Below are 138838 nucleotides of genomic sequence, written 5' to 3' on the forward strand. Positions count from 1 at the left end.
TGATTTCCAGCCTCATAATCACTGTGAGCCAAACTTTCCCCTGCTAAACCCCATTCAACCTGTGTCTGGGAAGCTGGGGAAATTGTATTCCATGTCATTTTAGGGTGACTGCACAGAGTCTTGCATCCTGTGGCTGCTATTCTGACTTGCGTAGGGTCATGAGTTTGCTCAACTGTGACTTTTCAGTCTTTGTTTTAGGTTGCCCTGAACTCACCTTTAGATGGAGATTTAGGGGTGTCAGCACAGGAGAAAAGGCTCTTTCACTGCTGCAGGTTCTCAGCAATTAAGGCCGGGCAGCAATGGATAATTCTCTTATTACAATTATCCAAATGATTCAATAGGCATGGTATTAAAAAAACCCAAACAAACCCAAAAACTCTAAGTTCTGCATCATTACAACCTACAACAATTCATGTCACAGCAAATCCCCCATATTTGTCTTTAGCCCTTTTGTGACAAAAAGTGCAATTGTAGCATCCACTGGCTTAAAAAAGAACCAATAATGTTAATTTGGTCCCTAAAAGCAATTAGCACAAATGCAGAGGCAGCAGATTATCCTTCATGAGTAACCATTTCTGCTAAATGTGTGCAAGAGGGGGTATGTTCCCTGATAGAAGATCCCATGATGGTTCTGTTGTGGGTGCCAATACTGTTCAAGAGAGGACAGTGATCTCCTGGAACTTGTCTGAGGACAAGACAAGTAGATGCAGAGGCAAGTAATCGTAGAATCATAGAATGGCATGGGTTGGAAGGGACCCCAAGGATCACAGAGCTCCAACCCCCCTGCCACAGGCAGGGCCACCAACCTCCAGGCCTGGAGCTACACAAGGTTGCCCAGGGCCCCATCCAACCTGGCCTTGAACACCCCCAGGGATGGGGCATCCAACACCTCTCTGGGCAGCCTGTTCCAGCCCCTCACCACTCTCTCTGTAAAAAACTTCCCCCTAATATCTAATTTAATCAAAGCAATCAAACACTTTTCCCAGCACAGTTGTCAAGACCACCAATATATCCATCCCGTGCCATGGGTTTGCGGTGGTGTGTGTGATATGCATGCACCATAGCAACAAGATATTAATCATCAACACAGTAAGGCACATGCTGGGGTAAGTTTTCAGAGGTGCAAGTTGCAGGCTGTATTTGGTATACACAACAAGCCCCAACGGTACCAGTTTCAGTGCTACCTCCAGCAGCATTGCATAGTTGAATTCATTACAGCTGGGCTTACATATTCCTCAGATGGATCCGAACATTGGGCCTGGCTTATGAATGCCTGGACATGAAGAACAACTTCTCTTCTAGTTCTGTGCCCTTCTCTTTGTAGTTTTCAGTCAAACACCCTGGGCAAGTTCTTTCCTGGTGAGACACCGCTGACTGAAGTGGCACTATGCCAGCGCAGTGTTTGGCACTGCATCCCTTGAATGATGGCAGGCACTTTTGTAAGAGCTCAAGCCAGAAGGTTTAGGCACTCAGTTCCTCTTATGTTTGGACAATACCCTCCTCTTGGCTCATCAGCATCTCTTCAATGCTCCTGATGCCCAAGGCAGGCGCTTCCCACTTGCCAGCAACCTGGAGAGAATTAACAGACAGATTTGTTGAAGACATGTATTCTCTCTGTGTCTTTAATCTGGAGCTGGATGCTCTCTGTCCACCTGAATGGTGCTTTGCTAGGGTTTTTGGGGCTCAGAGCAGCTCAGTGAAGTTGAATGGCTGTCATGTATAGACCAGGCATATAGAGTGTCTCCTGGCTTGGTTGTTGCAGTAAGGCAGTTACTGCCTGCAAAGGACATATACGTCCCTACAGAGAAATACCTGGCTATGGTCAAGGCTGGAAGGACATGCTGCAATATGTCTCCAAATAAAGGGGACAAAGTGTTCAGTCACTGTGAATTTCTGACCCTCTCTGGAACTTTCACTTGGTGTTAAGATGCTGCCAGTGTCAGGGCCTCACAAGGCATTGGAGGGTTGGCTGCCAGTGTAGCTGGTATTCTCTGCTTGGGAATAGGAAAAGAACCATTATTTCAATGGTGGTAATGAGCATTTAAACAGTAGAGAGATCCTAGTATCCAAGGGTTTGTCTGTGGAAAATACACCAAAGACATTAATCTTTAAAGTGCAAGTGATAAAGAACCCATGAAGGCACCACACAAAGTAGGTCAAAGAAACTCCCTATGAAATTGGAGAGGGGAATGTAGGCAAGTGGGATATTGTTATCTGGACTGGAATTTAATCAAGACTTAAATATGAGGTGATGTGGTACTTCAGTGGTGGGATCACCGCCCCAACAAAACTGTACTAGATTCTGCCTGTCTTTTCACAGATGTCAGGTGTGCACTGGTATAACTTGTCCAACCTCAACAGAGCTGATTCTGATGTACACAAGGACACTCATATGCAGATTTCCCAATTCTCCCTCTCTTCTTCCCCTCAAGGTCTCTCTGCTCATGTCATGTGGAATGGCAGAAGTTTAGGCGTGGATCAGAGAGACTTTGAAATGGAAAATCAGAGGATACCACAGGCCATATTGAAGAAGAGCTGGCAAAGCTTAGGAACAGAATAGCAAAGAGCGGTGAGGGTTAGGGCTAAGGTACATCATCAGGCATGCCATGGGGTGCCATGCTTGGAGTTCCAGAGAGATCTGCAAGCCAAGAATAATGAATACTGGCAGAGCTCCGTGTGAGTAACAAACAGCTTATCCTGTCTAGGCTAATGACAAAATGTTAACTACTGGCATTTTATTCTTTTTTTTTCTTTTTTTCTTTTTTTTTTTTTTAAGGAAAAAAAAAAGATGAAAGCAACCGCTATAGCTAAACACTCTGCTTTGCTCTGATAAGATGCCAGAATTATATGACTTCTGCTGCGTAACAAGGTTCTTGGTGTGGGTGTAACAGCCCCTCCCCACACCTAGCGGATACACTCTAGGGAGTTTTGATTGAGTGTGAGTATTGCCTCCTCTAAGGTCACTGAGTAAAGAGAGTTGAATACATCGCACGAAGAAATTTCATGTCTTGTGTGTTTCCCTAAGAGCACCACAAAACCGTCCCATGACAAGGTTATTGTGTCATTAGTACGTGCAGAACAGTGACCTCCCATGCATATTGTTTTGCAAAATGTTGGGTCTCTGCCCTGCTGTACTTGCCATCAAATGCGTGCTCGTAAGTTAAAAATTAAGGACTTGATGTGAATGCAAATCAGTCTGGCTCACAAGATACCTCTGCTACTTGGTCAGCAGGTGGGTTGAGGGTCAGCCACACTTTGAGCCCTGGCAGGGTGATGACCAGAGGACCTACATTCCCTGAGGCACGAACTGTACTGTGCTGGTGCTGCCTCGAGTACTGGGTGCAGTTTTGGGCACCACAGGACAAGAGCGACACAAAACTATTGGAGTGTCCAGAGGAGGGCAATGAGGATGGGGAAGGGTCTGGAGGGGAAGTCTTATGAGGAGAGGCTGAAGGCCCTGGGTTTGTTGGACAAGAGGAGGCTGAGGGGAGACCCCATTGCAGTCTGTGGCTTCCTGACGAGGGGGAGTGAAGGGACAGACACGGATCTCCTGTCCTTGGTGGCCAGGGATAGAACCCAAGGCAACAGCATGAAGCTGCGACAGGGGAGGTTTAGGTTGGATGTCAGGAAGAGGTTTTTCTCTGAGAAGGTGGTTGGGCACTGAACAGGCTCCCCAGGGAAGTGGTCACAGCCCCAAGCTGGGCTGAGGTCGGGAAGCATCTGGATGATGCGCTCAGTGCCGTGCTCTGCCTTGTCTGGCCCCGTGTGGTGCCAGGAGTTGGACTCGGTGGTCCTTACGGGTACCTTCCAGCTCAGGAGATTCTGGGATTCTATGAACTTGTTTCTGTAGCAGCCTTGGCCCGAGAAAGCCGTATGTGGACCATGAGGTCATTTCCTTCAACAAATCTATCTGCTCGCTGCCCCGACACCACCGCACGACTCAGCTGTCCCTGCCACTGCCGCGGGGCCGGGGCCGGGGCTGCCCGGCAAGCTTTTGAGGCCGGAGGTGGGGGCAGAACCGCACAGCCTCGGCAGCTCCCGGCCAGCAGCCTCCCGCCGCCCCCCCGGGGGCTGCCCGGCCCCCGCGCACCCCGCCCACCGCCGGGGGCGCGGCGGCCGCTCCAGGTGCCGGCGGCACGTGGAAGGTGCACGCCTCCGGGCGGACCGCCGGCAGCGCCGCGCCAGCCGGGGCCAACCTGCGCCGGCCGCCCTCACGCCCGCGAGCGGCGGCGGGGCGGAAGGGCCCTGCCGCCCTGCCATTGGCTGCGGCCTGCGGCGGCCGCGCCGCGATAGGTGGGCGCCACGGTCAGTGCCGCCCGGCCCCGCCCCGCGGCGGCTTTATAACGGGCATCCCCATGGCCGAGGCGGGTAACCTGTTGTGGAGGGAGGGGTGGGGAGAGCGGGGTCTGCGTCGCCGGCTGCCGACGGACGCGCTGCCGGGCTGAGAGGCGGCCGCGCGGGAGAGCAGCCTGCGGTGGCCGCGGAGTCCCGCCGCTGCCCCCCGCGAGGGACGATGGTGCCGCGGGCCTGGCGTGGCGCGGGGGCTCGGCTGTGCCTGCTGCTGGCACTGCTGCTCGTGCCTCTGCCTGGAGGTCGCGGCCACCGCGCCACAGGACCCCGGGTAAGTCAGCCGTCGCCCCGGCGGCGGGGCTTCCCTTCTCCTGCTCGCCTCGCCGCAGCAGGTTGCCCGGCCCGCCGGCCCCGCGCCCTGTCAGCGCCGCAGGTGAAGCCCCGCTGCTCGCCGCCGGGGAGCCCCCGCACCCGCCCCCGCGCCCCGCCGCGGGCGCGCAGCGGCTCCCGGCCCCGCTTCCCGCGGGCGCGGACCCTCGCAAGGGGCCTCCCCGCCTTAGGAGCCGGGTCCCGGCTGACCGCCCGAGGTGTGCGCACACGGGTGCGAACTCGTTAGCCTTTACGGCCGGAGAAAACGCCGGGGTGGGGCGGGGGGCGGGGGGGAGGCGAGGGTGGTTTGGCAGGCTGTATCTCTTTATATCGCTCGTCTTGCGGTTAATGTGCCGCTCGGTCCCAGCACGTAGCTTTAGGGCTCTTGTATTTTGCAATCCCCAAGTAGGGATGAAATGTATCCCTGCAGTAGAGCTGGCTTCCTTCAGCCCAGGCGTCTCCCCGCAGGAGCCTAGCTCTGCCTCTTCAATGTGACAAGGTCTGACTCTTAGCGGGGCCGTTAATTTCACTTACCCAGCTATTCCGCTGCTCTGGGGGAGAACCCAGCATCTCTTCTAAATATGGTCCTCCCAGTGAGCTAACGTTGTTGCCACTGCAGCACCACTGTGGAGTAGCAGGAGAGCTTTCAGTTAGAAAGCTGCAGAACGGTAGCTGTTCTGCAGCCAACGCTGCAATAAACGCACAGCTCTGGGGAAGTGGAAAAACTTGGTCTCTCTCTGCAGGTGTGTTGGATGCACTGACCCGTGTGCGTTCTCAACCCATCCGTCTGGCATCCTATGGAAAGTAGGATCTAATCACTTTACACCATGGTTAGGCAAGACCAGGAGTCTTTGCAATCCCTGCTTAGCTGAAGTATAATGGTGAGGGTCTTCACTGCAGTGTTCTCTTTTTTTAAATTAAAGTACTGTTTGGTCATGGTGGCTGTTAAATGCTTCTTAGAGCTATGGAAAGTGTAGTGGCTGCACTGGTGTCCTTGTCTTCAGCTGTGCTGTGCAGCCTCTTTTATGGCTAGATGTGTTAGAATGTGGCAGATCCAAACTGGTGTGTACCATAAATTCTTGGAGACCCATTTTAAAGGATGGGGGAAGACGTAGGGGCGCATATGCTTGTAAGTCTGTATTACTTGATAGCAAACAAACCTCCAGAGTCTCTGTTCATAGAGCACTGAAAGAGTTTCTCTGAGGACAGGGAGCTCTGAGGGAGGAAGCTAAATGAAGCGAACTTGGTGTTTGGACCAATGTCATTCACACATAGGGTAGCTTCCTTCTGCAGCAACTTGATAGTTAAAAAGTAGGTGACCACCATGACGGTTACTGTGATGGAAAAAGCACCACCATTCAACAGGTGGTGCTGAATGGAAGCTTTGAGGTGGTAAGTTATCTGGCTGGATGAGGAGGGCCCTTCATCAGCACTGTGAAGAGCAACTGAAAGAGAACAGAACCAATCCTGATGGCAGTGCATAATTCCATAGTAAGCCTGTCTATATTCCATATATTCCATATATTTATATACTGTATTTGACAAGGCAGTCTAATTGTTCCCCATCCTGTGCCCTCTTTGAGATGGGAGCTACTTCAGGAGAGTGGAAAATGATCCAGTGAAATATAATAATGCTGAATAGATTGATGTAGATGTAGATTCAGACAATTAATAAACTTTAATTTGTGTATTGAGAAATAATATATAGTATATGAGAAATTGGGCTTTAATGGGCACACACATTTGGAGGAGTGATCCCCTGTGTGCCTGGTGCTGCAATAAGGAATACCTGCTTAATAGTCACCAAGGCTATTGAGTTTTCATTACGGCTTTCCCAGGCATCAGAAACCAAACACAGAGGACTACTTAGTTTATGCTTGAAGCCAGTGGCCTTTGCTGTTTCCCCCTTCGTGACTGGGGGAGAGTATCAGCTGAGAATACCAGTATCTATGGTTCTGTAGAAAGATGTGCCTTGAAGTTTTAACTTAGCTTTAACTTCAGAACCCTTGAAAGGCTGTGAACTTGCAGGATATTTAAGTCTGAAGCCTGTGTTCTCAGCCTTCCAAGTGTCATGCATAAGTGCGTGTGAAGGTGGGCAGTTTGGCTTACTCATTTGTGACCAAGTAGAGCGATAAAAGCCCCTGAGCTTAAACCCTTCTACTGATTAGATGTTGCCAGTAGTTGTTAGTATAAAGCTGGATGCCAAGAAGCCTGTGCTCTGTGTCCTCACTGCAGCTTGGCTGGGAGCACTCCACAACACAGGTGTCCTTATGCATACTCTGCTAAAATTGGGGAGACTGTTCTTCATGGTGGGAAGAAACTAGAAAAGGACATATGCTAAAAATGAGTGGAACTTAGGTTTTCAGTGACTGAATTTTGTTTCTTTGTTCAAGCTTAATAATCACTCTGCACTGAAAAGGTCTACACTGATGAGTAACAGCTGAAGCGCTGTAATATAGGATTCCTTACTGTTGGAGAGACTCGCTTTCATGGAGTAAGTACCCAAAGGCAAGTCTTTAGAACAGCATACAGGACAGATTTGTTACTCTGTGGTATATACCTTTTGGTTACAGGTACTGTGTTTTGGTTGGGTAAGAAATGCTCTTGCTTAGGAGGAAGCTCTAATTGTATGTAGAGCTAATTATTTCTCTCTTTCCTTGTTCCTGTTGAGACCTTTAGTGTTAGGCAGCTGAACTCCTTGATATGTACTGAACATCTGACTGGCTTTTTATATGTTGTGCAACTGTGTTGAACAGGATTAATTGTTGTGTGGAAAAATATTAAAACATTATGTGCCAGTACATTAATATTGGAACAGTGGCTCCTGTTCCAGATGGGAAAATATTGTAGGATCTGACTTACTCTGTGTAGTCTTAGAGTACATGTTTTAAATGCCTGAGCTTCTGAGTTGGCTGTTAGAGCATTCACTCCTATTAATGACCTCTGTTGCTAATTAAAGGTTTCTGGCCACCGAAAGATTTGATACAGAAAAAGAAACTGCTCATGTGTTGCTGCTGGTGGTGGCAGCAAGCTCTGTAGCTAGTGGAACACCTGCAATGATAACCTCTTGCACTAGTTTCCAGGTTTCCAGCACCAGTCATATGCTAAGATAATCTTCACTGCCATCAGTGCAGAGCAGATGCTGTCTTGGCTTCTTTCATTTCCAGATGGCCTGAAGCAATTGGTAAGATGACTGTAAACCTCATTTCAGTGGTATAGCAGCTCTGAAATATTTAATACTGCTGTTTAAATATCTTAGATGTTGTTATCCTGCCATCTCAAACTAATTGTGACATTGCTATGTCAAAACAACCCCCAAACAAACAAAAGCCCATTTGTCTCTTACTTGGCTGCTGAATCTTCAGTTCTTGTGGGGCTGACACATCTGACAGTGCAGTGAAGTGTTACACAAGTAAACCTCATGCACACATTAAAAGCAAAACACGGAGGCGATGCAGGTGAAACCAAAGCAGATCCCCGAAGGCTGCTGTGCTGACTTAGCCTCCTGTGTAACAGCGTGATGGCCTCTTGTCAGAGCCCCCCAGCAGCTGCCACAAGGTCTCAGGTGCTGATGCAACATCTAGGGTCTTGGTGGCACTGCAGGCCTCAAGCCAAGCTTGGTGGGCCGTGGTAGTGGCTTATTGCTTGGTCATCAAGCGAAGCTCTGATAGAGAAGCCAGTGGTGTAACTTGTGACTTAAACCATGAAGCCTACTTTTTCTGTTGTGTTACATGCTCAGTTACTGTCACTATGTTGGTGGGACTCAGAGCTTCTTATACCTTTGTGAAAAGCTCTTCCTTTGTGAGGAAGTGAGGGCTGCTATTGCTGTGAGTGAATCACTTCTGTGGTGGAGCTCTCTGGGTAAGGTGTGAGGACAGTGTGAGACGTATGCTTATGCAGAGAAGCTACCAGCATGTGATGAATGTGGTATGTAACTATGCCTCTTCTGACAGGTCCTGATGGACAGTTAGGCTTGTGTTCAGCAGCTTTCATGAGAACCCTGTGAAGCTTTCTGTGTGGGGGCTCTATTGCCTGTAGGTATGAGGAGGGAGTACTCTGGCACTGAAACCCTTCAGATGATGGCTGAGAGTGCAACTTGGTCCTATTTTTTTTTTTTCTGTTGGTGGGTAGGCATTGTAGCTATAGTAGAGTAACAGCAGGAGGGCGTAGCTAGTCACACCAGAGTGTAAAGCTTGCACTCAGGGCTGTGAAAACAACCACCCACTATACAAAGGAGCTCTTTGTGCATGACCTCATGTGGGCTTTCTGCAGCTCTTCAGTTTGAGAGCAGTCAGCTCCCTCAGGATGATGCCTTACCTCGAAATCATGCTCCTGGCTCCTGTCCTAGATGCTTTTTCTCCTTATCACAGTAGTCTCCTGATGGAACTTTGACTCCTGTGGGATGCTGCAGTAACACTATAGATAGTGTTAGCAATATTCATGAGCACTAAGGAAAAATAATTAGCATGTTTAGTCAGGAAAACATTGTTTTGTATAGTGGGCCTACCCATTCACAAGTGCTTTTCCTTACAGAATTGAGGAGACTAATATGGTGGCTATACTCCCCTACAAGAACTGCTCAGAGCATAGCCTGTGCTGTCTGAGTACAAGGCCTCCATGCTGGAGGTGCAGTCCCTGCACTGTGAGGAGAGGCTTTGGCTCGTGAAGGGATTCATTCTAGTCTGTGTGACCCTTCCAAGATAGCATTAAGGCTGACCTGGACTTGACTGCATGATGTTAAGGTGTGTGGCAACCTTGGAGGAAGGCTGCCCTGCCAGGTGTTCCTCATGCTGGCTTCTCTGGGGTACCTGTGCTTCTGTCCTCAGAAGTTGTCTTAAAGCCCCCCATAAGCTTTCAACTGCCTGCACTGTCCAACTCTTCCCTGGTAGTCTTCTAGCTTGGGAGAACACCTGTGTGAGGGGTGTTCTGCATTTCTGCCTCCCTTTGGCTCGTGTGTGGGCCACTGCTTTTGAGGGCCTGCTGACAGGTGTTCACACATGGAGTGGCATGTAGCTATGCAGTGGGGAAGTGAGTGGTGGGTGTGAAATAAGAGGTAACTTAGACCTTGAGGGGAAGCACCTGTGCCTAGAGATGGGAAAAAATCATGAGTTGCTATAGGAACAGAGGCTGCATCATTAAAGGTTGGCTCAGGGTTTTGTCAAGCTGTGTCTGGTAGTGATGTCTAGACAAGCAAACCCACCAGTGCTGCTGGCAGACTCTTCCATGCAGGTGGAGGAAGCCATACAGAAACTGGTGGGTGGTAGGCAGATAACTTAGCTGTGGGCACCTGGGCTCCTCTCTTGGGCTGGAGCTGGAGTTCCTAAGGAGCAACTACTGTGTCTGGATGAAGAACATGAATGAGAGTGAGCAAGACAGTAGTACATGGGTAAATGCCACAGAGTATCACACTGATTTGCTTGAGAATGGACCCAGACTACGTGCCGTGGTTCTGTAAACTGGGTTGCCTTGCCCCAAATGCTTTGACTTGGGGTGGATAAGGGGAGAGAAGCAGACTGTCTGCATGTGGCATTCATTTTGTCAGTGCATAGGCTGAATCTATGGAGACTGGCTCAGTATGCTACATGGCAGCCCCTGTCAGTCTAAAGTTCCATTTGATCTATTGCTGGAAGAGTATTTGACTAGCAAATTTTCTCTATTCAGAGTCCTATGGCAAAGTGAAAGATGTAATTTCACCCTCTTCAGTGTAGAAGCCTGCTATTCTGTGCTACTGAGATACTTGATTAAAGCTGGAATTGAGGAGGTGGTAAAGGTTGAAGGCTTTCTTGTGGGTGAGCTTCTGATAGAATCATAGGAAGTAGAAGGGAAGATGCATAGGTATAAGGAGGATGGGGAAGTAGGACGGATTAAATAACTTTTCAGAGGTTTTTCTTGGCCACTGGTCCAGTTAATGATAGCTGGAATTATATCCAGAGGGAAGTTCTGATCCTCAAACAGGGAGAAGAGGTTCCAAACACTTAGTGGGCAGATTCTGTTTCAGAGTTTTTCTTGGCTACCAGTCCTCTGTTACCGTTAGCTGGGTCACAGACTAAAAGGAATGTGGAAAATGTTGACTGTCCCTCTTTTTCCCTGCTTCATGACTGAGATCAAGACTTAAATTGCACAAGGAAGCCATACCCTACTTCTGATAAGTCTGCTAGCTTAGCTGCTATAGTTAGCCTTGTGGTGCAGGGAGCACTGCTTGTTCTATGCTCTTTCAGAGTTCCAGAATACTAGCTTAAGAACTTTTTCTTTGGTTATGCAGAGAACCTGAAATATTAGATCATCTGATGTTTTAGTTGTAATACTTCAGGGTTTGACACTCCAGCAAACTAAAACAATCTGATACAGCCTTAATGTAAAGGTAACTACCTTATGTTCTATGGTTACCATGAGAATAAGTGGACTTGTGGCTGTTTCTTGGGCTGCAGAAGCAGTAGTGTGGTGACCTCTGGTATAGAGGGGGAGAGAAATGGGGATCAAATTGGTAAGGAAGCATCCTTAGGTGAAAACACCTGGTAAAGGTATTGGTATCCTTTAATGTACAACAGGGACACATGCCTAGGAACGATGTCCAGATATACACTATCGCTAGATCTTGCCTCAGAGTATGCTGGACACCAGTCAGAAGCAGATAGGGCAGTAATCTTTTGTTGCAGCATAGACTCCCTTGTGTAGTATGAAGATTAAAGAACCTACTCTAACTGGTACATCAAGCCATTTCCCTTTCCATTTCTTTGAAGCATATTTACATGCAGTCTACACTTGGGCTTAAACAAATACTTTGTGGAGTGAGGTACAAGTTGAGAACTAAAAAGCCTTGAGTGTAATTTCTAAGTGGAGGATATTAAGTAAGTTGGAGTTTGTGAATAGTGGCCAGATAGAGAGGCTTCTATCTAAGCCAAGCAGCTACTTGTGATTTAGTCTAGTTATCATACAGAGTGGTTGTTAACTTCTGTTGGCTTCTGTCTGGAGTTTTGCATTGGGCTTATTCCTTTGCTTTTAAGTGAGCAGGCAAGTGTTGCAGAAGTGGATAAGCTGTGTATAAAAGTAGCTTTTAAAAATGTGTATGTATCTGGAACACTAGAGGGTAATCTGCCCCAAACTTGTAAGGCAAATGTGAGTTTTCCTGTGTACATTTCTCAGTCTTAGTGGAAGCAAAATAACTTAAGGTAGTTCTCAGAAGACTGACATGTATAAAATGAACAGGGCAGTTCATGCAACAAATGCTGCTTTATTTGGAGTTCTAGATACATTAATATCACTTGTTTGCCTTTCTGTGTCTTAAAATAAAAATATGTAAATCTAGAGGAACTTGCACGACCCCTTTGACTTAAAAGCAATGCCAATATCTACCTTCAGGACTTTGGAGTTCTGTCAGGTAAGGGATCTGGTCTAAGGCAGTAATGCAGCCCTGCTGCTCTATCTTCCTGCTGTCAGAGTAAACTGTAGCTAGTTGCATTCTTGGTGGCCCTGCTGTTGGTGCTATTTGTCATCAATTAGATGCAATGCATGTGAAATATTCCTGAATTATATTAGATGCAGCTGTGACAGGGGAGGTTTAGGTTGGATATTAGGAAGAGGTTCTGTACTGAGAGGGGGTCAGGCACTGGAACAGGCTCCCCAGGGAAGTGGTCACAGCCCCAAGCTGGGCTGAGTTTGAGAAGCATCTGGATGATGTGCTCAGTGCCGTGCTCTGCCTTGTCTGGGCCTGTGTGGAGCCAGGAGTTGGACTTGGTGGTCTTTATGGGTCCCTTCCAACTCATACTGTATGATCTATCCTGCTAGAGCTTTAAATTAGCTTCTGAAAGCAGTTGCCATTGGATGGAGTATCTGAAGGGCACTGCAATGTTTGAGTCGGCAGGTTTACCTCTGGACTGTAAGAGGATGGTGCTTCTGGCTGTTGAACTGAAAGGCCTTAAGCTGTTCCAGAGATGCTGTCCTGCAGCTTTATGGATAAAATCTGAAGTGGTGACAGAGTGGCTATTGCTTATATGAATGGGTAGTACCTAATGGTGAAAGAAGGTGTTTCAGTGGTTGCTGCTGGCCATGCTACCCAATGAGTAGCTCATGCTTCCATAAGGGGGTAAACATTGAAGGAGTTCTCCCTGAATTTTTATCAGGGTTGCTATCCATGTCCTCCTGCTTTTGTCAGTGGTGATGGGCTATCTTGTCATATTTGCTATCGAACAGGTACAGCCAGTATTTTTAGGAACAGGTATCATACCCTTAGTTACAGGATTGATAACTAAAGCTGTCCTGCATAGGCTTTAGCTTGTTAGGTGCTGTGTAGAGCCAGTCATGTTCTGTGTCAAAGCAGGATAATCTCTGTGGCAGTAACTAGTCTTATATTCACTTTACTCTTTCTAATTTAAGCTTGAACTGTATGTAGTAGAAGTAGTAGCTGCAATTTGTACAGATTTAAAAAATGGATGTAAACCTACTTCGCTGTAGAGTATTAATGATGATTAAAACCATTGTCTGAAAGAATGGGGATGCTCATCTTCAGGAACTTCCAGGGACCTGAGTATTCTCTTCACAGTGAACTCAGTGTTTTATGCTCCAGTTTGGTTGTGTGCTTGTCCTGGCTAAACCATGATGATGCCCTGCCTTTTTTTGTTTTTGTTTTTAAATTAAGGATGCCTAAGTTGAACTGTGTCAGTTGGCTCCAAAGCATCCTGGATATTAATGCCTGTAGCAATTGAAGAGTTGCTTTCCAAGGCTGCCAGGTTTTGCCCTCTCCTCGCTTCCCCTCAAAGTAACAAGCAGGTTGGCAAAAAACTGTATTCTGCTGGACTTCAGATGTCACTGAAGCTCCCACCCTTCTTAAAACTTGAAGGGTTGTTAATCTTAACTGTAGGAACTTCTTCTGAACTCTGCATCTTGTTATGCATACCCTGAAAATCAGGGTTATGGTTGAGGTGACTGATGGAGATTTCAGTAATTAGTCAAGTTAAATCTCTGCTGTGTTGTTGCTAGGACAGGTGGTTCTTGAAGGTAAATAGGATGGGGCATGGGGAGCAATCAGTGTGATAGTAGGGCTGCCAATGATTTCTTGCCTTAGTTTCATTGACAGCTGAGGACAATCTGAATTTCAAAACTCTTATTGTGAATGATAGATACCTAAAGGAATGCCAAATTAGCTGGATTAGGAACAAAAAAGAAGTTGAGTTTTTCTTTACCACAAAAGGAAAACTGCCTCTTTACCTGAAGCACTTTGGCAGCAGTATTGAAACCAAAGCTAGCTGTTGCTCATACTGCTGTCTATGGTTTTGCAGACTTCTACTCTGGATGTAAAAGCCCACATAGGATAAAGTACCTTAACTGACTGGCTCTGTTTTCTGTTGGAGCATGAACAGCTGTAGTGTGTAGCTATGTCAGCTCTTATCCTAGAATGATGTGAACCTGATTTGTCTGGGGCTCTTGCATGAAAGCAATAACTTTTTCACTGAGGGTGGCAGAGCACTGGAATAGGCTTCCCAGAGATGTTGTGGAGTCTCCTTCTCAGGGCATATTCAAGACCTGCATGGACTGGTTCTTGTGTGACCTAATGTAGGTGATTCTGCTCTGGTGGTGGTGGTGGGGTTGGACTAGATCTTTCGAAGTCCCTTCCAACCCCTAACATTCTGTGATCAATACCAGCTTCCAAATTGAATTTTTACTGTAGAGTTCAGAAAAGCTTGGTATGTTTTCTAGAACACTAGGACATTTTGGTGCTGAAATTGGAACGGAATGGGAAGAAAAAAGTCTGCCATACTTGAGTAAATTTGAGCATTCTTAAAACCTGCCCTTCAACATCTCTGGAGTTGACCCAATTGCATGACAAGTACATTTTGAGCCTGAAGATTTGACTCTGATCAAACTTGAATAGCTGGTGAATGTCGTAAGTAAAACTAAGCTTGCTTCCTGTTGTATCTCTTAAGAATTTACCTAAAAGGATACAAAATTGCTTCTAGTTCTTCTGGCATGAAGACAAACTAAGAAGCAAAAAGCTTCCACAATGGCTTTGCATAACCTAAGAGCCTCAGAGTAGATGAGAAGAGTTCAGTAGGGAAATCTCATGCAATTTGCAAAGAGAAGGATTTAATTTTTAGTTGAAACTTAAAAAACCACAAGTAACACTTGTTCTGCCGAGTGGATGACAATCCCAAATACAAGTGTCTAACTTCAGCTGTCAGCAGGCACTTTTCTGTAGCAAATAGTGAGTTCCAAAGGCATAGCTCTCTTTCCTGATAATAAAGATAGGTATCTTATTACAGTAACTATTCATCCTGGTAAACTAATAGCTACTCAGGTGTACCATGCAACCTGTAGCCCATTATTAATTTCATTAATAAATCTGACCTTGAGTGGGTTGTCTCCACTATGACTGCCTACTGATACAGTCACCTCAAGAGCAGATATAGATGAAAAACTTCTGACTAGCTTTTTCCATATGTCCTGATGTTTGTCAAACTCTGCTCCACACCCTCCAAGACATGTACTGTGTGTGTGCCCCTCTTCAGGCAGGGCAAGGTCAGTTCTGAACCTAGTGGCTCTTGCTGAAGCCACCTTACTGGCAAAGATGAGTCCAGCTTCAGGAGTTCATACTTTTCTTTGGAAATCACTGGGGCAAGTAAAACAGGTTAAACTGCACATACATTTGGCGCCTGACATGCTTTTCTTTAGTTTATTCAGCTTTCAACTCTTCTCAGGTATAGAGACCTAACCAACCATCAAGTGCAGTATGTCAATTCAGAAGCTAAAGATGAGTTTCACTTCTCTTTCCTCGCCTTCCCCTTGCATGAAACCATGGAGGCATATGAGCACTTACAGTCAGGAACTGCCAGAAGGTGGCTGATATATACGATGAGGTCATCTCACATTAAGAGGACAAAAAAGGGTGCTATCTTTGCCTTAACTGGTTAGTATTTATTAGAAAGCAAAACCAGGGATTACCACAAACAACCTAATCCAAGTATGTCAACTCTTCATTGTACGGCAGACTAATATTCATGCATATCCATGTGTTTGCTAAGGCAATCAATTAGGATCAAGTGAGACGAGATAATCTTGTTAAATCTCATGCCAGTGTTCAGATGGGTAGAACCATACTTATCTAAAATTGCTTTAGTGGGACTTGCTAGTGGCTTTGGTTTCACTAGCAGATGCTGAATGTAAAAATACTCTCTTGGCATCTGCTTCAAGTGATTGACACAAGTGCTAGGCATTGTTTACACAAAGCATCTGAATGAAGTTACTGTTGGATTCAACAAGAAACTGAAGATAAATGCTGACACCAGTGAAGCTTGCTTAGTTAATGACCTGCAGTAAATTGCAGTCAGTGCTTGATAGCTCTGAGTAGAGGAAACATTTTAAAATAGGTGAGACAGGGTTTGAGGAAGAACTTATTTTCCAAGAGTAGGGAGTACTGTTTCCACATTCCCCATCTTTGGTGATAAAGCAGTTGCTGGATTGCAATGTCAACTCTTGGACTGAAAGTTTTGTCAAGCTGCTGTCTGACTGCTTATTAATCTCAAGCTTGTCTCAAGACCTCTGAAGTGAAGAGAATGTATCGGGAAGTATGCCTTACTTTAGGCATACATGCTTCTGTCTTAGGTATTTTTCTGGGGAGAATGCTGATGGTACCCCAGTGTCATCTGCTCATGTGATGATGGCAACAACAGAGTTTGCTCTTGGGAATCTTTCTAGAAGTGTTATAGGACAACATCTATCTTAAATCTAGTGTTGTATGCAGAGGCTGTTCAGCTTGAACAGTTTTAGTTGTACCTACTGCTTTCAGTGAGCTTGACTTTCTAGGGAATTTCCCTTTAAGTGTGATTTCCCCATTGGGAGTGGAGTCTTTATGGACATTGAGTAAGATTATAAAGTAATTCCACTTGAAAACACAAATGGCAGTGATTCAGTAAATTCTACAAGCTACTGAAAAGGTAATTGTGGAGGTCTCAGTGAGTAACTGGCAAGTGTCTGTCTTATTTGGGGCTTGGAATCCACTCCAGTAATAGCAATATAAGCTCTTAGGCTAGAAAAGAAAAACAAAAGGCAGATGTTTCTTTATCAGTCTGGAAGGTCAACAGTTCTCCTGGGAAATGCTCAGAACCTTTGACTTGGTGTCAGTCAACATGACAAGATTAAACAGAACTGTAATTAATCACTTGCATTTGCTTAATTCCCTGCTCTTTCTTTCAGTTGATTTATTTGCTTACTTACTCATTTGTGCCAAGGAAGGCTTCCTTTCTAGATTTAAACTAACCCTGTATTTCTTAGGTCTCACTTAGTTGTCATTAGAGGTGACTGTAGCCTAAGTTATCAACAAGACCAAATGGCATGGGCAGTTCTTAGCTAAAGTGTGAGGGTGGTGGCTAGAGTCTGTAAACCAGCAAGGCTGCTGGTGGTGTGGTTGGCTGACCTTGTTCAGCTGCCAGACCTCTCCTCACCTTGTTTCAGCATGGGTCTTTCAGAAAATAGCTGCTCTGTTGTGGGCTCTCTATGGGCTGCAGCTTCCTTAAGGAAATGTCCAACTGCTGTGGCACAGCATCCTCTCCATGGACTGCAGGGCAATCCCTGCTCCACCATGGTATCTTCTGTAGGCTGCAGATGCTTTGGCATCTAGAGCAACTCCTTGTCTGACCTTGTTCATACTGTGGCTTTTCACTCTTACCCCTGCTGTCTGACACTTGGCCTTTTAAGTATATTTTCAGTGGCACTGCCAGCTTGGCTGGTGGTGTCACCTTTGGTCTACAGTGGCTGTGTTGTGGAATCAGCTGTGCCCAGCACAGGGTAGCCCCTGAACTCTTCTCAGTGGCCAGTTTTGTACCATGCTGTAACCAAAGCCTTGTCATGCAAACCAAACACAGCTGATGAGACCAAGTTCTATGCCACTAGCCTACAAGCAGAAGCATCAATGCTGCCTTGCCCCAGAAAGCCTCCAGCAGAATCAGCAATGGACATGCCTGAGTCTTCTGGAAGTACCACCAACATGGTGTTTGCATGTCAGTCAAACTAGTTGTGCACAGAAGTCAGCTGCTCCCATCCTTTTCAAGGGAGTGTGGGTGTTTTGCAGGGGCTGCATACAGTTTTGCTGTGAAAGGTGCCAGTGCAACTAAACAAACCTGGAGATGCAGACTAACATACATATTCTACTGGTAGTGTTTTTTAAGATGCAGAGTTAAATTAACTGACTAATTTCAGACTGTTTCTATATGAATGTAGGTTTCATTATTTAATGTGGTCCTCTTTTCTGCGTGAGTGCCTTAATTTCTCGAGTACTGCAGTTCTGTACCAACTGCTGCTTTGCAGGTCTATATCACTTCTGGGGAGTGAGTGACTTCCACAGTAAGGAAGTCTGATCACCTACCTTGAAGTTCTTTGGGATTCTAGATTCTACACACCAATGATGTTTCAGATCATACAGTACTGATGCAAGTTCTCTGGTAGTGAGTTGGGTGGGTGATGGGTGCCAAATTCCATAGGTGTTTGAGCACCTAGATACTATTAATTTCTGTAAGTTCTGGCTCCTTGAGGAGCCTCTAAAAGTCTTGGCATGACACTACATGTGTTGTCACAGCCAAACCTAGGGATTCTCTTTTCAGCTTCCTCTTTTGGAAGAGGGGAAGATCATGCAGTTAAGAGTGGGAAGAACTGCTATTAATGGTCCTGAGTAAGTCTGATAGAGGAGTGCCAAATGTTTGAACTCTTGACAAACTTCAACCTGGGAAATATAGACTGTCCAGAGAGGTTGTGGAGTCTCCTCTGGAGACACTAAAAACCCACCTGGATGTGTTCTTGTGTGATCTAACTTAGGTGATCCTGCTGTGGTATTGGGGGTAGACTAGATGATCTTTTGAGGCCCCATTCCAAACCCTACTATTCTGTGACTTATATAACATCTGGATCAAGTGTTTGGCATCCTTGGGTGTGGACAAGTCCCCGTGTTTTTAATCTCTGATGAAAGTATGTTTGGCACATATCAGGAAAAAGCCTAGTTAGTTATGCCAGTTCTATCCAGTGAGTTATAGGATCATGATAAAGCTTTATACCAGTTTTAATTTGTGGGCAGTTCTCTTAGAGTTCAAGTTGCAGGTGCTGGAGCTTGACATGTGGCAGTGTTCTATGCTTTACAGTGGAAAGAATACCAGTTTTTTGTACAAAATGCGGTTTCAGAAAAAAGGTACTGACCAAATACTGAGGTTGTCTACTGAAATATCCTGCCTGCCAAAGACCAAAACTTAAGTGTTTTGCTGTTGCTTGAGGCTAAAACTTTTCTATCATAGTTGTTTTTAATTTTTTTATTTTGCTGGGCAACAAAAAGTTAGCGGTTTGTGGTCACAGTCTCCAAAGAGGATAGAAAGAAACCTTAAGTATACATAATCTACCTGCTTCTCCAAGATTTTGTCTGAGAGTTTAGGCCTTAGAATGAAAATTCACTCCTGTGGCAGGACTGACACTTAAATTTTGCTTGCCAGTTGCATGGCTGGAGCTAGATTTAGTCACTGGCCTTGGTGATCATGTCTAGATGAAGGACAGCTACTGAAGGCATTCTAGACAGCTAGAGCCTCCTGGTTGAGGCACTGGTATAGCTTGGAAATTGAACAGCTTTTAGACTACAGGAGTTCTCATTAAGCAAGAGGCAATGGTGTGTGTAACTTATGGACACTGGGTAGGTACACAGTCTGCAGTAAATCCTAGAGCTGTACTTAAGAGCTCCAGGCAAAGGCTGGAACTGCTAGTTGTGAACTTTAATGCTGTCCCATTATATAACCCCTGTGAAAAAAGGACTTGCAGCTCTCAGTCTCCGCTGTGAATGAAACTCAAAGTACTGCTTTCCTTCTGTAAAGTACACTTGGGAGTTATGTGAACTTACACTTAATGTTTCCTAACCTTTGGTCAGAGTAATGACAGTCTTTGAATTTTGGGGAAAAAAAAAATTGTTCATGTCTCCTTAGCAAAAGCAGAGCTTCTGTGTACTCACTGAATTGGGATAGTTGAGAACAGGAGCAAATGTTAACATCCGCTAACACCACAACAGTAGACCCCTATTCCACCCAGATTTTGTACTAGGAGTTGCAGTGTTCAGGTATGATGTTCCTGCAAGGTGTAACAGCACTCTATACTTTGGAGGAAGTATAAACCAAACTATTTCTTCATCTTTTGAAAGACAGAATAGGCTAATGCTCTACAGAGCTTGTTGAATAGGGAGCATTTATTCCCCCCACCTTGATTGGAGTATGTGTCAAAACAATAGTAGATTATTTCTTTGCTAGTGTGAAATAAGGCAGAGCAGTGCAATGTCAGAAATCCTAAGGGTGCCTGGGCTAACTTTAGCTGAAGACAAATTTGTCTGCATTTAACACAGGAACACTGGTGTCCTGTGCTGGAAGAGCTTTCTACCTGTGCTATACCTAGTATAGTGTAGGTATAACTGAAGAGCAAAATTATTCAGGCTTTAAACATCCATATTGGGTATCTTCAAGTACTTACCCTAGATCTCTGCTGGAGGGGTTTAACTTGTACATATATACCCAACCTTGGTATTATAATAAGTTTTATCCTGCCACTTGGCTGGGAGCTTTCTTTGCATACCTGGTGTAGTTGTGGTGGTGGGTAGATGTGCGTGTGCTTTTTGAACTCTGCAAGGCTTCTTGCATTTGCCCACAACTGTAGAAGACATACCTATGATATAATAAGAATATGGTCTGGCCTTCATGAAGCTGGGTTTAGACATGCTCTAAACTTGCATAGCTGATGTTGTACTCCCACTTACTGGGAAGACAACATTACTGAACTACACAAAGGTAAGGTGCAACCCATTGTGGTTGCATCTCACTAGTTATGACACTGTCATGCCCTTAGCAAGCTGTTTTCAAACTGAATGTAGAGAGCAGCACTTGAGGGAACGATGTGACTTCTCAGAACCTGGAAGAATCATCTGCAGTACACTGGAAAATGAGGGTTTTAAGAGGTTTTGGTGGATGGGTTTGGCCCTATGTATGCCCTGAAAGGTAAATGGGGAAGGAAGCTCCAAACTGTCAGGTATGGCTGTGATGAAATAGGTTTAGCCTAGCTAGGGCACACTAGTTTGGATTTTTTGCCATCTACATTCTTCTTGCTATTGAGTCCCATGTTCAGCCTGTGCAGGGTTCTTGACAGCTGCTTCTTACTCTCTGTTGTGAACTATTTAAGTACTTGCTTGAAATAGAACAGTGAGATGATTCAGCTAAGTGCAGGGCTTCTCTGCTCATCTGTTGCTTGTTAAATTTGAATGCAGGACTGTCAGTTGCCTTTGTTCTCCTTGTTTAGGTTTGCAGCATGTGAAGTGAAAATCTGTCATGGTTGTATGTAAACACAATATGTTAAAGAATTCACTGGGCAGCTGTGAACAAGGTGCTTGATGGGGATGAGGAAAGTAAGTCTGGAACATGTATGTAGCAGTGTTAACTTAGCCTAGAAGGGAAGACAACAGCATCACTGACTACAAATGGGGTAGAGAATGCTAAGAAATTCTTTCTGCCTTCCAAATCACCAAAAATATTGAGGTGACAAAACCTTGACCAATATACACAGTGGTGGGAAGATATGGGTTGGCATGATTTGTGGCTTGATGAAGTGAGTTTGCTAATGTAAACTAAAGGTTCAAATCTGGCATTAAGGCAGTTACGGTAGCTACAGGATGTCTTTTGTGTGGGTTCTAGGCATCAGCGTTCAAGTGGTGATGTGATCCTAGTGGACAGAGGACTTTGAGTAGAGAAAGGCAGTGTCAAGCTTTCTGACTTCTCTGTTGAAGGCTTACAGTATCCTGGGATGCATCAAGAAGAACTTGGCCAGCAGATTGAGGGAGGTTATCCTTGCCTCTAACTGCCCTGGTGAGGGCAGAGCTGGAGTATTGTGTCCAGTTCTGGGCTTCCCAGTTCAAGAAAGACAGGGAGCTGCTGGAGAGAGTCCAGTGGAGGGCTTACCAGTATGACTAGTGGGCTTGAACATCTTCCATGTGAGGAAAGGCTGAGGGAGCTGGGTCTGTTTAGCCTAGATAAGACTGAGAGGGGATCTCATCAACACTTATAAGTACCAGAAAGGTGGGTGTCTAGAGGAAGGGGCAGACTCTTCTCAGTGGTGCCCAGTGACTGGACAAGGGGCAGAACAAAGGAAGTTCTATATACGTATGAGAACTATTGTGAGGCTGACTGAGCACCAGTATGGGCTGCCCAGAGAGGTTGTGGAGGCTCCTTCTCTGGCAATATTCCAGACCCATCTGGATGCAGTCCTGTGCACCATGCTCTGGGTAATCCTGCTCTGGCAGGGGGTTGGACTAGATGATCTCCAGAGGTCCTTGCCAGCCCCTAGGAACCTGTGTGGCTCAGCCGGGCAAAGCCTGTTTCCCAGCCAGGCCTGTTCCTGGTGGCGGTGCCCTCTGGTGGCTGTGACTGTCCAGGGGAGGCCTGCCTCTGCTCCTCCATCACTCACCGGCCTCCCTTCCTCACAAGGAAGGGGTAGCTGCTATGCTGGTAGCTGGATGAGGAGGAACAATGGAAAACCTCCAGGAAATACTTCCCAACCTAAATTATTTAATACTACGGAGTGCCAAGAAGTGAGATCTGGGGGTGCTTTTGCCTTTTCAGGCTGGGGATAAACCTTCTCGGAGGAGCTCACTAAGAATTTCCAGCATTCCCTTCTGAATTAGCCTGGGTTTTACCAAAAGAGTTGGTTACCCTGACACTAAAATAAGAAGCTAGTCAAGACAGACTTTCAGAATGGCACAGTACAGGAGTCCATTAGGAGTGTGATATAAAACAGGCTTTAGCTCATCTCAGGTAGGTAGAGCACCTCTATCTACAGTGCAAGAGTTGTGGAGGACTGTGTAGGCTTGGGAACTCAGCAGTTGGAGGTCTGTGTGGGCAAATCAGATACAGGTCTGAGGTAACAGGTTAATTTCAAATTACTGCTTTGCTTTGAATGCTGTGGCCTGTGTACTCTAATGCTGTTTCTTCTCTTGAGGAGTAAAACCCAGGATAGTCACTGTTTGTGTGACTATAGATGGTAAAAAGGTGTTTGGTGGTGTAAATGACTGTTGGCACTTGTTAACTACCAAGAAGGAAAACTGGAATATGCCTTAAGGAGTTTTCAAGATCAAAACTGCTTGCAATACTCTCGCATTTAAATCTGATCTTTAAATTTACTCTGGCTTCTGATAATGATGTAGCAGTTCAACTTTCAGTATGTTGTTGGTGAAAGTTAATTAGAGGCTTTAATTCCACTTGAATAGTCTGTCTGTCCAATTATATAATTAATTGGCTGCTTGTGCCATTTGGAGGTGTATGCATTGGTGTGCAGCATACTGATAAGGTGTCTCAAGGATGGCTTTCTTGCAGGCTTAGTATAAAGTGCTTTGAACTGAAAATTGAGCAATTACCTCTGCAAGCAACTAATGAAAGCAGTGGAAGTTGCAGTTAGTAGATTGTCTGGAATGAATAAAGACTGGGCTATGAATCTGGCTTTTGAAGATACGGTTTAATCTGAGTGTGCTCATGAATTGGAGAATCTGTGTTCTGGGATGCAGTAAGACTTGTCTGTTCTCTTTAGATAGTATATTTTAGATTGTGTCCCCACCCAGCACGTTAAGGGTTTGTTTCAAGAATTGAACATTTGAAATTGAATTATTTCACTAGGTTTAGGACCTTGAATAACTCTTCAATTGCAAGTAACATAACTTGGTTTGAAGGGTGCCTTGTTCTATACTAACACAGTGAATGTATAGCTGCCAAAATACTTGCCTGAGCCGCCTTTTTTCAGCTCAGTGCCTTGTTTGCTTCGGTAGGAAGAGAATAAAGCTTCTGAACACAGTGTGGTGTCTTTTCCCCATGCCTACTGCAGCTTTGTATTTTGTAGTTCTAAAGTATGGGAAGTTGCCTTGCCATGTCGTACTTCTGTGGACACAGCTAAATGCCTGAGGGGTTAAGCAGATGCTGACTGCTGCTTCATTCTGTACAATGTGGACTTTTCTAAATAAGAAATAGGTAAAGACAAAATTGTCAGGCTTCTGCTGAGTCTAGAAATGTTATTTAGCAGATGAGGAAATTCTTTAAATCTGTTTTAACAGACCTGTGCTCCCATGATTAAGCATTGAATTGGACTCTTAGCTTTTGGTTTTATCATGGTTACTATACATGATTAGTTGTGTTGCTTAGTTTGAGTCAGTCCTGTTTGAACTTGGTGGATGTTCCTGTACTGGATAGAGAGGAGTGGTACTGAGACTACAAAATAGTTGCTAAAGCTGGCATACAACTCCTGTACCCATTTTGAGTAGCTGGTTTGGGTGAATCTGGTAAAGCCTCCAGCTGCTGGTTTCCTGCAAAGGTACATGCCTTAGACTGCATATTTTTAACTCTGAGCTTGTCAGAAGCTGAACTGGTTTCTCTGGCAGGGGCTGATAACAGCACCTCATACTATGTTAATCTGGATTGTCAGCAGTGTGTGTATTCTGCCATGGATTTGCAGAGTGGGAAGAGTCCAAAGGAATTGCCCTGGAACTTTTCAGGAAGAATCTATTCAAGATCTGAGTCATTTTGGGAGTTAAATGCCACATCAGACTGGCTGCTCTTCCTGGCTCCTTTCTTGTCTGCCCCTTCTAAATTAGGAATTTAAAGGGGGTCTCTGCCTTTTTTGCATGTGCTGTCCCACTGCTTGTTTTGGGGTGCCTTATCCTTTTTTTCCTCAAAGGAGTGGCCATGTGTTTCTGGATTTGCAGCTGGGAGGAAGTGCTAGCACCAGAATAGAAAACAAAGTCATCCTTCACTGTCTCTCCCAGTGCTTTCATTCCTGCAGGCCAGTTAGGTGATGGGAAGCGACAGTGCCTGAACCTCCTATGCTGTGCTAACCTCTGAGGGCACAGGGTGCTCTTTTGAGATCTTAAATGGCACTTGGCTCTGCTGTAGTTGGGTTGATGTCATGTTTATACTTAGCTTGCCCCAAAGGTGGGGAAAGGGGAGGGAGGAATGTCAAGTATCTTCAACTTGCTACAGGATGTGATTAGGTAACTTAAAGAGGATTTTCAAGTCTTTCAAACAATGAGTAAACATGCCAAGTGTGATGGAAAGCTCCTGAGTCTTATATGGACAATCGAAGGCTCTCTGTCAAGCTTGAAACATCAGGTTAGTGTTGAATTTCTACTCAGTTTTGACCCCTTTCCTTTGAGGATAAATGTACCAGCAGCTGTGGGAGGAGGCTGTTGCAGGCTAATAAAGGATAACTTGTCCCTTTGCTACTGAGGGTTAGTATCCTATGGTTTTGGGTAAGAGGCTAAAGATGTTATAATCTAGTTCCTTATAAAGCTATGGCATGTTACAATCAGAACTGCATGGGTCTGAGTCCGCTTAACTCCTGGATGTAGACTAGTGTGTATATATATAACTTCTCTAAAAGCCCAAATGAGTCTACAATAAGCAATGCCACGTATTCACTCAGCTGGACTGACTGTAGCTTTTGTACCACCTGTTGTGTGTCTCTACCCAACCTTTTCTTGACAGGTAAAAAAAATCTGACAATAGTGGTGTTTTGTCTTGTCCCCAGTGCAATAATCATATAGTGGTATAAACCAGCAGTGATAGTTTCTCAATGCTTTCCCATTGAAGGCTGCTGAGTGCACTGATAAAGTTAAAAAGCAGTAGCACCACTTAATTCACTCCTGTCTAATGCCATTAAACCACCTCTGTTAGGTATCCAGGCTGCATCAGCAAGCACTTTCTTGTAGTTCAACTACTGCATCTAAAAGAAGCCTGTGCTTCCATTGCAGCTGTAATTGCTCAGAGAAACAAGCTCTGAGGTATGAGTTAAGTGCGTAGTGCATTTCAGCAGTGATGCATTATTGCTCTCTTGGATGTATTTTTGGTGAGTAACTGTGAACGTGACCAGAGGCTGGCAGAGAAAGCTTTCCAGGCATTAAATGTGTGCAGAATAGTGGTAGCTTGTGCTTTCTTCTGTCTTCTACTGGCTTGTTTTGTGAACTTGAGGGAGTTGCCATCTCTTCAGCTTTTCACCTAGAGTGGGATAATGCATGCCTTACAGGTATGTGGTGGAGCCTTTTTCCTAGTAAATATGCTGTAGTCCATAGATAAAAGAAGTCTTAGAAGTGCAAAACCTCTGAAGCTGCATAGCAGGCTTATAATATATCCCCATTAAACAGCTGTTTGGCAAGGTCTAATGTAATTTCCAGCTAATGAGGGAAGTTTTCAGGCCCTGCCAAGAGAACAGGTGATGTTTTAAACTTTTTTAATAAGTCATTTTTTTTCATAAGAAGCAGCCAAATATGTATCCTGTTGAATTTGGGAGCCTGGCCACTCTTGTTCTTAAACAGGACCCCACATTATTCTTCATGTGTTGCACAGCATCGAAAAATCCCTGCCTTAAAACTCAAGCAAGAGCAAAGAATGTCTGGGGTGCTCTTGTGTCTGTTTAGGACACAAAAATTAAATTCAAAGCAGGATTGTGTTCAATAGGAAAAACTGTTCATCAAAACACTTTTCCTTGCCACTCTTGTGGCACTGTATCTTGTGGCATGGGGGCAGTAGAAGGGTGTCAGATCCATTTTTTTCTTTTAGGATAAAAGGTGAGATTGAAGTTTTAAAGAACTTGATAAAGATGCTTGTGTAAGTTTGCTCCCTGAAAGGACCATGCTTATAAGGATTTTGGATTGGATAGGCTGGCAACATGGCAAAGAGGTGGAGGCCAGTGTCTGGGAGAGAACTGGGTGAGTAATATCCAGAGAAGCCACTGGCACTTTAGGGAGTGGAAAAGGGTGTAAGGCACTGACTGCCTGCAGCCAGGCACACTCTAGTGCCTTGAGGTTGGTTTGCAGCCTCCAAAATCTGAAGTAGCAATGCCTTGGGATGGTAGTGTATGTGTGTCCTTCCCCTTTGCTTCTGGGGTACTGGAGCTGTTAGTGAGAACACCACTTCCATTGCACTGGTGTACAGCAATGCTCTTTAGCTCAGCTGCTGATTACTCAAGGGACAGGCTAACATGGTAGAACTTCCCTTTCCCCGTCACTGTTCCTGCACCTCAGAGCCCAAGTGCAAAGGCCTGCTTAGTGGTGAGAGATTAGTCTGCTGCCTTGGGGGCTGAATACAGCCTGTAGGCTACTGGATGAAGAGTCCTGACAAGTATCTAAGAATACCCAAGATGGCAGAAGTCTTGCTGTTTTCTGTACTCAGTTATTTTGGGCTGTATTTTTATAGGTATTAAGTATCAGAAACAGAATTCAGACTAATTGCTGTAGTGGTTTGCTCCAGAAGCACATGCTTGCCATGTAAGTTCTTACAGAGTAGGTGGGAGGTAAGGGGTAGAAGAATGCTGCTATCTATGAGTGGCCTTGGCACTAGATGTACTGTCCTCACTGCTTCTAAAACATCCCAGAAGCAAAAAAAGACTTATTCTTGGCATTGTTTCCTCTTTACTGTAAAGATCAATGAGCTAAATCTTAGAAGACTCTGGACAAGAGACCTGGACTGAAAGACTCAAGTAGAGATCACTCCTGATAAACCATATTTGGGTTGGCTAGAGACAACAGTAATTAAAATAACCTTTATGATGGACATTGCTTTGAAAACCTTGTACAATTTTAGGAAAGATTTTTGCAGTTAGCTATTCTATGACTTTTGTACTAGGATTTCCTTTCATTCTGCCTTCTGTCTTTTAATTCTGTCAGTATATTTCCAGGTGCTTGGTTCTGCTGTACTTTTTCAAGCAGATGTCATGCTTTTTCCTTAAAAGCCAAGTTGAAACTCCTTGCTGATGCTTAGACTGAGGCTAAAATACCAAGCTGGTGCTACTTATCACATCTGAAGCAGTTTGTAAACCAATCAAAAGCTACAGGATTTCTGTTGTTCTTGATGTAATACCAATATAATTTAATTACGGCTTCATAATTTAATTTTCTCAGGCAACATAGTTCTCCTCTTCTTGACAAGAATTTAAGCGTAGTAAACTGAAGAGATCTGTGGAGTTAATCCCAGTTCCCTGTTGTTAGGACATGGGTGTTTTCCCAGCACTTCAACCCAGTGCAGACAGTTCAGTGTGTGGAGAGGAAGTTTAGAGGTCAGTGAACAGATCTGCTAATGATGACTAAGAATAAGTCCTCCCACAAGCAAGCTGTTGGAAAAGAACTTGAACTGATTCCCCTATTTTCTCGTTGCTGTATGACTTCTTACAGGAATTGCTTCCCATGAGACTAGCTACTGTTTTCTGACTGCTGGTTTAATTCTTTAATGTCTGATTCTACATAACAATTGAAGTAACTTCTGTATTGGATAAACATCTGTTGCATACATGGACATTGAGTAATAAAAATATGTGGGCTCAGGACTCGGAACATCAGTGGAGAAAGCTACTGTAGGACTTCCAATCAGTTGCTTAAGTGTCTTGAGACAGACCTTGGTGATAATTCTGCAGTATATGCTTGTGTTGAGACAGATTGCTTGTGGCTCTTGCACCTTGTATGCCAGTTAGTGAAGCTAGACTGCGTGAATAAGAAAAGCAGTGTGTTTAAGGTTGTGGTGCTGGTGCTGATCAAATGGGTGGGGAACCTCTTGGTGCTTATGGGGCAAAGGATAGCTATTGTAAGGCTGAAGGTGGTCAACTTTATCAGAAAATAAGTCATGCGGGGGAATAATTCTAAGTAAAAACAGAGTGAGATGCCCAGGGACAAGGTGAACAAATAGAAGTCAAGAAGCAGCTCACTGAAATGGTCTGGCAGGTCCCCACCTGCACACTGCCTGCATTAATCCATCCTGGTACAATTGCTTTAGGGTAGTTGTCACTGTGGATGTGGTGTCCCTTTTCTGGGGGGCAGCGATGGCTAACAAGTTTTGAGATGAAGATAAGCAGTTTTAGTATCATCTAGTTGTGAATCTATTGTGTGGTACCACCAGCAGTAGCTCTACTACTTCAGACCAGTAATGGTCTCTTCCCATGTAGTACTAAATAGTTGAGAGACATTTTAGTTGATAGCAATGTTTGTCATGAGCTGCTCCTGCTGTTAAAATGACTTCTGCTAAAGTAGAAAAAAGACGAAGAAAAACAGGACTAACTGGTAAGAGTGACTTAGGTGTGTAAGAATACTAGATACCTAATGAATTTGACCACTAAATTTGGGTTACTTGCTACCTGTTGAACAGTGTGGGCTAGCCTGTAAAATGTTGGAAAGGCTAGCTTTTTACATCTTAAAAATTTATGCATCTTACAAAAACAGTCTCCTGATTTGAGCTAAAAAGGAGTCTTCTAGATCCTCTTTCTTGCAGCGTGCAGTACTGGTGAAGGCACACTATTTCTGCTTCTTGAATTGGAATAAATACTAGAGAAGATCTCTTTTGCATAGAAATATTACAATCAGAGCTTCTATTATTTCCCAGATTCTTCAGGTTTTCTTAGAAGGTGGCTGTCTACCATTGCCTTCCCAACAAAAAAAGTCTCTAAATTCACATTATCCTGAGTTTCTGTGAGGATGCTCTATTTCTATTCCTTGGCTTGGTTTCTTCCCAGTTGAAGAAACTCAGTTGAAGCTGACTCAGTTGAAGCTGAGTCTTTTTAGAAGTACTTGGTTACCTGAAGCATTACATACCTTCAGTGCTTGACAGATCAGAGAACTGACTTGAATAAAAATGTTTGGGGTAAGTGTTCTTGGTGCACAATGACCTGTGATTCAGGGAGACTAGGCACTCCCAACTTGCTTTCCTGCTCTTCTGAGATTCATTCAGTAACAGGTTTTAAGTATCCATACTTACTTTCTTGGCACTTCTGAAGAAGCTTCATTGCATATTCAAGGATACATACAGGTCCCACTTCAAGGCTTACTCATGTAAGTTATCATGTGGCAGTCCATTTGATTGCAAATCTAGGATTCACCTGATTTAGAGGACTTCATGTGACTCCATTTTAAGAGCAGTGCTCAGCTGAAGATCTCTGCTCTGAAGCAGTCCTCGTACTCTGTAACAGAATCCACTCTTGGGTATGAACATGGAGAATATCCACTGCTTAGTTCACCAGTCTGCATATTGGAGCCAAATACTGCTGTCAACTTTGCGTGCAAACTTCAGACCTTACCTCCCTTGAACCTTCTCACAGGTGTTCAAAACCTGGCTCTGGCTTTACCTCCTGAAACTTCTCCCTCCCTTTTACCTAGGCATTAACAATGACTAAATTACCCTGCAAACTCTAAGAAGTTTGTGCTGGGCTCTGCTTACAAATGAGGAAATTCCAGTGGTGGGGGGAAGAAGGAAGCTCCTTGGCAGAGACTTCACAGTGGGAATTGCAATGAGCCCTAGTGCTATGTGAGCCCTGAAATACCTGTGCTGTTAGGCTCTGGGTACCCAGGGGTGATGTAGCTGAATCCAGAGAGAGATTCTCTGCAAGACAGCTTAGTGTTCTTTTCAGATTGTTCATATTTTTTTAAGCATAGCTTGAGTTTGCTTTTATTTCTTACTCTTTTCCACCCTGCTTTTATTTTAGGTAATGCTGCTGTTTTCTTGGTGTGGTCTTGATACCCAAATGTCATTTTAGTGTGATGCTTTTAAAGATATTTGCAAGAAACTAAGTTACTGCTTTACTACCCTGTGACCAACAATTACGTGATATCCAGGGGCTTGTTAGCAATAGGAAACTAGGCTCTGCTTTGCTTACTCTGTCACTGAAAACTAATAGGAATAAAGTCTTCTTTCAAGATGAAAAACTTACCTGGCTTGATGGATCAATAACAGGGCAATATTGAAGTGACTTATTTCTCTGTGGTGTGTAGTCAGAAATCCTGTGAAAACAAAGGAATATGTTGGTACTTGAGCTGTAACCAGTAGTGGAGGGTTGGGAATTGAAGTAGTATCCAGTTGATAAGAGCTGGATTTCTGAGTATAATTAAGGTTTTGAGGGTCTAGTTAATAACTTTCAACTTGAGTTCTAAATGAGAAATTGGCTGATGAAGCTGTATGGGTTTGACTGGTAGTGGGAAGAGTAAAGGTCTAGAAAGCTGGGCAAGTAGAGAATGGGAAGGGAGGAAGGAGAACAGTGATGAATGAAATGAGCAGCCTGGCATGTGAATAACCTGGGAAGGGCAGGCCTGTTGCATGAACTGGTAATATTTGTGTAAGATGTTAACATAATCACTAAAGGAAAAGAGTCTTTCAAAGTCAGTTATAGGAATGGTCTTTGTTCAAGAGCTAGCAGACTTCAGCTGGGAGGAGTGGAGATGATTCTTGGCTGTAATGTTCTCAATGGTATCAGTTTTCCAGGGAGGGACTGGAAGAGAGATGATCGAATGTGTAGGACCTCTTTGAATCTTAGAATCAGAGAACTGTAGAATGCTTTGGGTTGGAAGAGACATTAAAGATGATCTAGTTCCAACCTTCTTGCTGTGGGCAGGGACACCCTCCACTGGACCAGAATGCCTGAAGTCCCATCCAGCCTGGCCTTAAACATCCACAACCTCTATTAAAAGGATTGGAATTAAAGAGGAGCAAAGATAGAGTGAGCAAGTAAGAGTAAACTCCAAGTATCTGGTTACAAGGAGACTTGACTGGAGAAATGTGTGGAGCAGATTTGTGTGAAATGCAGACAATCAGGATTGACAAGGATAAACAAGCCAATTCAGAAGTAGGCTGTAATCATTACTGGTGGCCATACCTTTACTTTTCAAAGGTCTATGAAATCTTACAGCTAAGCCAGGTACACAGCCATTACTCATGCACCTACAAAACTAGTTTTAATGTGACTGTCAACCCAGCTTCTTAAATCAAATGAGGTATTTCCTATTGGGCCACAGTTGACTTAAACTAATCTAGTATCTGTCCAGAGTCCTATGAAACAATATAAAATATGTTTTTTTCCTAACACTTCTTATAAGGCTCAATTTCCCTGAATTTCTTAAACTTATCAGTTTGCTAAGACAACTAGTGCCTGAGAACTTTTAAACTTGTAGAGGTTGCTGAGCTCAGGCGAGAGGAGGAAGGCTTTTCGTTCTCAAACAGATTTATGCTCAGCTAGAAGTCTGCTGAGAGCTGGTTGCCCTGGGGTGCTGCTGCAACTAGTCTTGCTAGTGTTTATGTAGCACTGTGCTGCTTTTTGGGGGGTGGATGCCAACCACCATGCCTAGGCTGCTTTTATTGTCACTTTAAATCTCAACTGGGGTCTACAGCACTGTATAGCTGTAGTGACTAAAGCTCTCATGAAGTTTACAATTTGAACAGAGTGAGGGAGTATGGTTTGTTGGTGTCACCTTGTTTGGATGAAGAGAAATGCATGCTGTAATTCCTATATGAGGGACTGCAGGTGTATGGGGAGAACTGATTACTGATTACTGTTCCCTGCCAATGCATTAGCTTGCCTGTTACCCCCTCAAGCAGTATAGTATCACAGGAGCAGTAAGCAGCCTGCCCTTCAGTTATGCTGTTTATTGGTAAAGCAAGATCTTTGCTACTGGTGCTGCTTCTTCCTGGGCTCATCTCTATATAGACTGTAATCCAGGCTGCCAGAAAGGTGGTGCGGTGGCTCAGTCCCAGCCAGTGGCTGAGCACCACATGCCACTCACTCTTGCAGGAGAGACAGACAAAACCTCTGTGGGTTGGGATAAGGACAGTTTACTGACAAAAGCTCTGTGAAAGTACAACAATAACAGCCTAATACACTCATACCCTGTGATAACAGAGTAATTTGACAACCTGATTAGAGTGTTTCGTGATGCAAGAACCAACCTGAGCCCTGGCAACTTGGACTGCCCTGGAGGCACACAGGAGTGCCTATGTCCATCCAGCCCCTTTTTACTAGGGATTGATGTCAGGTGGTGTGGAGACGGCCTGGGTTAACTCAGCTCACTGTGCTGACTGCCTGGGGAGGTTATCCCTGGCCTGGCCAGAGCCAGGACATGTGGGCAATCCTCCAAGGAGAATAGCCACCTTGATCACTGGTGGCATGAAAGCAGATTCCTTCAGAGGTGCTGCCAGACCTGCTCATCTGTAGAAGGTATGAAGAAGGAAAACTACTTAACCTTGTACAGAAGGTAACTGTACTCTCCTGATGTGATGACATGAGTACTACTTACTCTTTGTAGTTTGCAATTGCAAACACCTATGTGGAAGCTAGTATCATAGCCTGCTTTAAGCCTGTCAACTAAAAATGTCAGTTTGGTCTGTGTCTACTGTGAGAAGTCTGGTCAGTGAGCCTGAGTATGTGTTTGTACTGAGGCCAGGTCTTAGACCAGATGGAAAGAGATCCAGAAAATCTGAGGAATCCAGATAAAGCCACAACTGTTTTGCCACAGCTTTCTCAATAACATGCCCTGAAAAGGAAGATGAGAGACTGCAATAATCTTGCCAATTATCCATGTCAAAGAATTACTGTGCAAAGGTCTTGCTTACATTAAGACTGATACAGCCTGCTCCCTTCAGGGAGGCAGACAACAAAAATAGACCAATATGTGTGTTAAATACATTTTAGCTTCTGCTAGAGAGACATCTGAATTGCAGCACAAAGTTAGCTGAATGCTTACAGACCCCCAGAGAGTACAATGGGAGGAAAGTTAACCTGGGAAGTGCTGTATGAATTTGGAATAGAGGTGGCTACTTCTATGGAGAGCTCTCAGTCCTGGACTCAGTAACTCACAAAGATGCCCTGGCTTGTATAGCTTTTAGTTATAAAAGGGTCCTGGTGACAATGAAAGGTAACTTCAGTTGTGTTAAGGTGAAATACTGTAGAGCTAGAAATGCTCTAAAACTTAGTTCCACAGAAAAAGCAAGGAGGCGCTGGAACAGGCTGCCCAGAGAAGTGGTGGATGCCCCGTCCCTGGAGGTGTTCAAGGCCAGGTTGGATGGGGCCCTGGGCAACCTTGTGTAGCTCCAGGCCTGGAGGTTGGTGACCCTGTCTGTGGCAGGGGGTTGGAGCTCTGTGATCCTTGGGGTCCCTTCCATCACAGCCCATTCTATGATTCTATGTCTGCCTCTAGCAACAATAAATCAGCATGAGTATTCATTCTACAGCTCCTCACTGAAAGTGTGAGAAAGTTTAGCTGGAATCACCCTTCCTGCAAGTTGACAGTAAGTATGCTAAAATAAACCTATTGCACAAAATGCTGTGGAAAAAGCTCCCAACCTAAGAAAGTGAACAGCCTATATGAAGATCAGGCACTAATTTTTCTGCTTGCATGTAGGGATGGAGGGTGTATATAACAGTGGGAGGGGAAGGGAAGCACTTTGAGAAGGATTTTGTCTTGCTGAGGAAACTTAGTATGTACAACCTGGGGCAGCATCAGCATAACTGTAAATGTTTCCTTTGAAGACATCCCTGTCCTTGCTTCTCCTTCCACATATTAAAAACTGCAGATATCATAGCAGCAACCCTGACAGCTTAGTGACGCTTCCCTCCTCTACAAAAAAGATGCTGAGGTGCTGGAGCATGTCCAAAGAGCGTTGAAGCTGGTGAAGGGTCAAGACCACAAGTCTTATGAGCAGGGAAATGGAGCTTTTTAATCTGGAGGAAAGGAGGCAATGGGGAGACCTTAACACTCTCTACAACTGCCTGAAAGGAGGTTGTAGTGAGATGGGTATTTCTCTCTTCCCCCAAGTAAGAAGTGAAGACGACAAAAGGGAATGCCCTCAAGTTGTACCAGGGAGGGTTTAGACTGGATATTAAGAAAGGTGTCTTCACCAAAGGGGCTGTCAAGCATTGGAGTGTGCTTGGTGGTTGAATCACTATCCTTGGGAGTATTTCAAAAGATGTGTAGATGTGACTGACTTGGTAGTCTCAGGCTTATGGTTGGACTTGGTGATCTTACAGGTCTCTTGGAAACTGTTTCATAGAATGGGTTGGGCTGGAAGGGACCTCACAGACCACTTAATTCCAGCTGCCTAGTCTCTCTCCACCAGGTCCATGTCCTTCTTGTACTGGCAACCTCCAAGCTGGACACAGCACTCCAAGTGGGGTCTCATGAGAGCAGAACAGCAGAATCACCACCCTTAACCTGCTGATTTTCCTGTGGCCCAGGGTACAGTTCTGACCTGTCTAAACAGATTATCATGCTAAAGTAGACTGCTGTGTTCTTCAGATGTAGGGATAAAATCTAACATCTTACTCCTAAGCTATTGGAAGGCACACACAGTCTGTTTGAACAGGCCAGAAGACCTTGCACACTGACAACTCGCTCACTTGAAGTGGTGTTGCCCAGTTTGGCTCCACAGTGCTGTAGTCACGTTCCACTTGGGTTTTCAAGTTCAGAATCAGCAGCTAGGTTACTGCTGCAGCTTACAAGGACACAAGTAACTACTGTGAAGGAAGACTATCTGCAGGAATTAGAAAGTGTATTCTTCAGTGGACACAGTAATGCCTTTCTGAATGTTGTCTGCTGCTGACAGCAGGTGATGCATTAAAGCTAACCATGATGCTGGGAACAAGGACCCTTCGTTCTGGCCTTGCATGAGCATTTTATCCTAGATCTCCCTCTCTAGCTCTTCCAGCTTGTGAAGCAATTAGTACATGCAGCTTGTCTGTTATGGAAAGGCTTTTATTGTGTATTTAGTCATACAGTGAGACTTTTCTTGAGGTGGGAGTAGGGAGCAAAGAATTAGTTTCATACCAGCCAAACTGAAGTTTATATCTTGACCTGAGCACAGCATATATATCCTGCATAGCAAGTTCCTCCATTTGTGAGCCAGGAAGGCTTTAGTATTGGGGAAAACTTTTGCTGTCCCAGAGAGCTTTGCCTGGCAGTTCTGGCATTGTTGTCCAGCAGTTAACTCATTCAAAGGGCTAAACTCTGCAGGTGGCCTCTACAAAACTGAGGTAAGAATTTGGTTTAATGGTAAGTAGAAATAGGAGAATTATTCTAAACATTGTAAAATACAATACAAACAGAACTGCAAAACAAAGCAATGAAACAATGGCCCTTTCCCTTAGGTTGCTGAGGGGAAGTTTATTTTTTTCCTTTTGACTTTTGACAGGAGTGTCAATTGTTTTGAACATCCTTGCCTGATTGTTTCCCTCTGGAAAGAGGGCTGGCATATTTCTTTTCTTGGTTAGCAGGAGATGTTTTTTTGGTTCTGAATTTAAACTTTGCCTAAGACTTAATCTGTCTTTTTGGGTAAGTGTATAACCCACCAAGGTGGGTTTGGTGTTTAAAGCAGAGAAAGAAGCCAAGTCTGCCATCCTTGTGATGACAAAAGCACCTGAGGCTGAAGAAAGAGTTAGAATTTTTTAATGGTAACATGTCACAAGGTACCGTGTGACTTGTATAAAGCTGAGTCTCTGAAGCTGCCTGTCTGCAGATCAGATGTGCCATCTTAATGTCAGATATCTGCATGTATTGGGAGGTGGGCATTGCTATTGTGGTGTTTTGTAGGGGAAGCAAAGAGTACCTCAGCACTATTCACTGTTCAGTGAATACCTCTGCTAATGAGAACCTTTCTCTATTGTTGCCTCTTAATCCATAGGCAAAAAGTCCAGGCAGGGATAACACATCCTCTATTATACTAGGGGGGAAAGAACCCTTTCTAAGAGTGCTGGAATGATGTTAGCTATAAATGTGAGATCTGCTGCTTTCAAATACTTAGCTATTCTGTATTTAGTACGGGAACATGCTACTAAGTATGAAATTGCAATTTCTCTGTCTTGGAGACTTTAGAGGAATAATAGAGTAAACAAGGACAATGTCCTTGATTACTCTTTATAGTTGATGGGGCCAAAACCCTATCTCTCTGGAGATGCTAAGGCAGGCCTATAGAAGGAGACATGTCAAGATAGTTACATTCCTGACAGAATTAGTAATAGAGCTTGAGAAGCTTTGATACTTTAGTCTTGATGATAGTACATGTAAAGTCAAATGGAATGCAGAGAACCCCCTCAATGCAGCTATCTTCCCCTGAGAGTTATCTTTAACAACTGTCTTTATATCATGTAAGGTAAGAACATAATTAAGAAAAAAGTCCTTTAATTTTCACAGTACCTTCTTTTTAATATCCTTATGTAATGGAATTTCAGCTTGGCATTCAGTTAGTATACCTCTACTGATGGGGCAGCCCTTGCTGGGTTTGGAAATAATGAGTTCAGCTATTTCTAATGCCTACTTCTTGGTTTTGCTGTTGGCAGCAGTAACAGCCACCATATAGTGAAGGCTGGAGGCCAGCTTCAATTTGAATGCCTCTTTCAGCCTTTTTGAAGACTTGATTTAAGAAGGCCTGAAGCTTGTAGAGCTATGAGGTTTTAATGGGCGGCACTTTCTCTCTTGGAATATCTACAAGAACAAAACATTTGTGGTTTAAGGAGTGCCTTTGTACAGTTGTATTTCCATTTGAGCTTAACTCTGCAAATACAGCTTCCAAACTGTGTCTGTAAACAACAGTGAATCATCATATCTCCTCATGTGATTATCTTCTAGCAGAGTAGAAGAGTTCCAGAGGTGGTAGTCCTTTTCATGCACCTGCTTTGTTGATAATAGTAGTGCCTAATACATATGGCTGTGACTCAAGTCAGATGATGGTGTAGACTAAATGGTAGGGAAAGTGTATCTGGCTTGATAGAAACTCAGTTTTATCTGTCTTGCTTTGTGTGGAATTGATGGCATGTATCTAGGAGACAGTTTTCATGGGGGTTCAAAGCTGTCTGTAAGGCTTGATACCTACTTTTTGCAGTGGGTGGTCTTTGGCATGTACAGAAAGCTTTGACTTATTGGAGAGAAGTGATGGGCAGAGAAAATTCATCTTTATCTTGCTAGTTTGGGAAGCTTAAAGCTTAACTGATGTGGAGGTGCCACTTAAAGTAGGTGCCCTGCTCTTCAATATTGTTGGGGAAGGAAAGGCCAAAGAACTTTAAGTTCTTGAGAGAAAGACATCGTGAGAAGGGGGTATGTTTGACTTGATGTTGAATGATGAAGCCAGATTTTAAGGCCTTTGGATTTATAGCCTTTATAGCTGTGAGGCTACTAATAGGAACTCAACAGAATTTGTACTTCATAAAATACATTCCTCATTTAGGAATGCTTTGGCAAATCTTGATTGTAAGAAGACGTGCTTGCAGTTAATGCATATCCTCACACATATAACAAAGACTCATGTGAGAACCTTATTGGACTTTTCTGCCCTTTGAAGTGAGGTGTTGCACTGCTTGTTACAGCATAGTGACAGATACTACTGTCATGTTGGCAAACTTGCATTAGTAGAAATTTTGAGAGAAATTCAAGGGAAGGGTCTTGAGTGACAATTTGCCCCTGAAAGGGGCTAGTGGAATTACTAGGAAAACTTAATGTAGGTGGAGGGGAAGATCACTGTTGGTTATACAGCTGGATGTAATTAGGTAAACTTCCATTTTCTGACACTTCAAGAGCTCAGCACTGATGGTCCCACAGCTTGTCTCCTGTCTACACTACTCCAAGCTCTTGTAAATCATAGAATGCTTTTGGTTGGAAGGGACCTCAAAGATCATCTAGTTGCAACCCCCCCTACCATGGGCAGGGACACCCTCACTAGGTCAGGTCTCCCAAAGCTCCATATAACCTGGCTTTAAATGCCTTCAGGGATGGGGCTCCCACAACCTCTCTGGGCACCCTGTCCCAGGGCCTTACCACCTTCACAGTAAAGAATCTTTCTAACATTTGACCAACCCTGCCCTCTTCGAGCTTGAAGCCATTGCCCCTTGTCCTGTCCCTGCACTCCCTGCTGAACAGTCCCTCTCCCACTTTCCTGTAGAACCCCTTTAAGTATTGTTAGGCCACAGTTAGGTCACCCTGGAGCCTTCTCTTCTCCAGACTGAACAAGCCCAATCCTTGCAGCCTGTCTTCATAGGAGAGGCACTCCAGCCCCTTGATCATCCATCCTCTGGGCTCACCCCAACAGCTCCATGTCTTTCCTGTGCTGGAGGTCCCAGAGCTGGATGCAGCATTCCAGGTGGGGTCTCAGCAGAGCAGAGGGGCAGAATCCCCTCCTTTTACCTGCTGGCCACGCTGTTCTTGATGCAGCCCAGGACACGGTTGGCCTTCTGAGCTGCTAGTGCACAGTGTTGGCTCATCTTGAGCTTGTCAGCTAACACAGCACCCCCAAGTCCTCAGGGCTGCTCTCAATTTATTCTCTACCCAGCCTGTAGTTGTGCTTGGAGAAGAAGCTTTCCTAGACTGAATGTATAGCCAGCCCTACTGGAGATAGTAGGCAAAAACAGTATTCTTCCATGGACTCTTCATGTATGTGCACAGAATTCTATAAATCCTGGAACTGACACTTAATGTTTTACACAGTGGAGGGTAAGTAAACATGTACTTCAGTATCCTCCATGATTCAAGGTATGCAGGGCCAAAAGGGTATGCATTGTGAAGACATGCAGTGGTTTAAGTATTCAATGTGATGCTGCTTGTGTAAGGATAAGGATCTCTTCCCAGAAATCTTGCTTGAAATATTGTCCTCTGTTACACACCTGACATTCTACTGTTCTGCTTTCCTGAGAGCTGCTTCTGGAAAAATCCAAATGTTTACCATTACAGTGTGATAGCTGACTTCTCACCTTCTAGTGACAGCACAAAGTTATAATCCTCATATGTTTTCTAGGGGAGAAAAGCAGCCTCAACCATCATTATGATGAACTAAAGTATGGAATATGATCCCTCTCAAGTGATATGTTTACTCAAAGGAGACTAATTTGGCTTAAGTTATACAGAAGGATGTTTTGAGTTTGTTCTCAAGTTATGCTGAATAAGCAGAGGAGTCCTTAAACCAGACAGTCTGGAACAGGTTGTTCAACAGCACAATTTACTTACAGACAAGGTTCTACCCCTTATGTCATAGAAGCTTTGCCATCACTTTCTTTGGGACAAGAATTTGGTTGCCTGACTGTGCAAACACCTGGATTTTTCTATTTGGTTCAGCATGTATATTAGCGAAACTAAAGAGAAGAAATAGTCCAAGTTAAACATGTTTTCTGTTGTCAATGTGTTTGATAAATTAAATTGAATCTCAAGTTTGTTCTAGGCTTGCATGTCAGCTTGGCTGTGAGAATAGTTGGAGTAGTTAAGCCATGCCAGGGTGAATTTAGAGACTGAAGTAATGTTATTTCAAAGAATTAAGTCAGTCTCTACCTTAATATTGCCAGTCTTACTGGAAGGTTTAGAAGTTGTGTGTTAGAAATATGACACTTGAGCTGAAATTTCTTTTTTGTGTTTGAGTTTTGGTTTCCCAATCTGTTCAGTTGATTAGGATACTGATCAGTGGTACAATTAGAGATGCTTGAACATGATGTTTATAGAATACAAGTCACTTTGTATGACAATGATACAGACACGTAGATAATAAGGAATTATTTTAAAATCTGAAATGAACTTGTCCTTTATCTCTGGAATTCTTCTTTCCACAAGTCAGCTGTAGTTAAGCATGTGCATGAACTTGTACCTTGAGAATAAAATATGTATCTTAGAGATCCTTCCCTGACTGCAATGGCTTTTTCTGGTTCAAAACAAAACCACCACAACAAAAATCTACTGTAGAACTGCTTTGGGGTGAGGTTAGGTTCTAAGAGGTGCTCCTGAACTGCTTGTCATAGATGGGCTCTTCAAATATTCTTTGAATCTCAATCTACTGGAAGTAGGGTACAGCTATTGCATCATGTTTGAGGATCAGTCTGGGAGAAAAACTTGTTACCCAGAAGTCATCTAGCAGGTGGAGGCACAATACTTCTTCATTGTAGTGGTGTACACAAAATGAAGACAGAGGGAGAAGTGGGGGGGAGGGCTTGGGTAAGGAAGGGAGAGTCAATGTAGAAAAATAAGGTTTCTAGCCTACAAAGCAGAAACCATCTTGAATTAAACTCATACAAATACATCCAGAGTCTGCCTGCTTTGTGGTGTGATTGCATATGTTTGCCTAGCCTTCACCATCCTCAAGCACAGGCTGTGTGCTTTGAACCCATTCTTGTTTGCACAGCTGGAGCCCTGGGGTTATAACAGAAATGGTGCTTTAACTTAGGCTAGGCTCTTCACTTTGCAGGTGGGATGACTCAAGGAATAAAAGTATTAGTGTCCTGCTCATAAGTCCCTTTTGTCTGGGGAAAGTGCTGTGCCCTTCTAAAACTTGTTGGGAAAGCCTGAAGTCTTTATATAAAACTGTAGGATGCTAGAAAGCACCCACACAAGGACTGGAACTTGTTAAGATGCAGGACCTTTAGGAACTGCAGTATAAAAACACATTCTTAACTCACATGAAATACAGACTTTTCCAAAACCAGAATATTAAAATAAATGAATCTCTTCCTCTGCCTCTCCCAAAACATGTGACAGGCTTCCCAGGAAGCTTGCTTAGAAACCTTTTTTTACCAGGGGAGTTCTGAGGCTGCATGGGCACTTTCAGGACAGAGGCTGGGCACCCTGTTGATGTTGGAAGCTTTGGTTGTTCTGGTTGGTTGATACCTTTCTGCCTCTTGAAGACTTCAAGCCCTGACAATTTTATCTCTGCCAGAGTTTCTAAGGCTTTCAAACTTTCTTTTTGTATTTCTAGAAGCCAAGCACTTTGGGTTTCTGACAGAGCAGGATCTTTGGCACTTTTGAGACCTTTTGGTTACATGGCAGGAAACTCAGCTGAAGTCCCAAACTCACTTGTTGAAGTCCTTGCATCCTGTCAGCTACGTGCCATGGGGCTGAGAGTCTAGCAGTGATTTAAAACTGGGACTTGGCTCCAGCTCTGCCTCAAGTATGGCTGGTGGCACCAGTTTGGAGCCTGCAACCAAGGCACAGATTTGTGAGGTTAAAACTAGGAAATGTGAAGTGACATGATCCAACAGCAACAAAAATGTCCAGAAGTTTATAGGTTCTTCTAATGTATAAACTGGTATGGTTTTCCTAGGGCGCTCTCCCTGGGATGGACTTGCTCATTTGCTCTTCAGACAGGCCAGTCTGAGCCGAGACAAAGTGAGCTGTGCCATCTGAGCATACCTAGATGGATCACTTTTTCCAAAGATGTATTCTAGGGTTTTCACACTCAGGCTGCCAAGCCAGGAGCGAGGCACTACATGTGCTGTTTTCTCCATCTCTTTCCTCCTTGGTTTTGTTAGGCAGCAACCGGCAGTACTAATTGGAAGTGAAACTGCTGAGCTGTGGAGGAGGCATCTGTTTTGATCTGTAGTGGATTCTTGTCTTGATTTGTTTCATAGAATCACAGACTGGTCTGGGTTGGAAGGGACCCCAAGGATCACAGGGCTCCAACCCCCCTGCCACAGGCAGGGCCACCAACCTCCAGGCCTAGAGCTACACAAGGTTGCCCAGGGCCCCATCCAACCTGGCCTTGAACACCTCCAGGAACGGGGCATCCAGCCCCTCTCTGGGCAGCCCCTTCCAGCACCTCACCACTCTCTCTGTAAAAAAAACTTCCCCCTAATATCTAGTTTAAACCTTCCCTCCTTCAGCTTCAATCCACCCCCCTTGTCCTGCCATTATCTACTCTTTTCAAAAGCTGATTCCTCTCCTTAAATAAGAAACAAACTTAAACTTCTGCTTTCTCCCACTTGTGTCCCTTGCTCCCTCTTTCCCCTAAAGCCTTGCTGGAGTGTGTTACTCTGGTATGGCAATGCTGTGGCTATTTCCCCTTACCCCATCACAAAGGGCTGTGCTGTTCTGTTTGTGCTTATAGTGTACCCAGATGGTGAATAGAATGAGTGACCACCAAGCTCATTTTCACTTGTGGGGTCAGACTTATTCTCTGCTAAATAACACAAGTGTTCCCAGCTGCTCTGCAGCTGCAGGGAGTCTGCTTTCCTTCACAGGCATTAAAAAGCCTTTAATCAGTGTTTGTTGTTTGTCAGCAGTGGTGTTGAGGTGTGGAGAAAAAGAACAGATATGCTTTGTTGGCAAAGTTAACTTCTTTCTGACCTCTTATCTTTCCTCTTTCTTTTCAAGTCTGAAGAAGCAGAAGTAGTTTGGGAAGTGGTTTCTGCAAACACCTGTGTAAATGTATTTGCTGAAGGAGGAGGTTTATGTCCTTATACAGATGCAGCATTTGACATAAAAAGATGCTCTGAGAGCTGCAATGAAATGGTAACTCTGGAGTTGAGACTTAAACTCTCTGGTTTGAGGAGAGAGTGCAAGCTCCCTTAATGTAAGCAAATGCTGTGAAAATAGTGATGCTGTTGTCTACTGCTAGTGTTATTTATGCTTATTTTTAGTACTTAGTCAACAGTTAAGGGATTCCACTTGCAGTCTGGTCAAGTTTAAGATTTCCCTGTAAAATAAATTGCTCCTAATTTTTGTGACTTTTTTAATGTGATTATTGGGGGATTCTTTTTTCTTCTGATTTTAATAACTCTCTCAAAGGAAGAGGGAGGACAGGAAAGAACTGGTAAGCCAGTGACACCATTCCCTGTCCCCATTTGTGTTGGATGCTGAAGCAAACAGGAACATGTCTCAAAGCTGCTTCTTGATAGCCATCTTAGATCGTGATTTATATCTTCTTTCTAGATGAAGCTTAGAAACCTGTTGATGCTGCATGTAACTGCTGCAGCCTTACTCCTTCCCTGAGCCCAGGTCTGTGCATGTTGCATGTCTGTGTGCACAGCACCAAGCACAGCTCTGAGTGTTGATCCTGCCTGTGTGGGCATTCCGAGGCCATTGGGATCACAAGCATTGATTTGAGCTTCAGGAATCATGGTAGGGCACTTAGTGGTCAAGGCAAAATGCTTTCTCTTGCTATGCCTTCCCTGTTTCAAAGGGACCAGAAGATTAGTAGCACAGCCTTCTGCCTGGCTCAGCAGCATCTCCTGCAGAGACCAAGGTGCTCTTCTGGAACAGGGCTGTGCTTCTTGGGAAGGGAGTGCCTGATAGCTTGAAGTGGGAATCAATAAGTGGGAATAAGGTACTTGCATCTATCACTCTTACAACTGGGACTACAATTCGAAAGAACCACCGTTGTATTACCTGAAAGCTGACAGGGCTGCTGAGCAAATATAAGGGCTCTGAGCTACAGTGGAGCAGGTGTCCTGCTCTGAGGGGGAGGTTTTTGAAACCCTTCAGTAGTATCTCCAGGAGATCCAGCCTTCCTGGCAGGACTATCTGATCATACAAGGAAAAAACCTGATCAGACAGGCATGATCCTGTATCCTTCTGGAAATTAATGCAGACTTTTACAATTATAATCTAGCAGAACAAAACAAGCACAGTCTTGTGCAACTGCATAAACCATAAACTTTTTTGGCAAGGCATGTGTGGCATTTTCAGTGTCTGGAAAGCACCTAACATGCTGTGTGGGCTACCTACTGTAATCCAAATTACAAATGCTAAAAAGGCTTTGATTTATTTTTTTTTTCCTTAAACGTGGCTCTTGGCTTAATTTGGGTAGGCAAGAACTTCATAGACCACATTGAGCTGCTCTGCATGTTTCCTCAGGCCCTCATAATTAATCAAATCTAAGCTATTCCTTCCCCATCTCTGAGGAGACATGGGAGGAAAGCTATTCCATAGCTTTAGGTTTAGCTTGTTTGTCAGCCCTGAGAAGGACTTTCTGTTCTTCAAGATGCTCTTTCTGGGGAGAGGGATGTTCCCAGCCTCCATAGGCCCCTATACATGAAGTATTCTGGTACAGGTTGTGGAGTCATAGGTGACTACTCATGATATAAGTTGTCAATAGCCTGTAATACTGTTCAATGCTGGGAGCCAGTATTCTAGCTTTTTTGGGTGCACCTCTGGATTATTCTGCCTAGATCTCCACTTCTGACACAAGGAACCTGCAAAAAATTCCCCATCAGTAGCTTGAGCCCTCAAAGTCACAGTCAATGGCAGATGCATGTGTTCTTTCTAAACCTGGATGGCATCTGTGTTTAACTGAATATGTAGTTGCTGTATGTGCACCATACTGTGCTGTTGGGCAGCTTTGCTTTTAAACTCTGTCTTATACAGACAGCTGGAAAGCCTCAAGAGCCTTTTAGGGTCTCTGACGTCACATGCTGAGAGGAGGCTTCAGCTCAGCATCCTCAGTCTGCTGCTCTTTGCTCTGTGTTTACAGTCACTGCTGATCTTTGCACCTTGGGGGCTATAGAAAATCAGAGTGATTCCAAATGAACTTGTGGTAGTCCAACCCCTGACAAGAACTGGGCAAAATCTGGTCTAGCTTTATGGTGTTTTTATAGTCTAGTCCAGGTCTCTATAAACTGTTTAAAATTGCCTGCAGTTTTAAGTTTGCCAATTTCCCATTTGGAACAGGTGTTGCCAGGTTATAGAAAGTGTTGTAGAAAAGGAACAAAAACACTTTAAAAACTCTGTGCTCTTACAAATGTTGGCAAGCCTGACGGATGAGATTTGGAAAAAAACCTAATTACCCCACCCAAATTAAAACAAGCGTAGACCTTTCTTACTTTTCTCAGCTGTCATATTTAAATGGTGGTATTTTGCAATGCATGAGTCTTCAAAAGATTCAGCACTGCAGAGCTAATAAGCTTTTATATGAAAATACCCAACTTCTCTATTGTGTTTTATCTCATTTAATTGGGGAGAGAAGGGGAGGGGTAAAGATTTTTTTTTTAAAAACGTCAAAACCCAAATTTCAGAGATGCATGTTTTTAGAATGGTGAAAAAACAACCCAAACTAAGGCTTCAGGCAGTGTTTTTTTTCCACCAGCTTTAACCTCAAAGCCTAGAACAGACAGCTTTGTAGGCAACTGCACCACCAAGGTGATTATGGCAGTGACTCACACTTCCCTGTAAGGCATCCAGCTATCAACACAGAGAGCCGTGGCTTTGTGCATGCAGGCAGGGTGTCAGTCAGTGCCCACTTGCCAGCCAGCTCTGAACTGCTGAGCTCATAAACATTTTGAGAGTAAGCTGGGGTATTGGTGTATTAGAGGGCAGCTCTAGTTCCTCCAGGCTTAAGATATGGGAACTTGGGAAGGGGAAGTGCAAGCAGGTTTAACTGTTCTTTGCTTAATTGCCATGGGGCTTGTTCCTAGAGTCTTCTGAAATCTTGCTGTGAGCAGGTTGTTGGCTTTGGGTAACAGTTGAAGAAGGTATGACTGACTAATCTCAGCAGTGTACAGTGGGGATGAAGAGTATTGTTATATGATGTTCTAATGAAGCTCCTCCAATGGTTATGGAAAGAGGACTGGCATATGAAATTGGGGAAGAGACCTGTGTATCCCTATTAGGCAGCTCAGAGTACGGCTGAGGGTGCAACAGTAAATGACTACCAGATTTTGGGATTTCCAGGGAACAAGTGGACAGGACTTGTGTATTGTGGGTTTCCTCATCTCCAAAAGGTAAAGACAGAAGCCAGACTGCCTTCAGAGAAGGGAAACAGCAGGGATTGTGGTACAGAGGAAGTTGTCTGGGTGAAGACTTGGGAGACTGGGGGTGTTTGCATTGAGACTGACAAGAAAGGAGTGCAACACTTATACAAAACAGACTGCATCCAAATGGAGTGCTTGGGAAGAGGTATTTTGGAAGAATACCTCTCTTCAGAATCAGACTTCTGAAAAGAAATAGCTTTTTAGAACGGTGTGCAATTGGATTGTGGGATCTATGGAATGCAGCTACTGGCTGGGCAGGATGTCATCAGGGAGGAACAAGATGTGGCTTTAGGCATGTGCAGGTATGCTGTTGCAGGTGGCATCCACAGGTGATGTAAGTATTGATTTAGAAACCAACTATCTGGTGATATAAAGCTGCTCACATACATAGTTTAACTACCAAGGCCAATCTTGATAGGTTATTTATTTGGGTTCCTCTGTCCTCAGTGATATGTTTCTTGAACCTCTTACTAAAACTGTGTAGTAGCAGATACTGTTTGCGGCACAGCACTGGGCAAGCTGGGCTGCTGTGACTCAGTATTGCCCTTCCAGCGTGGGTTGTGTTTGGCTTTGCACATCTCATGTTTTCAGCAGTGAGGCAGGGTGAGTAATGCTTCCGTTCTAGTAAAGAAAATGGAATGGCAAAGACCCTTCATTTTTTTAAAGATGTATGTGTTTCATTTGAAGTGCCCTCCAGGCAACACAGGCAGCTTAAACTGTGTTACAGGCCTTGCTGCTATTGTGATAAAACCGAAATGCACTGATCTGTTTTGGGGAAGCCAAGCAAATCCAACATTTCTTTTTCTTCCTCCTTTTCTCACTCCCTTCAGTTCTTAATAAGCGACCGTGACAGAGACCCCCAGTGTAACCTGCACTGCTCCAGGTCCCAGGCCAAGCCCCTCTGTGCCTCCGACGGCAGGACCTATGAGTCCATGTGCGACTACCAGAGAGCCAAGTGTCAAGAGTCCAGTCTGAGCGTGGCGCATCGTGGCCGTTGCAAAGGTAGGTGGGTTTCCAGTGCCTTTGAGGGGAGGAATGGGAGTTCTACCTCACAAGAAACTGGATTCTTAGATCCTTGAGTTTCGTACCATGCTGCGTGATGCAAGTTTCTGCTGGAGCTTGTGCATACATGTGAGTAGGTCTAGCTGAGTCTGTGTGGTATAAGAACAGTGATTGGTGGGTATAAGAACTGACTGAATTATGAACGAAAGCAAGCAAAGGAGCCCAAGACAGTGCTGGAAAAACAGCTGAAATGCAAAATCAGATCCTGAAAGAAGAGGTCTCCCTTGCTACCTGTGTGGGTGAGGAACTGAAGTGCCTTTGAGTGACAGAACGTGGAGTGGGGAGGAACGTGCAGTGTATATGAAATGTCCTGTCCCTTTTCAGCCACGCATAGCCACTCTGTGCTGAGCTACTAAAGGCAACCAAATGCATGCAAGAGTCTACCATGGCCTGTTTGCTGTTACAAGTCTACTTAAAAGTTGAGGCAATAGTTTAGCTCTCAGCATAGTCTATAGATGAAGGTGCAACTTCTTTTAGGAGTAGTGGTATCTTGCCATAGAAATGGCTGGCTTCTATAGTGAAGTGGAAATCATCTGAGTGCATTTTCTGAAAGCACTAACTCAGAGGGCAGATGGCACAGGTGCTTGTAGCAAATGGTTAAATTGACAGGAGAAATTCATTACAATTTCTGTAGAAGGATACATAGGGATACTTTTAGACCTGATGACTTCTGTTTATGAAGACTTTTCTACTCTTCTGAAAAAATCTTTCAGAATTACTTGTTCTAAGATGCAAATTCTTTTTCAACATATTGTCAAGCTTTATAGCTTAGGTGAATTATGAGCATGACCTCAAATATTGCTCTTCTATGCAGTTTCTCAGTGGTAAAGCAGTTGACTTGCCTGATTTCTTTTATAACCTCTGCTGGGCTGTTTTATGGCAGCTTCTCTCCCATATCTTAGAAAAAAAGGCCTCTGAATCAAGCTACTTTTTGAGTACTAGAACTCAAGAAGCTTTGCTTTCTTCCTAGCACCCAAGAAACAGTTGAACTGTTCTTAAAAGGGGTGCATTAAGTATTGCAGCAAGGTATCAGGTGTGGGAGTTCTGCATTTGCTTGAATCACTGGAGCAGAGTGGCTTAAATAAGGAATTCTGGCTGATAGGGGCATATAAACTGATACTGTTTGGTCACTTAAACCATGGGATCCATGGTACACCCCTGGGCAAAAATGTTTCTGGAAGGGCAAAAAATGATTGCCAAGCTACACAGCCTAAAATACATCATGTTTGCAGAGTCACAAAGAAGTAACTAAAGACTTTTTTTCTTAAGCACAGGTAAAATATATTTTCTTTCTGCTCTTGGATGAATCTGAAATGTTTAGCTGAAACTATTCACATTCTCATTCTTCCTCTTATCCTCTGGTGCTATACAGCACCTTGATAACTGCAAATCTTGTTTTTGACCTACAAATGCTCTTATGAATGCCTGTGAAATAGGAGTATTCTTCTATGACATTCAAATTTAAACTTGCTGGTAACTTCCATGTGTGTTGCTGTTAAAAGGTGTATTGTTTTTCTAGTTGCATTAGGAATGCAACCTCTAGATGTGCATATAGATTTCTATTCTTGGCAGATACACACAGGTGAGAAGTGTGCCTAACTACAGGTGGCCAGGTCTGTATCTTGTACCAAAGAAGGTATCACCAGCTGTGTTGGTGCAACTTTTGCTGCTGCAGTGGGTCACCTGAGCAGCCTTCATTCTTCTGGGACATCCTCTACAGAGGATATACCATAGAACCAGAAGGGATGTATGGGCCATGGAGCCCTCTCACATGCAAATATGATACATTGTGTATCCAAGAAATTATCCTTATGGAACAAGCAACTTTAAGTTGTGCTGCCCCCTCTGAGGGGGAAAGGGGAGAACTCCCACTAACGAACTTAAGGAAAAGGGGAAGTATATTGTAGATAGGACAGTGAGGAATAGTTCTGCACCTCAAATCACCATAGGTCTAAAACTTTATATGTTGATAACTTGAAGTGTCCTTGTGCCAAGGCAATTGGTATGGCTTCCATAGGGAGAGCAGAACCTTTTTGATTCAGCTTAGCTCTTTGCTCTTTCTCTTAAGAAGTTAAGGACCTTTAAAGATCTTGCCAGCCCTTTAAGAACTATAACTCTTATTCAGCTCTTGTTAGCTTCCTCACATGCTTTTCAATGAAAATCCTTTAGTGCTAAGTTATATGCTGATTTCCTGTTGAACCCTCATGTACATGTCAAAGGGTTAGAAGTCAGGGGTAGATTAAAATGCTCAAACACCCATGACAAATAGAGCCTCATTTGAGATTCTAGAGAATAGTTCCAGATGGTGTAGCTGTATGGAAAATACATAGCCAAGCACTCCTGCCTGGACTTCTGATCAGCAGGCATCTTAAGACTTGATGTCAAGCAAGAGTTCTGCTTCAAAACTTTGAAGGGATAGAGGTCAAATATCTGTTAAATGAGTCTTGTTAAGATTATGTGGTAAGTGTTAGGATACACTGGATATCTGTCACCTAAAACACACTAAAGTTCTATCATAGAACTACCAGGGGTTGATATTGGGACCAGCACTGTTGAACATCTTTGCTGGTAATGAAGACAGTGGGATTGAGAGGACCTGTAGCAAGTTAGGCAGTGATACCAAGCTGCATTGTGCAGGTGACATGTTGGAGGGTGTTGTCCAGAGGGACCTTGACAGGCTGGAGAGGTGGGCCCATGCCAACTGTAAGGTCCTGCACATGGGTCAGGACAATCCCAAGCACAACTGCAGGCTGGTCTTGGGGAATAGAGAGCAGCCATGAGGAGGACTTGGGCATTGGTGGATGAGAAGCTCAACATGAGTTGGCAATGTGGGCTTGCAGCCCACACAGCCAACTGTAACCTGGGCTACATGAAAACCAGCAGGTTCAGGGAGGTGATTCTGTCCTGTTCTGCTGTCTCAAGACCCCACCTGGCGTACTATGTCCAACTCTGGGGCTGCCTGTACAAGTAAGACGTAGACATGCTGGAGAGCTCAGGGGAATGTACACTTCCCTGGCTGTGCTGGCCACGCTGTTCCTAATACAAGCCAGGACGCTGCTGGTTGTCTTGGCCACCTGGGCACACTGCTGGCTCATATTCAGCTTGCTATTGTCCAATGTCTTCAGGTCTTTTTCTGCTGGGCAGCTTGAACCTATCCCTTAAGTTACTGTGAGAATTGTAACAGGGGTCTACAACCTGTCTCCTGGGACACCTAGATAAACACAAGTTTGGCTAATGTTCTGAAAGGTAGGTATCCTCACTAGTGATGGGCTGTCTGAAGGTAATCTTTCTCAAAATATTTTGAAATCACTTTAATGTGCTTCCTAGATGCATGTGTTTGTCTTCATTCTCCCTTAACCAGGAAAAAGAAAGTTCAAAGTGGGGCCCTCTTTGGCAGTAAAGAAACCTGAAAGGACATCTTCAATCACTGTGCATGTTTTTATATGTGCTTCAAATGTTATGTGGATATCAAAGGAGGAACAAAGCACACTGGTGTGAGAGGAAAGAAGTTGGAGATTGCAGGTGTAGGATTTGTCAGAAATGAAGTGGAAAACAGTGGGGAGTGGAGAATGATGGACACTCTGTGGGACAGATGGACATGTTTTTGTCACTTGCTCAGGTTCCATTTCTGCTTCTTTTATGCAAAGACATAGGTCACTACCTGGAGTAACTGGGTAGGAATCTGCTAACTTCAGTGTAGCTGGACTTGCTCCTTGCCTGGTGGGCACCTGTCCCATACAAAAGGGACAGTTACCTGATGGAATGAGAAATAGGTTAGATCAATATTTGCCTTTCAGGCTTTTGATAACAAAGTATAATTAAATTTAATTAGCGAGATTTTTGTAGTTGCATCATATAGATTTGCTGCTGGTGTTATGTGGATGTGTGGAGGTGTTTTACTTGGTAGTATAAAGACCCAAGGCATCCTCATGATAGTGTTGTGTGGTGTCAGAACTGCTCCTCTCTGGAGAGAGGATGCTGAGATTCTTAGGGCCTATACGGGAGTGCACTGTGTGTGTTATGAGGGGACATGATTGTCTCACTAGAGTAAACTGTTCATGGATAAGATCAACCATGGTAACTAGCCAACTTCATTGCAAAATCCAAAATTGTGGCCTGCACTCTACAGATTGGGCCACAGATGTGAAAAACATCACTTGTAGTTCACAATCTCCTGGTTGCCAGTTGCCAATGTGACAATGGATTTTCTTTAAAAGGCTGCTTTCTGAGCTGCAGAAAACCTGTCCTAAGTGTGAAGATATTTAAAGTCAAATTGGTAAGCAGCTCTTTTAGAAAGGTGATTCTGTTTTGGTTTTTCACTTCAGATATAGAAAGGGAGAAAGGGCTGTCTGGGCCATGAAACTGCAATACACTAATGCTGTTCTGGTTTGAGCTTGGTGTTTGATACTCCAGAGAACACTAAGAGGGAATCATAGAATGGTCTGGGTTGGAAAGGACCCCAAGGATCAGAGTTCCATCCCCCTGCCACAGGCAAGGCCACCTCCAGGCCTGGAGCTACACAAGGTGGCCCAGGGCCCCGTCCAACCTGGCCTTGAACACTCCCAGGGACGGGGTATCCACCACCTCTCTGGGCAGCCTGTTCCAGCACCTCACCACTAAAACTTCCCCCAATATCGAATTTAAACCTTCCCTCCTTTAGCTTCAATCCATCCCCCTTGTCCTGCCATTGTCTGCCCTTTCAACAAGCTGATTCCCCTCCTGTTCCCTTCAGGGACTGGAAGGCTGCAATGAGGTCCCCCTGCAGCCTTCTCTTCTCCAGGCTGAACAAGCCCAGCTCCCTCAGTCTCCCTTCATAGGGGAGGTGCTCCAGCCCTCTGATCATCTTCGTGGCCTCCTCTGAACCCTCTCCAACAGTCCCACATCTTTCTTATATTGGGGCCCCAGCTCTGGACACAGGACTCCAGATGGGGCCTCACGAGGGCAGAGTAGGGAGGGACAGTCCCCTGCCTGTCCCTGCTGGCCACTCCTCTTCTGATGGAGTTCGGTGAAGAAGGTATTGAAATGCTCAGATAAACAATCAAAACGCAGGGTATATGAATCTATATTGTACCAGCAGGCTTTGAAATGCATCTTATTTGGGGTGAGCTATCTGATAACTATATTTTTTAATGCTTGGCACTTATGTAATATTTTACATTTTTCAAAGCAAAAATAGCAAGGTGAAGTCATCCCACTGAAATCACATGTTGATACAAACATCATAAAAATACCAGACTGTGGAGTGAGGAGGAAAAGGATTGACAGTCCTTTTGAAAACAAACTGGTCAATGTTGATATTAAAGGCACTGTTTTTACTGGAACTGAACTGTGAAATGACTGACAAAAAAGATAGTGGCATGCCCACACCTCTCCAGCCAGTGTGGTATATAGGTGGTTGCTCCAAGTCAAGGCTCTAAAAGGGCTGGCATGACTTCTGGAAGTCAGTGAAGGGAGGATGGGAGAAGTAGTTGTGGGCTAATGGTAATGAACAGGAGAGAAACTCTCCACTGCATTTCAGCAGCGATTTATGAGGAGAAATCATTTGAGGTAAGGGTTGCATTGTAGAAGAGTACACCGCCACTACACTGCAGTGTTTCTGCAGTGTGGCCTAATGGGTGGCAGCAGAGCCTTCCATCTATGACAGCAAGCTAAAATTGCCAGGAGGGACACAAGCACCTTCAGTGGTAACATGTTTGTATTATCTTCTCCTTAGCGTAAAGGCTTCATCATGTGCACATTTGCTCGTTAGACAAACTGGAAGATACTACTGATTTGGTATCTCTTCTAGCCTGGGCTCCTAATATCTGTATTACAGGGGATGCCACACAGTGTGTGTTCCTACCAGAGGTGTGGTGAAGCATCCATTTCATGTAGGTATGACTGTTCCCCCACCAAAGTAAATGCTATATGGAAATGCTTTATGCTTCTGTTTTATGTTCAGGAGGGGAACCAGAGAAGCCTCTCTACAGTCCTGTATCCTCAGGTAGAGAGACTAGAAAACAGACTTTAATTTGTGAGCCTGTTTTGTCATGTGAGATTCTAAACATTTTTTTCTTCTTTCTATGTCCAGATCTGACGTTTTCTGGGCTACTTAGTTGTCTTCTGTGAAGCAAAACTTGAAGGTGTTTTTAGCAGACAGCTAGCTGTAAAACAGAAGGTGCAACCACACCATCTGGTTTTGCAATATGCCATGCTGAGCAAGATTGGACTCTTAAGCTTGAACAGGAGATTTGCAGGTGACAGATGTTCCAGCTAAGTGTTGTCAGTGCTTTTCAGCTGAAAGACTAAGCATGAGTTGGAAGGATTAGTACTGCTGGCAGGACCACCCTCCAGTGGAGGTGTGCAAACAAGGTCTGATTTATCTGGTCACTTTGGCAAGTGGGGCAAAAAGGAAATTCCAGCTTAGAGGTTTTATCATGGTTAACTAGGAGAAAATACTACTGCTTCTCTACATTCAGTATGAATGTTTATTTAAGACAGTCTTAATTTCCTAAGTCTTCTTCTCTATACAACTTAATAGGTCCATCTGAGATCAAAGCTCCATGTACTTCAGGGTGCAAACACCCTGCAAACAAATTAGACTAAGGATGAGTGACACAGGGTCAGAAGGGACAAAAGGTCATAGGGAGATGGGGTGGCCAATCACTTAGTGGGCCAGTGGCACAGTTGATGTGAACACTCTTGGGTTGTAAATGAGTGCCTAAGCTACAGGCATCTGTGCTGAATACTATTGCTATGAATAATGCCTTCCTCCAAAGAGAAAGGGTTGAGGATCTAAAAGGTCTCTTCCAACCAAGAAAATGTTATGATTTCCATAACTTCAGAAGACTTATGAAAGTCTTCTTGGAGTAATGTGCTATGTTTAAAATGAAACTGTGTTGGCAAACTGGAAACTTAATGTCTTGAGTCCTCAGTAATGTAAATACAGTACTTAGCTTAAATGCTTTGGTCTGTCTTTATCCAGATGATTTACAGCATTGTTGTTGGCTTCTGCATTTAGATATGGCTATACAGAAATCTCTTCTCTTGCCATGCAATGTCAATTCAATCGAGCTGAGAACCCAGACTGGATTTCTAATTCAGTGCTGCAACTGGTGATTCTGTTGTTGAAGTTTGTGATCTGTGATGCAGAATATGGGTTTTTCAGGGATTAAGTAGTACTGCTTTTTTGTTGACCAATGTGACTTTCTGGACCTGGTAGAATGGGGGCTCAACCTGCTGCTGAAAGGTATTAATTAGGTTTTTGCACTGAAAAATCTTTCAGTCAGTGGATTCATGGGAAAAGGAAGAAGGTGCTAGTGTCCCTGTTTCCACAGACTAACAGATGTTTGTTGTTTTTCTTATCTTTCTAGACTGAACAGCAGCACTGTTAAACAGTATGTCCTCAGATGTAAACACAGAGTCCGTCTGTATCTCTGCAGGGCAGAACACTCCGCTCTGACCAGAACCCTTGAGTGACTGTAAAAATTAGTCTGAGAAATTAGCTAGCTTTTTGTTAACTGGCTGAACTTTTATCTAGGTTCATATCTGTCTTTGGGATCGTGAATCCTAACTTAATCTGCAGGTAATGGGCCTTGATGCCTTATAGTTGGTTGGGATTCCCCCCACCAGCTGTGTGGTACATCTGGTAGCTTTTGAAGTGGCCAAATGGTATTTGCAATTTAATTGGGTTTTGCTTCTATCTTTGTAGATGCTGGCCAAAGCAAATGTCGATTGGAGAGAGCTCAAGCACTGGAACAGGCAAAAAAGCCCCAGGAAGCAGTCTTCATCCCGGAATGCAATGAGGATGGATCATTCATGCAGGTAAAGTTTCTATTGGCTTTGTTCAGCCAGGCTTGCTGTTGCTGTGGGAGATATGCTGTTAAGGCATGAGCCAAGTGATGGATGGCAACATGGGTGCATGATAACTTGCTCAGGTGGAGGTATTGAAAGCTCAGGACTTGTTTAACCAACTGAAAGCTTTGATTTGGTTACCATACCTTGAAAGACATGTACCTATGTAAAGGCACCCATCTCCCATGTAGCACAGAAACAAATGATATCAGACTGCATCATGGACTCAATCTTCAAAGGTCTTTTCCAACCCTGTGATTCTGTGATAGCACAAAAATGAAACCAGAAGTATTTTTCCACGAAGATGAGCTGCAAAGAGAGCTGTGGCTGATACAGAACAGGATAGACCAAGCTGTTACCTCTGCTTCATCTATTCCAGCAAAAAAAGGAGTTGTCTACTGAGCCTTTTCCCTCTTCAGGATACTTGTTGGTGACAGACACCTCTACTTTTCTGTGCCCTGCTGTTTGGTGATCTGGCAGGAGGGTGATGAGACTGCTTTGCTTTGGGTTTTTGATTCTTCACTTATCACTAAATGATGTGCTGGGGTTGCAGACTTCTTCATAGTACTGTTTCTCTTGGAAGCGGTTATCTCAGGCAGGGGTAGCAGAGGGGGCTTATTTGATGGCCTTTAATATCTGTGTTAAATAGTCAGCTCTTGCTCACTAAGCATCCTTCATAAATAACTGGAATGGGAGAATTCCTACAGAATTCCAGGGAAGTTGAAATAGTTGGGGCAAAAAGAAAGCCCTCATGAAGACTGAGAGGAAAAGTAGTTTGCCAAAGCAAAGTAGGAATGAAGAGCATTAGTTATGTTAGCACTAAGAAGCTACTTAATGCATTAATGGTAACAGAACTGTGTGTTAAAAATGACTCATGTTCAGTTCCCTAAAAGGTAGGAGGGGTATGTCAGAAGCCGTAATCCTGCAACCCTCCTGACCTCTACTCTGGGAACTTAAGTGCATCACCACAGTCTTTTTGCTTTAGCTTCCCTGTATCTCACACTGCTCTAGAGCTCTTGTGTCTCAAAAATTTTAGGCTTCATTAGTTCCTGTTTGCAAAGGTTTGGTTTTTTAAGGTAAATAATCCAAAATATAATCAATATTGGCTTCCAAAAGGTGAGACAAACTTTGGGTCTGGTTCAAATGCTTTGTGATGCCTGAGGGAAGAGGAGAGGAAAGATTTTAGTTTTGTGATAGCCCACGAAAAGTATTCCCTCCCCTCAGCCTTATCCTCCCATTATCTGGTTGTGTGGGAGTGGTGTTGTTTTTAATGGGAAAATGGGAAAGTTTTCTCTCTCCTGCTAATGCTGCATACTACTTTTGAAGCAGCATTATATTTGTGTACAGCACGGACCATCTTGGGAAGGCAGGGGGAGAAGGTGGCTGAAGTTTCTTGCACTCTTAACTAAACTCTGAATTGTTGAAATTCGATTGTATAGACCTGCTCAGGTTAGGTTGGCAGTGGAAGGAAATAGTTCATAATTCAAGAAAATAGGGGGAAGGAAAGCTGACTCTCTTGTTAGCTGTCCATCATGCTCTTGGAGACTGAAAGGGCAGGCGGGGTGCAGCTGAAATTTTTCTTAAACTGGCTTGAGAGTACAGTTGATAGTTTTGTTTCAGGTTTATTTGGAAGGCTGGTACCTGTGTCTGGATTGCTGAGCAGCTGCTGGGCCTCCTCCCTGCACATTCCCTGGCCAGTGTGGGTTGCCAATGGAGGGCCAGCATGAAACTGCTTACAAAGAGTCTGTTTTCAGCTGGCAGCCACATTCTTTTTCTGTTCAGTCCTATCTGAACACTAGTATGCTTTTGTTTTACCTGGCATGATGATGGAAGCCTCTGATCCTTTTGTAGCTGGAATTAGCTGAAATTCATGTAATTCCTTGGATTGTAAAAATATCCCATGTTCCACATTCCTCAGGAATAAACTGCATCATTTATATTGCAGCATTTAAGATCACTGTCCCTGCAAAAGATGTCAGAAAAACAACATCCAAGGAAGCTAACTGTTTTCAACCTGCATTTGAGACAAGTATTTCCTCTAGCTTCTGGTCCAAATTAATTAAACTTTGATTTCAGAAGGATGTATAAATGAGAATTTTGGTGAACGGTCAGTTGCTGGAAACAAACTTTTTAGACTAAAATCTCACCTGGCAGAGGTGGTTTGGATACTGCATCTCTTGTGCAGGGAACTGGAAACCCTGAGCTCTGCTGGAAAGTTCTTTAAGTCCCTAAGGCCTTGCTGAAGGCAGGTCTGAACTGTTATGGGTTTATTCTGATTCAGTACCCAGAGAGTTGATCCATTCAAACTCCAGTATCTCAGCTGGGAAGTCTGAAACAGAGCAGCAGCATCTCTCAAGCTTCTAGAAATACCCACCATGCTCTTCCAGCTCAGATCTCCATCCCAATGAGAATCTAAGCAGATGCATAGACTTCAGGGTATACACCCTGCATGTAGAGTTGGCTAAGGAAACTTTTTCAGTAGTTCCCCCATTCTGTGGAACTACTACTATTTTTGGGTAGAAGCATCTTTGTTCCCCCTCCAATTAAAACATTTGACATGAAATTCTTATAGCACTTCAATCAAGATGTGGATGACTTGCTTTCAGGTCTTGAGTTGAGCCTTTTCTTTGCAGATGTATAAACAGTAGGTGTTCAGGCACACATTGTCCCTGCCATCAGGCTTCAAAAGATTTGGGGGTTCATCTAACTGTGGGAAATACTTGCGAGTTTGGCACAAGTGAAAAAACATGAGCAGAACAAACTTGGGAGCTGCATCTGGTGATGGTAACTGTATGTTCACAGTACCTGCTTGGTCTTAACCAGATTGAACTGTTGCTATTGTGTTTTGCCTCCTCTTGAATAGAAGCTAAAATGCAGTCAGTATGGGACAGTGATGAAAGCTGCACTCAGTGAGGCTGCTCCTCTGAAAATAGCTCCAGTCTACCCTTTCTAGCTCCTGGAGCTGCATGCAGTACAAAACTCTGAATTTGGGTCTGGATCCATTGCAAACTGGATGGTAAAGCATAACTACTCTGCTGTCCTGTGACCCACAGCATGTGTTGCATGGGGCAGCAGCTGCAGAGGGGAGACCATGCTGGCCTTAGCTGCTCCTGCTTCCCTGTGGGACAACTGAGGCCCAACAGTTGTGGTAACAAGGGTGAAGGGCCTGAAGGCAAAGACTGTTGCCTTTATTTAAACCCTGCCAGAGAGAGATATCTGGATGTCTTAGACATGTATAATCTGTCTTTTTTTATTGCCTGTAAAATCTAGACCGAAAAGAAGCGTTGCCACAGTTCTGTTGCTTGATGGCCAGTTTTCCTAGGCATAGCTAGTTATAATGATTTTTGTGTACTGCATGAAGGGGAGGAGGCACCTGTTGATCCCCTGGCTCTCCAAACTGTGTGTGTGCCATAGGTACTACTTCCCTTATTCTGGGAGTTTGCAAAGATCCTATCAAATCCCTTCCTTTTTAGCACTGCTTACACATCTAAAATATGACATGGATTTGCAGCATGCAAGAGGTGGTAGCATTACAGGCATGAGAGGATGTCTGTAAATGGGAGCAAACCTGAAGAATTCCTCTGGAATGGCCATTTCTTTATATTTTAGTCTGTGTGGGGAATATTCCTTCCTATAGCAAAATCTCTCTGCACTTAATTTTTATTTGTGTACTTCTAATACTGTGAGCTATTTTCAACACAAGAATGTTGGATATGTGTAACTTGATTAATTGTATAAAACTGAGTTGACATGATGATGTGCAAAACTATATGTGACTAAACCCAGTTTCTGTTCCCAAGACTTGCTCTCTCCTTTTTGCTGCTAATGTTGTATTTTGCATAAATGCCATTCCCTTTCCATGCTGCACTTAACCTGCTGTGATCTGTTCTTCATAAACAACAGGCTTCATTGGGTAATCTGCACACTTTCTTTTGCCACTGGGCCTGTTGCCATGGGCTGAGGGAGACTTGCATTCTTCATAGTTTTCCCCCCAAGCAGTTGTTTAGAAAAGGTTGCCGAGGTTTTGAAGGGGATCAGTTTCAGACAGATGAATATGAACATGAATGATGTTAACCCTGCTTTAGGGGCATAGTCTTGTGGGGCTTTGTGGTGTGTTTTGCTACCTTCCATGGCTTAGCTGTGGTTTCTTTTCCTTGCAAGTCTACTTAGAGGTGGCTGAGAGCAAGTCTCCTTGGAGAGCTGGAGTTTAGGGCACTCAAAGCTGCAGCTGCTGGTGCAGTTAGGATGCAGCACTGAGATTTCTCTCAAAAAAAAAAAGTGCATCAGTCAAACCTGCCATCTTACAGCAGGATCAGTGAGTGGGCTGACTTTGTACACACATTGCACAGCCCAGAACGAAACTATTGCTATGGACCATAATATAGACCACTCTTTCCAAACAGGCTTGTGTTACCAGTTGTAGGAGCACTCTGGAAGGTACCTAATAACTGAATGCTGCTCTGGCAAAGTTCCACAAGTAGACCCCTCTAAAGACGTAGGGATCCCTCTCTGTGGAGGAGGCTGAGGGGAGACCTTACCACCACCTACAACTACCTAGGAGGATGTAGAGAGCTGGGCGATGGTCTTTTCAGCCAGGTGACAGGAGATGGGACAAGGGGAAATGGCACGAAGCTGCCCCAGGGCAGGGTCAGATCAGATGTTAGGAGAAAGTTCTTCCCTGAAAGAGTTGTCAGGGCCTGGAACAGGCTGCCCAGGGAGGGGGTTGAGTCACCGACCCTGGGTGTGTTTAAAACAGATAGATGAGGTACTTAAGGATATGGTTTAGCACAGGACAGGAATGGTTGGACTTGATGCTCTTAAAGGTCTTTTCCAACCTTGTGCTTCTGTGACATCATGATTCAAGTGTTCCTCTGCAGTGACTAGCATACCACAACACTGGGCAGAAGGACAAACTCGTTTCTTGATGCAGCATGGTGCTGCAGTGTAGATGTGTCCCATGTTCCCTGGATACTCTCTGTTCCGCTCCTCAGTGCTCACACTCTAGCAATACTAAGCTCTCAAAGACCTCTGCTTCCAGAAGGAAAGAACATACAGTCTGTCTTATGTTAAAGAAACTCTCCAGAAAGAATCTGGGCTTTAACTAGTAGATAGTTCTGGCTTTTTTAAAAGACATTACTTCTATAAAAGACAGTAGCCGGAGCTTTTTGAGTACAGTCTGCTACTTAGGCAGTTGCTTCCTCCCTGCAGTGTTTTTGTTTCTTGCTTGTATACTGAGCTAAAGATAACCTGTGGATCTGTAGGGAGCTAGCAGCTTTGGTTATATGTGGTATTTCTTCAAAGTAGTACTAGTCAAAGCAAAGGAACAGATTTTTTTTTTTTAAAGCAGGAATAGACATCCTTTAAGTGACAATGTAAGCTCATTCATTTCCTTGTAAAGTGTTATAACTGTGCCAGAAGCAGGTTGCCTCTCCTAAGATAAAAATGGCACCTGTGCCCCAGTGTGTTGGGAGTGCCCTTGTTCATGGCTGAGGCTCATCTGTGCAAATCCCTTCTTTCCCTGGTGATACGAATAGTGAAATTCCTGTGGACAAAACACTGAAAGATGCATGGCCTTGAGGGGAGTGGCTGCTGCATAAAGCATCAGTGGGAGCATTTGTCTGCACAACATCATTTGGGAAAAATTAATATGAGCAGGGAACAGAAAAAGGGACAAATTATTTAAGGGGTTTCAGTCCCAAAGAAACTGCAAATGAGATGCAGGCTGATTAATAGTGTGACTCTTATTGTAGCAGGAAGTGACAAGATCCAGGGTCTCAACAGTACAGCAAGACATTTAAACCAGATCAGAGGTATCACCACTTAGAGCAGGGTAAACGGCCATCAGGCCAGTATGCCCACTGTGTGCCTCTAACTTGGATTCAGAAAACTTTGAGCTGTTGAGGCTCAGCTAGAAAGGAAAGGCTCGATTAAATAATTGCTCTGTGACACTGCAGCTTCTGCTCTCAGGGTCAGACCAGGTGACCTGCTTGCTTAGAACAGTTTCTTTTTTACAGTGCTTACAAGGAGCACTCAGGTGCAGCCAGGTTCCAGAGCCTCCCCTCGTGCTGTGAGTGTGGGCAGTAGCTCTGCTGCATGCCCTTGCCTGCAGCAAAACTTCAAAAACTAGATGTGTTCTGGTGTTTTCCTCTCTCATAGAAGTATTGCTTTGAATGCAGAAGGAATACTTCACCCCTCTCTGCCCTCTGTTATGGAATAAGAAATGATTATCTAATCTGTGATGGTGTAAGAACGGGTTACCAAACTCTTCATCTAAACAGCAGTGAAAGACTAGTCCGAGTGTTGCTGTTCTGTGGTCAGCCCTGTGCTTGTTGAAGGCACTCTCAGGCCTCGTACAGCAACCTTCTGCTTTCTGTAACTGTGGAGGCTGGTTTAGGCCATCACAGAATTCCTGCTCTGCCCCTGCTCTCCCATGCATGTGCATGCAAATTCTTTCCCATTTCCAGCTTCTCTTTTGGAAACCATCCCTTGAACCTCCATTGCCAAGTGTCTGTAGTGGGATGCTGCTGCTTACTTACTGAGAGGTTTAGGATGTTCCTGAACCTGATTGTACCATTGCCAGTGAGATAAGATAGTGTAACCCAAACAGCGGCTTCTTCCTTTGTGGGATTAAGAGGGTGAGGAGTCTGCCAGTGACCACAGCTTCAGTGGTTCCATGTTGGGATGAACTTGAGAGTGGGTGTTTGTTCATGTGGGGGGTGGCTAGTGTTAGCTGGGCTGGGGAGTAGAGGAGCTGCTGCTATATTCCTCATTTGGGTAATGATGTTTTCCTTGGGTTTGTCTCTTCTGCTTCTCATCCTTCAGTTGCGGCATGGTTGAGCTAGCACATCTCACACTTAAAATAGGAAGTGTCCACCTGCACTGTCAGGGATTTGGGTGCTTGCAGGGCTTGAAGCTGAATGGTGGTATTTTGGCTTATTTTTTTATTTTAAATTTAGTTGTTAATGAAGAATCTGTTGGAAGACATCAAATGATCTGTAGTTTTAGTTCTGAAGATCTAATCTAAACTATTTAGCTGTCACAGTTGTATACTAATTTGAGATGTTAAACTGCCCTGTGCTGTTTCAGCAGTAATGAGTGTTCTGCAGCTGCAGCTTGGTTATTAATCAAGTTTATTTTGTATATAAAATTGTTAAGATATTTTCTCTAACACAGTGCTGAGCTTTTGAAGACTGTCAAAAGTCACGGATGTTTTTCCTAACTTTAGTTTGGTAGAGCCCAAATTAACTCTGTAACTGAAGATTAGATTTGTGCAATAAACAGGTATCACCTTTACATGTCTCTTCTCATTACAACAGCATTTAAAATTTTCTAATGACCATAGGTTTAAGTTTTCATTTCTAAATCCCACTTAAATATTATTGAAACTTGACCTCATTCTAACCCTGCTCCCATAGTAGCAAGGTTTTTGAAGTAAAAACTTCAATTTTCAAGATTCCTTACTGTAGGTGCTCTGGAGTAGCTGATGCTTTTTACATAGCCCATGTTTGTCTGCAATGCTTAAAATACTACTGGATCAGCTGTTGCCTTACTCTTCAGTGCCATACCAGTGCTATGTAACTGATGAAAAGTATATAATTTTTTTTTTTCCTCCAGCCCTTAAGCTACAAACTCTAGGCTGTAGGCCTCTGGCACTGAAATATGCTGAGCCCTGGTTGGGTATTGTGGTAAAAGATAGTGTCTCTCAACATGCAGATGTTCAGGGAAGTCAATTGCAGTGATTTTTGAGGTTGCTGAAGTGTCTGTTCTTTGCAGGCCTTGTCTGGACAACTTCTTTCCTGCTGTTACCTGTTGTGTGGAAGTCCTTTGGTGCTGCAGTAGAACATGTGGCGGTTGTGAAAGTGCTGTCAGTCTGAGATTTTTTTTTTTGCTGGTGGCAGAAGGGAGAAAGGGTCGTGGGATACCAATCCAAAGATATTCATAAGCATAGTTATTTACAGATTTATTTTAGGTATAATGTACTTGGTTTACCTAAAGGGGTGTATGCAATTGGTGGTAGTTCATTGAGGTGAGTTGCACAATATGTTTTTCTTTAATGTATCTCTCTTAAATTTATGTCAATACAGTTTTTTTACTTTATTTTTCTGAAGGACTGCCAAGACACTAACACTTGAATTTTTTAAAGTGTTTGGTATACTGGATTTCTTTTCTGTAGTGTAACATGAAGGGCCTTGCCCTACAAATTTGAGACAACGTCCTGGAATTCAGCTTCATTTCTTTCATTTCATTCTTAAAACTAATGCTGAGATGTAAAGACAGATTCTGGTGCTGTTGTGGAGGCAGTAACGTGAGTGTGATCAGCAGATAAATGCTATACACAGAAACCCATCATGCTTGTTTTTCATGTGCCATTTGGCTTATTGCTTTAAACTAAAAGAGGGCAGATCTAGATTAGATCTAAGAAAACTCTTCATATGAGGGTGGTGAGGCCCTGGCACAGGCTGCCCAGAGAAGCTGTGGCTGCCCCTGGATCCCTGGCAGGGTTCAAGGCCAGGCTGGATGGGGCTTTGGGCATGCTGGGCTGGCGTGCGTGTGGGTGTCCCTACCCATGGCAGGGGGTTGGGACTAAATAGTCTGTAAGGTCCCTTCCAACCCAAACCAATCTGTGGTTCTATTCATTTGATTGAATATAACTGGCAGTAATCAACTTGCAAAATATTTCTTGCTGTTCATAGTCCTTTTGAGTAATTTGCAATGAATTTTGTGATATATTGAGAGAATCAAAATGCAAGTGTGCAGATAGCACTGACAGTGACTCAAGTGACATGGGTACATGAGGTTATTGTTGATTTTGGCTGCTAACAGTGAATTTGCTTGAGGCAAAACGATTGCTTTGCACTTTAGTAAAACCCAAGATAAACACATGGTGCTGTGTTATAATTGCTCTTAGATCATGTTTTATGTGATACTTAAAGCCTTTAAAAAAAGACTGTTAAGTCTCTGAACAAACTCTGCTACCTTAGGGAATCAGAGCCAGCTGTCATCAAGGGGGAATGGCTGTTCTAACACTGAAGGATCTTTAACAAAGGGAAAAGCACAAACAACCCCATCACTCTTCTGTGTGAAGAGGACTGGAATGGGGAATTGGAAAATAAATTGGAAATTAACTTGGAAAAAAAGAGAATGGACAGAATTCAATTTGAGTGTAAAAGGCAGTTTCTGAAGTTGTCTTATTTCATGGCTTTTTTCAGAAATCTATTGAAGAAGTCATCTGTAGCTTATAGTAATGTAGGTATTTCTATACCATTTCAAGGTGCTGGAAGCACTGATACCTTCATTTGACCACAAGTGAAAGTGACTTGAATCCTAAAAAGAGTCTTGGAAACTGCTAGTATTTACACAGATGACTGATAATCATTTATCTGTGACTCAAGGGAAGTCAGAAAGCACCCTGAATTTCATCCGAATGCTTGATCACTCTGCAGCATCTGCCCCAGCTTTTGCAATTAGATTTATTAAGCTGAGTGAAACTATAGTACTACTGATTTAATACCTGCATAGATGTTACCAAGAGCAGCCTTCTTGATCAGGATTTATCTGGTCTCACTGTAGACCTCTGAACTAGCTGTTCTGGTGGTGGAAAGGAGGAACGTGTGACTATAGGTGTTCAATTCAGATGTAGAACTTCAAAGTTAAGCAAAATGAACCTTAATGCTGGGTACCTTTTGGCTCACTAGAGCTTTCACAAAACACTAAGTCCTTGTCAATATGTGGAGAACAAACATGTTGGATCTTGCTCCTACTGCTTAGGTTGACATAGTAACAGGAGCAACCTTAAATCTGTCTGGAGGCTTGTTAACACAAATCAGTATTGCAATTTTCTAGCCATCTTTGCTGAACAAAATGCTCTTGAAATGGCACAGAATGCTGCTCTCCAGCAGTGGCTGTGGAACTGGGCCAGGGTGGCTTTTCCTTATGCCAGTTGGGATGCAGTGGCACGGCTACTGAATGGTAAATAGTAAATGGGATTTAGCGGAGGGTGGCATGAGCTGAGAGAGAACTACCATATCCCTGAATTGAAGGGTTTTCAGCTAACTACTTGTAGCTGCTTTTGCAGCTAAAAGTGTTGGGGCAGGAGTCATAACCTTTCTTTGGGGAGGGGGCTGAGGGGAGACAGAAGTTACTCATATCAAAGGTATTCTGTGTGACCTTCTCGCTCTGAAGCATGTGTTTGTGATGTGTCTGGACTGGGACTTTGAGTAAGATGCTGGCTTGTAATAGAAGTGGAGGGGTGACGCTGAGAAATGAGATGCCTGCTCTTTGTCTTCTCAAACAGGTGCAGTGCCATACCTACACTGGATACTGCTGGTGTGTGACACCTGATGGCAAGCCCATCAGTGGCTCTTCTGTACAGAACAAAACTCCTGTATGTTCAGGTACTGTGGGAGTGTCTTGTCCAGATTTTTTGGCCCTATCAGAACTGCCTCCTTTGGAGGAGATTTTTGATCCCTATTTCCTGAAGTAATTGCTGGAACAGTTTAGTAATGGTCCATAGAAGAGTCAGTTTCCTTGGAATAAAGCTATTAAAAAAACCCACCCCAACACTATAATAATTTTTAATGCACTTAAAGGAATTTGTTCAAAAAGCTTTTATCAGTTCAAGTTCTAATGGAGAAGTGTGATGGAGCACTGAAGAAAACTGTAGGTAGAATCATATATTACATGAGTTGTATCATATATTACATAAGTTATATTAATACCCCAAGATTTGTTCTATTCAAATACATGCTAGATCTTATTCAGTGTCCATCTTCAAACAGCTGGTGGATGTTCAAGGGGTGGTTGAAATCCATTTTCTGCTAATTGTCCCACTTAAATCCTTTTCCTTTAGCAGACTGCCCCTTGCATTCCCTGCACACTCTCCCCACCTGTTTTTGATTTGTTCTAGACATTTGCAAACAAAAGGAATGACTTACTGATCTTTCCTGCTTGACCTTAGATTTATTCCAGGTTTCTTACTAGTATGCTGCTCTTTCACATCACTGAATCCAGCTAATAAAGATTTATCCTCATCCTGATTACCAACATGCGGAAAAACTTTTTCCCAGTGAGGGTGACAGAGCCCTGGGACAGGCTGCCCAGGGAGGTGGTGGAGTCTCCTTCACTGGAGATAGGCATCCAGACGGGTCTTGAATATCTGAGTGATATGTCCTAGGGAGCTGCTTTGGCAGGGGGGTTGGACCTGATGATCCCTCGAGGTCCCTTCCAACCCCTACAGATCTATGATTCTATGATCTTAACACATGAAACTTCCTTATGCTCTCTCTATTGAAGCTACAGGCTTTTTGAATCCAGAAGTAAGCTGTTGGCAAGTAAAGCGGACACTTTGTGGATGGAGATAGTGACTGTATTAATGTGAAATTACATATTCTGTGAGAGCATGCAGCATCTAAATAGATGTCTTTCTTCCCTTTAGGTTCTGTAACTGATAAACCATCAAGCCAGGGTAATTCTGGAAGGAAAGGTGAGTGGAGTCCTGTGCTTCAGCAACTTGTTTTATAATAGCAGCTGGCCAGTCAAGTCCCTTGAGATTATAACTTGAAATCTGGGTTCCTAACCAGCTTGGTGTGTGGAAGGTTTGTGTGCCTTTAGACCTCCACCTTCAGTAGGAGGAATACGATGACAGTTTGTTTGAGTACCACTGCATGGAGTGAAAAATGGTGTGTTCTGCTCTGCTAGTCAGCTGTAAGGTGATACATGAAAGCTTGAGTTCACTTTGTGCTTATTCATAGTACTTTTTCACCTTGAAGTTAACTACTGAGTATTTCTCAGTAAAATCCCTACAGGTTAGGAAGACTATCAGTATAACTACTAGACTGTGAGTTGGGAGTGCTGATGTGATGGTGGATGCCCTATCCCTGGGGGTGTTCAAGGCCAGGTTGGATGGGGCCCTGGGCAACCTTGTGTAGCTCCAGTGGTGCTACCCAAACAATTCTTATGGCTCGCTCACATCATGTATGCCTTTTGAAATAAATAATACACTAGTTCACAAGTCTGCATGAAGGAGAATTTTCATGGAAAAGATGTTTTCTGAACTGTTTAACTTGGTCATGTAATATTCCTAGGCCAGGGCTGGTATGTTTGTCAGGTTTTCTCTGGGCAAAATACGTGGCTGTATGCAAAATGTACACATACAATTTGATGCTTCTGGACAGAACTGTGTGCATAGTGTTGTTCTGTGGAAAGTCAGACTGCTGTGCATGTATAAATCTGCTTCCTGAAGGCAGCAGATTTGCTGTTAAGTGTTACACGGTTGCTCCAAGTGTCCTCTGGATGTGCAAAAGCTTGATTAAAGCTTATTAATCTTCCCTGATAAAATTTAACAGGGGGCAAGAAATCTTCTCTGAGAGAAATGTGTGTGTGCTGATTTTTATTCCAGTTTCATGAAAACTCAGGTGACAGAGCTGGGGGAAATTAGCTCAACAAAAGCCACTGGCCTGCAAAGGCCTGAGTGGCCTGTGAGTAAAAAAGTCTGTAGATGGGCTTTGTAACACATAGGATGTTGGTGACCTCATTTATATTTCCAAGCAAACTTAGAGGTGGAATTGAAGTTTGCTTCTCTACTATAAACACAGTTCTGTAAAAAAAAAAAATGCTGTTACTTTATTAGCAGGTTAGTCAGTTCAGAATTCTGTCTGGTTCCTGTTATGCCTATAATCTATGGAATTCTTTATTAAATTCCAGTTAAATGTAATTGTAAAAAAGTGAATTTCCCAGCTATGGTAGATGGTAGTTTGCCAGTGTTACAGATTTTATTCAATAGAGATAACCCAGATTTTTACTGGGAGTTGTGATCAAAGTTTGAAAACAGAGGAAAACAATTTTACAATATCTGTATACTAGGTCACTAGTAAAGCAGTGTTCTAAGAAACACTTCACTCTATCTCCTAAGCAGGTTTTTGAAATAAGGTCTAGAAGGCCTCAAATTTGCTATATAAGCCACAGAATTAAGACAAATCCTGTTGGGTCCCCACATCAGTGACTTGTCTGAAATTGTTTAGCTTTCATCAGGACACTTTTCATGGGCCGTGGAACATGTGTATCAAATTTGGGGCTGAAGAAATTTTCACTGACAAGCAGAAAGCAAATTCTGTTCTAAAGGATATTTTGTTTGCTGTAACACAAGAATTCTGCTTTCATCTCTAAAGCAACAGTTCCCATCGGTAGGCTAGTCTATATAATACAACTTAATAAAATTGTAGTTTACAAGTGTTGTTATAGCCATCTACAGACTACTTGTGTCTGTAATGTCTTAAGGACAGCTGTAAAGGTTTCCAAGTGATTAAGTCGTGGTATTGAGCAGCCTGGTGAGTAAATATAATAAGCAGACTAACAATTGATTAAGGAACATCTGTTAAGGTATTAACTGTTTGTACTATGCATGGATTTCTGGTGTCGGACCAGTTACATCTTGCAGAGAAATGAATAGTCCTGGGGTCTGTGGTTGGTTTTGTCATTGAAACACTTTGTACCTGTGGCCTCAACACCTTTTCTTTTTTTCGAATTGTTAAGTTCTTCCTGTGTTCTTTGAGTGGCTGGATCAGCACTCCAAGATGTTATAGTACATATTTCTGTAGATTCTTTAAAACAGCATCCTTAGGACTATTCATTTCAAAGTTCTACACTTCCTATTCTCTACAGCTGTTCCTTAAAAATAAATCTGCAGATAAATTGGACAAATTGATGGGTTTACAGAAAAGGGAAACCAAGTTGTGTTCTAACATGACCTTATTCAGAGTTTTGCATCCTGCAAAGAATTTAGACATTTCAATGTTTGTTGTGTTTCTTTCAAATCAGAGTAATGCACCAGGAAATGTGATTTGTCCTGGGTGCATTGGCTTAGTTGAGGCACTGGAAGTATTTTCCTTTCAGTTCCTTTGCCCCACAAGCTCTGCTAAGGCTTCTCTGTAAGAGGAATAATATGAAATTGTGATGTGAAAGCTTCGATATGTGCAGAGCATGTGTGCTTGTAAATAAGGTAAGGACAAAGCTGGAGAGGCAACCACATTCCTTGTTCAAGTTCCAGAGATGGCATCTGTGGGAATTAAAGGTTCTTTAGAGCAGCTCTAGCTGGAGTAATAGCTTTCCTCCATGCTCTCATCTGGGGTTTTATGTTGACAGCAAGGGAGATGTATTGCAAAATGCATAATAAAGGCTAGGGATGGGAGAAGCTTTCCTGACAGACTGAATTTCCCTGGGTTACGTCCATGTATTTGCTACATGTCACTGTGCTCAGCTTGGTGCTCTGATAGGTTCTGATAGGACTTTTAGGTGCTACAACAAAGCAATTCTCCAAAGGAAGGACTTGATAGGTTGTGAGTGTTTAGCTGCTCACAGATATGCCTTAGAACAACAGTGATTCTTCATGAGTTGTCCTATATGGCAGTATAGCTAGAGAGCTGAGTTCTCACTAAAGCTCTGAAATTTTAATATTGATAATCCTGGGGGGGGAACCTGCAGAAACAAGTTTTAAAAGAAAAAAGAGGCCTCTCCCCCCCCCCCCCCGCCCCCCCCCTCCCCCCTTCACTTCCACGCAATACAGCCGTAGCAGTGAGGTATCCATTCTCTCTGCCTGTGAGGAAATGAAAAGGTGTATTGTAAGCCCAAGACTAGTCTGGTTGCCAGCCAGGAATCAGCCCTTTAAAGGAGAAAGGGAGAGGGGCTGGTGAGAGAAGAGGCTGGGTAGGGGGAAGGGGGGAACTGGAAGGTGGGAAACTATCTTTTTGAGATGGGTTCAGAGCACATGGCTGGAGATGGAAGGGGTCTTGTGCTTCCTCCGCATGCAGGTGTCCGGATAAAGGAAGGGAGCTTGTGTTCTTATACATGGGCATGTGTCTGGGGGAGCAGGGTCAAAAATTAGACTATTTACTTAATCCCTTGGAATGGCTTTTTTCTCTTCTGTTTTCTTTTTGTGTTTAACAGACTGCTTTACAGGGGACATGTGTGGTAATTAACACATGCAGCTGTAGGGCTTGGGCCATATGTCTGAATTGCAAATGGCTGTTGATCTGGGAAACTTGCTGCTGTCTCCACCCCCCACTTACAGGCCGCATTCCTTGAAGATGTGGGGTAATTTATAGAGTCTTTACCTTGAAGAGACCAGAGCTAAGTGGAGAGAGGTGAAAGGGAATGTGTGTGATGTTGGGGGAAAGGGAAGACTGACTGTGAGATTCCAATTACACCCTTCATGCTCCTTGCCCCAGGCCACCATATACTTCAGGTAGCTTCTAAAACATTCCCAAAAGGTAGGGATCTGACTGCAAGCTTCATACAAGTAACTAAAGGATGGCTAATTGTTTTCTTCAGTAAAACAGCCTAAGATAAGGATTAAAATGGCCTTGTGGACTTCTCAGATGTGTTCCCCTTTCCAAAGCTGCAGGTATCTGGTTGTTTACACATCCTTGGAGGTGGAAAGGTGGAGTTGGTTGTGGGCTTTGAGCAGCCTTTTGGGAGAGATAGTCAAGGAGCAAGGATGGCAGGGTGGGGGGAACAGAGAATACTTCACATCAAAGTAGAGGCTCCTGAAAGATGATGTGATGTATTGTAGAATCAAACCAGAGAGGCTTAAACTAAACAATCATGTGGTGGTTGCTTTCACCAGCTGTGATCAGACAGCTGTTTGCAGAAAGCTCTACAGCACTGTCAACTTCTCTCCAAGTTTTGGGCAATGTCAGGTGCTAAAATCTTGTTATGAGATATGGTGTCTGTCTTAAGTGAAAATTTTTTTGCATGGAAACTTTTTTGATCCCTGTTTTGTTTCAAATGTCACTCAAAGCAATGAGCCAAATGGAAGTTGTCTCAAAATGAATATACTTTGGTTTAAAATTCTGCAGTATCTATCATACTCATAGTGCTTACAGGGTGAGGTAAAAATGTATTCTTCCAAGTAGGAAACTATTAAAAGCAAGTCTCTCTTCCTCCTCTTCCCCTCCTTCAATCTATTTTTAAACTTTCTCAGTACTGGCTAATACTGGTTCCTTGATCTCATCACTCCACAGTGTGAGTAATGCTGATGCTTTGGAGGTGTTTCTGCTTGGTGGGGGGAAACCCCAAACAACAAAACAAACAATTGTAGTAGCATATGCTCCAACTCTTGCTGAAGGGGGACTGTGATTTACCCAGCCTTTATAATAATGCTGCTCTCATTTTTCCTATGTTCTCCCTGTCTTCTCTGCTTTCTTTGTGAAGATTAGAGGCAGGAATGTCTGGAGCAGCCCTGTTCCATGCTGCCTTTTCTGACTCACCTGCTTTTTCTCCCTTTATTACTATGGGCAGTGCCCCTTCTTGGGTCAAGATGGCCTAACGTCCCTTCTGTGGGTGAGCATGACCTTTTTCAAATAATCTGGTTGTAGCCTACACTAAATGAACATGGATATAACATCAGCTGTACAGATGCAGGGCCTAGTTCTTTATTCAGTGATTATTACAGCTCTTTTGTTTCCTTTCAGTTGTTTGTCTCTTTGAAGGATAAGGTTATTCCTGTCCTTCCTTTCTTCATTCCCTTGATCCTTTTCTCCAGAGAAAAGAAGAACTGTGGGATTTACAGCCACATAATTGCTGGGTTTCATTTACCACAGCAAGGTTTTTTTGATGTGTTGAGCCACAAAGGTGTCTGCTGGTCAAAGTGAGCCTTTGACAGGTTTGAAACTGAGTGCCATGCCCACAGCCAGCTGCCCCTGTCTACTCAGAAATATGTCTTGAACCTTCAGTAACCATCAGGTAGTCATGATTTTTAGTAACAGGCAGTTTTTGGTGCTGTGTTGTGACCAGTCCCAAAAGCCATCTAGTCTCTCTTGGTTCCTTTAGCTATCCCTCTGTTTCTGCTTGGGTTTGTATGTCAGTAGGGGGATGACATTAGGTATTTCAGGCTGGGGGTGACCTGCTGGAGAAGAGCTCTGTGGAGAAGGACCTGGAGGTCCTGGTGGGTGACAGGTTGGCCATGAGCCAGCAGTGTGCTCCGGGGGCTGAGAGGGCTGAGATTGCCAATGGGATCCTGGGGTGCATCAGGAGGAATGTGGCCAGCAGGTCAAAGGAGGTGATCCTCCCCCTCTGCTCTGCAGACCCTGGTCAGGCCCCACCTGGAGTATTGTGTCCAGTTCTGGGCTCCCTGGTACAAAAAAGACAGGGATCTCCTGGAGAGAGTCCAGAGGAGGTACACAAAGGTGACTTAAGGGCCTGGAGCATCTCCCCTATGAGGAAAGGCTGAGTGACCTGGGACTGTTCAGCCTTGAGAAAAGAAGACTAAGAGGGGATCTGATCAATGTTTATCAAGATCTGAAGTGTGACACAGGGGGAAATGGCCAGCCTCTTCTCAGTGGGCTGTGGGGACGGGACAAGGGGCAATGGCCTCAAGTGGAGCACAGGAAGTGGAGCTAAGCATGCAGCTGAATGATGAATGTTCTTTACATCTGTAGGGAGCTTCTCTCTGCAGTCTTTATGGGTTCTTGAGGTTTGAAGGTATTAGGCTAGCCTTTGTGCATGGTGGTGTAACTGAGCTTTTTATGCCATTGGAATTACTGCTGGTACCTGAGGAAAATAGCTGTGCTCAGTGGTAGTTGCAGATGGTTCTTGTCTTTAGCCATGCGAAACATTGAGCAAACTTTCACAGCATCTAGCAGTGACAGGCTGCAGTCCTATCTGAACACTTACCCAGCTGACTGAAACAGAGCCTGGAAACCAAGCTGGGGCTCTGAGCTTTGCTCTACTTCTCATTCCTCAACAGGTAGTTAAATTCATGTTTTTAACTACACCCGTGTGGCTGGTAATGATGGGCTTGCAATTTGTGTGTTGCAAAGTGCTGTGTTCTGAAATGATCTGCTGTGGAATAAACAGGCTTGCATGTAAACACCATGCTTACATGCAGTGTTTCTAGGCAAGCTGTACAATGGGGTCAAAGAGGGATTTTGGTGTGGTCCTTGCTGCTACCTACCTGATTTCATGAGGTATGTGAAAAATACAAGTGAGGATGAATCCTGATCCCATGGGATTTAGAATATGCTTGTTCTTCAAGATGAAAGTATTGCATAGTTGATACAGTTTTTCAGGAATTACTTTTTTGATTATTTCAGCACAGTGGCAAGAACAGCAGCAGGATAGAAAAAGATGCAGCAATACCAGGGAAACACTGCCACCTTCTCAGATGTTTATTTTCACATTACTTCCAAATCTTTGAAGTTTTACCTGTTTGATCTTTTGGGTTAGGAACTCGTGGAGTCTGAAAACTGTGAAACTGCATAAGGTAAACCTGTGTTCCATGACAGGTCTTCTCCATGCAGGTTTCCTTGCATTTGATGTTACTCTATTAACCTGACCACCTGTCTTTCTGCCCATTTCTTATGGACAAATTGCAGTGATAAAGATGATCTTGGTGTTGGACTTTAACCGAAAAATGAATTGAAATTTCTAGTTGAGTTCAAAACAGCAAGACTGTGCAGGTCTCTTGTTCTGAATTACTTAGTATTAAGAGATACTGCTGCTGCTTGTCTAAAACCCCAAGCCTACAAAAATTCTTGAAGACAGTGGTTTACTGTTGAAACTGGCTACCAACCAAGAAAACGCATTTCACAGGTTTCAAGGTTTTGGATTCCTCATTTATTACTTGATAGAAGGAAAGAGATATCACACAAACTTGTAGCAACCTGCTGTCCTCCCAGATTAGTTGGTAGCGCTGTAGTTGGGATCTTAAGAGAAAGGGGAAAGCAAACGATGGCTCTCAACTTTGGGTGCTTTAAATGTTGACCTTAATTATATTAAGCTTCTTGCTTTGTCTTCTGCTTGAAAGCATGCCTGTATACCTGATGAAAAGTAGTATTTGGAATGCTGCTTTTCTATGAGTGGGCTAAACCAACAACTTATTCATGAGTACTGAATAAATTTCCATCAATAGAAAGTTTGCAACCAGCTTGGCTTGATTTTCTGAGCCTTCCCGGCTGCTGCTGCTTCCTAGAGTAGTAGGGATGTGTCCCTCTGCACTGGCACTCTTTGCCACAGAATTGTAGGGGTTGGAAGGGACCTCCAGAGATCATCAGGTCCAACCCCCCTGCCAAAGCAGGGTCCCTAGGACAGGTCGCACAGGGAGGGCGATTCCAGATGGGGCTGGAATATCTCCAGTGAAGGAGACTCCACACCCCCCTGGGCAGCCTGTCCCAGGGGTCTGTCACCCTTACTGTGTAAAAGTTCTTCCCTGTGTTGGTGCAGAACTTCCTGTGCTCCAACTTGCAGCCATTGCCCCTTGTCCTGTCCCCACAGACCACTGAGAAGAGGCTGGCCATTTCCCCCTGCATCCCATACTTCAGATCTTGATAAACATTGATCAGATCCCCTCTCAGTCTTTTCTCAAGGCTGAACAGTCCCAGGTCACTCAGCCTTTCCTCATAGGGGAGATGCTCCAGGCCCGTAATCACCTTTGTAGCTTCCTCTGGACTCTCTCCAGGAGATCCCTGTCCTTTTTGTACCAGGGAGCCCAGAACTGGACACACTACTCCAGGTGAGGCCTGACCAGGGTCTGCAGAGCAGAAGGGGAGGATCACCTCCTTTGACCTGCTGGCCACACTCCTCTTGATGCACCCCAGTATCCCATTGGCTTTCTTAGCCCCTGGGGCACACTGCTGCCTCATGGCCAACCTGTCATCAGACTGGTAAAGCATCATGGCTTAGTTTTCAGTTGTGTTAGTACTAGCACATGGAGGACAAAAAAGACCTCCCTAGAAAGGGTTGCATAACTTCAGAAGTGAGTCAGGTATTTAAGTGGTAGGTATGGTAGGGCTTGGATCAAACTACAGACTTCAAATCTGGATCTGAACTTTCTCAGAGGTGAGGGGTGGGGTGTGTTTGAATATTGTGTTGGTCTGACCTGTTACAATGCAAGCTCTGAAAATGCAGGTCCAGAGGTGGGCTGGGATTCAGTGTCCTCCCCAGTATGAGGCACTCAGGACCACTTGTTTTGTTTAAACTGACTCCTGTAAAGTGATAGGTAACTGAAATAATATAAAACTTGATCCAATTTTGGGCAAGGTGTCTGCAACACTGTCTGAAGGGTAATATCTTAGTATCTTGCTGTAACTTTATTTTTCAAAAGGTTTTTCAGCAGTTTGCTGAAAGCTACAAAGAAGTAGAAGTTAGAGGGTGGGTTTGTTTTGGCGAATTACTGTAGAGAAGTACCTGGAGAAGCAGTGAACGAGGACTTGGATTTTAGTAGAGATTCTATCTGAATCTCAGGATTCAACAATTTTAAAGTTGCCAAATCCCAGAGACCAGAGCATTGCTAATGCTAATACTGAGTGCTGCTCCAGACCCCTTTTGACAAGTTGGCTTTTGAAGGACCAGGCCCAGGAAGAGAGAGCTCTTTGTTTGCTATTAGAATAAACTCATTGTACACCCAGACAATTAACTCTTCAATTGACTTGCCAGCCTCTGTAAAGCTCTCCTGTCCCCTCTGTCTATCTCCAGTTCTATTCAGACACTTCAGCACACCAATGTGTTTTGTTTATTATTCTGAAAAAGTCCTTCAAGAATAGTCCAAGGGGATCAACATTGTCCTCCCAGCAGCATTTATCTCTGCCTGGCAGTGAATGTGTCAATCAGGAATCAAAAAGCCAAACAGAGGAGGCTTTGAATTGTGTCACGGAGGTCAGAGTTACTTCCAGCTGTCTGTGCGTGGGATAGGCTTTCTGGAAGGGTGAGGAATTGTCCTGCCATACAAATGCACTGACTACATTGGACCACAAAGTCCTCAGGGCTTGAGTGGCTTTTTTTCATGTTGATGCACCTGTGAGGGAGATGTGAGGAGGGAGTGTGTGGGGGGGGTGGGGGGAAACTAATGCCTTCCAGAAGGTCCAGGGAAAGCTCCTCCTCCTATCTGGATGATGTCTGGAATGCAGTGTTGCAGTAAACACTGTCTGCATCTGTATGGCATACAGCATAGTTGATGTGGGAAGGGCAGAATCAGTGCAGCAACAGTGAGTCAACCTTTGCAGTTAAAACTTCCTTCAGCCATGTGGAACGCTTTCATCTTCAGCATTTAGGCGTATTTTCATCTCTTTAAACAAAACTCTCACGTATTTTGGTCCCCATCCAAATGCTTGTGTGTTGTTATATCAGAAAGGAGCATATTGTTCCTGTTTCTTCAAATTAAGGCAAAGAGGAGTGAACTGGCTCTTGCTAATTCGGTTGAAGAAGTTGTTTTCTCTTAACAGCTGTGGCATCTCCATGCATAGAGCTGGAAAAGGGGTGTGAAAGCCTGACAGGGAAGTCTCTCTGCACTCGTGTATTTCCATTTCAGCTGCTTGGCAAGAAATTATCTTGATTTGGCTGGATTATAAGAATTTCACTGTTTTGTTTTTTTTTTTCTTCCTGACTGCTAGCTTTCTCTTCCATTGGTGATACATGTTTCTGCATAAAAGTTGCATAGACTATTAAATGAAGTTTCAGCAAGCCATAACTAATGTAGGGAAAGATTGTGATTAAGGCAACAATTTCCTCTACAGTTCTGGAAGGGACGTGTATTTTTGTGTAAGAGCCCTATATATTGCCAACAGCTTTGGTTGTCTGCTTCTTTAGTACTTAAAACAACACCTCCAAGCCAGGGGAATAGAAATGTCTAAGTTGTAAAGCTACATCTTCAAGATTCAGCAGCTGCATGGGTAGAGGGTGCTTGAGTTGTCCTGGCAGGTTTTTGCGTCTGAGCAGAGTTACTAGAAGACCAGAATGGTGTGGGTGTGACTGAAGTCCCTCAGGAGGGCTCAAGCCTTGGATAGCAGCTCTCCCTTCTCATTGGCTTGATACTAAAGTTGGGCTCTGGTACACTGAATGACGTGCTAAGAATTCATTCACTATCCTTGCTATCTATGCTCCAAGTTGCCTTATTAGCCTCAACTGTGCTCTGTAATGGCTCCCCCAAAACCAGACGACGGAAGTGAAGGAACCACTTAATGACACAGGCTGCCTCCTGCCAGGGCAGAGCTATGCACTTAAAATTGGCATCTTATTCTGTCAGCCTGGGAACCCTCTTCAAGCAGAAGACTTGCAAAAAACTGGATTTTTTTTTTTTATACAAGGTCTGAATGGTTGACCACAGAAATGCTAGCACTCTTCAAAATGGTAGAATTGTTTACAGAGTGTAGTGTGAGTTCCAGTGAGAACACAAAGGTGATGTACTGAAGGTTAAGGTTGCTTAGGAAGAGTATAGATCTTAGTCTGCTGACATGGTGATGCAAGTATACAGGGGACTCTTGCAGTGGGTATATTTCTCCTTGGTAGATGTGGTATAGAGGAGGTTTATTCTATCATGTGACTTTTCCCTTTCTTCAGCTTCTGTTAGGTGGCTTGAGGCAAGAGCAGTGATTTAAAGCAGCAGGCATTTACTTTACATTTCCCCATAGTGATTTATGTTTTTCCGATGTCAGGGAGTTTATTTTCCCTCAGACATAACTTGAGTTGCTTGTGGCCTCGCAGTCTGTGGTTCAGAGTAAAAAGATGACTTTAGCAGTCATCTCCTGCATGAATTGAATCTCCTTGTCCTTCAACACCCGTGTACAACACTGCAGTTATTCTAGATGACTTGCTAGATGTTGTGCAAGGGAGGGAAGCCCTGGTGGGAACATAAAGCATTCTTGCCCACCACTAGCAATAGATCTGTGTTATTGCCAGGCTAACAGAACAAAATCTGTTCTTAAGCTTACAAGCTTGTGCTAGGGCAAGTGATCTTTTTGCTTATAGCTGTGATAACTTCCCAAAGCCATTTTCATATGAAGGTTGTTTGGATGTGTCTGCTTCACTCTTACTATTGGTAAGATAAAAATGCTGCTTTTTAATTTGATCCAGAAAAATCAGTTTACCATTTGCAGGTGTAGCCTTTGGAAAGGAGGCTTACTGGGAAGGAGTTTATGGATTTAAAGCGGTCCCATCAGAGATACTCTGTTGAGTGATGCTGTCTGTATTCAGTGGTTGTCTTGGAAAATTAGAGTGGGTGTTCGTAATGGGTTAGAACATGGAAGAGAAGCATGCCCATGCACTCTTGAGGCTCTGAGAATATTCTGTGGCTAAGGGAAGTCACCTGTGATGGTTCTGCAGAATGGGAGTTCCTGCTCTGGAAGCATTGCCATCTAGAGGGGTGAAGAAGCATGCACCTGACCTCTTTAATTGCTCTGCATGTGACATGCTCTGCATGTAACTATTTCAGTTTACTTTTTTGGAAGTGTGGAATTTAATAGCTCTTTCAAGTCAAAGGTCATGAAAAGTATTCATTGGGTGCAGTCTGTTCCTTTCTTCAAAGTAACCTTAGCATATAATATGACAGGAGACTCCAGGTCTCTGTAATAGCTTTTTTTCTGTTGTATGCTAAAATGCTGCTTTAAGAAATGCAAAATGCTTGTTCAAAGCTTTCGGATATGTAAAACAGAATTTATTCTTTGTTTACCAGGAACAAACAGTCCAGTGAAATAAATGTTCAGTGTGAACGGTGTATTGAGTGAGAAGAAAAATCAAGTGAGAGTAGGCAAGCGTGGCATATGGAAGACATGGACTCCAGCAGGTGCAGGCATAGAATCAGCTTTATTACGCATGCTACTGCTTAGATACCATCCTCTAAAGGGAGGCTCTGCTTGTTTCCCCACTTATTGCTCTACTCAGGTCTCTAAATAGCCCAAAGTTAAACACTTTTCCCAGGCCAGTGCTCAACAGTCTCCTCCAAGTTCCTGTTCACCCCCAGATTCATGCATGTTTTGCTATTCCAGATTCTTGCTCAACACACACTCTTTGTTTAACCCTTGCTTCTTGGCACATCACCTGGACCAGTCTTATCAAATATGTTTCCATTCTCTACAAGCATAATACTATTAGGATTGTTCTTCAGCAGTGAAACTTTGTCATAAGCCAATTTGAAGAACTCTCAGTAAGTCTCAGTGTTTCAGTTTCAGGAATAAATTTCATAGTAAGAAGCTGGAAATTTTGAGCATTGAGGTTTTTAATAAAATGGAATTTCTGTCTTTTATGTGACTATTTCATGACCTTTAAAACCATCAGGAACATCCCTGCTTCGGATTATTTTTAGATAGGTGGAATGACGGTGCTTTTGCCTGTTGCATTTTTTCCTGGATATGTGATGAAAGAACTGTACTTGCTTAAACAACCAGGAAGTAATTACACTCTCCTCTGTTTGCAAAACCCTTAACACTGTACTGAGTGCTGCTACAAAGTCGATGTAGTGACAATTCAGCCTTAGTAAGTCAGCAAAGAAATGACTGCAGAGTCCCTGTTTTACTTAAAAATCAAACAGTCTAAAGGCTAGTTTGGTGGGTTTGTGTATTTGCTGCATTCAGTTGCTGTTTAATATATTCAGTATCTTTAGTGGGTAGCCTTATACAAAAACTGCTATGAAATTTTCTTTAAGAAGAATGTATTTCCCAAAATTGTAATTGCTTCTGCCTCTGTTCTTCACACACAATATCCTAACCCCCCCCTGCCCTGAACCTGCTGCATCCCAAGCTCTGCCAAAGTTCACATAATGGTTTGGATAAAGACTGTTGTGATTGAGGTGTACTTCTAATTTTTCACCATTGTTGGCTTCAGGGTTACGGCTCTAAATCTGAAAAGCAATTCTGTACTTGGTGCAGAATCATTCACAAGAACAGTAGGAATAAATTTATGATGTTGGTAACTTTTTTAATGCCAGATCTCTTCCTATTTTCTGTAACTTAATTATTCACCTTTCCAGTTCTGAGTATCTTTTGCAGTTTTGGGTTGGCTTCTCAATCTGTAAAGCTGATCTTGCTGATTACTCGCTGCATGATTAGTGTGAAGTGTCATCCTAAATTAAATAAAGTATCAGAGCTGTGTTTTCTAAGGTCTTGTACAAGCAGAGATACCTAGTCTGACAAAAAAGTGAAGATCAGCTAATCACTTTCATCTAGAGATTTCTTTAAAGGGAAAATCTTCCTCCTTGTAATTTAAACAAAATATGAGAAATTTTTTAATAAGTTGCCTAGACTTTGAAAGAAAAGTCCTGCTTAGCCATGTTACTGGTAATAACCAATTACAGGAAAACTCAGATCAAGAGTTGACTGGGAAATGGTAAGTATTTTTTTATTCCAAATATTTTTTTTTGCTATGCTTATAAAAACAAATAGATTAATCAAGTTGGAAAATGAGAAGACAATTTCTTGCTTGTTTCTGTTACTTCAGTGAGTCTCTGAGATTGAAAGGAAATTGCCAGCACACTTTTTATTTCTTAGATTGCTTTCTGTGGAAATGTGTGAAGTTGATCTGTGGAAGAGATGTTCAGGCTTTTACTCGCTTTATAAAACTACAAACACAGGTATTGGTGGAAAAATAGTTTACAAGACTCTTGTTTTTCATCACTTTGCTTCCTACAGTGGCTTACATTTTGAATCAGAACCAGTAGCACAGAAGGCTGAGGACAGTTACTGCTCCTTCTAGGAGGGGCTGTCCCATGCACCTTTCCCCAGATGGGTTCTGCTCCCTGCACCTGATACAGTTGTGGAACAGTTGGCAAGCTGGGCTTTTCTGGCATGGACTTCTCCCTCCGACTGATTTTTGCTGTGCACCTGATTCCTAGTATCATTTTTTGCCTATAACATATGTGGAAATAGTTGCAAACTAAGTTTTTTAAGTCACTGTATTAAAAAAAAAAGGTAAAACCAGGCATTTCTAGGCAGATCTCAATTTCTATCCCAACAATGTTCTACGTACTTCCCTTGCAATGCAACAGAAGGCTTTCCTCTGCGGTTCGTTCCAGCTTAGCTTGCCCACGGGTGAAGACTTTGCCACAGTTTGTGTTACACCATGTTCCAAGCTGGGCCTCGAAACCCAGATCCCTCTAAGGATTGGGGAAATTTGACTCAGCCTAAACCCAAGCTGCACCTGCAGATATGATGGGTAGGAGTACTGAGCCATACAGACTGTAAACTCAAGGTTTTCCTCTGTGGTTCACCTCTGAATTTCAAGTTGGTTATTTCTTGTGGAACCTTTTTTTGGTTTAAGCTTTTAATTGTGTAAGCCTTGTAGTCAGGAGCCATGCAGTGCTCTTGCATGTGAAAAACCTAATCTAAGAGAAGCTCTTTTTCTATGGTTTTGCAATTAGAAGACTCTGCTGTAGCATTGCAGTAAGAGAATACCTTGATGCAGGAATTGTGAGAGAAGATTTGCATCTCAGAAGGCCAATGGTATCCTGGGCTCCATCAGAAGAGGGGTGGCAGCAGGGATGGGGAGGGGATTGTCTCTCTCTACTCTGCCCTCGTGAGGCCCCATCTGGAGTCCTGTGTCCAGAGCTGGGGCCCCCAATACAAGAAAGATGTGGAGCTGTTGGAGAGGGGTCAGAGGAGGCCACGATGTTGATCAGAGGGCTGGAGCACCTCCCCTACGAAGAGAGGCTGAGGGAGCTGGGCTTGTTCAGCCTGGAGAAGAGAAGGCTGCAGGGGGACCTCATTGCAGCCTTCCAGTCCCTGAAGGGAGCAGAGAAACAGGAGGGGAATCAACTTTTTAAAAGGGCAGACAATGGTAGGACAAGGGGGATGGATTGAAGCTGAAGGAAGAAAGGTTTAGATTAGATATGAGGGGGAAGTTTTTTACAGAGAGAGTGGTGAGGGGATGGAAGGGGCTGCCCAGAGTGGTGGTGGGTGCCCCATCCCTGGAGGTGTTCAAGGCCAGGTTGGATGGGGCCCTGGGCAACCTTATGTAGCTCCAGGCCTGGAGATTGGTGGCCCTGCCTGTGGCAGGGGAGTTGGAGCTCTATGATCCTTGGGATCCCTTCCAACCCAGACCATTCTATAATTCTATTGACCATCCCTTTCTAACAGCTCTGCAGTGAATGCTGGTGCCAGGTTCTGCACAGGTAAGTTTCAGAAGACGAGTTTTCTTTTTGAACAAAACAGAGAAAGACACAGCAGGACAGCAATCCCAATCTTGCTGTCTCAAGGATTATCCTGACTGGGATATATTACCACCTGAAATTAGGACGGCGATTGTCTGACCAGTGCAACAAGGAGAGGCTGCTAGGTGATTCACACCAATGGTCTGTGGAGGGAGCGGGGGGGTAGGGTGGCTTCTAAGTGTGGACATAATGCTTTTTGCATGCTTGCTCTGGAAATTGCTGTTGCTGTTTAGCATAAACTCTGAATAGTTGGTTTTCATTCTGTCTGTCTCCTGTGTCTTCTGGACTTGGCCGGGCCATGTACAAATCCCAATCATTCAACAGTACTGGAGAGTAGATAGTATTTACCTCAATAATGGTAGTTTCTTTTCGATTCTTTTTAACCCTCAATTCAGATGATGGTTCGAAGCCAACACCTACCATGGAAACCCAGCCTATTTTCGATGGAGAAGGTAAGAGCATCCCTTAAACTCAATAACTATAAAAAAGCTCCTTCCCTAGGATTTATGGCTCAGATACTTTCTTTATCCTGCAAAGCAGAAAAAGCCAGGGAATCTCATAAGTTATCCAAATTTCACAATGCCCTTGGGACCTCAGGCATTTTACTTAATCCTTTTACGTCCTCCCCTTTTCCCTGCATTCCAACAATAACACCAATTGACTAGATTCCTGGGGTAACCTTGGAGGAAAAGGTGTCATGGTTAAAAAATAACCAAACCGAAGCAAAGGGTATTGAGTCAGAAATGTTAACTTTTTTAGTGTCCTTACCCACTTAATCTCTTCACCCTTGTGATACCAATGCTGGGAGTTTCATAACCTCAGAAACAGCTTCATGAAAGGGAAGGTAATGCTAAACCACAGCTTGTGAATGTTCACTTGGAAGAAAATTGCTGGGAGGTTTCTTTATTTAGCAGTTACTTTCATTGATGTACGTGCTGTTTAAGCAAATGAAGTAAGTGTCCTGGGCCCACTTGTTTTCCTTCTCTAATGGGCTAATCTTGTATGATTTTGGAGAGGAAATATTGGACTCTGGTCCATTAAAATCCTTGAACACACAGATAAAATTGTTGCCGTCATAGAGGTTCAATCCTTTTACACATACAGTCATAAACACCAGTGGGGGTAGTGAATGGGCCTACTGGCAGCTGCTCAGACTGTGCATATTGGTTAGAGGAGTAGTGTGTGTTTTCTACAGATTTAAACCCACAAGCCACAGGCTGAAGCGTGAACCACTCTGGAACCCACCTGAAACTGTGGGACGTAGGGCAGTGAGGGAAAACCTGTGCATATTCATACTGACCTGCTGTGCTTGGCACTACTTAAAAACTGGATCAAAGGCAGAAATGGAGACTAATGAACACATATAGGTGGTGGAGTTGGTATCTCCTGCTTTCTTGTGAAAACATGTGATGGGGTGTGGTTTTTTTGCCAAATATGTTTTTTACTGGGAAGATGCTCTAATCCTGTTGCTTCCATTTAGTCGTCGTAGGTTTGTAAGAATTTTTTTGTGAACGCTTAAACGAAGTGAAGCCCTTAGAGCAAAAAGGTATTCTCAGATAAACAGAGGAGACTGAAGCCATGCTGACTATCTCTTGTTTATATCAAAAAGAAAGTTCCTTCTGGCAGCAAGCTGATGTTGTATTAAATTGCTGTTTGTAATCACAGCATGTTTCTGGCCTTTAAGTTTTCCCCGAGTTGGTGCCCATAGATATTCAAAGGAAAGAATGCATTAGTAAAATGCAGGAGTGAGCTTATCTGGTTAATACAGCCTGTTCAGAAGCTTCTTCTAGGAGAGACTCAACATTTTGGTCTTTCAAATAGAACTGAGTAAAGCTCATGAATTGGTGTAGTGAACAGACCTTTTCTGGTCCATCTGGTGACAGACTGTCTTAAATCTTGTCCTATCTCCTATGAAAAACATTTTCAATCAGAAACCTTCACTTTGATTTGTACATGAAATCATGTCTAATAAATGGGCTTGGACTTGATGATGAAAGATTGCCTCTCTCAAATCTTGCAATATATTATACAGGACCTAATTTTCTAGAGAGAATGACTAATGCAGTGGCTTCCTTGTGCCCATCGTGATGAGAGAAGAGAGTATGACAGGCAGGTTAATCAAGCTGTGCATCAATGAATAACCTCTGCTAACTTTGTCACTCTATTTTTGTCAAGTAGGGCTAACTAGATTTCAGTGGTGGTTACAGTGGCAAGCATAAGAAAATCCGTTCTGGGTCTGACCAAAAGTTTGTGTATCTACTACCTTTGAGCATAACACTGTCTCCAACAGTGGCTTAAAGTGAGTACCCCAGGAAGAGTATAAGAAGAATGTAGCCTGGAGAAGAGAAGACTTAAAGGTGAGCTAATAGCAGCCTACAGGGAGGTTTATCAAGAAGATGGACCCAAGCTTTTCACAGGAAGGCATTGATGAGAGACAACAGTTGTGAACTGAAACAAAATGGTTGGATGGGATAGAAGGAAGAACTTAGCCACCCTGACAACAAAGAAGCAGTGGAACATATTGCCTAGAGGAGCTATACACTGTCCTTGTGCCTGAGCCAGTTGAATAAAACCATAAGCAGCCTGGTCTGTTCTTGTAGCTAACTATCTGGAGCAGAAGGTTGGACTAGACACCTGAGGATGCCACCCTGAACAATGCCTTGATTCTATCTGAAAAAATGCGTTGTGATACTTCACTGGAGTACTTTCCCAGTGCCTTGTGTAGGTCTTCCTGAGGAATGGCTTGTACTCAGTGTGTCATGCTAATGTCAGATAATAGAAAAGGGCAAAGAAGTTACCATCAACCTGTCAGGTATGGACTTTCCATCAATGTTCAAAGGAGTTAAAGGCCAAATTTTATTCAACTTCAGTGGGTGTGAGATCTGGGCTCCTGAAAACCAACTGGTGTATTCTAAGTCAGGCAACCAGAGTGGAGCAATAAAAATGTGGGATTATTTTTCATGCTCTGTTTTTGGGTGCCTACTTTCAATCTACAAGTGCTTGATTTTTTTCAAAGGGCATAAAGTACATTCAGCTGCCCCCAAAATGCAATGAGACCTCATGGACCTCAACATGTCCAAGAATAAGGTTCACCTTTTCTCATGTTTTCACCTACTCTAGAGGATAATGAAAACTCAAATTTCAGGCATAATGACTTCCCCTCCCACTCCCTACCATCGTCCCTGGGGCATAACAGTAGTGCCAGAGATAATGTAGACCAAATAACTTAACCTCTCCTGTCCAAGGCTTGAATCATAAAGCAGTCATCCCTTTAAAAATTATTTCACTTTATTACAATGCAGATCTCAGCGATATTTATAGTGAATCTCCTCTTAGAACAAGATTCTGTTCTGCAGAAGAGTGTTTTATTAATGGTCTGTGCTATAGCTTTAGATTTTGAGAGTTTTATTTCCTCCTGCGCTTCTAGGCTCTTCTCTTTGCATCCACTCTCTGTTTAGCTTCGGTGTGCAAGTTGTATTCATTTCCTAAGCAGTAACTTCTTAAAACATCTTTTCTTTTTGGTAAGCATTCTCTATTGACTTGGTGGGAATCTATTCTTTCCACAGACTTGTTCAGAGAAGTCTATGTTGCTTACCTGTATTCCAAAAAATGTTCAGGTTAACTGGATGGAAAATGCATTTCTATGGTTGATTCCCAAGGTTTAATTTCATATTTTTTCCTCCTTCCCCCTCTTTCCCACAGTTCCCTTCTCTGCACCTATCAGCCTCACTTAAATATGCACTACTGTGCTGTTCTTTAGCATTTATTGACTTTGGTTGTCCCTTCTTTGCCAGCTGTAAGCACAGCCAGTTCATACAGTGCAGAGCCAAAGCTGAATTTTATCCCAGATTTAGGAGTTTGAATCCAGCACTTTGGGGGTTAGAACTAGACGAGCTTTAAGGTCCCTTCCAACCAAAACCATTCTATGAGTTTGATTTATGGGTGACTGCTGGTTTTGTGCTTTTCTTTCTACCTCTCAGTGTTTAATTTGCTGATGTTCTTTCCTCAGAAGGTCTAGAGTATATAGGTATATGTATTTGTAGGAGCCCATCATAACTGAATGCTGATAAAATAGCATAGTGAAACCTGCAGGTAAGGCAATCTTTGTTAAGAAAACCTGCACTGTTGCTGGAATATCAGTGTTTGACCCATAGTTCAATATTAAAAAAAAAAAGTCCATAATATGATTACAATAATGCCTGCATTTAATGTAGCTGAAAAGATTCAGGAAGGAAAAACTCCCTCTCATTTTTCCTTTGTGCTCTCATAATGTCTAACCAGTTCTCCTTGGAGTCAGCCAGTTTCTCTCTTGCTGTGCAGATCCTTATAAACATCAATGAGGGAGAAGGAATACTCTTCCAAAACCTTCTTAAGGGAGCTTAAGGCAAACTCCAGGATCTTAGTATTTAGAACGTGCCCTTGTGGAAACTGAAGGCTTTTTCCTGAGTGGCATTTTCAGAACTGCTACTTTAGGACATGTAGTATGTGATGTCGTGTTGTTTGTGTGGCTTAGGGCAGGTTCTGTTGGGTTTTGAAGTTGACTGTACTGCCTTGGAGAAGGTGCTCTAAGCACACTTTTCCCCATAAATTTATGTTTGGATGTCTTGGTTGTAGTGCTTTTTTTAACCAGAACCTGTTTCTTTAACAGGCTGGCTTTCAGGTCCTTCCAGAAATGTCTTAATTTCTCTGCCAGTTTATTTCGGATTTTGTTGTTGCTTGTATTAGGCAACTGATTGTGGTCAGCTCTTTTTGAGCTCTTAAAGCAATAATTAAGGTCTGGAATGACTTTTAATCTGAATTTCATGCATAATTTAGTGGAAAGCAACATATACTATAGCACATAACCTTTGAGATGTCAAAGTCTTCAGGAGAAAGGCTTTAGACTTGAGAATTTGGGAAGTGAGTGTAGAGGAAGGAACAAGATACTCTGGAATGGGAAGACAATGAAATGACCTTGTGGAAGATTTAGAAATGGTGCATCATAAGAGGTGTGAGACCTTGCTGAAAGAGGCATGATCTCTACAAAGATGATGGATTGGCTTACTACAATCATGTCTTAACATCTTGTCATCATGAGCAACAACCATGTGTATTCACTAGTTTCTTTAAGACAGTCATTTTTTCTCTTTCAGAAATTACGGCACCCACCCTTTGGATTAAGCACTTGGTCATCAAAGATTCCAAACTGAACAGCTCCAGTATAAGGAATTCAGGTAATGGTCCAATTAAAATAATAATCCTTTCAACTAGCCCCTCATTCTGTGTTCTTTCATTCTTTCCTTGTTGCTATCCTGCTGCTTTTCAGGGTTGCAGGACTTGAAGTGCAGTCTATAAATAATATCAATAATTATAATATCCCTTTTATGTGTCCAGAAAACCACAGTTGATGTGTAAGGGCTGTTGCTCTTTCCCCAGACCATAACTAGGGAACCTCTGATTTCTTCATCCGATAATGCACCCAAGCTGGCTATCGTCTTTTGTTGGCTGTTCAGCAGTCTTTCATGCATGTTTCAACTGATGCATTTGACAGAATTCTGGGTTGTAGTTGTGGTCAAAGCAGTTAATAAAATAGAGAGGTGCTTCTTTTCTAGAACTTTCAAGGCCCTTCTCTGCAGGGGATATTTTTTAATAGAGATATTTCCCAGCTGAAAGTAGGTTACTTATGTATGGGCCTCAGTAACCATTGAGGAAATTTTTGTGGGTGATGAAGTGGGGAAAGGAAGAGCGAAGCATAAAAAAAGGCATAGAAAAAGATCATGAATATCAGTTGGAGAAGGAGGACCAGGAAGATGTGGAGTTAGGAAATAAAAGTTGAGATTGGAGATGAGGGTGAAACTGTGTGGAGTCACTGAAATCACAAGAAACTGGAAGAATCTGAAGAGGACAGTTAAGGATTCTTGATAGGGATTGTTTCTATCTGATATTTTTATTTTCTTTATTTATATATTTTAAATGAAGGAAGGAAAGAAGAAAATTGCCTGAAAAAAACATGGCTTTACTTCAAGGTTAAACATGAGCTGCTGCTATTGTATATACTTTATAACAGTAATAATATACCATCATATATTAGAATATATTATATATTATAACAGTAATAGCATATAATAATAGATGTTTATATAACTCCAGTCCCCAGAGCATATTTATATAATGGATATATAATAATGTATAATAATTCCAGTTCCCAGAACAGAGAAATTGTGATGTCACTAAGAGGCTGGGTTGCCAGTTTTTTAGCTCCAGATTTCCACATCAGGCCATACAAATACACAGCCAGCTCTCTTTTTTTTTCTTTTTTTACAGCAAATTATTGATATCAAGAAATGCTGCTTCATCAAAGTAGGTCTGGGGTTTGTCTGGTATTAGGTGTGGGCTACTTCAGTCTGTTTCTTTCAGCCTGTGAAGCCTAGTTGTCTTGTTTGGTACCTTTCATTATTTTTATCCTTTCTCATATATGTTAAAAAGGCATTGTAGGGTAGGTGAGATTTGAAGAATGAAGAGATGGGGATGATAATTATAATTTAGAACCGGGTCCTTCAAATGTCTTCGAGTCTTTCTTGGCTGACACAGATGTCATGATGGGCATGCAATATTTGGGGGTTTAATTGCTTTTGGCCCTTGTCAGCTTGAAATACCAATGCTCAGTACAGGTCTGATTTTATTTTTAAAGGGTTAAGGTGAGTGTTACTGGTGCAGGACTGGAGTTTTGGGTTTTGTGTTAGCTTGGCTATATCATCTCTCTGAGTTTGCACTTACTGTCTTGAAGCAGATACAGCATTTTCTAGTGTAGTATAAATGCCTTAGGCAGTAAGGATTTCACTTCCTTCTACAGGAAGCTGCTCTGCTATCTGAACTCAGTCTCAGGATTGTCTTCTTGTAATACCCAGCCTAACTCTTTGTTTTATTTCTGTTCTTTTTCACTAGTCTTGAGTCCTTGAAAGCCTGCCCTATCCCTTGGAGTCTGTATGCCAGAAAGCTTAGCCCAGAGCGCTCTCCTACCTGCAGTGGTTATATAGCCCTGAACTTTGCAGGAAAGAACTCCAGTAGAAACCATTGTCGAAGGATGTGCTGCTGCTCTAATCAGCACTGACACTGGACATCTTGGAAACCTACCACCATCATTATATAATATTAACCATGAGGAGAGTTTTAGAACTGCTACATGGAGATGCATAGGATCTGTAATTTTCTATCATTCCCTGATCAGTGTTAGGCTTTAGAGTGAATCAGCCACCAGGTAGCAGAGCATTGCAGAGCTGGGAACACCCCATGCTGCAGCCTGTATCTTCTAAGACCAGCATTTGACAGCTGAGTGTTCTACTTTTCCATTTAGTGTTGACAAACATAAGAGGTTCTCCTGAAAAAGTCCCCTCTCTTGGAGCATTTACGCTTTAGTATGTGTAAAAGTATTTACACATTCAGCTAGGGAGCAGGAAAAGCAGAATAACTCGAGCCTGGTATTTAGGGCACTTGACTGAGAATCTGTGTCTCCAGATGTTTTGCTGATGAATTTTTCTATGTTAAGTAAAACAGCATTCCTAGGAGGGATTGCTAGTGTTGTTAACCCAGCCTGCCTTAAGGAATGAAATTATGGCTAGATCTCTTTCTCAGTATGGTGAGATACAGGTTCAAATGTTCTCCACCAGAGGCAGGAACCAAAATAAGAACATGCTCCAACAACTGGATTACTGAGTGGCAAAGAAGTTCCTGCTTTCTTACACTTGCAAACTAAGTCCTCTGCCTTTATGAATCCTAAAAGCCCCAAAGTAAGTTTTTCTTTCTGGGGCAAGTGAAAGATCTAGATCAGGACAGTATTTTGTTTGCTGTGGCAAGATGACAAGAGCGTTTTTTGATGTTTGCTTTGAACTGATTTTTCACCTTCCCCAAGCACACTGCAGACCCACCTGCATGTGCACATACATGGATTCCCCAAACTAAGCCTGTTAACTTCACTCAGCATGTCATTGATTTTTAACACTGCCAGAGCAGGAGGTGATAGAGGTTGGACCTTTGCAATGGCCATTTCCTAATCAGCATAGGTGGGAACTGTCTACTTCTTCTGTTTCAGCCTCCAGCTTTCCTACTTCCTTCCCTCAAACTATTCTAGCTTGGAACAGTCAGAATAATTATTATTTTACAGTTTAATCTAGGGAAACATGTGATAATGTGTCCTACTTCCAGAAAATAACTTTAGTGGCCATACATTTGGGAGCATTCCATCTCCACTGAGGAATCTATGGTTGTTCCTCATTTCCAGTCAGGTTATCTCCAAATCCATTTGTGCTTAGTGATTTGGTTTTAGTTAGCAAGAGATTCCAGCCTGTATTCCACTTCACCCTGACAACCTTTAAGAAAAACCACAGTGTGATGTAATGAGCTAATGCATGGAAAAATAAACAGCTCTAGAGAAACTAGCAGTAGCAGTCTCAAGTAAATATTCTGCAGTCACTTGGGTTTTGAACATGAGGTTATTTGAAAGGAAGAATGAGTAATATGTTAAGGTTGCAGCTGAAGACAGGTTTGTGTGTGCCTAGTTTAAGAAAGAAAAAAAAAAAAACACCCCATAGCTGTTTATTTCAAAATCATGCTTGTTGAATGGTGACCAGTTCCATGTGGCCTTTTCTGTTCAGTTCTGGTACCAAAGCATTGTGCAGGCATCTCATGTGCCCCCTCTCCAGTGATAGAGCTTTCTGCTGCTGGGAGCTCTTAGTGGACAGAGTATAATGGTGGTATTCACATTTCCTTTTGCTAATTGAGTTCACTTAGACCCAAAACTTAAGCTGTTTCTTCGTTTGAGAAGCGCTTGAAAGCTGCATGTCTGTATATGCATGTCTGTCCCTGGAGGTTGGTGGCCCTGCCTGTGGCGGGGGGTTGGAGCTCTGTGATCCTTGGAGTCCCTTCCAACCCAGACCATTCTGTGATTCTATATGCTTTTGGGAGTAGTAGAAGCACACCCTCCTATTCCCTTCTACCCCAAAATGGAGTCGGTACTCTTGCGTGCAGCTTGTTTCCAGAGATCTCCAGTGACGTGGGATGTGACTATAACAAGTGTACTACGCTGACCTGGTTTCTCATTTGTGTGTTCCTTAAGTTTTTCCCTACTTGCAGGGGAAAAAAAAAAGGCAGGAAAACCCACATGGCACCTAAAAATAGCTTCTTTCTAGTCCTCACCTAGGAAGCAATACCGTTCTGCTGCATGCCTGCCTTAGGCATTAGGGATTGTCATTGCTCTTAAGGAAGATGTACTGATGATTTGTTGCTTTAGCCAAATGGATTCTTTCTATGATCTTCTACATTAACAAGGACTCTGCTTTTAAGCCATCTGTGTTAAGAATCAGTGTCACTGTCACGTGAGGCCATCCAACATAGAGCAGGGCAGGGCCTGCTGATTTGCCCTTGAGAATATGGCAGTTTTGATGGGATACACAAAAAATGGCCGATGTTAGACAAAAGTTGGATTTATTAGCCTTCCTTTTCCAGCAGTGAGGGCTAACCCCAGTGAAATGAGCTTGAACACCTATATTATTGTTCAGAAGAGGGAGACAATACACTCATTAGTGCAGAACGTGTAGTTCTTTCTTTGGAGTTGAAGAAAATGGCCTTGTGCCTTGGAAACGTGAAACACTGGGGGTCAGGCAGCTTCAGTTAGAGATTCAGATGAGGCTCTTAAAAAGCACCGCTTTGAATGAGAGCAGTTTCTCATCTGTATTTATCCCTTCTCAGCCTTATTCCTTAGCTGCCTTGTCATACTCTGGTCTACTGTCCCACCTGCCAAAACAATTTATTTTCAAACCTTTCAATTAGTCCCACCCCTTCTTTTTATGAGGATTTGGTTTGGTTTTGAATTCATTTTAATTTAAGTTCTGGCTTGATAGCAAAGAAATCTCAGAAGAAGCACCTGTTGAATGGGATATGAAAACTTAATAGTTCAGTTACGTTTTCACATTAAATCTCTGTGCTCTTGTCTGAGTTCCTGCATCCTTGCAAACCAAATGTGCTATTTCTCCTTTACTTTCTCTCCTTTGCCTCTGGTTCCATCTGTCTTGACTGTTGCTTGGAAGGATTCTGTCTCTTCCTCCCTCTTGGAAGTTCTGAGATGGTAAGACAGATATGATGCTCAAGCATCGTTCTCTCACAGTCTGTGTGACAGGTGTGAAGAAGGGAGCGTGTAGGGAAGAGTAAAAGCAGAGAGAATGGAAGAATCCAGGACCAGGATCCTTCCCAGACAGTCTGCAAACAAAGTCATAAATAACATGCTATTGGGGGCCAGTTAATCTGATCTATGAAAAGGTGCAAGGTATACAAGTGGGAAAAATAACATTGTGTAATAATCAGCATGCAACGATAGGTGTTAAACCATATGCAGCTAGGCAAATAAATAAAGCTCCCCCTGAGTGCTATGTGATAAATCATTCTCAAAGAATTTGGTTACTCCCCTCTCCTTTTCCCCCAAAGAAAGAAAACAAATTACTCTAGACATGGAGTCATAACTGCTACTCTACAGCTGCCAGTTAAGGAGAGTGGGCAGGGAGCAGTAGGAGAGGGGCCAAGATATAAGGGGAGAAAACCCCCAACTCTGCATTTAAAGCGACTGAGGTTTTGGAGGGGAAAGGAAATGAGCTCCAACACTAGACGTTGCCTGGACAGACAGGACAAATGGCAAGTGGAGAGGTCAGCTTCACAGAGCTGGCTTTTTTTGCAGAAGCTGATTCCTATTGGAAGGGTTGCATCAGTTCACTGAAGTAATTCCTTAGCAGCAGAGTGCTGGTTGCTGTATGCAATAGCAGTGGTTCTGCACAGGCTTCCAGACATCCATTGGAACATAGGTTGATACCTGCAGATAGACTGCACATATGGAGTTACCTTCCAGCCTTTCTTGAAATGTTCCTGTCAACTTCACAAGAAAGATGATAGCATTTCTCATGTGCATTGCTCAATAGGGAGGAGCTGCTTCAAAGCAATGGCTTGACCTGCACTCCTAGATTCCCTCTGTTTTTTTCCTGAAACCAAAAGCCCTGGTGGCTTTGCAAGTGAGTTGCAAGAAAACAAGTGGAGAAAAATAATCAAAAAAAAAAAAAGATTCAGTGGTACAGAGATCAATTTATCCCTAAGTGTGTGTCTGCTGCTCTCAGGATTGTCCAAGGAGGCTATGGACATCACCTAGTGGAGCATGAGGCTGCGAGGGAGCAGAGCTGAATTCCAGTACTGCTGGAAAACTACCCCTCCCATGAAGGCTTCTTCCTTCAGGTGCCTGGCTTAGGGTGAAGAGGCTCACTGATTTGAGTCTTAGAGATGGAGTGAGTAGGTAAGGGAGATGTGTAAGGTCCTGCAGGAGTATCGGTGTGGCAGCAGCACGGGGCATCAGAGGAAAATCTCATAGAAACCTGTAATCGTTTAGTTTTGGAAAACACCCTCATTGAGTCCAACCATAAACCCAAAACTGCCAAGTCCCACTAAGCCACAGCCCTGAATGCTACATCCGTGTTTAACTACCTCCCAGGGATGGTGACTCAACTGCTTCCCTGGGCAGCCTGTCCCAGTGCTGGACAACCCTTTTGGTAAAGACATTTTTGCTATTATCCAACTTAAACCTCCCCTGGTGCAACTTGAGGTTATTTTCTCCTGTCACTTCTTCCTTGAGAAAAGGAACCCACCTCACTACAACCTCCTTGTATGTCAACTGTTCTTTTTACTTTCAAACTGATGTCAACAGACCTGTGAGCTATGTACTTGTGTATATTTTAGGGGGTGAGGGGGAGGGATTAGTAAAAGCTGCCATCCTCATGATCATCTCACTTTTGCATTGTGCCAGACCAGCAAAATAAGGAAGTGGTTAATGGGAATTAGTAAATACATGTTGTGGTACCATTCAGAGGTGACGACTGCAGTTTTTCTCAGGCTGTTGAAATGATGTGTAAGAAGCTGGAAAGATCTCTTGGTAGAAGATCCCAAGCGTTGTCTTAAAGAGTCAGGAAAAAAGACTGGGCAGAGAACTGACTTTCAAAGCCAAGCAAAGAGATGGGAGCATGCTTAAAAGGAAAGGCAGCATTCACTCTTCTGGAACATGTGAGGGAGGGAGATGTGTTAAACCACCTACCTTCACTTCTGGAGTTGTTACACAGGGAGGTCTATGATCCTGCTGGTGTTGGCAGCTTCCCACCTCATCTTGGGGTCATTGCAGCTTCTCTCTGAAGCTGAGACCCCCAGAATGCATGGGGTCCCACAGTAGAAGGGACTGTTGTCTAAGGCTGCAGTTCAGGGAAATTCTACTGGGAAGACTAACCACAGCTGTAGTTTCTCTGCCCTTCCCTTGCCTTTGAACCTGGAGTGTGGAAGAGGGCTACCTCCATTTCATGACACTGAAGTGGAAGCAGTTTCCCTGTCCTGTGACTGATATCTCAAGCCTATATGTTATGTTGTTAAACTTCCAAAGCCTGAGTGTTTTGCCCAGAGACAGCTGGCCCAAGCTAAATGTCCAAGAGACAGCTACTGCTCCTTGTCAGAAGCAATTCCTTGTGCCTCCTTGTAAAGTGCTAAATACTACAGGAAAAAGCTGATCTGTCATTACAAGGACTTATCACATTGGAAACCCATTTCTCTGCCCCCCAGTTCTCTCACTAGCAGGAGCATTAAACAAAACGGTACTGGAGTTAGACCAGTCTGAAATAGGTTTGGTTTTTTTTTTTTTACCTGTGTGAGAGTTTTCCAAAACTTTCTATTTGGTTTCCTATACACTTAAAATACTGTAAAAATAGTGTGCTTGTATACTCCAGCCAGCAGAAGTAGGCAACTTCTCCAACAATTGCTGTGCTGGATGTTCCAAGTGCTATTAAAACCAGGTGTGGAAATGAAAATAGTTTCCCAATAATTTTAAGGCTCCAGTGGAAACACCTATGGCTTCTCATTTTATTGAATAACATTCCTCTGCATGGAAAGAGTGCAGGGAGAAAGGAGTGTAGGGAAAAGGAATGAGTGCACCCAAAGGCAGGTGGCTTATCTCAATGCTAGCCATGGCACAAGCTAATCAGGCTTCGAAATGATGTGAAATGGAAAAGAGGAGTTAGGGAAGAAAAACCAGGCTTGGGGTAGCTTCCTCTCAAAATCCCAAGAGCAGTGCCTAAGGCTGAAAGCTTTTCTATTGCTGAAGAGCTGTGCTGATGTGAGGCACTGAAGAGGACGGTGTTTTGATGTCAGACTTTCTCTGCTCAGACTGCAGCTGTTGTTACTGTGAAGGTGAGTACAGAAGTCAAGTGCCTTAGGAAGATCAGACCCCAAATCTGATAACTTAAACCAGATCAAATACCTTCAAGAAATTATGCTGTTTGCACAATCATCTTGGTTCTGTTGAAGTTTCTCAGTCTGGGTGAGGACAGTGAATAAGACCTGATGAGGTTACAACACAATGCTCCCCATTTTAACTCAGGGTCAGATCCAGGCAGCAGCAGCTCTGATGTGTGTAACCTGTTCCTAATGCAGCGACAGGGATCCCACTGCCTTTTCCAAGGCATGAGCAGTTCATCACCACAACTTTTTTTATATTGAACCTAAATCTCTGTTTTGTTTTTTTCCAAGCAAGCTGACTCCTACTTGAACTACCCATGGGGAAGGGAAAAAAATTATCTATGGCCATCTTTCTTTATATAACAGCTTTTATGTCTCAGAAGACTGAATGTCATCCCTAGACTAAACAAATAGAATTCTTTCAGCCTTTTCTCATAGATCAAGTTTCCTAGACCTCTGTCTGTTCCCTTTGCTCTCTCCTGCACTCTTGCCAAACGGTCCACCTCTCCCTCAAAGCACAGTGCCCAGAGATGGGCACAGGGCTGATTTTAAATCAGCTTTTAAATAAGGCTTAGCAGTCCTTAGTGCCTATTTCTTATGTGAGGCTCCTGTCACTACATCCCATGGCTAGATTTAGCTGTGGTTGTTTGTAGTTTTTTGATGGCCTACGTAAGCTCCTGGCCAGATTGGATTTTTTTCGAAGTCCTGCTGGAAAAAACTGGTAATTTCCCCACCATTGACTGGATTTCTCCTTGCTGGTTGTTATGGTTTGTACTTGTTAAGTTGTGATCGTACTGATTTAAAACCATTTATCAAGATGACTTGGGATTCTTCCCTGAATTTCAGTCTGGAAGTTGGATGCTGTGTTCCACTAGCTAAATTGGTCATTTAATTTGAGACAAGTCTCGACAGTTGCTTTCAGTACTGAAGAACTGCTTTAGAGAGAACTTCTGAGATTTCTTCTCTTGGGACAAGTTTTCTTTAACCTGCAGTGTTAGGCAACTATCTCATACTAATCGTATGTAATCTACATTTTCCTTGTTTCCTTAAGAATAAGTTTTTATAAGTTTCCTTATAACTTACACTCCAATGAACCAGAATTTAATCAGAGCTCTACCTGATACATTGTATATGAACATAGAAATATTTGCATTTTTTTTCCAGGATGATGTACTATAACCATAAAAGTTATAGTATAGTTATAAGTTATAAAGTTAAGTTATATATAAGTTATAAATTAGTTACAGTTCTCTTTCTGCCATCCTTTAGCTAGTTGGGCTGTAGCTCCAGGAGAGCTAGGACTGCACGACTGCTTGAGAGATGGGGTGGTAGAAGGAATCCCAGCCCTGCCTGAAAGACAGTCAAGTTACACTGCAGGGCCAGGTTTAAATTTCAGCTGGCAAGTTGCAAGATGTGCAGGTGTGGAGCTTTATTCCTATGTGGTTTGGAAACCCTGTGGAATAGATTCTTCTCCTAGCTGGGCAGCACCCAGTACCTGCAGGTTCTGCAAAATAAGCAAAAGCTACACATCAAAAAGCCCCTCAAAGTTCACTCTGATCCCTGGGACAGTGCTTCCTTAAGCCTTTCCTCCTCCTTTCAAATGAGAAGGTGGATATTGAGTAGGTTCCTCATCATATACAGACTGGGAGAAGAGCTCCTGGAGAGCAGCCCTGCTGAGAAGGGCCTGGGTGTCATGGTGGATAACAAACTTAACATGAGCCAGCAGTGTGCTCTTGCAGCTCAGGCGGCCAATGGGATCCTGGGCTCCATCAGAAGAGGGGTGGCAGCAGGGACAGGGAGGGGATTGTCCCTCTCTGCTCTGCCCTCATGAGGCCCCATCTGGAGTCCTGTGTCCAGAGCTGGGGCCCCAATACAAGAAAGATGTGGGACTGCTGGAGAGGGTTCAGAGGAGGCCACGAAGTTGATCAGAGGGCTGGAGCACCTCCCCAACGAAGAGAGGATGAGGGAGATTTTGTCTCCAGTTCTAGGCTTGTGTCCAGTTCTGGGGTCCCTGGTATAAAAGACAGGGATCTCCTGGAGAGAGTCCAGAGGAGGCTACGCAGGTGATTAAGGGCCTGGAGCATCTCCACTATGAGGAAAGGCTGAGTGAGCTGGGACTGTTCAGCCTCGAGAAAAGAAGACTAAGGGGGGACGTTATTAATGTTTATAAACATCTTAAGTATGGAATGCAGGGGGAAATGGCCAGCCCCTTCTCAGTGGTCTGTGGGGACAGGACAAGGGGCAATGGCCTCAAGTTGGAGCACAGGAAGTTCCGCACCAACATGCAGAAGAACCTTTTCCCAGTGAGGGTGACAGAGCTCTGGGACAGGCTGCCCAGGGGGGTGTGGAGTCTCCTTCTCTGGAGAGATTCCAGACCTGTCTGGACATCTCCCTGTGTGACCTGTCCTAGGGACCCTGCTTTGGCAGGGGGGTTGGACCCGATGATCTCTGGAGATCCCTTCTAACCCCTGTGATTCTGTGAGCTAGGCTGGTTCAGCCTGGAGAAGAGAAGGCTGCAGGGGAACCTCATTGCAGCCTTCCAGTCCCTGAAGGGAGCAGAGAAACAGGAGGGGAATCAACTTCTTAAAAGGGCAGACAATGGCAGGACAAGGGGGATGGATTGAAGCTGAAGGAGGGAAGGTTTAGGTTAGATATTAGGGTGAAATTTTTTACAGAGAGAGTGGTGAGGTGCTGGAACAGGCTGCCCAGAGAGGTGGTGGATGCCCCGTCCCTGGAGGTGTTCAAGGCCAGGTTGGATGGGGCCCTGGGCAACCTTGTGCAGCTCCAGGCCTGGAGGTTGGTGGCCCTGCCTGTGGCAGGGGGGATGGAACTCTGTGATGCTTGGAGTCCCTTCCAACCCAGACCAGTCTATGATTATATTGATTATCACGTCATACTGGTGGGAGAGCAGTACAGCGTTATCACTTTCAGCAGCAGGAAAATGGCAGGGGAAAGATGTGTTCCTGGATAGCTGAAATTTAATCAGCCACTTGGAACAATGTATTTTTTAAAGATTATAAACCACCTGTTAAATCTTTGCATTGTACTTGCTCAGCACTGGAGCATGTGGTAACCTCTGCTGCTCCTGTAGCCGATGCCTTGAGAAACAAACTTGCATGAGTACAGAGGTAAAGCAGGGGCTGCTCAATGGGTACACTGCAGAAGAACCTGCAAGGGTTGTTTTTCACTTTACCTTTACACCAGCTGGAGTACTGCAGAAGGACTGTGCTCCCAGACAGACCAGGGTGGAGCGGGCAGCAGCGCTGATGACTAACAGAGGTGTGGAGAGATTTATGCTATCCCCACGAGCTGTATTTGCTCAGCTGTTATTGTGCTCCTACTAAACACAGAAGGGGTTGTTCCTCTCTCCTCCAACCCACAGCCCTGCTTGGGGGACAGGCACTTAGTGCCTGTTCACTGTATTGCTTTCCTACTGCTGCCAGCCTTTGGGCATCAGTGTACCCTGTCTTTTTAAGTCTTCTTTCCTCTCTGATGTGGAAGGGATGCAGATTTAGGCTGCTGATATAACCTGTGCCAAACGTCCTCTGTGGAATGAGGCTGTGCTTTCTGCTGGCAGCTTTTTTTTAGGGTCTGTACCAGGATGAGTGAGGCACCTGTTCTGGATCAGACCTGGGTCCTGCTCATGTTAGAGCTCCCTTATGTGGTGTAAAACCACCTTTTGACTGGTGTACATGTGATAGTTAAATAACTGGTTCAAGGCTCCTCTTCTCTGCTACAGAAGAGTAGACACAGGCTAAATAAAAATTCATTCAACTGGGTTTGAATGAAGCTTCCCTGGGAAACAGGCAAACACTTTCACTGAGATGAAAACTGAATCACAATGACACTTAGTCCTCACTTTTGGGTTGACACAGTATGTCAGTAGGAACTTGGCACTAGATATCCATGCTGCTGCCTTTTGTTCTGTGCTGCACTGGTTCCTCAAGGAAGGAAAAACTGGATGTTGAACAAAAAAATTGGGAGAGGCACGTGTTTGATTTGTTTTGGAAGCCAGATCCCTGTTGCAACACTAACAAATGGGATTGGTCAAGAATCCTTCAGTAAAAGACCTTTCTCACCTTCTGATATATACCTGTTCATTAAAACTGAAGCTTTTCATGGGAAGTCCATGGAAAAAGTTTCCCTGCTCCAGACAGAATTTCTGGTTTAAAAAAAAAAAGAAGGAAATCTGTCTTGTCTTGCATAGCCTGTAGCTCTGGGGTTAGGCTGTTCATGTGGGTTCATTTAGGCTGGGCAGAAGCACAGAGGGAGTTTAGACCCTCTCTTTTCCCTGGTTTTGAGGTAGGACTCTTGTGTCTCAAGGGTGTAGGGATCTCTGCTAGGTAGTTGATCTTGTCACTATCTTACTCTCCTTTTAATAAGACCCTGAAAAAAAATGGGTGCTGAAGAGCAATATTAAAATAATCTGCAGTGGTTGGATGGCAGATCTTCCTTCCTTATGTCCCCCTCTGACCATTTGCAGCATCCTGTCAGCCTCAGCAATTGATGCCTGGGCCTTTGGCTTGGATAGCAATGAGTGGTGGTGTGTGTCAGGAGAGGAGCTGGGGAGGCTGCCTTGTCCCCAGAGCAGCATGTTGGCTGCATCCAACCCTGCAAGATGAGCGGGAGAACTCTTCAGCGCAAGCCTTTGGTTAAATACCTCTCTTCACAGCTTTGTGTAGGGTAAACAGTCACCCCATGTCTTTAATAACCATCTAGTTTGTTAGGCAGATGAGTCCCTTACCTCATCCATCATTTGTATTTTTGCTGTGCAGGGGCTGGATGCATGTTTGAAAGTGTGTACTTAAGGGGCCAGAAATGAGAGACCTGGTATGAAAAAGACAGGGATCTCCTGGAGAGAGTCCAGAGGTGGCTATGGAGATGATTAAAGGCCTGGAGCATCTCCCCTGTGATGAAAGGCTGAGTGAGCTGGGGCTGTTCAGCCTTGAGAAAAGCAGCCTGAGAGAGGATCTGATCAATGTTTATTGATATCTGAAGTGTGGGACACAGGGGGAAATGGCCAGCCTCTTCTCAGTGGTCTGTGGGGACAGGACAAGGGGCGATGGCCTCAAGTTGGAGCACAGGAAGTTCTGCACCAATCTGGGGAAGAACTTTTTCCCAGTGAGGGTAACAGAGCCCTGGGACAGGCTGCCCAGGGGGGGTGTGGAGTCTCCTTCTCTTGAGAGATTCAAGAGCTGTCTGGATGCCTCCCTGTGTGACCTGTCCCTAGGGACCCTGCTTTGGCAGGGGGGTTGGACCCGATGATCTCTGGAGGTCCCTTCTAGCCCCCACGATTCTGTGATTCTCAGAAGACCATTACTGGGGGAAAATTGCTGCAGAAATAATGTACAACTGCAGATGTCCAAGCCTTGCTTTCCTGCAAGCATTCATTACTTCAGAGACACTACTTTAAAAAAAAAAAAGTTAGGGACTGTTAGAAGTAATCAAGAGTAAGAAGTAACAAACAGCTGGCATTTCAGAGCTGAGCAGTTCAGGTGAAATGGATATTTCTGCCAGTGACTCTGTGTGTGCATGCATTTTCTGAGCCTTTTTGGGTGTGGTTTTTTTGCTGTCATTGGATTTGCAGTAATTAAATTTGCTGTCTCCCAAAGGTTTCGCTCCCCAGCAACAGAAGGTTGGCAAGCGTTTATCAAGTTCCTTGCTGTTGGTGGTGTTCAGTCAAACCAGGGATGGCAGAAAACAGGGGAATGTGACAGTGCCTTTAAAGAAGAGGTGAGGGTGATGATATTGTTGGTTCAGGGAAGGCTGTTTGTGTCCCACTGACTTGCTGTCTTAATTGTTCATCTCTCTTTAAATGTTTAGTATAGGGGAAGAAGGAAAACATTTTTTCCTTACCTTTCTGTGTTTGCAATCCCCATTAACTCAAACAGGGACGAGGCTTTTAAGTACCCTGCACATATAATAAATATGGGCTTCTTTCTGAGATGACAGCTTCATTTCATAGTTGGAAGGAAACATCCTTCCTCAGCCATAGACTTTCACTATCCTCCATAAACTTGGCCTTGGCAACAACAGCAAAGTTTCCAGTAAGCAGCCTGACTGGAATAGGCTGACTGCAGTGTTCTGGAGCTGGGATAGCATTCAATGGTCCCTTCGTTACCTGCAAGATGGTCTTTCAGTGTGACAGCGTATGCAGCTCATGCCAAGCCCTCTGCTGGGATTTCCTGGCTGATTTTGCTGGCTGTTGAAATACACCCCAACTGTTAATATTCATGTTTATTTTCTAAGGGAATTAAGTGCTGTTAGAGGGGTAGCCTGGAGGAAAGAGCCTCTCTAGGGGCTAGTGCTAGTTCATACTTACTTCTGCTTAGTATGTATATGTCAGTGAAGGAGCTTTCCACCAGGCTGTTGTCAGAGCTTCCGTTTAGTGTCAGTGTGTTTGCTATTCTGATCCCCTTTAGCTCAGGGAAGGTCTGGTGGGTTTGGAGAAAGAACAGAGTCAGCTGGGACTCTTCAGCACATGAAATAGGCAAAGTTGGAATCTGTAGCGCAGTGAGAAGTAGGGAGGGAGGGAGACTGCAAACTGTTTGCTGTTTCATACTCCAGAAGAACTAGGATTAGCAAACAAAAGTAGTTGGAGCCAGGTTTAGCTCTAACCAAAGGATGTGCTGTGTTCATGTGCAGCATGTAGTCAACCCACAGAACTAGCTATGGGATGTCACTGTCAAGAAAGTTTACAAGGGGAGACATGGCAAACTGGTAGAAGGGAAAAATCACTGCTGTTCACTAACAACAGTCTTTGTGTCTGTCTCTACAAGCTTCTCATCCACAGCTGGTTGAGACATGAAACATGGGGAAAGAAGTATATGCTTATCCTATTTCTCTGATGTCCTCTAAACTTCTACTCTTGGCCAGAGCTGGAGATAAAGCATTTTGCCCTTGTTTTGCACAATGTCTGGTTTGCTCTCTTCAGGATGTGAGGGAATAGATGGGACTTTCATAGTGGCTACTTCTAGATGTATGCTAGAAATGAAAAAAACCTGATCTCCCTGCTATTTCAGTTGTGCTGTTGTCATTGCTAAAGTGGCAGGCCACTGAATGCCAGTGGTGATGGCAGATTTGCACGCCTGTGTCTGATGTCAGCTGAACAAAACCTGGAAGTTCTGTTTTGCTCAGGCTTTCAACCTTCTTCAAAAAGGAGTGACTACCAATTAGTTCCATATTCCGATGGTAAATGCTGTGACTATTCAGGAGGGGAATCAACTTTTAAAGAGGGTAGACAATGGCAGGACAAGGTGGAATGGATTAAAACTAAAGGAAGGTAGGTTTAGATTAGATATTAGGGGGAAGTTTTCTACAGAGAGAGTGGGGAGGGGTTGGACCCATGCCATTCTATGATTCTATTCAGTTCCCATAGATTTCTGTTCACATCCAGAGGAGCTTTCATAATTTTAATGGCATAGTACAAATGTGTGTAAATGTGTACATTTACTCCTTGTAATTTGTATACCTAACTGCAAATTTATGTAAAATAAAATACTAATTCATTATAATACATTTCTTCTCCCCCTCCCTCTGCCTTGGTTTCAGTAAATCAAGTCTATTTTGTTCTGACACACAAGCCCTCCGCTTTATATTTTTCAGTCTCTTTCAGGGCTCATTTTGCAAGACTCTCAAAGGGCTTTATCTTGGTTTGACTTCATGCACTCAGGAAGCTGGGGGGATTTAGATAGGAAAAATTCCTGGAACGTGAGGAGAAGTGTGGGGTTTTCTTAACTTATTTTGCTTATTATATAAAAATGATGCTAGGGAATTCTGCTCCTGGTTTTGCTCCCCCAAGCTGCATGAGTGATTTCCCTCACCTGAGGGGCAAGGTGTGAATTGCTGTCGGCAAACCCCAGTCAAGCTGGAGGCCCCTCGTGATGTAAGTGGTTTGTTAAGGAGCCCGCAGGCCTCTTGCTCAATGACTTCTCTGTCCACCTACAGCTTGGTAACAGTCACGGGGCCTTTTCTTCAGATGTGAAATCTGTCAGCAAAGTGAAGTCGGCTTAAATATCAGCTGAGGCTTGAGCTCCCTTTCAGTTTTTGTTGACTTTATCCCCTCCTTCTCCTTCCCGATCAGGTTTCTCTCTGCTTGAGTCAGACTTGCTGACACTTAAAATATTTTATTCTGGATTTGTGTGTGGCAAAGCTCAGGTGCCCTTCACATTCACAGCCTCCACAGTGATCTGAAATGCTGAGGGGAGGGAGACTGCTCTGATTCTTTAGCTGCTACAGTTCAGTTGTGTTTCTGGTACCCAAAACATGCTGTAGCTGGGTGACGTCGTGCGGACCTGCTGGAGTTTTTTGTGTTGTACCTGCTTGCTACCAAGGTGAGGAATTGAAGTTGTGAACCAGTACCCTCTCTGTTTCCTAAATAGGCAACAAAAATTATTCCCTCCACCGGAATTTATCATCAAAATATGAGATGTAACTGATGGGGCACAGACGGGCAAAATACATGGAAACAGTGAGTGTGTTTTCCTTGTGTGCTGAACCTGTCCTGGGGCCAGGACACTGAGGTCATGCCATGTCTGCTGGCTGACTGCGCAAACATCTGCGGCTTTGGGATGAACCTGGTCCTGCTGCCTGTCAGTGTCGAAGCATTTCACGTATTGCAAGCTTGAGGGGATTCTTGGCTGGGGCAAGGAATTTCAGCTGTGGCTTGTTTAGAAAGAAAAGAAAAAACCCAGGAAACTGCAAGGGAGAGGAAAGCTAGGGAAGGCGAGATCAACTATTCCAGCTTCTGGGTTTTGTCACTCTCCTAGGATAAAAGTTTTATATTGTTGTCTTTTTTTTTTTTACCCTAGACATGTTTTAAATCCTCTGATCAGCTGCCTTGACTGCTTTCTGTTTTACATGCATGCTTTTTTCCCCTCTCTGTGATACCTTCAGTGGCTTCCAAAGCTGAAGTAATTTTCCTACTCCTCAAAGGGCCAGAATGTTTGAAGGCTTGTAGTTGAGCCAAATAGCTATCAGCATCCTGCAGGTACTTGGTGCATCTCTTCTCCCTTTAATGGCTGGTCCATACAAGAGCCTGGTACCTCTCCATGCATCTGTCACTCCTCTGCAGGTGGTGGCCAAGGAGGCAATGTCAGGGCTGAAGGTGCCAGGCTGGTTGCAGAAGCAGCTTCTGGGCTTCTGTTCTTTGGTGTGTGCCATCTGTACTCTGGTTTCTGTCTTTGGAAATAACCTTTTCTGTGTAATAAGCTGTTGAGGGACACAGTCCTACCTGCCCTTTGGTAGGAAGCATAGCAGTGTGTCCTCTGTTTTCCAGGTGAGAACAGTGATGGACTGTGGTGGCAGGGTAGGTAGAATGGGATATCCCGAGGTGTGTGCAGGTGATTTCTGGCACTGAATAAGGCGCTGTTGAAAGATAAACCTTCTGCTCCTCTTGGGATCATGCTGGAGAGATGCTATTCAGAGGACAGCATGTGTTGCAGTCTGGAGAAAGAGGTGGTGTGGTCAGGCAGGCTGTTTCCCTCCTCTGTTTAACTGGAAAATACAAATCACCATTTGGGATCTCTCACTATGCAAAAACATCATTTGTGAAATGCTTACCCCATGGCAGCAGTAACAGTGACTTTATCTGTTAGCTCTGTTCTAAAACCTAGGTGAATGGGAACAGTTTTTCCTGCTGCTCCTGGCGTACTGGGCACTTGGCCATCAATGCTTATGCTCCATAATCTTGTTGAGTCACAGCAAAATGTAGGAGGAAGCCCTTGACCCAGAAGTCCCCAAGTCCCTGGGAATGTAGACGTACAGGTTGGTGTTTGCTGAGAAGGGAACAAACCCAAAGGACTGTGGATGTGAAGGTGGTCCATATCCTGCTGAGCTGAGGCAGATGATCTTGATTTGCCTTTTTTCTTCACCCCCTCCCATCTTCCAGAGAAAGTTCACTCCTGCGACCAGGAAAGGCAGAGTGCCCTGGAGGAGGCCAGGCAGAACCCCCGCGAGGGTATCGTCATCCCTGAATGTGCTCCTGGAGGGCTCTACAAACCAGTCCAATGCCACCAGTCAACTGGGTACTGCTGGTGTGTCCTGGTGGACACGGGACGGCCCCTGCCCGGCACTTCCACTCGGTAAGAGCCATAAGCCTGACGAGGTACAAAGAACCACTGTCGCTGTGTCAAATCCGTTCCTGCTTCTAGAGCAGTCAGCTCCATACTGCCTGCCTTAGAGTTAGCAATGCCATCTGCGATGCTCCCTGTTGAATGCTACTACGGGCTGGTACAGAGTAACTACTCCCCTTAACTTTCCTCCCTGTTAAGGGTTCACATAAAGGAGGGGTTATTCTATCCTTGGCTGGCAGTTTTTGGGGGAGTAGCAGGATACAGATTACCAAATGGGGGCATGAGTAATGAAAAGACAAATGTTTTTGCATTATCCCCTGTTTTTTGTACTTCCAAAATGCAGGCACTTGACTAGCTCTAGCAGATTACTTGGTTGTGTGTTGACAGGTTTCAATGCCAGTGATAGATTTTTTTCTTTAAGTTACTCTGTATTTTAAAACTATTTGGGGAATCTCTTCCCACTTGGGGTTTGGAAACAAGTTGTGGGTTTACCAGGTTATAAAAACGGGCCAGTTGGAGTTGGGACCTAAACTCTGCTAGACCGATTCTGCAGAGCGTGAAGAGCTTTGTAAAAAAGCTCAGCTTGTGCCCCTAAGAGTTGCAAGAGGGTCTTGTGCTGCTCAGGGGGTTGGTGACTGGTATAGGACCTCAAATATGCTCTTCCTTCCCTCTCCACTTCTGCTGCTGTTGCTGACTGTCCATAAGCAGATAGATGCTTGAGAATAATACTTTTTTCAGGTGTGTTGGTTTCCCCTGCAGTAAGCAGATAAGACCCAGGCCTTTAGCAAGCCTCTGATGACACAAAAGCTGTATCACATAGTTCAGCATCTGCTGTTCTCCTTTTTCAGCTATGAGACCCCAGTGTGTGAAAGCGATGCCAGATCGAAGAGCACAGAGATTGATGATCCATTCAAGGACAGAGAACTTCCAGGTCAGAGAGGAACAAGATCCTGTCTCTGCCACCTTCCCTTGTCTCACCCTGGGACTCTTTAAGAGGTCAAGAACATTGTTGAGGAGATGGGGGATTTCCCTTGCTGTGCATGTTTTACCATGGGTTTTATTCTTTGTTATTTTGGATTACCTCCAATTACAGCAGGGAACTAGAAAAGGCTGGGAATGTCCTGGGGGTTGGTTTATTGCCTGTCTGCCCTTGGAAAACATGTCTGGGATCAGAATTTTCAAGAAAGAGACCTGGGTGCCTAGAGGTTCCCTGGGTAAGAGCAGGCTCTGCATTTAATGTTGTTCTTCAAAGCCTGGCCAGGACAGGATCCTTTCCATTTAGCAGGGCTTTTCAGCACCTTGGTGCCGCCCTAGCAACAAAAGAGGACAGGTCTGGCAATTCAGTGGACCAACTGGTCCTCTGACACTGTACAGACCAGGCAGGGTAACACTCCTGCTACGTAAGGCTAGACTAGCTGGACTCTCTCATTTTCTGCCTGGAAACTGCTTTGTCTCCCTATTTGTGTGTTCTGCTTTTCACTCTTAATAGAGTGACCAGCCATAACTTCCCTTTTGCCTACCTTCTTTCTGCTAGGAAGATGTGCTGGGTGAAGGTGTGTGTGTGGCTCTTTAAAATGTTCTCCTACCTTCCTGTGCTGTTTTCTTTCCCGCTGCCTGTCTCAGGAGCTGACATGTCAGCCACTGCTCTCCTGGGGGAGGGCTGACTGCTTGCAAACAGGAGCTAGGGTGGGCAGCTCCACTGTAGGGCACTGTTAGAGACACAGAACTCTGTAGGAGAGAGCTAATATCTCTGGATCCACTTTTTCTCCTGGCCCTTTCTAGGGTTAGTGTAAAGTGAGTTGTCCCTGAACAGGTTAGCAAAGGAAATGAGATTTGTTCCAGACTTGTCTTCTGTGTCTCCTAATTCTCCTCCTGCTGGCTCTTGACCCCATAGCTTTCTGCTTAACAGCTCTTCCCTCAGTAGGGCTCTCTTCTCTGCAGCTCCTCATTCCACAAGACACATAGAAATCTCCTATCTGCTTTCCTCTCACATTGGAATGAAATTGGCCAATTGGTTCAAGTATTGCTTTGGGGGTAGGGAGGAGGGAAAACAGAAATTACTGCATACAGGCTCATTTCCTTAGGAAATTGCCGTAAAATAGAATAACATTACTTCCTTTCTTCCCTGTTCCCCCTCCCTTCACTTTACTGCCTCCCCCTGCACTTCCTTGCCACCCCCTGCTCTCTCCAGAACTCTGAAAACCTTTGTTCTTGGGCTTTTTCTTTGAGACTCCCTGATCTGTCAGGAAGGCAGAATGGTTTCTTTTCCCTATCCCTGCCCTTCTGCACTGTAGCTGGACAAGAGGACAGGAACTGCTTGATGTAGAAGGCACATGATGCTCTGTAACTTAGTGGTCTGGTCCCGGCATCAGACTTGGAGGAAAATTCACCTCCCAGCTCAAGCCACTTTCCTCTGCCTGAGTAAACTTTCAGGCCTGTGCTTGGCTGCATTGGCTGCCGTGATGGTTCCTGTCACTGAAAATACCCTTGTCTCTGGAGAGACCAGGAGATGAAGGACCTGATCCTGGTTTGTCTGCCTGAGAGATGCTGTGTTGTGTGATCTTTTGATGTGGGCTTTGTTTGTTTGCTTAAGCTAATCACATGCAAAGTAATGCAGAAATCCACTGGTGAGCCAGAACTGCAGGGGGTGAGAGAGGATGTTTCTGCTTACTTTTTTTCTGCTTTTATTTCTTAGCAGAACTGAATTATAAGAAAAATCCCAGTTTTAATTTTAGACTGATCATTCTATTTGCACTCAGTTCTGTACTGGGGACCTTCTTCCTCTTCTGGAGGTTTGGCCATTCTTCAGAGTCTTGGTGCTGCATGCAGTTGTGCTCCTTGGCCTGTGTGAAGAGACCCTGCAGAGGTCAAGGTGGGGGAGACATAAGTCCAGATCCTTGCACACCTACGTGCACCCTCTTCACAAGCTGTTTCATGGCTGTGGCTGAATGAAAGAAGGAAAGAAAGCGTTGCTTGCACATAGCAAATGGCAAGCTGCTAATTCCTGCAGCCGGTGAGATGCTGAGGCCCCAGGGAGATGACTTCTAGCAAATGGTTTTTCAACTTTCTCATTACTGCAACAAAAAGCTCCTTTAAGTGAGTGGTCTCCTCTGGCTGCCATAGCAGCTTACCCATTACAATGCTGACGTTTTCTGGACCATGTGCCAAACGAGCGCTGCGGGGTGTGTGTAATACACACAGTACAAGGAGAGGCAAGGGACTGTTTGTTAGCTATTGCAGAGAGCAGAGCCTGTAATGCTGCACAAGAGTGGGGTTTCTCAGATCAATTTGCAAGCTGCTTTAAGCTGTCAAGGGATTACAGTAAATTTCTGGTGCTCTGTTTGGGGTACATGTGCTTCTCTGCTTGTCCAAGCAAGGCAGAAAGCGTTGACACTGCAGTGTGTTGCTGGGGAGGCTGCTGCGTCTTTGGTAATGCACAGTGAAAGGTGGTGAGGGATGTGGGGATGGCCTCTCTGTCAGAGAGGACATGGGATGGGAGCTGATAGGGTTTGTACAATAGTTCTGGAGGTGGTAGGCTAGAGTTAAGCATGCTTATTCCTCAGTGTAGGCTACAGCCATTGTCACTGTGTTAATGTGGTAGCAATTGAAGCATGCTTTTGCACCTTTAAGGAGCAAGGAAAGGGCACAGATTGCCTTGTGAAGGTGAGGAGATGGAGAATTTAATCTCAGCTGTGTCATAACAGACTGGCACTGTTAAGGCCAGGAGGCTCTGTCAGACTGTGGTTATGATGGTGGGGAGCTATATGGCCTGAGCATTAAGTAATGGAAATAGTTACTAAGCTCCTCTTCAGCCTACTTTGTCCTGCTTGAGCCAGCAGTGACTGGAGGCGATTACCACGTGTTGACTTAAGGCTGACGTGTTTCCCATGCAGTGTGATCATGCAGAGAGCTGAATTATTGTGGTAGCTGCTGGCAGGCAACGTGCTCTGTGCCTGGAGAGAAGAGTGCAAGCAGCAGTCCTTGCTTTGGCCTGTGCCTTGGGAAGCTTTATGCTGTCAGTTAGGACTTCAAACCAGCCATGTTTGCAGAGGAAGATGACCCAGGAGGTAATGAGTTGTTTGGTAAACTTCTCTGCAAGTGTCACCATGGGAACTCCTGCCTGCCAGGCATTTTCCAGCACATCCCTGTGGTTACACTGGTAGAGAAATGGGAGACACCATAAAGCTAACCACGTGGTCTTCCTGCCAGATACTGGTGGTGACCCTGTGTGTGCCTGGACAGAACCTGCAGGACAAATTGCTTGCAGAGAAACCCACCAAAGGATTCTCCTGCCTTTCTTTAGAGACTGTAGAGCAAGGATCTTGCTGATCCCTGCTGAGCTGGGGTAAGAGACCCAATTCTGTGTGGTTTTTGCATTAAATCTTCTCTTTTCTTTTTCCAGGCTGCCCAGAAGGGAAGAAAGTTGAATTTATTACCAGCTTACTTGATGCTCTGACTACGGACATGGTACAGGCTATTAACTCTGCAGCACCTACTGGGGGTGGGAGGTGAGTCCAGAAAGCACTCGGGCTGAGTGTCACCAGGGTGGCTGCAGAGCTCTGGGTGGGAAAGGTGTGGTTCTGGGTTGCTGGGAGAGGAGCTGAGGCTGCATCTTGAGATGCTGTTCTGTCCTGTCATCCTAGCCCTGCCTGCCTTCTCCCACCCCTCGGCCCTGGCAGCTGGTCTGCCATAAAGGTTAGTGTAGCCCATTTGAAGTGTGAAATGAGAGCTCAGTGGGAGGAAGTGGCTTGGTCTTTTGTGCCCCAGTACATGAAAAGACCTAATAAAATGCAAATGGATTGAAGGAGACTGTGTGGCCTAGTGGCTACTGCGGGGAGTGAAGAATGCAAACCAAATCCTTGGCAGTACTAGCACTGTGGTTTTGCTGTGGGGCCAGAGCCAGCCTGCCGATGAGAGGAGCTGTTTTTCACTGCCCTCCCCTCTGACTGGCTGCCTGCTCATCCCTTGTGGAAGGAGCAGCATCAGGCCTGTTGGGAGAAGTAGCTGGAAGTGTGTGTTTTGGAACTGGAGAAAAGCTGAGGTCTTGTCTCCCCCTTCTGCTTGGTCTCAGGAAATCCTATTAGTGCAGCAGTGTCGTGGACTGTGATGGATGTAAAGTGCTGTATTGTCTCTGCTAAGCAAGGCTTCTATGCTTCTGGATTCTCCCAGCTATAGAAGGGGGTCAGTGTTAGTTTAGCACACAGGGATGCCCCAAGGAATACTGTGCTTGTAGGGGGATAGAGATGAAGGAGGTGCCTCTGTGCATGCCTTTACTTCTGTGGGTATTGCTCCAACTTACTGAGAGTGATGCTGATCCTCCTTTCCTCTTTCAAAATGTAGAAGGAAGCAGTGCTATCTTTAACTGCTCAAGCCAAAAATTTTCCTGGGTGGCACCTCCATGGCTCTTGGTTTCAGTATGGATTGCTTTTTTGAGTCCATATTCTTTTAACTTAGCCACCAGCCTGATTTGTAAGGTCCAGGTGCAGAGTGCCTGCGCACGAGAAATACTCTGTAACCCAGCAAATGAGCAGTATATGCCTGGCATGCCTGTATTCTCACATAAACAGGGTCAAAAATACCCCAAGGTTGGGAAATACATTGTTCTCTCCCTGCCATAAGCATTCCAATGTCAATTTTGTCTAATTTGCACAGTTCAAATGCAGTGGGTGGGGGCAGTGGGAAGCCCCAGAGAGTATTTGATATTTATTTGGCATCTTTGGCACTGGAACTGAAACCCAGCCAATGCAGTCATCACTCTTAAAGCTTAATATAAACCAATATCGTAGAGACCAGGGATGTATGACCCCATGGCACTTCTATACACCAGCAGGCTTGCTTCCTAATGTTCCCCAAGCTTTGTGAATTTCTCAGCTTTCAATAGAGGCCTTTCTGATAGAATTTTTCACTGCCCAGCTCTTCACACAGTCATCACGTTGATTTATTTTCAGCTCCAGTGTTGGCAGCCCAGTTGCAAGGGGAAAAAGAAATCTTTTAGCAAGCTGTCCTTTGTAAGGCAAAAGGCTGCTGCCACCCAAATACTCTGCCTGCCCACAGCCACAGTTAAATTCAGGAAGCTGCTCTGGCATGAGCTTCCATGTGCGTCAGCTAGGCTAAGCACCCCAAAGAATACACGTCAAGCTTTTCCATCCAACCATAATGGGACCATTTATTTTGCAAAGAAAAGCATTTCTAGGAATTTGGGGTACTTAAAAGTTTAATCAATACAGCTTTCATTTTGGATTGTTGGGAAGCTGCCTCTGTGCAATGAGTCCTGCTTTCCAGGTTTCCCAAGGGGATTAATGTCCTGAATCCTCTCTTCAGAAATACCTCAAATTGTCTGGATGACCTAACTTCCCTTTGGCACTGGAAATGAAAATCCTTTTCTATGACAACAGGAGTATTTTGTCTATAGGGTTAATCATAGGGCTAATTAATTTCTAACCTTAACAACTAACAAAATACTGGAATTATAACAGTCCTTATCCTATATGTACCAGGCTCAGATTTGCTGAGAAGGTCATGTGGAAAAGGAAAGCTAGAGATCTGGCTATCTGCTTTCTCTTTGGCAGTCATGTTAGTTTTAATGTTGGTGTTCTCAGTTGAGGCCAAGCATCACTTATTGCAGGCTCTTCTTCTTTGCCATAACGATGGCAGAAGAGGCTCTTTATTTAAAGAGGTGCTGGTTCCCTCTGTAGCCTTCATCTTTCTGGTTGTTTACAATGTTCAGCATTTAATCCTCCTGGGCCTTTTTTAGAGTTTGAACAAATGCATCTGATGATCCAAGGTAAAGTTTGAATGCATCACCAGCAAAGCTTTATGCCTGTTGCAGGGGCAGACCAGGCAAGCAGCAAGCCATACCCTACCCCTGTGCCAAATGGACCATATATTGTCCTGTGTATTTTAATCAGAGAAGCAGCAAGTAGGAGTTTTAGGGAAGGTGGGTAGTATTCCTGTTTCTCCATGGCAGCAGAGAGATGATTCTGGCATACAACATGCATCTTTAGTATTGACATTATAATATGGGACCAAACACAGAGAAGAGCCCGAAGTTTCAAGGACTGAAAAAGCCTAATGGTGAGTCTTGAGGAGCTCAGCCTTTCTCAGGGTGGTAACAGAAAAGGGAAAAAGGAAAGAAGGTGATTTTGTATAATCTGTGTATCTCCACAGGGACAAAAGCTCTGCAGGCTCTTTAGTCTACCAGGGAAGAACATGATTAGCTGAATATAAACAAACTTGTAATCAAAATTTCTTTAAAGCAAGGGCAATTCTAAGGCAAAATGAAGTCATGGAGATGACACACCCCCCCTCTCTAAGGCTTTCATCTTAGACCTGATGCCTTTCAGAAAGACTTGCTTTAGTCAAACCCAAGTTATGGTCCTCAGAGTAATTTGATTCACATTCAGTGAGTATGATATACAGGAAATCAAATTACATTACCCTGCTGCTTTCAGTCTGAATCTGGACATGCAAGAGAACTTCTTGCCTTTGAGTGTCTTCATCTTCAGGACTTTATTTATGCTGCAAAGCTAGCTGTGGCTTTGCACTGAATGTCTGTATTAGCTTTTTTTTGTGGGCAGGGGGGAGGAGGGATGAATATGGGGAGAAATTAGAGGTCTGCATTTAAAAATACTCCATAGAACTATGCTAAACTGCATGCTTTACACTTGGCATACATGAGCAGTGTAGTAGCAGCAAAGTGAGGCTGTATAACTTGGATTGCTGCAGGCCATGTAAGTAAAACCTGATAAGACTTTTTTATTATTGGGCATGCTTAAAACAACCTTGTAATCCCTTATAGGTCTTGTCTTGTTTAAGCAAGTTCAAAGCTATTGACTTTAATTGAGTTACTCTTGCCTTACAATGATGTAAATGAGATGAGAACTTCCCTTCCTCATGGCCCTGGTTTATATTACAGCAAAATAGCCAAGTAGACTTCATTTAGACTTTTGAAACCAAAAATCTCTGGTAAAATTCATTCTTAATTTTAAGTTTATGTAATAACTCCAAGGCATGTCTTGTTACTGTATGTTTTCAAAGTAAGGGAGCACTTGTAGGAAATTGGTTTATTAACCAGTGTTTGGTATAATTTTTGAGAAAAACATGTAGTTGAAATTGTTCACTTATAAATCCTAAACAATAGGAGCAGTTCTTTTTAAAATTTAGACTTCACTTTAGTACATTTTAGTCTATTTTCTAATTCAGACATATTCACATCACTCAGGGCCTAAACTAAAATAGACCAAAGGGGATTCCCAACCTGGGTTTCCCAGATCTGAGAAACTCTTTTGTCCCTGCCAATTTGGAAGTTAATGTTAATTGTCAAAACAAAACCTGTGCATTATGGCTTGCTACATTATCAGCAAAAATATGACTGTCCTGTAGAATCTAAGGCTAAAAGGGCAGCTTACAAGAGCCACCCTCATCATGTAACACAGCAGCTGTGTCCCTTCATTTCAAGTTGTCAGTTACTCCTCAAGTGAATTCAGAAAATTGCCCCCCCAAGGTTCCTTATCGTGCTGCGGTTGAGCAGTTTGAAGTGGGTAAGCAGAGCTCAGCACATCTCTGGGGGGTTCTGCAGGTAAGCCATGTTTTAATAAAGATTTAACACTGTCAGATAGCATAGAGAAGTTAATGCCCAGCTCCTCCTGCATTTCAACTGCAGCTGGATACCAACTTCTCTCTATGCTCCTATGGAAATTCTGGCCTAATTAAAGATACAGGAGAGTTCAGGTAAGAGGATGGTTGAACAGTCCATGAGGAGTGCAGGGAGGTGATTTTAAACCTTCTAAATGATTTATCCCACAATCTTCAGAGAAGTTGTGTTCATAATAATGTTTCAGACACAACTTAGCTGCAGGAGAGGAGCAAACTGAGCCTGTAATAAGTTAACTGAAGTTTTAACTGTAGTGGAATTATGTGTTCCCTGTAATGAATTTGGACTGTGGTAGTACCCTTTTGTTTAGTCTGAACACAGCTTAGTTTTCTGCTGGTTTCTTGATTCTTTGTCTACAGGAAAAGGAGAACAGTAAAACAAATACAGGATCCTTTTGCAGTTCCTTCAGAGTAATCCTCTTTGATCTAAACTCTGTTCCACAGTTATAGCCTTTGCCTTTAGAATAGACAACTGCAAAGAGCAACAAAAGGAGAGCAAGAAGAGAATGCAGAGCAAGAACCATTCTGAATTTTACCTCAGTTTGTTCAACTTAATCACTTTTTACTACTCCCTGCGGGTACCTTGGTGGACCTCATTAATGCTGTTATGGGTGTTGACTGGCAGGGTCAGTCCCATAATTTTTTAGCTTTGCTCTCATCTGCTCCTCACTCAGCAGCAGCACCAAGCAAGGTATGCATCTGTGCAAAGTCTTTTCAAGTCGTAGTAACTTACAGCCTTAACTCCTGTAGACATCCTGACCACAAATATACCTTGTGTATTATGAGTGGAAGCTGGAGTAACTCTTTCTACTCTGTTGCTTCTGCTAGTAGCGACTTGTCCAGCAGTGTTCATTCATCCTGCAATAGCTCCCTCTGGTTTATAGTCCCTGTAAACCAGTTAGGTGATGTTAGGCTGCTCTTACTCCCCTCCTGCCTCAGCTGCTACTGTTGCTACATGAAGGTTATATTACAGAACTATAGGTGGTCTGGAAGTCTTCAACCAGGTGACCACCTGCTGGATGCTTCAGAGATTGCAGCCTTGCCTTCTGTCAGAGCAGTGATTGGTATCAGGGTTTTCTGTCACTGCAGCAGTACCGTGGGTCTGTGCAGCCTGAGTGGTGGGACGCAGTTGGGCTGCAAGTGTTCAGGGAGCAAAGGGCCAGCTTTGGTAGGAACGGACTTGAGTTTCTTTAGTAAAACTTAGTGGGAAACACCGAGCTTTTACAGCACAGTTCACCTGGAGGGTGATGTGGTTGCACACTGTACACAGTTCTGTACACAAGTACCATCTGGCATCTGCTCCTCTTGCATACTTTACCCTATATACCTCTCCTCCTTCCCTGCCTCTTCACACTGAGCTAATTCCTCCTTTCTTGTAGGGGGATGCAAGGGCTGGAAAGCATTACAGACTGCATGCAAAGTGTATATTCAAGCGCTCTGATATTTTGGTGTATTTTTCCCTCTGCTCCAGAACTCAGTGCAGGTGCAAAAGTACATATCCATGGCTTTTCATAGCCTCTTTGCTTTCTGCCTGTACCACAGTTACACCAGATGATAGGAAGATATTCTGTGGAAGTGTGTCTCAACTGGAAAATAATATTGTTAAAAGTAACAGAACATTAATCCACATACCTTCAAGCATAAGCCACCTAAAAAATACATATTCTCCTCCTATAAGGGAGCTGATAGCACATTATACAGGAGGAGGAGGAGGAGGAGGAGCAAAAGCTTAGAGAAGACTACATACTTGATGCCAACAAATTTGTAAGAAACCTGAGAGAGCAAGTTCTCTGTCCTAGGCTGTTAAGGACAGACCATGCTTCTCTTAAATGTTTGACTGTGGGTGGGCTTATGCTGCATAATGGAGCTAAACTTGCTGGCTTACAGAAGTGATCCAGCAATAGCAGGTTAGATTTGGAAAATCAGCTTGCACAGAGCTGTGTTCCCCAGCACTCTTTCTTTACGGATTGAGCATTTTGACATACAGTGCTAAAGAAGAACGATTAGGAAGAAAGTTAAGTACAGCTGTGACATAGTCAACATGAGAAGACTGAGAAGGCTGTTTGTGTTTGGGTAATGTCTGTCTTTACTAGGTCTTACAAAGCAGCTACAGCACCGGGGTGGGAGACTGGAATTTAGTGGATTTTTGTGTGACTGGTGTCAGAGTGAGAGATGTTTTGTTGGGAGTTGAGAATGTACCAAGCAGCTTTGTTCTCTCTTGTTTTTTCTGATTCCTTTGTGGTCTGAATGAGGAGAGAGGCTGCACAACAAATGAAGCTTCCATCTGAGGGCAGACTGATTTCTCTTGCGACAGCAATGGAGACATAATAGAGAGAAATGCCCTTGGAACACTCTTGTGTAGTTTGTGCTTGCAGGACAGTCGGAGCCCCCAGATTTATTTCATCTGATCCAGCAGCTGTGGTGGTTGTCTTGGCACATCATCAAAGCTAGGTGGCTTAGCAGTGCTGTGAAGTTGCATCAATTCATGTTTCATAGATGGTATGTAAGCCTCCTTTAGTGTACCATGTTATTTCTTACACCAGAGAGAGATGGCTGCACTAAGATGCTGAGGATCCTTCCTGTGTAATTATCAGAAAGGGCAGGTAACCATCTCAGGAGCTTCAGTCCAGCTAAGCCAGCCAACAGCAAGCAGTGAAACCCCAGAAATAGCTTTATCTTTCTTCCTTCCACAGTCCCAGCAGCAAAGCTTAACTCCCTTTAGCTCTGTTAGCACACTGGGGTTTTCAGCATGAACTCTCAGCGTCTGTGTGGTGACAAAAATTGATACATCATCACCTGATTACTCAATGTATTTGTATTAGCCTGTGGATTTCCCAGATTTTTGTATTGGAAGTGCTGAAGAGAGCTGTTACTGCCTCTTCTGGTGACTAAGAGCTCCTCCTTGGGCTGACTGAAAAAGCAGTCCTGCTTCTGAGTGTCTCTTCAGCAGATACAGTCGTGCTCGCGTTCCTGTCTGTTGTCTTTCTGCTGTGGGTTCTAAGATACTCTATTTTCTCCATTTCTGCCTCTCCAGTTGTGGGCCTTCAGGAAACAAAATGCAGGCCTATCTGTGGATAAGAGGAATTTCACATGTAAAAGCTCAATTTTTATCCCTCTATCTCAGAAAAAAAAAACCATAATATTGTCCCTTGCAATACAGAAATTCCCTGTGGCTGTTGGAAACATGCTGGTCTGCAAACAATAGCCAGTTTGTTTCCAAAAGGGGCAGAAGCCAATGACTCTGTTCATACATGTCATAAAAACAAGCCACAGGGTGTGTTTTTATTCTCTCCTGTCATCCTGGTCTTCACATACAGTTTCAAGGCTCTGAAAAATCCATGCAGTCCCTCAGCTTCCTGGGGAGATGTTTGCAATTTCTGCTTGTCAATAGGTGACTCCAGGGGCTTGCTTGTCTTGTATTTTGGCTCCCAAAACTCAGCCAAATTTCTTCCCAACCTCCTTTTCCTCCCCCACAGTGCTATGCCACTGTACATGAAGGAGATGCTGATCAGGGTGCTTCTCAGCTAAGAACTAAACAATGGAGAGAGTTTCAAGTAAGAACTTAGGAAAGAATATGTGGTTTATTTGCCGCCCCCTACTGTGTGCACTTACTTGTTTTGAGGATGCTGGTGTCTCAGGGTAGGGGCTACCTTTCTATGGGTAACATCATTTGTAAAAGCTGTTGGGGAAGGTTAATGGGGATCTCTGTCCTCCACCAGAGCTCCAGTGCCTGCTTTTTGCATGTTGCATACTCTCCCTCCCGCTCACTAGGGATTTAAATGACCATTTTTGTTTTTCCATGCTTGGTAGCTGTCTGAGACAAAACTGGTCATACTGGATAAATTTTCAGTCACTATGTATCCTACTGGTTTCTGAAACAAGTTTTGTGACAATCTGAAAGTGCATTTTATAAGGTACCTGGGTTCATATTTCCCCATCTCCCACCAGAGGCTGGCTGCCTGCAGCATGCAACTGTCCCACTCTCACTGCTGGGGAAGGAATTAGGCAGCAGCTGGAGGTGGCTGCTGGAATTCATCAGAGCAACCAGTGCCAGTGTAGTGTGTCTGACTCCCTGTCAGACACATGCACTGAAATGCTTTACTTCTGGGAGGAAAAAGGCTCAAGCCTCAGCCTCACTGCAGCATCACTTCAGTTTTCTCTGGCACACTCATCACATGGAGAAAAGATGGACTAGCTTAGTGCAGATTTTCAAGAATTCCTCTTTAGAAAGACATTCTTCCCTGGTTCTCTCTATCGCTGAGGCATAACCTCTTTCCTGCTGCAGTGTACCAGGTGCTGCTTAGACGGTACCACAGGCTAGTGCATGCTTAGTGATGACATTGAGTCTCTGTGAATCTTCAGCTGCTTTGCTTTTCCTCCTCTTCCTCATCTCTCTGATACTGTTTGTTGTTGCAGAGTCTGACTGGAGACCTGTAACTGGCAGTGTTCTCCAGGGCTTGGTGTTGGGTCCGGTCCTGTTTAACATCTTCACTGACGACCCTGATGAGGGAATAGCATCCACCCTCAGCAAGTGCAGATGAGACAAAGCTGGGAGGAGTGGCTGACACGCAGGAACACTGCGCTGCCATCCAGCGAGACCTGGACAGGCTGGAGAGCTGGGCAGGGAGAAACCAGATGAGGTTCAACAAAAGCAAGTGCAGAGTCTTGCTCCTGGGAAGGAATAACTGCTGGAATCAGTACAGAGTTGGGGATGACCTGCTGGAGAGGAACTCTGTGGCGAAGGACCTGGGGGTCCTGGTGGGTTACAGGTTGGCCATGAGCCAGCAGTGTGCCCTGGGGGCTAAGAGAGCCAATGGGATCCTGGGGGTCATCAGGAGGAGTGTGGCCAGCAGGTCAAAGGAGGTGTTCCTCCCCCTCTACTCTGCCCTGGTCAGGCCCCACCTGGAGTATTGTGTCCAGTTCGGGGCTCCTTGGTATAAAAAAGACAGGGATCTCCTGGAGAGAGTCCAGAGAAGGGCTACAAAGATGATTAAGGGCCTGGAGCATCTCCCCTATGAGGAAAGGCTGAGTGAGCTGGGACTGTTCAGCCTTGAGAAAAGAAGACTAAGGGGGGACCTTATTAATGTTTATAAATATCTGAAGTGTGGGACACATGGGGAAATGGCCAGCCTCTTCTCAGTGGTCTGTGGGGACAGGACAAGGGGCAATGGCTGCAAGTTGGAGCACAGGAAGTTCCGCACCAACATGGGGAAAAACTTTCACACAGTGAGGGTGACAGAGCCCTGGGACAGGCTGCCCAGGGGGGTGTGGAGTCTCCTTCTCTGGAGATATTCCAGACCTGTCTGGACATCTCCCTGTGCGACCTGTTCTAGGGATCCTGCTTTGGCAGGGGGGTTGGACCCGATGATCTCTGGAGGTCCCTTCCAACCACCACAATTCTGTGATTGTGGTCCACAAAGAAAATGTGAGCCAAATAACATCAAACTTGCTTCATTCCTTACTCCTTGTGATGCTACAAACTGAAGTTACCGGTTCCCTAGCATTGCTTTTAATGGCTTTGCGGTGCTTGTCTGCTGTGGAATTCTTGTGTAGAAATCAACGATGTGAAAAGCATTTAAATATGCTGAAAACACAAGCACAGGAGTTCAGATTGTATAAATAGATACAGCAGGAATGTCGCATCTTGCCAAGGACATTTTTAAACAGCCAATGTGTCTTGCATTAAATTAATTGGTTCCCTTTCTGAAGTCTGGGTTGCTATTACACACACTACTGTGACAGCTGGCACTCACAGCTCTCCTGCTCATAAATTGACTGGGAATCCAAGGGGTAAAAAGACCATGGAGGTTGCCCTCTAAAAGAGGATTCTTCTGGCATAGGGCAAAGTTTTAGCAACTGGTGTGAGGAGAACCAGAGCTATGCCGGGGCATCGGTCTCCAGTAATCTCTTGGCATCATCTGTTAATGTTAAAGGACATTTTTAGGAAAAGTTTATCTCCCTCAAAAGATCCCAGCTAAAAGGAGGAGACTGCAAGGCTTGGGTTTGGTGCCTGCTTTAAATACAGCATAGTGTGTGTCTCGCTTGGTGCGCAGCTCTGGCTCCTCAGCACGTCCTGGGCAGTGCTGGTGAGAGCACCCATTTGTTGCAGGCCTGTGCTTTCTATCTTCCAGGTTCTCTGAGCCAGACCCCAGCCACACACTGGAGGAGCGAGTGGTACACTGGTACTTCAGCCAGCTGGACAACAACAGCAGCAACGACATCAACAAGAGGGAGCTGAAGCCTTTCAAGCGTTACGTAAAGAAGAAAGCCAAGCCCAAGAAATGTGCCCGACGCTTCACTGACTACTGTGACCTCAACAAGGACAAGTCAATCTCTCTTCAGGAGCTGAAGGGATGCTTGGGAGTCAGCAAGGAAGGAGGTGAGTGCCTTTCCTTCCCTGGTGCTTGACAATAAAAGACTGACATGGAGTTGGGGCAAACTCAGGCATCTCTTTCTCCCAGCTGATTCAAAGGTGCCACAGTTTGAACAAAATGAGTGGGATTAACAACCTGACACGCAAATGTAGCTCATTATTTGTGTTATGGCTCTCTCTCAGCCCTTATTGTGGACTTTTGTGCTAAGCACTATAGAAACAGGGCAAAAAGATGAGCCTTGTCCAGAGCCCTGCTTGTACTTTAGAAGTCCTTGGAAGCTGCAGTTCAGGTCGGGTCCCTTATGAGTAATACACTGCTAACAGTATTCCTGTTCAGCCATGTAGGTTGGATGATGTATGAGCCAGCACAGACCCAGTCCTTCTCCAGAGACCCTGCTGACTAACAACAAAAATTATTTCTTTTCATTGCCAAATCCAGCATTCAGGGAAGTGGGTGATGCAGAGAGAACAACTCAAAGTGCAGGACTGTACCACTGAACTTCTTCCCAGTTAAACTGCACTTTAATGCTCAGGGGAATAGGGTCTATGAATAGTAGTCTCCTTTCTGATTAGTGCCTGAGCAACCAACCCACCCTCCTTCCTGTTCTTCCTCTTTCATCTTTACCTCATCTTCTGTTGGGACCCAAACCAAATTGATATTTTTGGGAACTTTATGAACCGAAACTGTTCAACCCAAATTCAATCACTATCAGTCATTCTTGACTGTTGGGCAGACTTGCTTGGCAGGAGAAGGCAAACTAATTTCCTGTGCAGCTGTTTTGGCCATGCAGGCAACTCTTGTTAGAACTGTTGTGCCAGTTGAGGCAGGGTGGGTACCTTTCTCCAGGCTTAACCTTAGTTCATTCCTCAGGTTTAGCACAAGTGGGAAGGGAGTGGGTGCATTTGGGTGTTCAGAAGTTGCTTTCTCTAGGTGCTTTGCAACCATCTTTGTTATCGTAACAAGCCTGTTGTGTTACTCATCAGCTGTGATCATTCAGCTTCCCTGGCTCAGTGGAAGTTTTTTCTTAGTCATTGGTACCTTGCTGAGGAATGACATACCAAAATAGCAAACCTTAATTTTATTACCTTCCCAATAAGCTGAATATGCCAAATGAGTTTTTATTGCTATTTGGCCTGGAATAAGACCCTCTGGAATCTGCTGCTTTGGCCAACTGACTGTTCAAAATTTAGTTTATGGGAAGGAATAGGAGCAGGGGGATGTGGGGAGAGGAGAGAAGGAAGAGAATGTGAAACTTTGAGCATGTGCTAAAGGGGAAGCAAGCAATAAAACACTGCTGTAAGCATCTGGCTGCCCAGCTATTTGCTGGGAACACAGCCTTGGCCTTCTGTGATTTCTTCCATTGTATGAGGACAGGATTCTGTGTAAAAAAAGGGCTCTGACCTTGTTTTATCACACAGCCCAACACACCTACCAAAGGCCTGATAGGCCCTGAGGATGAAAGATAAGTGGGTGTTACGTGGAAGGAGGACCAAGGCGGGCTAGAGGATGGTGAGGGCTGAAAAGCAGGAGAAGGGGCAGTGCAGGGAGTGGGTACTGACACATAGGAAAGAACTGAGGGGAGAAAACTCGGGTGTGCAGGCAGCAAGTTTGTGATGGATTTGTAAGGTGGTAGACATCCTTCTCTGCTTTCCATTCACAAGGATTTCTAAATTAAGAAATAACCAGTAGCTTACCACTTCTTCAACTTTGCCTGATCCTGATCAAGGGTGCATGTAGTCAGTCAGCTAGTCTGTGTGTTTGGTCTGTTTCTTTCTCCATACCATGGCCTCCAAACATCTGCTGAGGCTGAGGTCACTGTGAGCCCAAGCCAAGAGGTAGTTTGGAACCTTTTTGATGATGTGCTTTCACTCATTAACTGCCAGTCAGATGACACCAAAATTTCTCATGGAAATATTTCTGTTTCAACAAAAGCTTTGCTGGAAAGGTTTTTCTCGTCTGGATTGAATGAGGAAGGGTTGGAGGGAAGCAAGGAAAGTCATTGTTTTCCCTTCATATACTTCATTACAAATGAACTTGCTTCAGATGTTCCAAGTCCTGGTTGGGTATCTGGCAATACAGTATAAGGACTCAAATGAAGTGGGTCATCATTCCATATGAGTGTGCCTCCTGCTAGGCAACCTTAGCATGTGTAATGATTCTTAAAATAAGACAAACTCTGTAGAGTTTGGGATGCTGAGGAAAAAAGATGTTAAGGTTTCTGCATGATTGTCAGTGTTTTGGTCGGTTGTTTTTTCCTTTGGCCGGTTCCATTCAACCATGGAAATAGTGTTGCTTGAAGGAAGCACAAGGCACAGATATATCAGCCCTGTTATATGCTCTTGGGCATTAGGTAGTCTAAGATTTATGTGGGAGGATTCGGCTGGGATATGCAGAGACAAACCTGAATCTGAGCTCTTACCAGCTTAGGATCAAATCTGAGATGCATAGTACTCCGTCTCTTCCTTTCCTCAGCAGGTTCTTGATACCTGCAGTAACCTCATATGTGGGTAGTGCCAGCCAGTGGCTCTTCAGCGAGGAAACCAGCTGTCCAGTCCTTCAGCAACCCTTCCTCTTCTCCATCCTTATGATGTCCCCAAAAGTTGCTGGGAAATTTGTTAGGTTTGGAGGCCACTTTGCACAGCATTTGCCCCTCTGCTTACACCAGATGTGTTTGTGTCAGCTCAGATAGAAAAATACCATTCCTGGATCTCAACATGGAGTAGCTACGTACAGCCAGCCCTTAAGGACTTGCACAAGCCTACAAATGGTTTCTTAAACTGGGGCATGATAAACAGGGAGCGCTTGTATCTCGGAATAAACCAGAAACCTTTGCCTTCATTTGATCTAGGATTGTCTGTCTGAGGAATTGAGAAAGGAAACCAGGCTGATTTACAGCGTGTTAAAAGTTAGTATTCATCAGTGCAGTCAGCACAGCCTGAGTTAATGGGAGAACCATCTGTGATGAAAGAACAAATGTAGCTCTCTGCATTAGTCAACAGGCACAGGGTCCTTGAGAGGAGATAGACATGTGCTGTAGAGCTTTGCTGGAGATACTGGACCTGAGATTAATTGGAGTCCAGTGATCTCTGAGGAGGACTGTAGATCCGAGCAAGGCGTACACACTAGTAGTGCTGGCATCAAAACGCTGGAGTTCCAATTCTTCCAAATTCAGAAGACAAAGTCAGCATTTTGTGCCTGCCCAAAGAGGAGCTAAGGGATTAAGCAGTGAAGAAATGTCCCTCTGCCAGCTGACAGGAAGCTTTCTTCTGCCAGTTCAGACCCCATGATACCTTTGCCATCCAAAAGCTTTTTAGATGGTAGGTGTTGGGCACGCTTCACAGGCCATGAGAACTTCTGGGGTGGAACCGAGTCACTATCTGCCAACAGCCAGCTACCAAGAGCACAGTCCAGACACAGGATCAAAATGTCTAAATTAAAAAGTGTGTATGTAATTTAACAGAATGTCCCTTTCTACTGGGGTTCAGCAAATACTACAGAAAGAAGGAAAAATAATGGGCAATCTAATCAGCAGGTTTAATTTAGTGATGTTTGGGACCGTTATTGGTGTCCACAGAAGTAACTGATTGTGTGCTTGGGAGGCTTGTGGGAATGAGGATGCTCTTTATCACTGCTGTGCACGCAGCTGTGTGGGAGCAGTCACCTAGGAAAGGTCTCTGGATGATGGTAGAAAGCTGACAGCCACAAGACTACAAGAAAACTGTGAGCAGGAAATGAGTTGATAAAAAGGCAATTAGATTAGAATGTAAATGAGGCCCACTGGTTCAGTGCTTATTTTTGTTTGCCTTGTTTGATACCCCCATTTGGAGCTCAGTAGCAATGCTGTAGTTTGTCACCTTTAATCTCGAGGAAAGTAATATATATAATACTAACTGATGGTTAGTATTAATGAGGACATCAGTATTGAGAACACAGAATGAGGCTTGTGTAGCCTGTTCCTCCCCCATCAAAGGTGAGAGCTTTGCTTGGTAAATCTGAGGAATCATTTCTACTTATCAGAAGCAACCAGGGTTTGTTTCCTTGGAGCTTTTCCTTATGAAAGACATTTGACCCAATCCAGGGAGGCTAGAAACGGTACCCGAAGCAGTGTACTTCTGAACGAGGCAAATACTGGGTGTTACAAAGTTTACTGAGTGCTGGTCTGTAACACCCAGAGGCTTCCCAGGTATATCTTAGTAACCCACTGCCACCTTCTGCCACATCCGTCCTGCTCTTTCATGTCAACTTTATGCTTGGTGCACTGTTTCTTTGGCAAGTTTTGTCCTCTGGAGGTGCATGTGGCTGGCCTGCGCTTATGTATATATGTATATATGGAAGGCTGAAGGACGATCCTCTATACCTTTGGAGGAGCAGGGGATGGGCATCGAGGTGTTTTGGAGGAAGGGAAGCACGGGATCAGGCTGTGCTGCTGGAAAGGGGTTGCCCTGCCCAGACCTCCCATGTCAGGCTTGCCCCCTGCCTTTTGTATCGGCTCCCCCGAACCTCCCGCCCTTTCCTGAAGACAGGCAGGGCAGGCTTAGCCGCACTGGGTGCCAAAGCGAAAAGGCTCGGGGTGTATTTTGTTTTCTTTCCCGTGCTGCCTTTCCCTTAACCAGGCGGCCGGGGAGAGGTCGGGCCGGGCCTTGCGCGGCCCAGCAGCGCCCTCCAGGGCCCTGGCAGAGGGCGGCTAGTAAAGGCCCTGGAGGGCGCTGCTGGGCCGCGCAAGGCCCGGCCTTGGCGGCTCGTAAAGGCCCATGGTTTTTATTGCCAGCCCCCTGGGAAAAGTCCCAATTAGCTCTGGAGAGAATTTGCCCCTTGGCAACGGAGCTCTGCTTTTTATACATGGAGGCAGAAATGAATGGGAAGCGGTTCCTCTGATCCTGCCGGGGCAGATGGCCGATACGAGGCTGGTGTTCTGGGGCGTAGAATTGAAACCTGACAGTGTTTATACAGTTCCTCTTATTAATGATCTCGAAAGCCAGCATGTCATCCTTTGAGTCCCGTGTCAAACTCGACCAACTGCACCTTTCTTCCCCTCTTCTTTCCCTTCCCAGCACTTCCACTTCTGTGCTGCACCCTGTCCCTGTTTTCCTGGGGCTTCCCCAGTCCCACCCCTGCTTGAAGCTTCTTCTTGCCTGGCTTTTGTACAAAGTGTACTTTTGCTGCAAGTGTGCAGGGTACTCGGTAGGCGAAGCAAACTGTGCTTTCAGGTCAGATGCACAGATCAAAGGTAGTCTGGGCTGGAGTGGAGGGTGGCAGCAGGCTTTAGTGCTGCTGGCTGGGAGCAGGGCTTCCCATTTCCAGCTAATGAGCAGCTAGCAGGAAATGACATGCTTTTGAGAGATCCCTGAGCTGTCTGTACCAAGTGCATGGTCAGAACAGGTTTATTGTTGAGGCGAGAGCCCTTGTCTTGAGCTCGATCTGATGTAGGGTGCATGTGCCGCTATCTCCTGACACACAGCTCTGCTGTCAGCCTGCCCTTCTGCCAGGTCTGAGTTCTGGTCTTTGATTTTAGGCACCTGTTTGATTGTTTAGTCCAAGCTAAAGATACAGTAAACTTGGGCTATGTGTATTGCTTACACCTGCACTCTTTTCTGACCACCCCCTTTCTACATCAAATAACTTTGCTTGCTGTTAGCAAAAACCATTTTGGGGAACTTGCTAGCACTACTTGCATTCTTCCTTTCTTCTTCCACAATTTAACCTTGTAATTGTTGCTTCTTGCCCCCATCAAACCAGGTATTTAACACCTCTCACCTTAAGCACATTAGTCTGACTCTTGCATGTGAATCTTGAGGAGTGCTGGCAGGACTTGCTGTTTGCGTACTCAGAGGAGCACCTTTGAACCTGCCCTCCCGCAGCAGACAGTGGGTTTTGGATTTAACATGGTTCTTGGATTTTACAGGTAGCCTGAGCAGTTTCCCCAGTGGAAAAAGACAAGGCCTTAACCCTTTCAGTGAGTATCTTGTAAAAATGTTTCCTTTTTTTTCTGTGATAACAACATGTCCCAAAATTCATTCTCCCCTGCTCTCCTATGTTCACAAATAGCAATGTAGAACCAGCTGGAAGCAAATGTTGTTCATAAGAGTTACAAATATAATGACCTGCAGCTCCACTACATCATCTCAAAGTCCAGCATGGTGTCTTTAGCAAGGGCAGACTGTACATTGCTTAGGAATTAGAATAGGATACAGCAGCAGCTAAGGCATGAACACTCTCCTGCCCTACTCTCCTTCCTTCTAGCAAGCAATGATTTAGGTGATTTGCTGTGCTTGCATTGTGTTACTCTGTAGACAAGTTCTTATGAAGACTTCGCAGTCCCAGTCTGCTCTCCCCTCTGTTTTGTGGCACTGATTCATCAGACATAAAGAACAAACCTGATTTGTTTTGCTTTAGACTTCCTGCCTCATGGTTTCATTGGGTCCTTCTCATTTTGGAGTGTGAGGGAACCATGAGCAGTTTGTCCCTGCCTATCTTTCTTCTGCTGCTTGTTGTTCTATAGTCCTCCAGTATACATTTGGGTAGACTCCTTTCCATGTTGGGAAGACCTAGGCTATGTATTTGCTTAATGACAGAAGAATTCTCATACCTCCTTAGCTTTCTGGGTACCATACCTGGTTCTGATGAGGTGAGCTGAGCAGAGAACTGGAATTAAAGATCAGCTAAGCCTTATGCATTGGTGTAATGGGTTTTCTTGGTGTGTCCTCAGTTCTGAGCATGCATTTGATTTTTTTTTTCTGTTGCTAAAAGCTGAGTGGAAGCATTCAAATAACTTTTCATACTGTGGCTGCAACCTCTTTCCTAGTCAGGGTGCTCAGCGTAGGACAGGTCATCCCCGCTCTGTGCTCACGCACTGCGTTGCATAGATGCTTGAGTCAATCAGCTGTGTTTGAGCTGCTCATTGAGCTCTGCATGCACCTTTCTGTGCAATTTCAGATACAGCTATCTGGAATAATTTTGTAGTTGGCAATGCCCACACCCTGTGGCAGGGCATGTTGTTTAGCACCCATCCCAGTAACACCTGTCTGGTAACCTTACTCCTTTCTAAAATCCAAGTCTGTACTTCTGCCTTCTCTTCAGTGTGTTTTCACCTGTAATTAATGCACAGAGCTCTCACTCTGATCACTTTCTGAAGAAATGAGTGTAGGAGTGTACTTACCTACCTGAAACATCAAGCAATACCCTCACACCATCCATGGGACACTAACAGCTCAGCAGGCTCCTCATGCTGGACCCCCAGCTCTGAGCATGCTGTATCCTCACCAAAGATTCAGTAGCTTTGAGAGGCTTCAGTGCACCTGGGGAGATGGTGGCAGGGCAGTTTGGAGGCAGCAGGCTTCTGCATCAGCCCTGGCTGGCAGAGGAGCGTTGGAGAGGTGTTGGATCAGCGGCTTCCCCGGCCAGCGTGCTCATTTCCAAGGATGGGGGGAGGGAACAGGAAGTGGTGGTTTATGTTTAAAAGTGTCAGTCCCTAGGGCTCTGTGTGACTCATTCAGACCTTTTTTTCAGCAAGGCTGTTGTCTTAGCCCCTGGTTGTTTTTAGCCTCACAGCTTACTCTGGGATCTCAGTCTTCTGGGGGCTGTGGCTGCAGCCGAGGCTGTACTGTATCTTGATCAGTCAGGTGCCCTTTTGGTTTTAATTAGCTTTTTTTCTCACTTTCCCTGCTTCTGTTTTGTGGGTTTTTTTCCTCCTTCCCCCCGACCCTTTCCAGTAGGTCGCCTGGTGTAGCAGCAGAAGAGAGGGAGGGAAGGCAGGAGCCACCCCAAAGGAAATAAGGATCCAGTGACAGACGGACAGACACCTTGCTGCTTGTGACCAAGCATGCAGCATCAGCAACATCCAACATAGCAGAAGTGGCACCCAGAACGTTTGCACTTTTTAATAATTGGATTGGGTTTGTTTTTTAATTGCTTTTCAATGCCATTATCTAATACTTTGGGGAGTGGGGGGAAGCAGGATCACGACTTCTAAAATTGGAACAGCTACTGATGGTGTAAAATTGAGTTCATGGGGACTCAAAAGAGAGAATTTTATATACTGTATATAAATGTGTATGTAAATTGTACAGTTGTCTTGTACAGGGGTTGGAGTCACTGTTCTGTTCCTCCCTTTACTTGTGAAGGCTGTTAGGGTTAGAGGGACACTTTGCTTTTAATGCATTTATTTCTGCCACCAACCCATCACTGAGTTGCAAACCCCCGTGCAAAAAGGAACCAGCGTGCCTTGTGCTTGCAGAGGGGCACACAGTGCCTCAGACACTAACATTTCTTGGGAGCAGCTGAACCCCATCTTTTCTTACTATAAAGCCCCATGCAACTCACAGGCCATTGAGCTTCTGGGGGTGCACAGATTTCACCTAAGCATTGGTGCACAGCAGAGCTGCTTCACGTAGGGGTAGAAAAGGGTTGTTACCAGGGACAAGCAAAAGTAGTTTCTGCACCTGTTGCAAGCTGGGCAGAAACAAATTGCAAATGCATGACTGCCCAGCCTCAGATGATGTGGTTAGAGATGTGCCATGCCTTGGGAATCTGACACTATAGGAAGGATATGGGAGCTGTAGGCCTAGTAGAGTCAGCAGAGTAAAGTCTTGCATCTTCCTCTCTTGACAAAATGTTCATCTAGACGTTTAATAACATTAAAAATACTGAGAAACCTGCTAAAAGCAGCATTAGCCTGCCTGTTGCTTTGCTGAAGAGTGAAGAACATAGCTGTTGGTGCAGAGACTCACAATCATGCTGCTGGTCTCCAAGTCTGGTTTACTTGTGCCTCAGCAGCTTGGGCTGTGCTCACTGGTGCAGGTCTGTCTGCAGTGACTGTTCTTGTCTTTGGTAGTGACTCCCGAGCTCCTGTCCTGCAGAGTGGTGTACCTGCCTAGCCTACAGCATCCACAATTCACTGTTACCAGGGCATCTGTGTTAATTGCACTCCAGGGCCATATTGCCCTAACAGTGAAGGCTTGGGTTGAGGAGCCTGGTGTTTTTGGAGGCCATGGGGGCTGGTTCAACTACCAGCTGTTTTTCCAAAGTTGTTTCTTCATCTCAGATACAACTGTGAAGTCAGCAGTGGGGCAGGGACACCCACACCAGCAGTCCTAGGCCTGGGCAGGGTGTGACAGGACACGTGGTGCTTTGCTTTGCGCATTTCCAAGGTGCCCTGTCGATAGGAAATGCTCTGAACAGCCTCTCGCTTCAGAGCTCAGGTTCCTCGTGCCGCTTGTCTCTGTACCAAGAAGCTGTGTCTGGAGGTGATGACATGCTGTATGAGACAATGCCAGCCATTGCTTTGCTGCAGCATGGCCTTATGGCAAAGGCTGGGCTGCTCCATCCAGGCTTGCTTGCTTTGGTAGGAGGTGTTGCAGCACAGCATCCTTGCTCTGTGGTGTGAGAGAAACACATCACAGCAGAAATGTTCTGATGCAGTGAGTGCCTTGCTGACAAAATGGAAAGGTTTGGGTATTTTTTTTTTAAAGACAAAAACAATAAAAAATTGTTCTATAAGTAGCTGTTTTAAGAGTAGCAATAAGTCTTCCTCTGGAGAGTAGATTGGAGCTAATTAAAGCATTTGGCATGGTTGAAAACACCTCTGGTAGTCTCTGAAGTATATGTCACACAACCACAGTGTAAAGAAGTCATCTCTTTAGCAAAGAGAAAGTCTTGCTGCTGGATCTTGGTGGCTTCTCACATGCAGTGTATGGGGTTTTTTTGGCCTGCAGGCTCCCATCTTCTCAATTGTGTTTTCTCCTGTTTAAATGTCCAGGGCACATCTTTGGTGTGTTGAAACAAATTTGGGTTAGTGTATAGTTAGAAATGTCTCTGTTGCTCGTTAATTCTATTGTAGGAGTAAAGAATGAATCCAACTGTAAAAAAAAAAACCAAACCAACCAACCCTCTCCTTTTTTAATATGCTAGTTTTAGGAATTAAAAGCTCTGGCTACTGGGATGACGTTTTTTAATGTATAGTTGCATCCAGCAAAAGCAGCCAACTCCAACAGAAATTCTGTCAGCCAGCCACTGGGTATTGGGGGGTGCCCCCAAGGTTGCAGGGGGAGTGCAGTGCTGCTGAATGGAAATGTCAGTAAACCAGCCAGTCAGCGCTCCTGCCTGTCACAGAAATGCTTCTGCAGGCCTCTTTTTTTTCTTGTCCTTGTGTCCTTCCTGTCCAAAAGGCCTGCATTCACATGTAGTTGCAATTAAATTTGGGTCAGTCCTTCCAGGAAGGCAAACGAGGGGTGGCTGTTGATGTTGGCTTTGGTTTTGGTAGGTATTCGTGTTGCTGTGCCAGAGCTGACTTTATGGATGGATTGGGGTCCAAGCATTACACTGCTTTCCCCTTTACCTCCATGACACAAGTCCAAGTCCTCACATCCTGACTTGCTGTGTTTGCATGAGCCTCCAAGCAGCTTCTGGCCACACTTGCACACTGGCAGTGCAAGACCCAACATCATGATTGTGCAACGCCCAGAGATTGGGTGTTGGAAGATCATGCAGATAGTACTAGTCCTGATTCATATAACCCATCCTGTGAGTTATCTGAATAGTCTACTTCTGAGAAGAGAGCAGTGCCCCAGCTCCCCTCTTCCCTTGTTGCTTTTATTGCCAGATAACTGACCAGTCTACCTGGCTGCCAGGCCAAATATGTCCTTATCTGGTGGTGGTAAGCATTCTTCTGCTCTGCCTTGCATCAGTAGGATCCTAATGAAGCTGGGGCATGGGGAGTGTTGGTGTTGTGTCTGGAAGCAGACCCTGGGCATGTCTCTCCTCATCCTTCAAGTCCTCCTGGACCTCTCCAGCTCTACTTTGAATGATAGCTGAAAACAGCTGGGACAGAGAAGAGAACCAGGGCTCCACAGTGCAAGTCATCTGCTCTTCCTGCCAGAAGCAAAAATATCTCCCTCTTTTCAGCTGATCCTCCAAGGGTGTAGTGTGGTGGAGGGAGCTGTATTACAGTGGGATTCATCCACATGAAGGCACTGCTTTCCATGGCCTGAGTTTATATTGACCTTACCCTGCCCCAGCACACTTCTGCCCATGGCATTGTTTGACTGAAAGGTATCTGTTTGGTTTTGTAATAAAATAGATAACTTTTTGCTCCAGTGTCTTGTGGTGATTTCTTGTTGCATCTCAATTTTCAGAACTTCTCTCTTCCAGAATATTGTGTTACTTATGCAGTGCCGTGGCACTGGGCAGTTGCAGTCCCGAAGGGAGGTTTTCTGCTTGGATAGTAGTCACAGGATGGATTGTAGATGTGTGGTGAGGGTCCCAAGACTCTTGGCTTTAGATGCAAGTTCAGTGATGAAAGGAGAATCACAGAGTCACTGGGTTGGAAAAGACCTTTGAGATCGAGTCTACCTGTTCTCTACTAAACCATATCCCTGAGCACCTTGTCTACCTGCCTTTTAAACACACCCAGGGAAGGTGACTCAACCCCCTCCCTGTGTAGCCTGTGCCAGGGCCCAACAACCCTTTTGGTGAAGAACTTTTTCCTAATGTCTGATCTGACCCTGCCCTGGGGCAGCTTGAGCCCATTCCCCCTCATCCTGTCACTTGGGTGAAGAGACCAACAACCTCCTGTCAGGTCAGTGTAGGTGGTGATAAGGTCTCCCCTCAGCCTCCTCTTCTCCAGGCTGAACACCGCCAGCTCCCTCAGCCGCTCCTCATAGGATTTGCCCTCCAGCCCCTTCCCCAGCCTGGTTGCCCTTCTGTGGACTCGCTCCAGGACCTCAATGTCCTTCTTGCAGTGAGAGACCCAAGACTCAACACAGTACTCATGAGGGAGAGGTACAGCCAATGTGATTTGTCAACAATAAAGTGGCAAGCCAAGCTAATTTCCTTGTATACCAAGGTACTCAGTTTAGGGGCTGAGGGAGGAGCAGTAGGTGTAATCTCTCGAGTTCTAGAACAAAACCAGGAAAGGAGTGTTTGGAAAAAGAAAATAAATCCACAATTGTTTGGCTGTGCTTCCTGTTTCTTGAGGTCAACATAAGGTACCCTGAAAGGTCTTCACCATTTCTTGGTGGTACAGTCATTGTGTGAGCAAGTCAAAGAGCTTGCTTCTGCCTCTACTTGCAGTGAGAAGTATTGCAAGAAGACTCTTCTTTCCTCCCCCACCTCCTTACCCCTTATCTTTCACATGACTAACAGAGTGCTGACCCTCCGACTTCTCAGCACCCAGCCCTTTGAAGCCATTTCAGGCACAGTAACTTGGCAGCCAGCTCTCCAAAAGCTGGTATTAAATTAGCAGGGTCTGTCCTTAGGTTGGAGAACACCTTGAAAACCAAGTGGGTGTAAGTGCCCCACCTCAGGAGCTCGGTGTATCACAGCAGGGCGTTTGTATGGAGTGTGTGCCAGAAAGCCCAAGGCTGGCTGCCTTGGGAAGCACTGGTACTTTCTGCCACCTTCTATCTGGGGGCCTGCTTAATGATTTTGGTGGCTGGGTTTGGTTTTCAGTGGAGAGATCTAGTGTTTGTTCAGAAAATGTCTCTAGCTTTGTGCTACCTGTTGCAGCTCCTGCAAAAGCATAAATCATGAGTGTTTACTGTGTGTTACGTTGGTTTTTTCCAGTGCGTCAGGACTGGGCTGAGGGTCTTCTGGCTCTCAGCCTGGGCAGAGGAGCCATGGCTCTGCTGTGTACTGAGCCAGTTGTCCTCCCCTTGAAGACAAGGCACTGGTGGGGGGTGGCTTTCTGCTCCCTGCCTGAACTAGATTGGCACTGTGCTGCTGGTGGAGAGGTGCAGGGGGTGCATGATGGGTGATGAGGGAGGCGGAAGGTTCTGGCTCCTGCAGAGGTTGAGGTTTCCAAACCTTGTCTCCCCTCTTGTGCCAGCAGGAATAGCAGGCCAGGGACTCCTACGTGAAGTTCACAACTAGCTGGCCCTAATTTGGATCTCATAGTAGCTCCCCAGTACAAGATCTGGAAGCTTGGAGTACAGATGATTTCACCTCAAAATCAGTCCTGGTACAGAACAGATCCTTAACTTGGCTTTCTGGAATGGAAAGGACTGGCTTTATTGAGATGGGTTCTTCTGTAGCAGCTCCATGCTGTGCTTCAGGGAATAAAAACTGCGGAGTTGGAACATCCAGTGTCCCATAGAGCTTTGGCCTCACAAAGCACAAAGTGCTACTGCTGTCTCCCTCCCTCAGTCACGATTTTGGCTGGGACCAGGGAAGTAATCCCTGCTGACTTCACCCTGTCAGAGAAGAGTTGACGCAGCACTTGGCTGAAGAGTTGCAGTTATTTCTGAAGTGACTTGGATGTTCTTGCTTGGAGCTGGCAGGTTGTAGCAGGCAGAACTGCATGAACTTCAGCTGCAGTGGGGGAACTGTTCACCTGCAGCCCAACACGGACAAACTTTTGCATCTCCTGAGCAGTTAATGATGGTTTCAAGTGTTCCAGTGTCTGCTGCAAGCTTCTCCTCTGCAAAATGCACTCAAATCCCAGACCTTTGTAAGAGAAGTCCTGAGACTCAAAAAAAAAAAAAAGTAAATGTCAATTTATCAAAAGGAAGTATCAATGAATTCAGAAAACTGGTGGGTAGGATCTTCACAGATGTCCTAAGAGATAAATCAAATATGAGCACTGATAAAAGAGCTGGGGTCGAAGTCCCAGTAAGTAACTGTCCTGATGCCAGATAAATAGAGGTGTAGGACTAGAGTGTAGGTAGAGACCAATAAAGGAGATCAAGAGCTCTTAAACATCCTGAAGCACCAAAGGGGAAAACGTAAAACGTGCCATGGATGTTGGAGCATTGTAGGCTACACGTGAGCTCCCAGGGGACTTAGGGGTGGCACAGCAACATCACCTCAGTAGAGATGAAGAAAAACCTAAGAAATTAGAGACCTGATGGCCTAGTGTCTCTGTGTGGTACGAGTGTGCTGCTGACCAGTCATTCTCTAATCCCCTGGAAAGTTTCATAAATTTGTGAAAAAGTGGCTGGGATGGTTTTGTTGACATTTTGCTGAGGACAGAGCATATCGAGCTAATTTGATTCCATTCTTTGACAGGACAGCTAGCCTCGTGACTAGCAGTTCAGCACTGGATGTGAGACATCTTGGCCTTGGTAAGGCTTCTGGCACTGTTCCAGAAGACACTCTCTTAAGCCAGCTGAGGAAGCACAACCTATTTAGACCCTCAAGACGTTGGGTTCAGTGTCAAAGTCAAGAGAGCTTGCTGGTGAAATCTTCCCAGTGGCTGTCCAGGGTCCAGCTCTTTTCAGTATTTCCACCAGCAGCTTTAGGATAAGGTGCTTTGCTATAACATTTCCTGGTGCTGGCAGCGTGGGTGGGTAGGACCAGGATGCTTGGTAGATTGAAGGAAGAGTCCAAGTGACAGGATGAGTTTCAGCAGAGCAGCACGAGTGCACCAAGGCAAAGCAAGAACCCAACAGGCAGCAGTCCAGCAGGAATAGCTTCTTGGAAGGTGGAAGAGGAAAAAGTGGAGAACTTGAAGGGCTTTACTACATTAAAGATGTCCTTACAACAAAGGGAGTAATCAGTTGTGAATAAAACAAGAAAAAACACCCCAAACTGGCCACACTGGTGTTTGCTGTTGGTTTCTCCTCAAGATGCTCCTGAAGAACAGGCAGATATCGAATCTCTTTTGAGAGCTTATTGGAGAATGGTGGTGTTGGTAGAATCATGGAGGTGCTCTGTACTGTACGTCTCAGTGCCAGGGATGTGTCATGGGGGCTCTCTGAGAGTACTTGCTGAAGCTTTTGCGTTGAGATTTTGTTTCCCCCACACCTCTTCCATGCACCCAAATTGTACCCAAACAGTTCTTACAAAATGGGGACGGTGTTTCTGGGCTCATTTTCTTAGACACCTTCCTGGACCCTTCCCATCTCATACCATAAAAATGTTTGCATGGTTTATTTCTTTAATTCACCTAAATTTTACACCAGTTCCAAAGTACTCCCTTGACCTGTGTTATACCAATGGGATCCTGGGCTCCATCAGAAGAGGGGTGGCAGCAGGGACAGGGAGGGGATTGTCCCTCTCTGCTCTGCCTCATGAGGCCCCATCTGGAGTCCTGTGTCCAGAGCTGGGGCCCCAATGCAAGAAAGATGTGGGACTGTTGGAGAGGGTTCAGAGAAGGCCATGAAGTTGATCAGCGGACTGGAGCACCTCCCCTACAAAGAGAGGCTGAGGGAGCTGGGCTTGTTCAACCTGGAGAAGAGAAGGCTGCAGGGGGACCTCATTGCAGCCTTCCAGTCCCTGAGGGGAGCAGAGAAACAGGAGGGGAATCAGCTTGTTGAAAGGGCAGACAGTGGCAGGACAAGGGGGACTCAATTAAAGCTAAAGGAGGGAAGGTTTAAATTAGATATCGGGGGAAGTTTTAGTGGTGAGAAGTTTAGAGGTGCTGGAACAGGCTGCCCAGAGAGGTGGTGGGTGCCCCATCCCTGGAGGTGTTCAAGGCCAGGTTAGGGCATCCACCCCCTCTCTGGGTAAGAAATAGGGGAGAAGAGGTAAATCTGCTCCCAATGTTAATTATTGAGATATTTTTAATAACCCATATAAATAGTAGCAGGTCCTTAATACCCTCCCATTGTCGATGCACGGTGGGAGCACTCCTCTGGGCTGGGTGCTAAGCAGCACTGCCACACGTAGCTCTCAGGAACAAGCTGACTGCCCCTGGCACACGGATGTCAACGGACATCAAAAGCCTTTTATTTCTTTTCTCCATATAATACTCCAAAGATTATTCTTGGTGACAAGCGCTTTCCAGCTTGGAGCCAGGGCTGAGCAACTGCTGCTACCATCTGTGCAGGCTGGCTCCCACACCAAGGTCAGGGCTGCAGCCACTCTCTGGCAGAATTAACCCAAAAAAAAGCTTTTATCTGTTGTTTTCTGCAGGAAAAAAAAAAGAAAAAAAAAAAAAAAGAGCAATTCCAGGTGAATGAGATGAGGAAAGTCCTGCTGCCACTTAAAGTGCTGCTGAGGGTGGATTGGAATTTCCTGTTGAAATATCCTTGCTTTGGGTCTTTGGATGGTGGCACGTTCAAGCATCACCAGATCTCCTGGATGCCTTTCTGCTAACTGTCTATACCTGTCCTACTCTGCTCTCAAGAGCTGGATGATGGTCATTCCTCAAAGCTCTCACCAGTGTCCAGCTACAACAGCACTGGGTGTTCTCCAAAACAAAGCAACGTACAATGTGAGTGGAGACATGGAGGTAGGGCTTATCCCACTGCAGCAGTGGCAGAAGAGCCCTGGTCACATCACGACCATAGATAGGCCTTACCAAAAAGGTGTGTGGGGTATGGCTGTATCTGAGAGGTTCACTTAGCTCCTTCCTTGCTTGAAACCTTTGCTGACAAATACCTCATTCGCACTGTACTGTGTTGAACCTGATTCCCTGATGCCTGTTGCACTCCTGTTGCTCAGCACCCTTCTGCCCTGGACCTAAGCTCAGCATCTGTGGGGACAGGGATGCTTCTGGGCATCTGTGGCAGCGAGCCAGCCCCCAGGGCTGCAAGACCTCCAGCCCCAGCCCCTTCACTGCAGTCAAAGGCAACGTGTCCTTTCCTGGAGCATGTGTGCTTCCCCTTGGGGTTGGCTCACGGAGGTCATGAGGGTGAGAGGTGACTCCACTATTCTGTGGGGAGATGATAGAATCACAGAATCTCCTGAGCTGGAAGGGACCATAAGGCCCATCAAGTCCAACTCCTGGCTCCACAGAGGCCCAGACAAGGCAGAGCATGGGACTGAGCACATCGTCCAGACGCTTCCTGACCTCAGCCCAGCTTGGGGCTGTGACCACTTCCTTGGGGAGCCTGTTCCAGTGCCCGGCCCCCCTCTCAGTACAGAACCTCTTCTGACATCCAACCTAAACCTCCCCTGTTGCAGCTTCATGCTGTTCCCTTGGGTTCTATCCCTGGCCACCAAGGAGAGGAGATCAGTGCCTGTCCCTTCGCTCCCCCTCATCACGAAACCACAGACCACGATGAGGTCTCTGCTCAGCCTCCTCTTCTCCAGGCTGAACAAACCCAGAATAAGCCTTCCCCTCAGACCCTTCCCCATGCTCGCTGCCCTCCTCTGGACACTCTCCAATAGTTGTGTGTCCTTCCTGTGCTGTGGCATCCAACCCTGCACCCAGTGCTTGAGGTGAGGCTGCCCCAGTGCAGTGCAGAGCTGGACAATCCCTCTCTGGACTGGCTGGTTGGGCTGTGCTGGATGCACCCCAGGATGTGGTTGTCCCTCCTGGCTGCCTGGGCACGATGCTGGCTCGTGGGTAACTTGCTGTTGACAAAGACCCCCAAATCTCTCTCAGCAAGGCTGGCCTCCAGCATCTGATCCCCAGGACCCAGTGGAGCAGTGACCTTCTCATGGCCAGGCTGATGGTCTGTGGAGCTCCGGCTGCCCTGGGGGAGCGATGTGCAGCACAGCCTCCCTGCAGCAGCCCCATCAGACTGCCTTCTGCCTTTCCCCCAGGCTGGGGGTCCACCAGGGTTACAGGCTGCACCAGCTGCCCCTTGGCTGCAGAAAGGCACATAGGGATGGTTCTGGTGCAAGACTCACCATAGAGAGGCATTTTCTGGGGCTGGAGGCTCAAATACAAGTAGGAAAAGACAGTCGGTAGTGATGCTGAGAGAGGAGGTGGAATGGTACCAGCTCAAACTGGGGTGTGATTCCTGGCCAGTTTGAGGGGGGCAGGTGAGTGACAACTCTGGAAAACTCTTCTTTACCCAAAGACTGATTTTTGACTGCCAGCCAGGAGCACAGCATCACATGGATGGCAAAACCTGTGGGGTGCCCCCCAAGGCAGCAGCCGTGGGAAGGCAGACAGAGGTAGCACTGGCCCCATGCCATGGTCCTCAGACTATGTCCTAGCATCATGGCAGACTCCAGGGTCACTGCAGAGCCTCTTTTCCCTCCTGATGTCAGGGCACATTACTTATCCTCAACTGCAGCAGCACAGGGGCCCCAGCGATGAGCAGGGACGGAGTGGGGAGGAAGGCTGAGAGGTAAGCACATGCCTCTGGAGCAGGGGGGGCTGCTGTGAGAGGCCAGAGGCTGGTCTTGCAGGCTGCCAGGGGAGATGATGGGACAAACAAAGGGGAAGGAGCGGTGACAACAAAACTCCAGCAAAATCTCTCCACCAGCCAGCCAGGGGCAAGCACTGTGGCATCTTCCCAGCAGTACCAAACCAGAGGTTTGGGGTGGGGGGGTGGCAAACCAGCCAGAGTGTCCAAGTCCAGGCACTTGCCTGAAGGAAAACAGGAGCAAGAAGAAAATAAACACCCAAAATAAAACATAAAAGCCTCAGCAAGTAAAAAAGACAACCAAACCCAACCACCACCAAAAATAACCCCCACAAACCCAAAGGCACCAAATTTTGTTTTTCTTAGCTTGCATATTTTTTAATGAAGTAAAAAATAAAAATAAAAGAAACACTTGACAGATGTTGTCAGCCTGGCACAGGTCACCCTTGAGCATGGGTGTCCCACGGTCCCCATGCAGCCGGCACTCAAGGCAGCCAGTCCTGCCCCATGCCCCCTCCCTGAGGTCAGCTGAAGAAGGAAGCAGATGAAAAGCACGTGGTGGATACAGCACAAGCAACAGAAGAACAGCATTGGCAGCTCCCCAGACTGGGCTTTACCCAGGGGTGGCTGAGCTGGCACAGTTAAAATAAGAAGAGCTCAGTAGACTTTGTATGTCCAAATTAAAAACTATGATGCTAACAACCCTCCCTCTTGAGAGCTGCACTTTAACCCCGCTCGCCCCCGCCTTCCAGGCAACATTTGGGGGGTGGT

At 44.6% G+C, this 138838-nt stretch overlaps 1 protein-coding gene across 1 annotated transcript; it reads left to right on the forward strand.

Annotated features, from left to right (window-relative positions):
- Positions 1-4513: 4513 nt before the first annotated feature.
- On the forward strand, positions 4514-120327 carry SMOC1 (SPARC related modular calcium binding 1; the record flags this gene model as incomplete). The annotated part of the gene is made up of 12 exons (XM_084263235.1): positions 4514-4621; positions 46743-46914; positions 54665-54777; positions 65102-65201; positions 66242-66289; positions 82108-82164; positions 86845-86925; positions 104883-105075; positions 105915-105997; positions 109469-109574; positions 119850-120097; positions 120275-120327. 12 exons carry the CDS (start codon positions 4514-4516, stop codon positions 120325-120327), a joined length of 1362 nt encoding a protein of 453 aa, XP_084119361.1.
- Positions 120328-138838: the final 18511 nt, after the last annotated feature.

Source organism: Gallinula chloropus (assembly GCF_964237585.1).
Source record: "Gallinula chloropus genome assembly, chromosome: 4".
Classification (NCBI taxonomy): Eukaryota; Metazoa; Chordata; class Aves; order Gruiformes; family Rallidae; genus Gallinula; species Gallinula chloropus.